This window comes from Cavia porcellus, unplaced genomic scaffold (assembly GCF_034190915.1).
Source record: "Cavia porcellus strain 051 isolate PalLab524CR breed Dunkin Hartley unplaced genomic scaffold, mCavPor4.1 scaffold_28, whole genome shotgun sequence".
NCBI classification, from domain to species: domain Eukaryota; kingdom Metazoa; phylum Chordata; class Mammalia; order Rodentia; family Caviidae; genus Cavia; species Cavia porcellus.
Window position 1 is genome coordinate 41,573,914 of NW_026947511.1, and position 139,236 is coordinate 41,713,149.

Below are 139,236 nucleotides of genomic sequence, written 5' to 3' on the forward strand. Positions count from 1 at the left end.
CCATCAGTTGGGATAAACATTGAGTAGAAACAAGGGCCACCTCTGGATTCTGTAGTCACGTTCTATGGGCATAAATCTGACCAGAGTGGCCTCAGGATTAAGTTAGACCCTTCTCCTTAGGGAGCTGTCATCTGAGAAGGAAGACCCAAGGAGTCTCATCTCCCACTGCTCCTGGGATGAGGTGGGCACATGGGAGGCTGTGCCTTCGCAGCTCAGATTCTTGCTGGGGGTGGTCACACAGCACCGGGACGGGCATGCGTGGCTCTAACACTCGGAGGTGTTAACAGTTGTCAGAGCAAATGAAAATAAAAAAGTGTTGCCATCACTGCTTTAGGGTTAAAGCTCCCAATAAAGGCTGTTCTGGTGGCAGGGAAAGTGCTCAGGGAGTTACTTCATCACATGCTGATGAACACTTCCAGCGAAAGACTAAAGGCCTGACCAGCCCACAGGTGACAGAGCCGCCAGCAGGAGGAAGGCTGAAAGGGAGGGGAGGACACTGCAATGAGGTCAAAGGCCCATACACCGCGAACCGTTCACATTCAGAAGCCAGCAGGAGACACTAACGAGTCAAGTCATTTCTTAGTATTTTATAAATTTATTTTAAAAAATAGCAATTGCAATGACATCAATGATTGATGACCTAGAGTCCCCCTTCTGCTGGGGGCATACAGCTGAGTCCCAAAGGAAAATCAAGGCATTATGATGGGGCACCCTGTAGCCAGAGAACGCTGTTGGTCCAGTGGTACAGACACGGACACGTTCCATGTACCACTGCAATTAAAATATACACATTTACAGTGACCCTGCAAGACAGCCACATAGCTATGCAGGAGCCCAATTCATCTGTCCATCGCGCCACGTCTTTGAGGTCATTGCTTACAGTCTCAAGGGCAAATGAGTAAAACAACTAGTAACGGAAAACCCAGCCCCTCCCCCAACCTGCGGGCTACTGTGGTTGGCTAAAATAATAAAAGGGTCATGAGTTAACTGAAATGCAGGGACAACATGACAACTGAAGCATTTCACTTCTAAAGAAAATTCAACTTGTCCCTCACAATGAAAACTTCAGCAACAATCTGAGGTTTACTATGTATAAACTCACATATGCAAATAAATAAATTTCAGAAGTGGGTCATAAGCACTGGAAACTGGGTCTCAGCAATCTCCTCCTGAACTTTTGGGGCAGTCAGTACCTGAAACTATCACCCACACTGAGGTGTGCAGTGAGCTTACTGAGGGGTCAACCCTCTGCATGCCTGGAAGCCAGCGGATGGGGAACCTATTTCACTTGCAGTTTAGCATAGTTCTGCACCCGTTTCTGCCATTACAATGGAGGTTCATGATGTCTTTTCTGTCTCAATATAGTTTGACATCAAAGACGCCCTACCTTTATGCTTAGCATTTAAACTGACCCTAATGCATAATTGATGTTTCCTGTTTCCAGAGAAAGCAGCCAACTCTTCTGAAGCATCACCTTGGTTCTCTCTTCAGGATCTGACATTTAGAAGATAGATTTCTGAGGCCTGGACCATCGTGGGAACAGGTCTGTTTTCTGGCCCCACCAGTCTGCAATTACTCCTGCAGCAAGGGTGCCACGGGAAAACCTTCCTGCACTGGGCCCAGGCAGAGGGGAAACGGAAAGTTAAGAGCGCTGACGATCAGCTGTCCGGGAAGGCAGCGGCAGAGTGCTCCCTCTCTGGGGCCAGTTTTGAGCCAGCACCCACACCTCGGGCTTCTGCTGGGGACCTGGCCTCTGCCCAGAACACTGAGAGTGAACTTGCCAAGGACCACACCTGATGTCTCCTGTCACTGCTCGTTAAAGGGTCTAAATGTAAATACAAGTTAATCTTTCCACCCTAGTGACCACCCCGGGCACCTACTGGCTGCAGAGGCACGCTCTGTCCACACATGGTGGCTGGTTCTCCTCCTAGCGGGACACACGCACCTGGTCCCCAACACTGTCCTAAGACCTATGACTGAAAATACCGAGTCTGCCTCTGTTTGGGACACGGCCTCTGTGCTTCTGCACAGGGCTGCTGGAGAGTTTGTTCTCTACTTAGGAAGTGCAGTTTCAAAGTCCAACACCCCCAGCTTCTCTTGAATTAGCCATAGCAAGAACTATAGTTGAAACATTCTTTAAAACCGAGGGAAACCCACAGGGAAAAAGAGAGCACAAGCAATCAGCAATGTGTTTAGGTGCTGTGCCGTAAACATGAGCCCAGTGTCTGGGCACACAGAGATTCTTACTACCAGAGCAGGTGACCGCAACTCCAAGAATTTATTGTTTCTGTCACAGTCTGGAGCTTCCTTGTGGGAAGCGGCTCTGACTATGAAGTGTCTATTCATTTGTCAGTCAGTCTGAGGTTCCCCGGAGGGGTGGACGCATCTGGGTTCCAGGGCAGGAGCAGTTGCGGCTCCCCGTCCCAGCTCGGCGGAGAAGGCCACTGTCCTCTGTGGAGACGGCGGGCTGCTTCACCAGCCGTGTAAGTGCTTGTATACTGCCAGGCGGCAGCTGCCTCCTCGTATCAGCCTAATTCATGAAATGTCAATGACTTCAACAGCTGGCAACAGGTCCTGACCGAAAGGGTGAGACAGAGGCTGGCGACTTCAACTTCCCAAACACTGCTGCAATTATAATACTGAGCCACTTATCAAAAACTAAGTGGTACCCGTCCTGCAGGGCAGAGTGTGAGTGTTAGGGTCCCCTCGGAAGAGTTGATCAATTTCCTGAACAGCGGGAAAGGCAAGGAACACCACCTCGATCAGCTCCACTGCATCGTCCAAGTGGGGTTAGGACACGCGGATGATCTGTGTCATTGCTTCCTCGTCGGCTTGGTTTGGATCCTAGAGACAGAGACAGCATAGTAACGATTAAAGCTCTCCAAAAGCATGAGAACCGCCAGCTCTCACACTGCATCTCCTCAAGGGAAAACAAGCAACTCTGAGAAGTAAACCAAAGTCTACGGTGCATCTAAGTTTGAAAATGCAGTTTGAAACAGAGTTCCATTAGGAAAGATAAACCTGTTTCTTAAAACTGCTTAAAGACAGTGTTACATTTTTCCTAAACACAGTGACTTGTGCTCTATTCTTAACCGCGCTCAGATGAATAAGAAAACACCCAGCAAAACGCTGACATCAGGCTGTATTGTGAGCCTTGACTTTCTGGTCATCACGTTTAAATCCTGAGTTTAGCAGGGTGGGAAAAAGCACGGGAATCTACATAATTTAATGCAGTCATTTGCTGATAGGGCTGAAGCTTTTAATGGGCAGTGATTTGCTTGGACTACAGCAGAAAGTCAGGAGCCCAGCAAGAGCTCACCCCTAAATCTTTTGGCTCCCATTCAGTTTTTCCACTGAGCCCCGGGTACTGCTTCTCACTTAGGCCGCATGGCACCAGGTTCACTGGGAGGCTTCTGCAATGCCTGAAGCTTCAGCAGGCAAGGTGGAGGGAGGAGCTGCGCTTCTGGGGCACCACGTCCTGACTGCGCACCCATCATGCACCACACACAGCACCAACGGGTGCCTAGCGTGTATTCTTACACGAAGTCTCGGAATATCCCTTGCTTTACCGACAAAACTGGCTAACACAGGCCAAGCAACACAACCAAGGTCATGCTGTTAGCACCTGCGATTGAAGTTCTTGGCTCTGGGCTCCTACAGTTGGCAGTCCACACTCACAAGACGCGGACTCAACAGCACAGCCGAGGACTGGCAGTGCCCATGGACTTAGTGCCCATGTGTGGGGTCCGGGGGAAACCTAGTCTGAATGCTGAGCCACTGCACGGAAGCTATGCATCTGTGGAAAGGGAACTGACATGGTAAAACCGCATTACTCACAAAGACTGGGCTAGCAGTACGGACTGTTCAAGGCTAAAGGGAGAACAGAGACCAAGCCAGGGGCACGGTGACAGAGTGGAGCAATGGGATGGTCACACATAATTGAGTTAGTGAGTGGGAGGGACTCATTTATTCAATCAACTACTGCTGAGTATTCAGAACTAGACACTACTGAATGCCAAGTGCAACAAACAAAATGGAGGGCAAAATCCTCTACCCCCTCCATATTCAACTGAACCAGAGGCTTATTACACACCACAGAAGACATTGTGTGACACTATGGCCTGAAGACAAGCAGAGCAGGGACCAGGAAACAAGAGGAGATGCAGCCAGAGGTCAGCAGAAACTGAGTGTTGGGGCTTGCCGGCCAGGCAGGACTCTGGGTTCCAGCCGGCGCACAGCAGAGGGCGGGGAGAAGGGCTGTCGCAGGACAGGGATGCACTGTGCAGTGTACTTAAAAGACGACACCGTGGGGCTAGGACGAGGGAACAGAAGCCAAAGGAGGAAGACAGCTAGGCAGCTGTTTTATTAATCCAAGTCAAAGAAAGGAGCAGTGGATTAGGTTGCTATCAGTTTGGAGGGAGGAGACCCCAGTTAAATTCTGGAGATAAAGGAGAACGTCCCCACAACCGGACTGTTTGGCTTTGGTAACTGGCTGGATGGACATGTTACCTGCTGCATGAGTGACTGGTCCATGTGTGATAAACAAACCAAGATCCTGTTGTGGACGGAGTGCCTGTAACTAGTAGAATCAGATGTGTATGAACCAACATATTACACAGCTAAAAGAATAAACCCTGGAATGGCACTGCCTAGGTTTGAATTTCAATGGAACATTTTTGTCTTTTTGACACAGGGTCTCTCTATGCAGTTCAGGCTGGCCTTGAGCTTACTTTGTAGCCCAGGCTGGTCTCGAGCTTGCAGTGATCCTCCTTCCTCAGCCTCTCGAGTGCTGGGATTACAGGCGTGAGCCACCACACCTGGCTAATGGAACATTTTTATTAGGTTTTTATCTTAGGCAAATTAGTTCTCAAAGCCCCAGATTCAATTTTAGAAGCGTGGTGACAGGTAATTAATATTTTGTGGGGCTTGGGGATGCTGCTAAGACATTCAGGAGAAAGCAAAAGGCTCATCCAGTGCTCCATAGTGCCGGCCGCCACTGCCACTATCCCACAAGGACAATGAGTAACTGGAGTGGTAACAAGAGAACCTCAAGAAGGGATCAACAGCAGTCACCGCGGGAGAATGCGAAGGCAAGAGAGGCCACTGATTAAAGTCCTTAAGAGCAAAGAAAAACTTAGGAGACACCACACTGTGCCTGGTTCAGAGAGCAACTAGGCTCTGAGTGTGAACACGCAAGGGCACTGCGGGGGCTTCCTCCTACAAGGCACAGTAATGACAATACGAAGTGGAGGAGGGCTGAGGCTCTTGCCTGCATGTGGGGACTGTCCTTTTCTTTGGGAGAGAAGAATCGTCCACCTTCACCTCGCTTCCGGGCCATGGCGTGACGGTGCCGGGACTCATGCAGGTATTTCTGAAAACAAAGAAACATAGCCACTTAGGGGACCAAGAGTCGGCTAGTTGCATCTGTGGTGTGAGCCCAGCTGCAGGGATAATGAGGACTCCGAGTCATGTGGAAAGCTGGTCAGTGAGTGTGAGGAAGACACCAGCTAATCACACAGAACTACTAGGGATGGGGAGGATGAGCACACAACTAGCAGTGTCTACCAGTGTCTACTCTCCTTTCCTGGTAACAGCCCAGTTTGAGCTGGCAAATAGCTATTCCAGAGTAAGCCTGCAATTCTAAACCTTATCGTAAGGTAGGCTGTCAGCAGGTAGTGAATTGTGGCCTATGAGACAAGCCACCGTCCAAGGCGGTGTGGTTTTCGTTCCCTTTGCTCCTAGGCTAGAGCCCAAGCAGCACGGGAGACCATCAGAGCTGTGAGACAGGAGGACGGGTCCTCAGAACTGCAGCAATGTGGTAGCAGCTCCGGTTAATTTATCTGAAGACTTCTTCTGTGTAAGCAAAAAAAAAAAAAAAAAAAAAAAAAAAAAAGCCCTGCCAGGGATGTAGCTCAGTGGCACAGTGCCTACCTGGCAAGCGTAAGGTCCCGAGTTTGATTCTTGGTACAAAAAACAAATAACTCACTTAAGCCACTGGCTTTTGTTGACGCTGCAGCTGAAGCTACACACAGCAGTAACAAATGTTAACTCCTGGGGACAGCAGCCTAATCTGCTCAAGTGGTACTCAAGGAAGCAAAGCATGGGTGCGTCTCAGGAACAGAACCCTGCCATTCCTGTCCTCGGCCTCCGTATCTCACCTACCCTCCTTTCCTTTGGAATTTTCCCTTCTGCCTCTAGTTTGGCCCGGGCCTGCCGTCTCTTAAGAATACGGTGGTACTGCTTGGCATTCACATAGAGGGGCTCTTCCTCCAGCATCTCTGCCCCAGGCAGCGGGATTCTTTGGATGGCAGGCACAGAGCCAGCTCCAGGCACCATCTGTGGGACAAGGGAAGCAATGCTTACTCCTGGCACACCGTGAGGTTTCCTGGTGCCTGTTAACCTACTTTCTTCTGATAGCCACCAAAACCTCATAGGACCCTTGGTTAAATGCAGATTCCTGGAAAACATTTGTATGAACACCCTGGATTTTAAACAAACATCCCAGAAGATTTTGTCATTGGGGCTCCGGAGCACTGAGAATGAAGTGGTCAAAGCTCTCTTCATGTCCATCTTTGGCTCCACTCCCTACATGTCTGCTGTCCACAATGACTAGAAATAGGAGTCAGCAGACCATGACACAGCACAAAGGCAGGCACAAGCAATGTTACTAAATGCCTGCTGTCGCAGAAGCAGATTAGCTCTGACTGTAACACAGCCCTAACTTTTCTAAACACACAAGCCCCGCTGTGCTACCGCAATCTTACTGTACAAGTGGATCTGAGCGACTTAAAAGCTGATTTCAATTCCACGAAGTCAAATGTTATGTTTTATAGGATACGTAAGATGGGAAGTCCAAGAGATTTGTGAAGACAAGAAATGCACGGAAAACTCCGGTACACGATCAGCAAGTTGAGCAAACTATTCCTCACCATCACCATTCCTCCCGAGTTGACCACGTTGCCTGCCACCGGCAGTGTCACAGTGACGGTTCCTTGACCACTGCTGGTTGTGTTGGTGTTGGCTCCTGTCTGTACAATCTGTGCTCCTGCCAGACTGGCTGCTGGGATGGTGATCATGCCTGAAACAGGGACTGTGACTTTAAGAAAACAAAACATAAAACAGGCACACAGAACGGGAAGAAGGGAACAGAGTTAGTCCCTCTTCTATCTGGCACACCCTCAACAACCCCAGAAACACACTGTGGAGAAAAAGCCCTCTTCCACTCCCCGACTCCTTCAGTGTGGCTTTCTATATATAACCCAAGGAGTCACAATCTTTGAAATTTCGATTAACCGTCTAGGACCCAGTTTGGAGAAAATCTGTCCTGGGAATGAACCGCTCCCCTGGGCATTCCAATTATACTGCTCTAAAGAAGTGGAGAGAGTTTCCATGGGCCTGATGAAGGCTGTATCCCCTGCTTGCATACACAGGAAGATGCTGCTCCAGGAAACAGGTTTCATATAGTATAGAAAGTTTATCCCAAATTGACAATGAGCCGATGACAGGAACGAAACTTAAAATGAAACCAGCATGTCAAGGCCCTGCTCGTTAATAGCAGTGCTTCATGACTTTTCACCATCCTGTCTGAGCTCTCTGGATCTTGCACACTGCAGAATTTTCCTCGCTAGGTAAGCTTTTAGTCAGGGAATTTAACTGAGATGTCCTTGACCCAGAAAACAAAATGTAAGTAGCAACAGCACTCTAAAATGGCAACTTGGGAGATGATCTTTTTTAAGGGGTTTTGTTTAAAAAAATTAGGTAAAAATTACCTAGAGTTTACAACTAAAATTCTGAAGCACTCCCAGTTGCTCAGGATGAAAAGATACTTAACAAGTCCTTGGGAAACCTGGGGCCCCCATACCTTGCTGCAAAATGGTGCCGTCCGCATTGACTGGCTGATAGACGATGGTCTGCCCTTCCGCGGTCTGTGCTACCTGCTGCCCCTGGACAGCGATCTGCTGCTGTGTCTGTAGGAAATGCACAAACAGGACATAATGCACATGTTCCAGAGGCAGCCTCAGGGGAAATGACTGTGTAGTCTTGACTAAATGAGGGTCAGGCTCTGTTGCACAGCCCTCTCCAATCAGCCGTGCCCTAGGGAGAGCGGGTGGGATTACCTGTGTCTGGCCAGCTGTGACCGCTGTCTGGGGCTGCTGGATGATGATCTGCTGGGTCTGGCCCTGCTGGCCCTGCACCTGTACAGCCTGCCCGCCCTGGATCTGGATCTGCCCAGGTGGGACCAACTGGATCTGCATGAGAGAACACAGGCTAGGATCTGACTGGCACTGCCTTTCCCCGCTCAGTGAAGTACTTCCCTCTAGAAAGCAAGGAATTTGCTCTAAAGAAAAAAAAAGATGGGAGTCCCACTCCGCTACTAGTAACGATAGTACTACTAACACTGCTGATAACTTTATCCATTCCCCAAATCATCAGGGAACAATGAACACAGTCTGGGAATCAATGACTTATTGACAATGGTGGCAAGGTTATTTAAAAAGTACATTCACTTAAAAATACACTCTGAAGGGCTTTAACAGTGAAACACTAGGTACATGTGTAATACATCTATGCAGGCATGTATTAAAATATATTCTTCACAAACCAAACGTCTCATGTCTTGAGGCCTTGATGAGGGCCCTGAGACACCAAGTGAAAGAACTCAGCTAAGCTGTGCCGGGATTCCTGACCCATAAGGTTTTTTTATATCTTAAGCCGCTACCTTCTAGGGTCATTTGTTACGCAACCACAGTTAACTACCCAGTTCATCAGACCACGCTTCCCTTGTCCCCATCTCCCAGGCCCTGGCCAGTGCTCCGTGCTGGCAGTACTGTCTGCCGCCCTGCTGGGGGCACTCCCTTCGTGGTTCCTAATTTGATCCTCAGGAAGCAAAAAGGAAAGCAACGGATTTTGAGGTATCCAAACCTTCTTTATTTTAATGGCGCTGGCCTCTTTATTAGGAGTATCATTGGAAACATGAAAAGTTTGAGAAATGTTTCTCTGAAATTTTGTAACTTGAAAAACAAAGTACTTTAATGGTTATACAAAATCACGTTTTCAGGGGATGACTGGATAGTTTTTTTGTTTTGTTTTGAATGACCAATAGAGAGAGCACTTAGGAAGGCCCCACCAACTTGAAATTTCTAGTATTATATAGTCAAGAAAACTCCCAATCCAAGTGTCAAGAACACATAGCTGCCAAGCACCTCTAGCCCACAGCAGCTCCCTCTCCTCTCACTACTTCTGTGACCATTCCTTCTTTGGATCAGTAGTATTTTTTGCAATGAGCCCAATCCTCTGTTCCACACAGCTTGTAGTTTAGAAGGAGGGCCCTTTTAGAAAGATAGATGCCTACAGTCCTTACCCCTGCATCTATTGTTCTGGTGTTCTATTTTGGTTTCACTGTATCAGTCTAGGGATTTTTGTTTTATTTTTGTCTTTCTGAGACAGAGTCCTGCTATGTAGTTCAGGCTGGCCCTGGGCTCCCTTTGTAGTCCAGACTGGTTCAGAACTCACAAAGATCCTCTTACCTCAGCTTCCCAAATGCTGGAATTACAGATATCTGCCACCACGCGTGGCTAAAGGATCTTAAATCTAAAATCATATGCAAGATTTTGCATATACTAGACAACTGCCCTTTTTAAAAACATGGGCTAGGCTTCATTGGAATTCTAATATGGAAAATACAATCCAAAAAAAAAACCGTTGAGTAGCTGGGCATGGTGGCACATACCTGTTAACTCCAGCACTGAGGCAGGAGGGTTGTTTGAATTCGAGCCAGTCTGGGCTATAAAGTGAGCTCAAGACCAGCTGAACTGCATAGCGAGACACTGTCTCAAAAAGACCAACAAAACAAACAAAAAAACGTTGAGAAGCATCCTTCATTTAAAAACTGGCTATTCGAGCCAGGTGCATTGGCACACAGCTGTAATCTCAGCGCTGAGGGAGGCTGAGGCAGGACTATTCAAAGTTTGAGGCCAGCCTGGAGAACTTAGTGAGAACCTGTTTCAAATTAAAAAACAAAATGTATCTCAGTGGTAGAGTCCTTGGGTTCAATCCTAGGACTGGATGGGTGAGGAGGAAGATTATTCCAAGAACACTAACAAGATGCAATCTCATAAAAAGGATAAAAGTCTCAAGCATTCTAAGAGAGATTGGGACCTTACACTTGATATACAAATGATTTTTTCCAAGTGATTAGTTATAGACATATTTGGAGGCAGGGAAACATCTCTTGTAGGAGAAGAAAAAAGGCATTAACTCAAGGGCTTAGGGCTGGAATCAACTCTAGGTAGCCCCTGATAGAGCTGCATTTATGGATAGAAAACACACAGGCTGCAGTCAAGACAGGAAATTTTGTTCAACAGCAGACCGGGAATTAAAGTCTAGTTGCCGTACCCATGATACCCTGGCCCATCACGGCACCACATGCTGCTGTTTGGTAGCAAAGAAAGGGCTGGAGCGGGCCAGAGAGGAAGGCAGCAGAGAAACGGCACGTGAACTCAGAAAAGCAGCTGAAAATGTATTAAAGCCTCCCACACTTACGCAGAAAGAAATATGCAAACCATTTTTAATTTCAACTACAACTCTATTCTGGCAAAACTATGACAATAGCATTAAAAGTGCTGTTTCTTGAGTAACTCTCACTCCAAAGAAATTACCCTAAGAATCCCAATAAAAAACAAAACTACTGCACTCAAATATGTTTACAGTAGCTTCACTCACACAAGCAAAATCGAATAAACCCTTAAATATGTTCTGTAAATTAGAAATTCTGATTCCTCAAACTGATTCAGTATTATGAAGAAAATAAAAAATGGTAACTAAGGGGCTGGGGATTTAGCTCAGTGGCATAAGTGCCTGCCTTGCAAGCAGGCAGTCGTGAGTTCGATCCCCGGTACTGATAAAAAGGAAAAAGACAAAAAAAAAAAAAAAAAAAAAAAAAAAAAAAAAAAAAAAGGTAACTAAGAAGACTGTGGAAATAAATTATATTAAAAAAAAAAAAAGCAAAACCCCTACATGCACAGTACAATGACATACAAAAATTCTCTTGTACCCTTTTTTCTAGGCTCAGACACATAACCACAGGGAACTGATTATTAGTCATAAAGATGAGATCACAGTCTACATCTGCAAATTATTTTTTACTAAAAATACTTTAAGACCGACCCAAGTCAACAGTTCCTCTTTGAAACAGTGACACGGTATTTGGAAACACTGTCCTAGGTTAACAGACATTCAAATTGTGGAAATGTTTTGTTGGCACAGTGCTGTGTGCACGCCTTCTGTACACTTCTGTGTCCACAGTAACTAATGCTGCCTGCAGGTCAGATTGTTAGAAGCAGGGCTGGCAGATGAGGTTTACAAGGGACAGTGAGATGTCTTCCAACCTGAAATTACCCAAAACAACTATTTGTATTTCTACATACTCACCTTAGCACCAGATATAATCACTTGTAAAAACTTTTTGCTAATCTGATGATAAATGTTAACTGTCAGCAGTTTGATAACTGCTGACAGTTATCAAATGTCATAATTAGGTGAGAGTTGCACGTAACAGCCCTACACATTTCTTTTCATTTCTCCTGCACCTTCACTGTTTATCTTTTCCCACTTCTCAATCAGTGAGTAACTTGAATGATAACTTATATGGAGATAATAAAAAGGATGACACTGCTGACTACACACATCTAAAGCAGACTGTAAACTCCTCCTCTAGCCCTGAGCCATTCCAACTAGTTACTCAAATAAAGAGGTTCCGGTCTTTACCACACGAAGGTAGAAAACTGACCACATACACTGGGGCAGGCAGGCAGGCAGGCGAGCCTGCCAGAGCTTTCAACGGTAACAAACACCCAGCTGTGGCACACAGCCACGCTCCACTGCTCCCCAGCTGCTCCTCACCTGCTGCAAACTTTGTGTCCCAGACACAGGGACTTGCATGATGGTTTGACCTTGTCCTCCGGGGACAGCCTGCACCATGATGGGCTGGCCAGTTGATGTGATTAACTGGCCTCCACTGACTTGTACCATTAATGGTTGCCCTTGGACCTAGAATGAAGGAAAATAAAAACAATGAAGTAACAGAAAGCACACACACACACAAAAAACGGTTTTTACCAAAAGACAAGTACTGGAACTATTTTGCTGCCTTGCTGGGGGGTGGGTGAGCGGGAGAAACACTTAGAAAGTGAAGTGTTAGTCCTGAAGTTATCTCCTTGAAGTAGCTCTGACACCTCTGGTTAAGTATCAAGCTGAATATTTTAAGGTGAGACGTAGTAGAGCATATCTAGTCAGACGTAAGGCAAAGGCTGTATCCATGACAAACATTTAATCAAGACATCAAAGATACTGGCCTTTTAAAGACCCAAGAAGGTCTCTAAAGAGGGCTGGAGGAGGCAATGAGGGGCAATGGAGATGGTGGTTAAAACGAATTACAGGTAACACAGGGAAGTAAAGCAGAGCACCTAGCATGACACTAGGAAGCCGGGCCCACGCGCTCTGCAGGCTTAGAGACCCTCCTCCGGCGGCCGCCCAGGTGGGAGGTCCACCTGCGACCTTTCCACCACACTCTGCCAATCTAGGTGTTTGGTGCTTAAAGGCTCATTGCTAAAAACTGGTCAGTCTGCAATCTTTGCTGGGCAGTTCACACTGGAACTTGTAGCACCTGCAGTTACTTTAGCTTAAACAGAAACAATGCCATATTTAACAGTAAGATCAGACAGAGCAGTCAGGCACACCAACAGAATTCCCAATGTTCCAGCTCCTGTGAGCACAGTGAGTACTCCAGAAACCATGTCACTGGAAGTGCTCTGTCAAGTCGAGTCTCAACGTAAAAATAAATACCCAGCAGAATGCTCTCGGAGGCCGAGTGAGCCACTTCAGAGGTGAATAAGAATGATCAACATAAGAGCTACAAGTTCCAAACTTTCGCTTTCCTATTCTACCTTTAGGAATTGTTGGTACAGAACAAAAACATTCCTAACTAACACACACTGCATTCCTGAAATGGCATGCTCTGACAACAGCCCACTGATTCAAAGGTCAGCCTGCGGCAGATCATGGGTCACGTCACAAGGGCCACGTACCCCCACTCCACCAGAATTACAAGATGGCAACCACAGGTTTTGGTGAATGGTCCTTTGCAAAACTCCACTTTACTTTTAAGGACTTTACAGCCTGATTATCTCATGCTTTCTCCTTCCCTTACATTCAAATTCCTTTTGCTACACTGATACTGTTTCAGGACAGGTTTATCACATGCAGACTTACTGCATGTATATTTAAAATTCTCCCAAAATACTGCGACCCTCCAAAGCATGATTTCCACTTCTTTTAAATGGAATCTAAGTAGTTAACAGAAGTTTTGAGACACTCTTAATAGTTTTCTAACTATTCACCATCTTATTTTCTCCCCCATTAACATGCTACACATGCATGTGGTGAATGATCTGAACAGCCCAGTGTTCACAACATATGAATGTTCACAGAACACATGCACCCAACAGAAGCCATTCAGTTAAAAGCACATCACACTCCCATTCTGTGAGTGGTTAATGATAACCCCAAATACTGTTTCATGTATTAATAAGACAAAGCAAGCATGAATCACACAGACAAGCTGCTGAACTCTTAAGATTCCTAGTTGGACAGGCAGCGCCTGCAAGTGCAGCTTCTTTCAGCCTGATTCTTGTCAGGAACTGACTGCATAGCATCTCCAGACACTGCTGGCGGTGCAGGTTCAAGGGTGAAGGGAAAGGACAGAGTACGGGGCAGTCAACTGCCGGGTGCACAGCAGTGCTAGTAATAAGGTGAGATGCCAGTTTTACGCTCTGAGCCATGCTCTCAATCATTCTCAATTCGGTGGAGGAAGGGCATCTCGGCAACTTCTAAAAAATCTAGTCATTTAGTCCAAGTAATCCAGAACAGCAAAGACTCGTGCTCCTACTCCTATTTTTATGTAAGAACTAGCTAAATCATAGCTCCATATAAAATATCTGACTCGGCCATATAAAATATGACCTCATGGCACTGGGGAAGAATTCTGGTTCTCTTTTTCTAACACATCCAAGCAACCAGTAAGAATTCGGACAGTGGCTGCAGTGAAAGAATATCCCACCTCTGCCCATCCAAGGGGTATACTGCAGTCTTTGAGTAGCTGGTAATAGACAGGTCATCAGTTCCCCAGGAAAGGCAGTAAAAACAAGCTGGGTTAACAAGAGACTAACAAGACTTAGTGATTAAATCAACCTTGCCAAACGGAATGCCTACCCTGCAGTCGAGCTGCCTTTCAATAAAATTAAAGGGCAGCTCAGGCTAGTCTGTGTCTTCTCTCTTCCCCTGGAATACACACAAATTCACAAAATTTTACTATGCAATCAGGTTATAGAACTTTAGCATAGAGTAAGTTCCAATGCCACTTGTGAGAATTTTTTCCTATCACTTCTGTATCTTTTCCAGGCACTGCCCCCCCCCCCATACATTAGCCAACGGTTTTCAGAAAACTTATGAAGCATTTACTACGTGAGTTGGCAGGGAACATTAGGAAACTGGCACCTTATAATAAAAAGCCTTGAGCACAATTAGCAGCACCAAAGACATGCGACTGACCGTGGCACTCCTGTTTGAGACCCTAACACAAACAGCACCACACACGAGGAGGACAGGCCCATGCAGTGCTTGCGGAGAATCAGAGAGGACACCACTACCTGGAGGGTCTGGACTTGCTGGCCTGAGGCGGATGCCACCTGGGCCTCAGTCTGCAACTGGACAGCAGTGACACCACCCTGCTGCTGAGAACAGGAACAGGAAGAGCTTGAAACGTGTCAGGAAGAAAATATATAGTTCGAGACATGAGAGCACCTTACCTCTTGGGGGAGGGGCAGGAAGGCTTCCTTTCTGAGCCTCCCCCGACCCAGGACTGTCAAACTGTACAGACTCCCTACGCTCCCTGTGCAGCAGATAGAAGACGTCAGCTCTCTGCCCCTACAGTCGACCTCAAAACCTTTTCCGCAACCCCAAAAGGTCAAAACAACATTATCAACGAAAAAACTTACAATGCGGGCCTTCCTCCAGAAACAGAATGTTTTACTCTTCTGCTTATATAATTAGTTCAATGCTCTTTTTATTTTTTTAAATAAGTTCATAGGAACAAAAAAAAATTTTTTTTCGTCTTTTTCATTTTTATCGGTACCAGGGATCGAACTCACGACTGTCTGCTTGCAAGGGAGACGCTTATGCCACTGAGCTAAATCCCCAGCCCCAGGAACAAAAATTTACAAGGTTCTAACAGCCTTGACATCATGAGGAAGAATTTCTGGGGTACAAATGCAACCTCCAAAAAATGAAGAGTGAATGACCACTGTGATCCAGTATGATCCTCATGAGACCACTGCCTTTATGTGCCCAAACTCAGCTTTACTTCTACCCTGCTGGACTGCCCCAGAAGCAAGGCCTAGAGTGACTCAACCTCACCTCACGGAAAGGCTGGACAGAGGGGCCCCCACCCTCCCCGGCACTGGCCTGAACGGAGGGCCCGTACGGAGCCATCCATCCCAGCAGCTCAAGGGCAGGCGGCAAGGGAATGTAAGCAATCCACCTCCTAATCAAGAGCCTTTCTTTCCTCTGCTCCACTGGATCAAAACAGCACAGAATCAATGCCTCCTTTGCCATTTTTCCTAACTACTTTTCTACATTGGCTAAATTCCATTTTGAAGACAAAAACATTCCCAAGATATCAATCTTGGGCCTACGGTAAAACTGAAGTGTAATGTATTTCTTTTTTTCTTCAAGGATTGGGAGGAAAAGTGAGATTTTACTAAAATACGCCTGGGTAAAAAAACATCAGAAAAACTGTATACATACAAGGACACACTTTATTTTTTAAAGAATAAATGCACAGTCCAGGTGTGGAGGCACACATCTGTAATCCCAGCACTTGGGAGGCTGAGGCAGGAAGATCACCGTGAATTAAGGCCAATCTGGGCTACAAAGTGAGTTCAAGACCAGCCTGAACTGCATAGCAAAATTTGTCTCTAAAACAACTCTGTGTCTTAACCTTTAATGAGATAAAAGAGGCAATTTACTGTTTAAACCACGCTACCACAAAGGGCGGATTCACAGTGATGACATCACGGGCTGACACGGCACTTCGGCAAGAGCAACCAGAGAGAGACCTCTCAGGTGACTCCCAGAGCGACACACCCACCAACAAGTGTGTTCTTGCCAGGCTCCAGGGCCCATCTGCTTCCGTACCTGCTGCTGGATCTGGCCGGCCTGCACCACGATCTGCTCCGTGGAGCTATTGCTGCTGGCTGTGTACTGCTCCATGGCGCCTCCACACCAGCGCTGCACACAGCAAGCTTCCCGCTGCAGACCCTCGAAGATAGGGAGGCGGCGCGTGCCTACTGGTGAGGCTGGTAAAGAAATGAAAATGAGATGGTCGTGCAGGCCTTGGCTGAAGAGTCACCTTGTCAGCTGTCATTGTACTTATCATTTGCCAGAGAACAGGGTAAGACAGTAGGAAATGTTTATACTGAACGTGTTAACTGTAGGAGGGTTTCATGGCAGAGTAATACTGTCATGTTTAAGAAGTCTTTATTTTATTTTTCTTTTGAGACAGTCTTCCTACATAGTCCAGAGGGACCCCAAGCTCACTGCAGTCTTTTCACCTCAGCTGCCTGAGTGCTGGGGTTTTTGCCACTTCTTATTAGCACCTTTAATTTTCAGTCTTATCTCTGCAACATTCAGGCCTCAGTAATACTCATAAAAAGTCTTTGCTACAAGGCCAATTAAAAATTTTTTTCTTTTAGTCAGTAGAGTATAAATTCAGTAGTATTCAGTTTATTACTTATTTTTTATTTGAGGGAATATACTGTAATTACAGAATAAACATTCCTTGGTTTCTTTAATTTGTAACATTCACCTTTTGGGAGGTGCCCAGAGCCAGAATCACACTAAACCAATCGTGGGTTAATTTCGTAATCTCTGATCCAGCACACTCTCTAGATCCAGCCACTTCTGAAAAGGGCCACCTATGGTCGCGTAAGGTTTTGGGGCACGGCCAGACCCGAGCCTTAACACTTGGATGGTGCCAAACCCCGCACAGCCTGTTTTTACCTATGTTCTGCACAGCACTGATACTTAGTACTGGAGTCCGTCTGTCCTTCCATGTTTTATGCACTGGTGTCTCTGTATCAGAAGGACTCTTGTACTTTGGGCCATTATTAGGTGAAGTGAGGATTCCGTGAAGCCACGCAGTGCAGCACTACTATGGGTAGCTTGTAACTGAGGCGGCTGGTGAGACACTGGGCGGCAGTTATTACTGCACGGCTCCACTACTCGCCGCTGGCTAGGGGTCCTGAGAGCGTACCCCACTCCTAGGAACGGCCTATTTTTGAAGCTTCTCAGTTGTTTATTTTTGCAACGTTCCATTTAGTACAGTATCTTGGGACCACGGGCCACTGAAACTAGAAAATAAAAACACAGATAGCAAGGACTCTTAGAGGAAACTCTTTCTCTTACTGACATAATTTTCTTCAAAGAAAGACTTAAGATGTGTCATAGTCTTGAATTTAAATATCTAGTAACACTTCACTGTTTATCAGACAATGTCAACTTTTTATTTGGGGAGTCTTCTGTTATATTCTGTTGGGAGCCCCTGAAGCTGAAAATTGACCTATGGCATGACTCAGACATCACCCTACCAAACACAAAAGGGTGACTCGGTTTGCCAGGTGAAGGAATTGCTACAGCGCAGAAAACACCAAGCTCTTAAGACAATCCAAGTAATGGGCTGCTAGGCAGAAGGGCTGAAATCGACATCGTCCCTCCCAGTACATAGACAAACATTCTGCACTGGTTGAGCAGTACCTTTCTTCCCGTCAGGAGAGGAAGGGCTCCACCCGACCTCAGCTTTGCCTTTTTTTGGCCTCATCCTCTGGCAGTCCTTCACCCCAAGAACCCCAGGAACCACATGGGTAGAAAGTAGAAAGGCCAGTATGATGAGCCCCAACAACCCCACCACCCCACCTCAACACAGCCCACGCCCCATGCACCTGTCCCTTTTCCATTCCATCCCTGCTGAAGCAAATCCCAGACACCACTAATGTAAAAGTTCTGTAAACACTGTAGCATCTACGAATGCTCACTTGTCTTTAGATCACTTTATCATGATACCCACCTGAGTATCATTTTCAAACATTAAGGAATTACTAATTCCTTAAAATTCAGCAAACATACAGTTATTGTTCAAATTTACCCTTTTTACACACCTTAAGACCTGCAAAATCCCTTTTCGAAAACCAGGATATTAGATAAATTACAGTGACGATGGCAAGCCTTGAATAGACTTCACTCAAAAACCAAGATTACATAAATTATCAAAGGTAATTCATTATGTAAATACAAGGCAGGAGTTAGACGTAAAAATGCGCATATACTTTCCTCTTTTTCTCTAGGCTTTCATACATTACAAAATCTGAAAGGTAAAATTACAGAAACTAACTAGTCCACACACTGGGGCGTGGGGTCACTTGTACGGTGTTTCAGTGAGGTGCACTGAAGGGTTGAATCACAGAGTAGAAACTGAAGAAGTCCCCCCCAGGGTCCACCTTGGCACTCCTGGGAAGTGGTGGAGTCTGAAGAAGTGGGACGCCACACCCCCTGAGGAAAGGGAACCTGTCTCTTCCTGTACAAGGTGAGGTTTTGCCTGGAGCTGCCTCAGCACAGGTCCCCAACAATGGAGCTAATCATGGACTAAAATCTCCCAAACTGTGAGGCGAAATAAACCTCCCTCTTTATAGGCTGATTATTTCCAGGATTCACCATGGCAACACCAAGAGAGCAGACTACTAGTATGTGTCCAGGCATTGAGCCAAGGGCAGTGACACCTAAAATTTACCAACTGCATCAAAGTGACGGCGAATACGCAGGTGGAGACACAGGTAGGTATCTGATGGGGCAAGCACGGGAAGATGCACACGTAGGCTTGAGTGGGAGGCAGGCGGGTGGGTACTTACAATTCTTTCGACCCACCGCACGGGGTGTCATTAGAACACTGCTGGCATGCCCTGAATCAATTCCAAATATTTACTTTCATGGTCATTTTGACTCTGAGGACCAGCTAGAAGTTGCATGGTCCCCAGTCTGGAAAATAAGGTGGATGATGATTCGCTAATGTTTTTAGGACTTCCTCACATTTCGCCTGTCCCCAGTTCCCTTCCTGCAAGGCATCTTTCCTTGACTAATTTTCAGAAATTTACATCTTATCAGCCTGAATTACAAACTACAGTGGAAGGACACATGGGAATGACTAACCAACATAACAGCACAAAGATCTTTTTCCCAGTCTATTCTGGTAATGCAAATGCTCCAATTTCAGAACAAACTCACTGTGCTCTGCGGGGTAAAAACGGCAGCGACACCGTTAACAAGGGAGGATTCAGCTCGGCCCACAGGACTGAACTGCAGCAAGGGCGGATGGTCTTTCCTGGGGCGTCTCTGCCCATGAGAAGGACAAAATCAAGTCAGCCAGATGGAGTCTGTCTAGCTCTGGCTCCCGGCAGAGTTCCTCATGTTTTCTTCCTCAGGTAGAAAGAGTAAGACTCTGTTTATTCTGGCTGGCGTGAAAATTTTTCCAGAGCATCTCTGCCCTATGATTTCAAAGTGCAGAAGTAGAAATCCAGTCTACCACTACGAAGTCAATCTACGTGGACACAGTCTAAAGCCAAAACTTCCTGAAACTCAACCAGAGGCACGTGAGACTCCCTCAGATCATCGTGTCTGACACCGCTACCACATAAACCCTGGACGAGAAACTTCCTCTGGACTGAAGCTTCTTGATTTGCCCCTTTTCGCTATGATACAGCATGTGCCAGACATTCTTCTAAAGGTTGTAGAAATAAAAAAGAAACTGATGGCCATATATGGTGGCATATGCCTATAATCCCAGCACGTGGGAAGCTGAGGCAGGAGGGTCACTGCAGTCTCCACCAGCCTGGGCTGCATAGTAAGTTCATGGCAAGCCTGAACCACCTAGTGAGATTTTTGTCTGGAAAACCAAACCAAATCCAAAAAACCAAACCAGATTAAAATTCTAACTTCAAAGACTCTTAGTTTTATAAAGTAATAAAATCCCATACCAGGATCCTAAGAGAGACAGTGTTTGGGAATCCGAGGACAGATTTATTATACCTGCATATAAACACAGCAGGCACGAGGAAACGGTGCCACAGGAACTGGTGTCAAGTGTGACAAGAACTGACAGTGATGACGGAGAAGGGAGTGGAGCACTCCAAAAGAGGAGCACAAAATAACAACAGACAAGCTTCAGCATATGAAAACCGCTGCAAAAGGCCTCGTGACCAGAGCAAGTGACAGACGACACTACAGTTAGTGGCCCTTAAAACGGCAGGCAACAAAACTCTGCAGACAGGCACAGGCCACGGAGACACAGAGGACAGCTGTCCTTTGCAAAGACATTTAGCAAATTATCTGGTAGTTCTCATGGGAGCACATACGACCACTTGAAAACACCACGAGCTGGGAGTGCTGGCACGTATCACTCCAAGCTGCAGGCCACTTGGGTACACAGCGAGTTCCCAGCCAGCCTGGGCCGCATGGTGAGACCCTAAGCCACAGTACCTCATTCACCACCATGAATCATTTGGGAATTCAGTGAATTCAGAAAGAAAGCCTTCCTAAAAGTGCCAAAAGGTTCAGGGGTGGGAAGAGGACAGAACAGACATTTTCTCAAACGTACTGTTCACATGATCACAGCAAACAGAACTTTAACCACATAGGGGAGCTTCCACGAGTCAGAAACCAGTTTCTGTCAGCCTTAAGGAAAAACGTATCTGTGTATGTCACAGTAATTTTAGATTTCCTCAAGGTGTGGAAAACGAGAGCAACACTCCAGACAAGTGGGGGAACCAAGCTTCATTAGGCCAGCTGGCCCAGAGGAGTCGCGCACTCCAAACTCAGAGCCCTGAACTTGGGAAAGTAGGGTTTACACCTTTGTTTTACTTGGGGTGGGCCAGGAGCGTGCTGAGCAGAATTTTACAATGAAAAATGAAAGTTTTGCAGGTGGTGTTATCTTGCGTTGGCTGGGGGGGGCGGGGGGCGGGTAACAGAAGCTGTAAAATCATAAAGAAGCACAGAACAAGAACAAAACACAACCTATTAGGAGGGGCTCGGGATGAAGTACTTGGTGTGGTTACAGAAAACTAGGGTGGTGGGGGAGCAGGGCACCAAGGTGGTCTATTTCTCATTCCCCCCGATAGGGCATCACCAGGGCCATGGGGCTGTAGTCTAAGTGAGCTCTGGACCCAGTCTCAAAGAACTGTGGGTGACACTGAAATAGGCAAGGACTAAACATCAATGGAAGACAGATGGAGCCCGACAGCCCAGTCAAGGGTGTGAGGCCGTCGTCCAGCACTCTAGAGCAGCTGGAGGCTGTTTGCAACTATCTGATCTGGTGGGCCGATTTCCGAGATTTCCGGTAGCCTGATGAACGACCCTGATCCATTACCACAAAAACAACATTCTTGCCCCAGGAAGACACAGGCGCCTCCTCTTTCTGCTGTTATTAAGTCTAGGGTGTGTTGATTTTGCAGGGTTACTGCAGCTATGGAGTTGATTTCTTTTTGTAAACCTAGTATGGAATTGGAGATTCCCCCTGAGCTATCAGTTAGGTCTTGAGAACGTGACTAGTAGGTAACAGAGGCAGCTGCCATGCCTGCAACCCTTGTCCTGATGCCCATGGCAATGCCCTAGCTGCTGGGAGGGATATGAGTATGGAAGTAGCTCCACAGTGTTGGGCAGGGGACTGGAAGCTCTATTTCTCCAGGCAAGATATCTATTTTTGGGGTGAGAAATACCAGTTGGCAGGAAGGCAGAGGTAAGCACAAGTTCTGCAGAGTCAAAACAGCCCTGGAGTAGTTAAACAGAAATGGTTATGTATGTCTGTAGGCCACCTTTTTGGGTTCTTTTCCCCAGATTCCTACAGTGACAGCTAGGGCTGGCCCTGAAAATGGGCACGCGGGGGGAGGGGGGCCCTCGATGGGTTTTTTGGGTGGCACACCTGGTCTTATTTTCCCAATGTAAAAGGAACTGCTTAGTATCCATCAATGTCCATGTGCTACAATGTTGGAGGTTGGGTAACAGAAGGCAGGTAGCTGGAGCAGCTGCCAGTCTGATAGAATCCTTTCTATGGTTCCTGATGCTGCCTGTGGAGAACACATTCCAATTGTAATGTAGGGGACCTGGCAGCCACTGCACAAGTGTGACTGTTAAGAACCTGGGAGGTGTCTAGGGTCGGTTGTTCTGTTACACAGTAAGTAGCCAGGGGAGGTTCACATACAGGAGGAGGGTTGTGGCTCACCTGATCTTGGGGCATGTGTAGAATAAGTGTGAAGTTACAATTGGAAGGGGGGCAGGAATCCTAGGGGGACCCCTGGAGACCCTTCATGGAAGAGGCAAAGCATGGCCTAAGACAAAAGCGTATCATCAGATGTTACGGGTTCCAAGATAAATCAGTGTCAAGAAGCCACTGGGGTGGAGACAGAGAGCACCTCAGATTGATTCTGGCATTCTTCAGCAGGGTTTTTTACATCATAGATGGAGTACCAGGAGGACTCAGCAAGGGACCAAGTTATAAGTGGGACAAGGGTGGCCTCTGTGCAGGTTGTAGAGGCAAAAACTCAAAGCCAGCAGTGTTGAGCTATGTCAGGCCGGGAGTGATTTAACAAAGTCTAAAGGAGTGCTAAGGTCTTGATCAGGTAAGAGGGGAGCAGGTTTCAGCCTGCTTGTTCCATGACAACAGTGACCAGGGACAGCAGTCTCAGGTTTTTGGCACTGGCCATCATTGATTAGGTTGAGAATGGGTTACTTTTCAAAGGAAACAGGAGACACTGGTGAAACACCCTATATACGTAATAAAAGCGAGGGCTACTAGAGCTCTCTGGATAGTAATTCACTGGACTGGTACAACTGCGGCAGAGACTGGCAAAGATCAGAGGAAGCTGCCCAAAGAGACCCAGGAACCAGGGACAGGAGTCCACAGAGTTATTCAAATACTGTGAACGGTGTCCTCAGGCTTCAGCCATGCATGGACTGGTCAGCCTCCAGTGTGACCACAGCAGGGCGGTTGTCTTTTAAACTTGGCCTTCAGTTGAGTTTAGGATGGAATGGCTCACGATGGAGTTGGGGTTTTGGGGATCTGGATGAGTGATTCAAGTCAGGGGGCCGGGGGTACTTTGGGATATGCACTCTTAAGCCTGGTATAGCAGATACTCGGGGTGATGCCTTGACAGTGGTAGGGGTAGCAGGCACAGTAATGTGAAGTCCAGTCCAAATGGGCTGGAGGAGCTCTTTTTCGACTCAGTCTCCTGGATGAAATGGATATACTGAATTATGAGTGGGAATAGGGGTTCTAAGACAGTTTCATTAATTTGAGAGATTTTCCCTAGCATTTGTAACTCTCAAGTTACAGTGATCCTAGCTGTCTAACAACTCCCTCAAAATGCTGCATACAGTGGAGGTCTCTCAAATATCATTTCATATGGTGACTAGCCCATGTGTCCAGGTGTCCATCTAAGCCTAAGCATGGTTGTGGCAGCATCTCTATCCAACAGCTTGCTGTTTCTTGACAACTTAGCTATGATGGTCTTTTGAGTCTGATTTATACATTTTACTTTGCCAGAACTCTGTGGCAACCAGGTTACATGTAAGTTCCATCTAATCTTTAAGGGGTCTGAGAAGCTTTGAACAGCTTTGGCTACAGAAGCAGGCCTGTCGTCACTCCCAATTGACAAGGGGACACACACTGAGGGATAACTTCTCTGAGGGGAAGTTGAACAATTTTAGGCTTTTTCTATCCTGGTTGGTTTGGCCTCTATTCATCCTGAACAGGTATAGACAATAACTCGCAGAAATTCGTGTAAGGTTTCATTTCAGTACAGTCTATTTGTAAATTTTTAATGGTAAGGTCCTTGTATGTTGAATTCCTGGAGGTGGCTGTGGTCTCTGGAGAGGATTTTGTGGGCGCCAGTCTGACATCTCTGATAGACAGTGGCAGGGTGTTAGGAGTCCTGGCATGTAGTAGTATCTTTTTAGGCTAAGTCAAAGTGCTCGAGGAGAACTGGTCTCGATGTCAAGTGAGGTGGTTGGACTGGATGTCAGTGAGGGGAGTGGCAGGTAGAGGAATGGTTGCTGGGGGATTAAAGAGCAAACTAACTGGAGACTTTGGTGGAGAGATGGATGGGGTGGGGACTGTCAGGCAAGACTACTGGGGGAGGCACTGAAGGATGGAGGCTGGGTCACCACTATGAATGGTTTTCTCCTTTTGGGGATCTTTAGTCCAGATTGAGAGCCACAAAAATCTAACTCTGTCCCTTCCTATTCACACAGAATCAGACCTATAGTGGGAAGGTCTGAAGAAATTGTAGCCAGGAGTTAATATTAGATGGGTTGGGGTGGCTTTGCTTAGTGACAACTCTCCATATTGCATATATCATCTGAATGTCTAGGATTCCTTCAGGGGCCACACTACATTGAATCTGGGCCAATCTACTTCACAGAGGGTCTGTAACCTTGTGAGCTTTACCTTTATTCCACACTCTCCAGTAAACCCTTTCTTAAAAGTTTTGACCACACAGTCTAAGACTGGGTGTTTTGTCCATGGTGTATGTGGTGTCCCTTGAAGGAAGGCGCAATGGGCAAGGGAAGGGGAGTCCACTATAGGAGACCACTCAGGTGCCCGCCTGGTTGCATCCCTTGCTGGAATTTAGGCGCATCTTGGCTATGGTACAGCCATACAAACTTCGACCTGGTCAGCCTCCTACCTTGGGAGGTGAGTCACTGTTATGCCATATAATGGTGCCACGAAAATGCAGGCTGGGTCCAGTCAGGCTCCAAGTCAAGGCTGTGGAGCTGCGCATACTACTGCCGACAAGCCACGAACTAGTCCCCCCTCCCACTCCTGGTTGAAGTATCTGACCCAAGACCACGGGGGTGAACAAGCTTCCCTTCTGTCCTCTGGGACTAGGCCCTAGGGCCCTACCTTATTCTGGAGTACTGTCAGAAGACTGGTTCACTTCTCCTCCAAGTCTGATCTAGAAAAGAAGGTGTAGCCATTAGTTGCTGTCCTTTGATGAAGGAGGTCCTGCTGAAAGATGACAGGATCTCACCTCATTCCCCAGAGAGGGCTCTCCGTGGCCACTTTTTGACTACGAGCCCTGGTTCAAGAGGCCAGTGCATTTGGTTTCCCAGGTAGGGAACCAAATGTTACAACCATTTTAGATTTACTGAAGGTGTGGGAAACAAAAGCAGCATTCCAGAGAAGTGAAGGATACCAAGCTTTATTAAGCCAGCTGGCCCAGAAGAGTTAAGCACTCCAAATTCTGAGCCTTGAGCTTTGGGGAAACAGGGGTTTTATACCTTTGTTTTATTGGGTTGGGCCAGGAATGAGCTGAGCAGAATTTTACAAAAGCAGTTTTGCAGGTGGTATTATCTCAGGTCTGGGATATATGTGTGTGTGGAGGGGGAGGGAGAGTAGGGTAGCAACAGACGTTGTAAAATCTTGTGGTTATAAAGTAGAACAGAACAAAGACAAAATATTACCTATTGGTAGGGGCTTGAGGTTGTGATCACAGAAAACTAGCACAAGGGAAATTAGAGCGGAGGGGGGCACAGGATTTCATGATGATCTTATTTTATACATTATTTATTTTTAGCTCTCCTTTACCTGCACCTCCAGATAAAAATAACTGCTAAAAAAAAAAAAAAGCCAAAACAATCCCTGGGAAAACTTACAAGTTAAGTATTTACCAACTGGGCTTTCCCGCCCAAACGCAGTAACCCTGCCCACTTTCCTACCTACTGTGCTTTCTGTCTCAAATACACATGGCCCATGTGGGCCTCCTAAACATGCTTTTCTTTCATCATGCTCTTCTATCTGAAGAAATCTCATGCTTCAAGGGCTCCGAAAGTGTGGCAAAGAAAATGACCCAGGCTGTTTGCTACCGGGGTCACGGCATTCACTGGAATGGACTGGCCCCCCAACCTGGCACCAAGAATGGGCACCACCTAGCTTTGATCTGTCCATCTTCAGGATCAGGGCGGCTCTCAGCCCACCCCCTCCGCACAAAGGGACTGCCACGAACAACAAATTGTCCCGTGGAGATGCAAATGGAGATCCCCTCCCACCCTAACAAAACCATGCGACACTCACTCCACGTTCCAGACATGCTTAAAAGAAAGGTTAGCAAGAGGACAGAAAGGGGGAAGGGAGGGGACCACAAAGTATGTGCACTGAACTAACAGGGATCAAGCCTGACATTTTGGAAGGAGACAAGTGTGAAAGGGAAACGAATCGGTGCACTCCCGGAAAAGAGAACGCATGGATTATACATTGCTGCCAGATGCTCAGCAGCAGGCTGGGCAGGAAGAGAGCTCGGCGGGCTCGGGTGCGGGAGGAGGAAATGACGGCGGGGGTCACCGGACAGGCGGGGCGGTCCTGACCGGGACGGGGTGGGGAGACCCAGGCCCCGCGGCGGGGGCCGGGGTGCGGCCCCCCTTCCCGATCCGAGGCCGTGGCGCGCGCACGCGCGCGTGCGTGGAGGGCGCTCGGGGTCGGCGGGTCAGCACCCCCGGGCCTGGAACTGGGCCTACGGTCGGGGCCACCACCGGTCGGCAGCAGCGCCCTGTCAGGGCCCGGACCCCGAGGAGCCTCTCCCGGGCGCCATCTCTCGCTGGCGGGCTCCGCAGGCCTGGGCCGGAAGCCCAATCACCGCGCGGCCCCCAGCCCGGGCAGCCCGCTGCCGCGCTCGGCGAAGCTCCGCTCGGCTCCCCGGGCCCGACGGGCGCCTGGGCCTCTCCTGAGTGGTCAGCGAGACCCGCCAATCGGGGCGCTAGGGCCGGCTCTGGGCCGCTGGATATTGGCTCCTCATACTCACCGTGCCTCGCTCCCCCGGTTCGCTGCCCGCGCTGATTGGCTCCAGTACCGGACTCCGAAACCCAATCAGAGGCTCCAGCCGCCGCTGCCGCCGCCACTGCCGCTGCCTCGCAAAATGGCGAACCCGAACAAAGGGGAATCCGGCCTCCCTCCAACCGCCTCCGCGCAGGCGCCTCGGAGACCACGCCCCATAACCCCGGCCAGGCTCGCCCCGCCCTCTCCCTGAGGAGCAATGCGCAGGCGCTACTCGTAATCCACGCCTACTTCCTGGATTTGACGCCACCTCCGGCCGAAGGACTACGCAGGCGCCTTCAAATCGTGCCAGAGCCTTCAACTCTAACATTTCTCTGCGCCTAGTACCACGCAGGCGCTATTTCGCCCCTTTGCCAACTGCCCACCCCCTTCTAAGAGAACACGGGACACACCCCTGGAGCTAATGCGCAAGCGCCGATTTTCCAACTCGCGGTCGGCTCTCAAGACGCATGCCCAAGCTGCGGCGGAGTTTCCCGCCGGAAGTTCCGCGGCGTGGCCACAGAGAGCGGGCTCGGCTCGCTAGCTAGAGGGGCTCTCTTCCGCCGCTACGGGGCGGGGGCGGCCATCTTGGGTGTGTGCTGTGGAGGCTGTGGCGGGATTGGCTCCGCGTCGGGGCTGGTCCTGTGTTCCCCACCTACCAGGGTTGGACCGAGCCCTTTCTCTCGGGGCGGGGACCTCCCAGCGGCTGACTCCTTCGCAGGTGAAGGGTAACCCGGGTATCCCCTTCCTCGGGGCCCTGGTCCGGCTTCCCGCCCTCGCAGCCAGGGCGGGAGAGCCGGGGAGCTCCTCTAGCGCCTCTGCTCCGTACACTCTTTGCGTTTCAACGGGATGGTAGCCAAGTCCCTCCGTGTTTTTCTCCATGCCAGATCCGCTGGGGAGGACACCGTCCTAAGTCGAGGAGGCGGGGCCGGGGCCTCCTTGGCTTCGATCCTGAAAGCGCAAAGGAGAGCGCTGGTCACGGTCCGCCCTCTCTGGTCCGGAGTAGTTTGGGGTCGCACCCTAGAGGCTGCACGGAGTCACACCCAGCGATGGACGTTGCGGGAAAGAGAACCTATTAAGTGGGGTGGTCAGGGCCGACTGGACGTGATACATTGAGGCTGTCTGAGCAGTTTCTACTTTCCCTTCTCCTAGCAGAAGACACAAATTGTGAAAATAGCGACTCAGTATCATGGCCAGCAGCCTTAATGAGGATCCAGAAGGAAGCAGAGTGCGTAGCAACTATTAACTTACCGGTGAACTGAAGTTCAGAATAATTGAGGTCAAAAGCATAAACACTTTTTTAATTAAACCTATAATTGAATTGTCTTTTTGTGTTTCTCTCTAGCTGATTTACGTAGGAAAGGCTAATACAATCCCAGGCAGACCATCCATCACGTCCCTTTTACACACGCTTTAATTCGCCGTGGTTAACTCTTTGAATTCTGAGGCTTGGACCCTTCAGTTCCCACTTTGGGAGCAGTGGGACAGAAATAGAGGTGGGGACAGCATAAGGCTAGGAAAGAAGTCGCTTAATACTTTTTTTGTGTTAATAAGGCATTTTTTTTCCCTTTGCACATTTTAGATCACTTATGTGAAAGGAGACCTTTTTGCATGCTCCAAAACAGATTCTCTAGCCCATTGTATCAGTGAGGACTGTCGCATGGGCGCTGGGATAGCTGTCCTCTTCAAGAAGAAATTTGGAGGGGTGCAGGAGCTGTTAAATCAACGTGAGTTTTGAAAACAGCTAACCTGTTTTGCCCTGGGTGGAATACCTCGTGACCATCTGTTATAGTTTAATTATTAGGGTGTACATGTAAAGAAGGGGATTCTAGTAACAGTGCTTTTAAGCCTTCAGATTATTTTTTTCCTTGCAATATCGGCTTCCTCTTTGATCCAAGTTTCTAATCTCTTCCTCCTTTGTCATAAAACTTTCCTGATAGTATTATTCCACTTCTCTAAAACGCCTAATAACTTTGCCACGTGTAGCAAAGTCCAATGATGTTTGCTTGACTTTCAAGATATTCTACTTATTGATACTGCTACTTATTTTTCAAGTAGTTTAGAAACCTTTTTCTTATAGATTTGATCCCTGCATCATTTCCCACCAGTACTGTTACTTTAAATCAGAGCTGTGCTTTAGAATCACACAGGGAGTTGCTGAAACAATTTCGTAAACCAAACTGTAGGCTTCCTGAATCAGAGAATCCTCCAGTCATTCTGCTTCCAGCCTTAGGCAACAACTTCTTACTGCTTTCTGTTAATGGTTATTTGTAAAGCTGAGCCTTTCTTTGGATTAAAACTTTATTAGGAACTTTCTGAGGTTTTTCGTGTTTAACACAACCCTATGTGTAAGGAGATTCCTACTGAATATGTTTGGCATTTGAAAAATGATTCATTCTAAAAGGATTTCAAGGCTATCGACATGAATACCTTCTAGGTGGATGGGTAAATACATTTGAAGGCAGAGGCAGAGTAAAGATGGGTGAACATGATTTCAAGCATGCTGTAAATTAAGGGATACAGTATTTGGGCCAGGTGAAGGGATCAAAGTTCCCCAAGACTTAAAGCTGAAAATTCTAGTTCTGATGTAAACTCAAATCTATAAAGATTAAAAAGATTTGAAGCTTAGAGATCAATGTGTTGGCTCTCTTTTTCCTTTCTACTATTAAATAACTGTTTTTCATAGAGAAGAAGCCTGGAGAAGTGGCTGTCCTGAAGAGAGATGGGAGATACATATATTACTTGGTAAGATGGAGCCCAGATCATCCACACAGCCTACCGACAGGTGAACAGAGGGGCTGCACTGCGTTTGTGTTGGTCACCGTGCTCCTTTCCGGACACCTAGGGACATCGAAAAGCTCGAGATCTCTGGCACCTTGGGTCCGGTGGTGCCTGTCACTTGGAGCCCTAGGGTGAAAAGGAGTGTGAGGCTGCAGCCCAGGGCTGCGGGCGGCTGTGCCATCTGCCGTCAGCCTGCGTTCGAGGCCATGAGAGCCAGGGATGCCTTCTTCCTCTGCCTGTGTCTCACCCAGCCTTGGTGAGATAGGAACAGTGGCTCAAGAGACAGCTTCCCCAGAGGGACTTTTACTCAGGGCTGTGAGCGCAGTGCCACATAACATGGAGTTGCCCACCTGGCTGCTGCCTGAGTGGGATTTTCTACCTGTCCAGCTTTGCCTGTGTGTGTGTGTGTGTGTGTGTGTGTGTGTGTGTGTCTTTGCACCTGATCTAGACATTAAACTTACTGGATAGATATCTTGCCCTGATGAATTCTGTCCTTTTGTTCTTTAGGAGTGAAGTGATTTTTAGTGTTTTCATTTTTAAAAACTACCAGTTTCTCTCTGTTCTGTATTATAGAGAAACGAACAGCAAGCCGGCACAGCTCTTAAGTAGACTTCTAACGGTATTTTCAGGTGTTGGGGTTCTTTCTTGTTCTAGACATGCAGCTTAGCTTTTGCAAGTGGCACAGAGACTGTCATCTACTTTGCTTAAAAATTACTGACAGTTGGCCCAATGTGCCAGTCTCATGGGTTCCTTTAGAGAGGAGAGGTTGCTACATGGTGGAGTTTGGCTTTCTCAGGCCCTGCACAGTGCATTTTCCTGGGGTTCTCCCGTAACACTATGGAAGGAGCAGTGTGACAATTGTCAGCCCTCCTTCAGCTTAGTTATTCTGTAACAAATCTTGAGTTGTCAGGCAAGGGAAGAATCTGATGGTTTCTCCCTGACTGTCATTTGGGGCTAATGAGAGTGTGGATCCTTTCTCTGTTCAGATCACAAAGAAACGGGCGTCACACAAGCCAACTTATGAGAACTTACAGAAGAGCTTAGAGGCCATGAAGTGCCACTGTCTGAAGAATGGAGTCACCGACCTTTCCATGCCCAGGCAAGGAAACCCAGGGGCCTAAATGGACACTTGGTGGGTGGGGTCTACTGTTTTACCAAAAGACAAACAGCTCTAAAGTTTAACTGGAAACTTAAAGTAGACAAATCTCCAGACTTAACAATTGCCAGGGAACCACTTTTCTGATGTGTAGGCAGCTTGCAAGCAAGTCTGTATTTCCTGGCTTTCTGTCTTGCCCTCCTTTTCATAGTGATCCTGTTCTTTGTCCTGTCTTCTTTTCATTTTAACATTCCATGATCATCAGTGCATTTTGAAAAATTACCATCTTTCCCACCCATCCACATCCAGCTTGCTTCGGGAGAGAGAACAGGATAGTGAGTCTGGAGCCGTGGCAGAGTTAGACGTTTTTCAGTGGAGCAGGAAAGAACCGAAAATGGTTCCTGTTAGGTGAAGGGAAGAGACTGTGGGATGTTAGCGCTGCCTGGGAACGGGCTGGGCGACCGTACTGCGAAGTCGCCTTGCAGATCCCCACGGCTGCCTGTGGGGTACTGCCTCGTGCTCTGGGTGGACACCTCCTGTAAGAGGGAAGGAGCGGTTTCCTAGGTGCCTTCATCACAGCCAGTGGAGATGTGTTGTCTTTTTTTTAGGATTGGATGTGGTCTTGATCGCCTGCAATGGGAAAATGTATCTGCGATAATTGAGGAAGTGTTCGAGGCAACAGATATCAAAATTACGGTGTACACACTGTGAGCAAATGAAGAGCATTTGGATGTGTCTGTGTCTCCAGTGTCTCCAGTGCCTACCTGGCCCTAAGACGGTCAGCTGACCTGAGAATGGGGAGAGGGATTTTACAGGAAGTACTCAGGGTCACAGATCAGGCTGGGGTTGCTGGATTTTCATATTTGGACTAGGACTCTGAGGAGGGATTGCGTGGGGATGTTGCTGTGTTTTTTGCAGCAGGGTCAGGAGTCGATGGCCTGATGTTAGCCAGGAAAACCGGATGGCGGGACCGCACGCAGTATGTTCTGCTCCACTATAGTATTCAATTCCTTGGCCGGCCACTAGGTGGCAGCACTGACTCCATTTCTCTGCTTTTTGAGAAAATTTCAGGAATGGTGGTGAACTTGGCGTTACTAGGGGATCCCTGTGCTTGCCTTGCTATCATTCTTAGGCATCAGATTCACCCTCAGAGAGACTTATGAGTTGCTTTGTTTTTGTTTCAATGACAAAATTGAGTCTGACATTGTTAACATGGAATTGTGGGTGATAAAATAAATCCTCTTGGGGTTCGGTGCTTGTGCCTGTGTGGATCAGGGCGACCAAGGATAAACCTGCAGCTTTACTTGGAAGGCTCCAGCAGGTCCACCGGGAAGAGGAACGGGATAAGAAGGTTTGGGTGAGCACTAGTGCCCGGCACAGTTGGAAGGCTGGGTTTGGATCTCATGGTGCCCTTCTTTCTGCAGTTTCTGCAGCTGAAACAGTAGACTCCATCCTGAAATAGTACATGTGAGAGGCGTCGTCGAGCCCAGCACAGAGGACTACCTCAGTGCATAAGTGATTTTTTTTTTTTGGTCTATTTCGTTTTTTATCGGTACCAGGGATCGAACTCATGACCACACACTTGCAAGGAAGGCGCTTATGCCGTTGAGCTAAATCCCCAGCCCCTGCATAAGTGATTCTTGACGTGGGAGGCACCGGACAAATGAGGCATTTTTCTTTTTTTGCTTGCTATGGTGCTGAGAGTTAACACAGCCAAATGGGCTACGGCTTTACTCCCTGGAGTGTGTGCTGGGCCGGCGGCTTTTCCTAGTGTAAAAGCAAAGCAGGATTTGAGGGGGGCTTGTTAGGACACCTGGAAGGCCCTGGTTAAGTGTAACCCGGGCAGGGCGGCCTCGAGACAGAGCAAAGCGTCGGGTTGTGGCTTTTCTTACCCCTTAGCTTCTGTTGGAAGCCATGATACAGAATTGGAGGGAAGAAGAGAAGGAGGGAATGTCTGCACAGCGTGGAAAATGAAAGTTGGCTAACAGGCAGCATGGAAGTAGTTTATTCAGCTCTAGGCAGAAGAAAAAATGCTTTCATCGTGCTCCGGATTGAACCCAGGGCTGGTGCATTTTAGGCAAACGTTTACCTCTGAGGTCCACCCCCAGGCCCCGTGTGAACAAGTCTTAACAGCTGGGTTCGAACATTAGTTCCCTAAGCTTGCTTTACTTTTAAATCAATTACAGTTGATTTTTTTTGTGGAGTATGAGCCTTGATTCTTCTAACAAAACCTCGTCTCACCCAGGTTGGCCTGTGAGTGGAGTTCTGGGAATCCCCAGGAATGTGCTGAAGTGCTCTTTGCCAGGGCAGCAGGTGTGGGGTCAAACTCCAGTGGCTTGCCACCCTTGTGGCCTGGGGGAGCCAGGCGCATGGCCTAATAAACCGAATGAGCACATTATTCCTGGAAACCCAGTTAGAGCCTGGCAAACACCCAGAAATTCTCCAGTGAAATATTTCCCACAAGGCATCCTCCTGCCATCGCTCCCCAGGACGACGTAGCAGACGGTTCTGCAGCAGGTATTGGGACATGGAACTCTGCCCTTCCACCTTCCTTTAATCAAGATGCTAATTATTAACTGGCGATTGGGATGTAGTTCTCTTCTAACAATCCCTGTGTTTTTAGTTTCATCCTCGCCATATTTCAGAGTAAAGGGCAAGCTCTCGTTTACAAGTGATCTCGGGAAAATTCCTTTTAACGGTCAGGATGGTGGCGGGTATGCACGGGAATGTTCCTGTGTTGTCTAGACAAGTCCTAGTTTAATTGGCCATTTTTTTTGAGGCAGAGCCTTACTTTATAGTTCAGGCTGGCCTTGACTTACCGTTTAACCCAGGCAGGCCTCAAACTCATAGTAATCCTCCTGCCCCAGACTTCCGGTGCCAGGATTATAGCCGTGCGCCACCACGCCCTCTGTCCCTTACTGCTATGGCTTGGGTCTTAGCCCCAGCCATCCCTAGGCCAGGGACTCACTATCCATGGTAACTTCCTGGTACCCAAGTTCCTTAAGAAACCAGGCCACAGAGAAACCACACTATTTCTTTTATTGAGTTGCTGTCTTTCTTTAAAAAAAAAAAAAAAAAACCACAACAAAACAGCACAACGGAACAAGAAATGCGCTTCTGGACATACTGAAAGCTCTGCACCTTCAGGCTGAGGCCTCTGCCTAAGTGGCCACACTGGGAAAGCAAACCCTGGACCTCCAGGAGCCGCGAGCTTTTCTGTTTGTCACTCCCTCGCCTTCTTCCTGACCGCAGCTCTGGAGAGAGGCACAGCCTAAGTGAACCACAGCGGTGAGAAGTGTATTTGGAATCCACTGAGGGCCTTGTCCAGGATGGGTTGGTGTCAGGTGCCATCCAGCGCCAGTGGTGTCCGGAAGGCAGGCATGTCCCAGGCAGCACACGTGTCCCTGCTGTTTGGTGGTGGCAGCAGGCAGACCTTGGTGAGAACACAGCACGTTACTGAGAGCTCGCACCCCGCTTGGCTACCGGTTTGCTCCTGAGCTAAGTTTCTGGGCACCTTCCCCATCCGGCCCCTGAATTTCTCTGTGCTCACCTGTGGCCCCTGGACAGCCCGGGATTGGGTTCCTTTTATTAATGCTTTGTTTTGGTTCACACACAAAAAGCCCTAGAGAAGATTGGCTTTAGTTCTGTTCTCTTGAGTCAAACATGGTTCTACATTGTTATTAAACATGAAATGTGCAATAAGAGATACAAGGCACATTTTATTTAACAACTCCTCATTTCGTGGGTTATTTCAATTAAGCCTGGTTATTGTTTCGGGCTTGTAGATTACAAAGGTATTTCATGACTTTAAAATTACATTTTCACCTTCCCTTCAGGAGCAGGGGCAGCACGGGGCAGGGAGGCCCATTCCTGGGCGTGAAGAGATAGCTGGGCTGTACACTAAAGGGAGATGCTCAGTAATATTCTATATTTTAAAAACTCTCACTTGGAAATGAACTTTTCTCTTAAATTGGCTTATTGCTTTGACTTCAGTTAATACTAGATATAACCCTTATTTATCCAAAACCAAAAGATCTTTAAAATCCTCCTTGAATGTTTCATTTTAATTGGAAAAAAGATATCTGAAGAAAAAAACCAAACCACAACAAAATGTTTGAGGCCTTGCTAGTTATGTAGCTAGAAGAAAGGTGCCCATGAAAGGTGTTTAAGAACAAAGTCTAAAGTTGGGTGTGGTGCATGCCTTTAATTCCAGCACTGTGCAGGCTGAGGCAGGAGGAGCGCTCAGAGTTTGAGGTCAGACTGGACTACACAGTGAATTCAAGGCCAGTCAGAAGTGCGTAGCGAAACCCTGTCTCAAAAAGAAAAAAAAATAGGGTTAAAATTAACCTGCCAGTGGTCATGTGTGGTCTCTCTGGGGTTTATAATTATAGTAGCTACTTACAAGTTCTTTAAAGCACTTTAAAAGGTAAGCTTTGGCTTTTCAGAGTCCCTGAGAGATTCATCTTCATGTGAGCAGATGTCACATGGTATCACCCTACCATAGGCCCTCTGAGGTCAGGGACCAGGTCCTGCTGCCTCCTAGAAATGGCTTCATGCAGACCGTGCCTGGATGCTGCGTCCAGCGCCCCGCCTGATGACAGCCACCGAGCTGCCTGCCTGCCTCACAGGAAGCACCTGCCAGCGTCGGCCTGCGACCCACCGGTGTTCCTTCAGCACATCTACGAAGCAGCATCTTAAGGGTATTAGTCAGGAGAAACACTCACCATAAATTGAATTACATTCACGGAGGCATGTTGCTTTTGTGTTTAATATGTGGCTTGTTCCAGAATTAAAGCCACAGAGGAGGGAGAAATGATCAGTAATTCTCACCTTACAAAGGGCTCAGTTCAGCCAGCCTTTCCGTGGGAGCAAACTAGAACAGACCGAATTCAAAAGAAGATGGCAAAGGATCCTTTCCCCTTCCCCAGGATAATCGGCCTGTTTCTCTGAAAGTCTAATCTACCCTCAGCAAGAGGCCAAATTGGGCTTTAATTGTGTCCTAATTATTTGCTTAAGTAGCTAATCTTTGCTTCCAGGTCTCCTATCACCTCCCGATATCTGTAGGAGGCTGCACCTGAGCTGCTGCCTCATTTACAAGCATCTTTTTAACCCTCTCACACATTCCTTATCAACTGGCTTGTTGCTGTGCACCGGGCTCTTCCCTGAGGCGGCTCATGAGCTCTTCTCAGTGAGGAAGACTACACATTCGCACAATTATTGATCTCCCTCAAAGCATAACTGTTTGTTTGAAAACATGAAAGCAGGTCTGGCCAAAACCAAACCAAAACAAAACAAATCGACTTGGGGATTTGAGAATTAACCAAAGACCAGAGTTGCCCTCGAAGGATAAAAGTCCTGTCGTAGAGAAAGCACGGAGGTTAAGAGTGCAAGCGGGTTTGGGGGCCGCCCATCTAGAAGCTGCCCTGGGGTGCCTGAGCCGCGTCCCGGGCGTGCCTGGGGCTCTAAACATCCCTGCTTACCCCGCGGCGGCCGGCCCCTGTGCCATCTAAATCTACCAAAGCTCATTCTGTCTCCGAGCTTGGGGGTCTCAAGTTATGGGAAGTTAGTTTGAAATGAAACATAGGAGAGGAGATAAAAGGGGACTTAGGGACAGGGATTTAAAGGAAAGAAAAACGAAGCAATGTTTTAAAACGTTTTTTACAATCAACCCGAAGCAGAGAAATGCAATCCTTCCGAAGGCAAATCAGTGGCACACACGCTACACAACCCCGCACCGTGCACCTACGGGTTAGCAGCTGTCCCGGCACCCCCAGAACTCACAGGAGGCCGAGGCCGGCGCCTACTTCAGGATGTCCGCCAGCTTGTCCTCGTAGTAGAGGAAGTTCTCCTGAATGTCCTCCCAGGGCTCAAACGCCTTGGATTCACCCTCTTCTTGCTCCACAAAATTCTGCCAGACATACTCGAAGTCCTGGGGCTTCATGATGCGAAGCCTGCAGCCGGCCTCCTTGAGCTTCCGCAGCGCAGCCTGGATCTCCGGCTCCTCCCACATGAAGAGCCGCCCCACCAGGATGAGCAGGCGCAGGTTCTTGGTCTTGCCCAGGGTTTTGATGATGCGATCGGCGCAAGCCGCACAGGGGCTGGAGGACACGTACCAGGTGACGTTGTACCGCAGGGCCGGGTCGAAGGCCGGCAGAACGCTGTTGAAGAAGGCTTCCTCTGCGTGGGCAGCGGCGTGCTCGTCCTCCAGGTAGCCCCGGGAGGCCTGCACTTGGCCTCCCTTGCTCTGCACTTCCACCACGTAGCAGAGGAAGGTCTTGTTCCGCCCAGAGCTGTACTCCACGTTCCGGAACTGGAACTTAAAGAAGTTGACAGGCAGCCGCTCCCTGTAGGCCAAGGAGATAAAAGGAAGGGGCAGAAGAGGGAAGATGAGCCCTAAGAACCAGCTTGGAGTAGGTAGGTCTCCAAGACACACTGATTGTCACACAAGCGGGGCTTTCCTATGCTAATGTCGGTGAGCAAAAGGGCAGGAAGGCGTCCAAAACTTTATGTGGAGAAGAGGAGGAGCCAAACGCAGTTTCTGCCATCTGTCCCAATGCAGCACACTGCTTCTGTACTGGTGAGTCTCTAACCTGGCCAGATCTGCTTAGAGTCACACAGAGAGCCTGCTTAAAACACCAGCACCTCGGTCCCACACCTCACCATTGAGACCAAGATGTCTGGAGAAGGGTCCCAGGCACCAGCGTTTGAAAACCAAAGAAACAAAACCCCTCTAGATGACCACCATAGGTGGCCACATTTGAGAAGCAGTGCTCAGAAAGGGATTTTACCAAGTAGCAAGCATGCTAAATTGCTCACGACAGAGCACGACAAAGATTTTGCACATTTCATGCTTTTATTTCTCCTCCCTGCAGCTCATGTAAATTGCATTTTGAGCATGGCGTGGCCTGTGTCTTGTAGAACCATGTTGTTCTATCGACTGTTTCTCAGGTCCATCTTTTCTTCCAGGTGTCCTGAGGTTACTGCCCAAGAGTCTGTGCCCATGTGGCAAGACTCCCCAAGGGTGCCCTGGGGATACTGTATAACAGTATTGAGTCATTTCAGAATCTTGAAAAACTTTGCCTGTCCCTTCCCGGAGGCTTATCATCTAGCAATTAGATTGTCATTGGACCAAGAATTCATAAATAAAGATTTTAGAAGACTGAAAATGTAGACAGATAGAGAAGGGTTCATGTGAATATTTCACCTTGATTCAAGAAGCAGGTGAGAACTGTTTGCAGTTCTTGACAAAAAAAAAAAAAAAAAAAGCACACACACACAAATAAAAGTAATGTCCAGGGGAGGTCATTGTGGCAGCCCTGGACTGGTGGAGTGTGGTTGGAGAGAAAAGCCTGTAATTAGGAGCTGGGGGTTTAGCTCAGCGACATAAGTGCCTGCCTTGCAAGCAGGCAGTCGTGAGTTCGATCCCTGGTACCGATAAAAATGAAAAAGACAAAAAAAAAAAAAAAAAAAAAAAAAAAAAGAAAAGCCTGTAATTAAAAAGGACCCCGGGATTGGCGATGTATAGCATGGGTATCAGTGGCTTGAAGGTGGAGAAGCACGGTCCAGAAATGAGGGCAGCAGGAAGAGTCCGGGTGTTTTGGAAAGCTTGGCACGAATAAGAAAGATGGAATGAGAGTGTCTAGAGGACATCAGAGCTGAAGAAGCTTGGGGTGAGCTACGGGGTGTAGCTCTGCGGTAGAGCACTTGCCCAGCAGGCGTGAGACCTGGGTCCCCTTTCCTCCCTCCCAGGTGTTATCTCTGTTCCTGGCCCTGAAGATGCCCCGCAGCACACATACCCCCATTGCTTCTCTTCCTTCCTTCCCTTTCCCCAGAAAGCTCACCAGACTCCGGGGGCTGCAGGGGAATCCCTGGTGTCCCAAGGCCCTGGCTGCTTAAGGATGCACAGCAGATGCCGCAGAGCTGAGTACCCCTGAGTGATTTCCCTGCAGGATTCCCTCCCCCACTGCCAACTTTTTTCCGCCCAACTTGCCAGCTCTTTTGCTGTCAAGTGAAGTTTCTGCTACAGAGATGGATGTGTTTGAGGACCCAGCCCCAGGATTCCTTTAGGTACTATACTTAGCTTCCTAAGCCCCTCTGTCCCTAGCTGGAGGTGTTTATTATTTACTTAACATTTTAGCAGGATGGATCACCTGATGTGTCCCCTCTCCTCTTTCAATCCCAGCTGGAGATTCACTCATATGAGCTTCTCCTGGTCACCCCACGGACCACTCCCAAACTCTCAGGAGCCCTCCAGTGGTATTTTGCTCTGAGAGGCACAGTGTGTACCTTTTTTGCCCAGTGACTTTTTGTTTTTCAAGGCATTCTGCCAGCCTCCCCTGCCCCAGTGCCATCTAGAGTGATCTGTATGAGGGGTCTCTAGTAGGAACCCCAGGATATACTCATGGTTACCTGGTTGGCTTGGGGGCTTCAGCAGCAGCTGTCTGTGCAACCCCTCAGGCTTTTGTCTGGAACCCCCAAAGCAGCCCTGCCCGGACTATCACTGAGGCCTGGCACACAGTCACAAAGTGGCCTGAGGGGTGCAGGAAGGCTACTTAGCCCCCCTGAAGAGTGGACATTCTCTCCTCCTCCTCTCCCCTAGGCAAGAGGAGAAATCCCAGAGAAACCTGAAACCCACGGGAGAGGAAGAAAGGTCACCTCTCTATAAATATCTGTTTCCAAACTCTCTGCCCAGTGGCCCCGGGGCCTGCTGGGTGCCTCGGCCAGCCAGGCCTTCAGGACTGGGGGCCTCAGAAACGCTTTCAAGGCACGAAGGCAAGGCAGGGACGGTCTGTGCTTTGGGTCTACCCCAAGCTTGAGCTTGCTTGGCTTCTCAGTGGACTTCATGGTCTTTTAGAAGGAGCAAAATGGCCAGATTGGGTTTCTTAGGGCCTCCTGCAGATGAGCACACCCAGGTCCTGAAGGGATACCAGAACAGATGTGTTAGTGATAGGAAACTTCTGCAGAGAGTTGGAAGACACCTTGGGCAGTTCTGTGGAGTCACAAGGTAACACTGTAATACTCACCAAGTGGAAGTAAAGAAATTAGAGACACCAAACTTCTCAATTGCAAACATCATTTTCCTAATAAGATATTTCAGTCTCAAAGCCAGCAGATATCTCACCGGTAAAGGAGTGTGCACACACACATGTGTGTGTATGTATACATGCGTGTTGGGGTAGTGCACTGGAGAGAGATGCTGATCCAAGAACCCCATCTCCACCTCCCTGAGGCACAGAAGCCAACAATGTGAGGATTCTCAGTCTTAGGCCTCACTTCTTTTAAGTGTCACAGGAAAGGCTGTCCACACTAGCTGCTTGGAACCAGGCTACCAAGCATCATCGAGCACCCCACTTTTCTAAGAGGGAACCCAGAACCTTACAGCCTTGCAAAATATGGGGACATGGCCTGCTTGATGGGGGAGAAGAGAAGTGAGAATGCGGTACATATTTTCTTCAGGGTGCATTAAATAAAAGCTTTCGCCTAAGCATAAATCTATACAGGAGCAACACAGAGGGCTGGGGACTTGGCAGATTAAAGGTCTGCTCTGAAGCTTCCTGCAGAGTAGAACATCTCCTCACAGTGATTGGATGGTGGCTTACTTGAGCTACGGCTCGCTAAATCTGTCAGTGATGGTTCAAAGGAGTTGGGGTTGTGGGTTTCATTGGTACTGTCTTTTTTGGACCACTTTCAAAGTAGGTGACAATGAGTGGACTTAGTTGGGGACAGAAGGGCAGAGCCGAAGCAGAAGGTTCTAGAGCTGAGGAGGCAGCTTGAGATTTGCAAGACTGGACTGGGTTCTGCCCAAGGCAAGCCCAGAAGGGCAAGCCCTTCTCCCTGGGAGACACTATCATTCTGCAAGCTCTGACCCTCTGCAGTCACCTGTCACCTGCTCTGTATGGTGCACCGTCCAGCATGCTCTGGTGGCCAGGGGTAGCCTTAAAAGTGGCATTGAAGAGCCCTTGCTTCCCCCGTGTCCCTTTCCTTCTAGATCCTGCCTCCTGTCTGGGTTCCTCGTGTGGCCTGAGGGAACTCCTGGTGGCTGAAAACTGGCCGTAGAAAACCCGCGCCCTCTACCCTTCATGTCTGCTCCATAATAGTCCCATCGCTCCTGCAAGATCATAACAGCACAACTGGAGACACAACTGGAGAGGAGCACACATCCGGGTGCTGCCAGGCAGGGCCACAGCTCTCCTTAGGGTGGAGAGATGGAGAGAGGGGCAGACAACCAGCCTCTGTGTCCCAGAGCGCCCCTCACTTGCCACAGTCAGAGGTGGGCATGTGCCAGCATTCTTAGCTGAGCTCTGCACTGCCAGGCCCCCGTGTGCCCCAAGCCTCTCTCCCCAGGAAGCTGCCCTCCAGTTCTCCTATCATGTCGCCTTGCAAAGAACCTAACATACAGCAGGTGCCCATTCACTGGTTCCTTCATTCATTCACCAAGTATTTGCTGAGAACGTACGAGGAGCTGGAAGCTGGGGAAAAGCAGTAAAAAGATGAGGTCTCCTTCCTCATGAAGGGTCGATACACGCGGAGGGGAGGGACAGGCAGCAGGGACAGTCCTAGTCAGTCAGTATTGATGGACTTACAGGGAACCCTCTTTTTGGTTTTGAGGTGCACTGTGGTGCTCCAGAGCGGGCCAGTCCTGGGGTTCATGCCTGCTCCCTCTACCAATTCCCTGCAAACCGCCTGTGCCTCTGTAGTGTTGAGCCTTTGTTCCCTTATCTGAAGAGCTGAGTAACCAGCCATGGACCAGGGCATCCCGTAAATTAAAGGCGGTATTGAGGACGGCGCTGTCTCTGGATTGCTTAAGGTTATCAAACCTGGTCCGGCCAACAGCCTTCCTTTCATGTCTAGCGCTTCCTTTTCATGTGTGCTGCTAAGTTTTAACACTCAGGTTTCCAAAATAAAGAAAGAAAAAAGAAGAACCCCAAACTCCTGATTGCTCACATTCTCGGATGTCTCTAATCTCAGTACTCCCGCCGTGGAGATTTGCAGACAGCCACGTGAAGTCACCGACACAGATAGTGAGCGATGCACGCGCTGCACTCCCAGGTCTAGGGAAGGAGGCGGCAGCTCGCCCTGCATTTCACTGCCCTCCCGCACCTTCAGCCCTGTTCCCGTGCTGCTGTGCTCCGGCTGCCTTCTGTCCTCGATGCCCCATTCAACCACGACCGCTACAAGTGGGCATCTCTCCTTTTCCCTCCATGCACCCCTGCTCGCTTCAGACGCTTCCCAGGAAGCCAGCTGCTGTCCTGCTCCGCTGCATCCCAAACCTAAGGAGCAGTTTGGATCCATTCTTGGTGAGAGTCCAGAGCAGGAGAGGAGCTGTTTGCTGACCTCCGGGTTCCAGGGAATATGGAGAGGTGAGGAAAGGGAAGCTGCCTCCTCGTTCAGTCCCTGCACAGACAGCCACACCTCTGTGCTATTTTAAGCATCTATTTATCCAGAGGGGCCCAGGGAACAGATTTCCACAGCTGTCACTTGAGGCCAGCTCCACACTCGGGGTTCCACCTCCTGCTGAACTGCTCCAAACGATCAGTAGCAAAGGTGCCCCCACCCATACCTCTTTGAGCCTGGGGTCAGGAGAAGCCCCTAGCCCTCACTGTCTTGAGGATGGGTACAGGTGACACTGCTAGACACCGGGGCCTAGCATGATGGAGAGACCAACCAGTGCACAGGACACTGGTTGAAGACCTGCCAGTTCCTGGTGGGCTTGGGCTTTCACTCAGTCTCCTTGAGTCTCAGTTTTCCCTTCTGTAAAATGGAAACAATAAATCCTTCTCTCTTAGCACTTGGCTGAGGGTTCGGCGAACTCATTCACTTGGAGGTTTGTTGTACTGGTGAAGTCCTGGCCAGAGGTTAGTTATAGCAGAGTACTTAACCCTTTGGGATCCACTGCTCTGGGACCTCAAAGCATGTTCAACCCAGCAGACTTAGCTGAATTCTATTCTGGACTAGAATCTGGTCCAGGAATGTGCTGGGAAATCACAGTGCTATAAGAGGGGAGTGTGTGTACCTGCATGTGCATGTGACCCAGGGTGGGGTGACCCAGCGTGCCCAGGCGGAAGAGAAGGCTCGTCTTCCATAGACAGCCACTGGAACTGGGGGATGTTACTGGCCTGGTTGCCCCAGGATCTCCCTGTATCCACGTTACCCAGGGCCCAGCTGCTTCCTTAATCCTAGGATGAGGCTGAAACTGTTGGGTGAGCAGGCGCAGACGGAAGTGCCAGGCTCCTCATGCCTAGGAACTGGGCTGTCTTTTTCCATACACTTAGAAATCGGGTAACCTCTGAGCCAGAAGGGGCCCTAGGACTCAAGGAGGGTCATTTCCTTGTTAAAATGATAAAGCCAAAACCAGGACTGGGAAATCACTGGGCAACCAGAAAGTGTCAGGTCCACCCCTTGACCCCCGGCTGTCCCTCCTCCTGGAGCCCCCATTCCTTTGTTCATTCTGAGGTGTGACACCCACTCTGCCTTGACCCCCAAGAAGGAACCTTGGGGTCAGGGAGGAAATGTGGCCTCCGAGATTTGCTTTTTTTTGTTGGGCCTCCTCTACAGGAATAGACAGGGAAGAGGAGGAAGACATCTTGGTTTTATTCCTAGAGAAGATGGCGATGAGCTAGACAAGACAGAGGGACGCTATATCTGTCCCCTCTTCGGAGCCTCGGGGTCTTTCTCCTGACCCGCCAGGTCTTCCAAGCTGTGGCTGGGGGTGTGACAGCAGTTCCTGTCCCTGGCCTTTCCTGTCTGTGCTGCAGCCATCTCCCTCCGGGTGGAAGTGGACAGTCCTGAGGACGCTTGGGAGAGATTCAGTGAGGGAAAAGCTGCTTTTCAGCCTTCAGGAGGGACGAGCCTGTGTCCCCTGCCTTGGGATCTTCTGCCTGAGAAACAAGAGCCACGGAAAGCCCGACAGAGACAGACGCACACAGGAGAACTAGGTAGGAGCAGCGAGAGAGTTTGAGGCAGGTTGGGGGCCTTTTAATCAGGACCATTGTAAGAGTGTGTCTCCCCAAACTCCTTAGGACTAAACAGCTACCTGGGGGGGGGGCGCGCAGGTGACTCTCAATTCTAAGAAGCCTACGTACCAGTGGTTTCCCTCTGGGCCTTTGCCTCTAAGGGCTCCTCCTACCTCCTGATCAGAGTCCAAGGTGTCTCCCTAAGAAGCCAAGAGAGCTCTGCCCCAGGGGGCTCTCTCCAGGAAGGCGACCCCGCCCAGCCTGCCTGTGAATCTCACCCCTTGACGATCTCAAATGGTGGCAGCTGGATGAGCTCCTTCAGCTTCTCGGGGTCCGCCAGGTCATCCAGGTCCTCCTCCCCATTTTGGGAGGCAGGTGCAGCAGCCGCTTCGGCCTGCGTGGCCTCTTCCTTCTGGGCCATGAGGGGCAGTGGCTCAGGAGTCCCCGAGAGACTGAGGAGAGGCTGCAGGTCTGGCCAGGCCCCGGTGGCAGCGGCAGTGTCCCAAGCAGCTGTCAGCAGCTCTGGCTGGGGATGAGGAAAGAGGACCCGGCAGGCCAGGCTGCGGCTGCCCGCTCCGCCACAGCTTTATAACCAGGCCTCCCGCCCCTCCCCCACACCCGCACCCTCTCTGCTCCTGAAAACTGAGTGACTGCGGTGCCAGGATGGGGCAATGGAAACTCTGGCCATGAGGAGCCCCTATTTATCAGTGGCAAAGACAGGAAGTTGGCAGGTGGGGAGCCCTGGCCTGCTTTTCTCTGCCTCTTCCCTTGTTTCAACCTGGGCTTTTCTCTTTGTTTCTGTTTCTGCTTCCCAGCTCCATTAGGGCCAGAGAGGATTATGGGGAAAGGCACGGGGCTGCCGTCCTGAGATTTAGGGGGAAGCCCTTGCTCAGGTTGAAGTGGGGTAAGCTGGATATTGAGTGGGGTGACTGCAGATAGACCTCTGCAGTTTACAGCGGAGTACCCTGAATTTAGGGAAAGAGGGCTCCCCGGGAAGGGTAGGGTGAACACTGGCTGGAGAGAGCATGTGAGGTGTAAGTCAAGGTCCCTGATTTCTCTGTGTTATGACAAGTTGTCCAGGAGTTTCATGGTGACAGCTGCTGAAGTTGATGACTTTGAAAGAGACTGGACAGAGTTTAGTGGTTTCTACTGGCCCAGAAGGCTGTGTGTGCCCTTCCTCATGACACGTGGGGAGACGGAGGCTCCAGAAGTGTTAAGCACCTTGCTTAAGGTTACGCAGCTGGAAAATGGAGGACGCAGGATTAGAAACCCAGCTGTGCGCTCTCCAGGGTCATTCGCAGCCTCCAGACCTAGCTCCCTCTCAGCGGGCCTTTAACTGTTTAACAGAGGTTTATTGGGCACCTGCTCGAAGCCAGGGGCTGGTTCTGGTACTGGGACAAAGCAGAGTCCCTACCCTCGAGGAGCTGAATGATACATAGAGGAGTAAGATACATTCTCTGCTTGGTGGCTGCTGGTCATGCTAAGGGGAAAGAGAGTGGACAGTGGCAAGGGAGAGATGACATTTTTGTTGCATGGCCAGGGAAGGACTTTGCAAAGGAGATGATTGGGAAACCATCTGAAGGGGGTGAGAGAAGTCTAAGGAAAGAGCATTCCAGGCAGGGGTGCAGCAGGTGCTGAGGCCTGAGATGGGGGCTCTTCCCGGTGTGGACCCCTGTGTGGCTGGAAAGGTCCAGGACAGGAGGCCAAAGAGAGCCTGTGCTGAAGAGGCTGGGGCCTTTGGGCTCTCCCGAGGACCTGTTATTTTCTCTGTGAGATGCAAAGCCATCCTCTCTGCAGAGATGAGACACACATCTAACTTCTTTTTGGATCACTTGAGCTGTTGGACTAAAATTGAAGCAAAAATGGGAAACAGCAGGAGCAGGGGCATCAGGAGGAAACCTCTTGAAACTAGAGGAAAAAAATAATGAAATGACCAGGAGGGTTTTGTAGCTCATATGATGGGCGCTTAGCAAGGGGCCACACGCGTTCATGTTTGGTGCAATGTGGACATTGGGACATTGGTTGGGGGAAGGAAGGAGGTGCCTGTGTCACCTCAGGTTGAGAGGAATCTAAGAGCATTGGGGTGCCAGTCTGAAAACAGCTGCAACTGTGCTAGATGGTGGAGAAGAGGAGGCAGGGTTCTGCATATTTGGGGTTCCCTTCTCCAGGGAGAGTTCTGAGCAGCATGTGTGGTTAGCATAATGCCCAGCATTCTGGCTTGCCCGCGATGGCCTTGGTCTCTCCCAGTTGCACAGGCATGATTGCCAGAGGAGTTCCCGTGTGGACAGTAAGTGATCCGAGCACCCTGCCTGCTAGACTTATTGCTAACAGCACCCTGGTCCAGAGATTGTTTTTAAATATTTTCCCATGAGACTCAAGGTACAAGTAATAGTACCCCCAAAGGCAGGAACAACTGATAAATAACACAAGGATGTTTGTTGTGATGCAAACACACAGCCCTGCGTTGCGAAGAGTTTATTCCATTCTCATTGTTTCATCATCATTTATCGAAGTTTCTTAGGCAGGAAACACCAAGAATAGAGGTGAACGGCCAGGTGTGGAAGTCTTTGTAACAGCTGGGGCATTAATCAGGCAGTCAAGCGTGTGTTACCCCATTTATCCCTCCCAGGCAGCACTTGTATGCTGGTGTGAATTATTGACCTTACTTTACAAGTTAGGGACCAGTGTCTTAGGAAGGCGATGTGATTTGTGCAAGATCAACATGGATTTGAGTCCAGATCTGTAGAGCCTAAATTCAGCCTCATTTCCCAGGCAGCACCCAAATACCCCTGATTCGCTATCTCTAAAGCGTTAGGAATGGGCGGTGCTCTTACGTTATAGCTACGGGGATGTTGCTTGAATCAGCTGAGAGAAAGTCAGATGTCCCCAGGCGGGTGGATGAATCCATCATTTTGTTTTCCCCAGAGGCAAACGCTTTCGCCCTGCGGAAGAGTTCTTTCTTACATTTTGCCTTTCTCTTATAATCCTGGAGTAGGAGGAAAAAAGAACTCATGGTCCCATCTGTCAGCCCCGAGTCACTCTATGACTGTGGCCAGATCCTTTCATGTCTCTGGGCCTCAGTTTCCCAGGCTACCCCAGTGTGTTAACACGCTACCCAGGGTGGGTGAGAGGAAGAAGGTAAAGGAGCAGGGTGGGCAGGAGAAGAGTGCAGTGGGGTGAGCAGGGGTGAGCTTGCTGGTTCTCCTCAAGGCTCTGATCATCACACTGGCTGGGATGTGTGCAGAAGTGACCCCTTTGCTCCTAGACACTTTGGGAGAGCATCCTGGGGCTCCCCCAGACCCACAGGACAGCTCCCTTTCGCAGATCTCCTTTCCTGCCCCTGCCCCCACCCTCACCCCTACCCGTTAGCCCCAGAGGCCTCTGAGTGTCCTGGCGCTGGCTATTTATGGCACCTCCCAGGGACCTGCATTCCGGGCTGAGTGCTCCTCTCTGAGTCAGACCCTTTCCCCCACAGGCCCCCGCAGTGCAACAGCTAATCTGGGGGATCAGATGCCAGGGGCTGGCTCCTCCCCCTGCAGCTGCCACTGGACTCTTTTTAAGACTGTCCCCCAGCACCCATTAACTCTACTGGGGAAGGTTCTTTCACCCCGCTCCTGCACAGGAGGAAATGGAGTGAAGAATTTCTTGCAAGGCTCCGTGGAGTTAGCAGCACACTGGGATTTGAACCCAGCTGCTCAGCCTGCGAGCTCTAGGCCTCTGCTGCCGCCCAGATTCTGGTAACAAGCAGCGCCGGTTTTAGTTGCTCTAAGCACTTGTAGATGGAGTCCCTTACTCCTCACAAGGATGCCCAGGGCCGGGTACAACGTACTATGATGCCTTTACACCGGTGGGGAAACTGAGGCCAAGAGGGGATGTGGCTACTGAGGTAGAGCCCTTCATTTTCAGATTGACGCCCTTTACCCGTCACCATTCAGTGCCTCCTGCCCCAGCATCTTAGAGATCAGCAGAACAAGGCCGGGGTGCGGTGTGGGGATTGGAGGAGGCTCAGGGGGAGTTCGGGCAGGGAGAGACAGCTTGGTAGTATTTGGTGTTGAGGAGTGTGTGTGTCTCAGGGCTGCAGGGCAGATAGCAGGTTCAGTTTCTTGGGGTCAGAAACCCCAAAGAGACTTTTGATGGGCCCTGTTTACTTCTTTTTTTTTTTTTTTTTTCTGTCTTTTTCTTTTTTATCGGTACCAGAGATCAAACTCACGACTGCACACTTGCAAGGCGCAGGCGCTTATGCCACCGAGCTAAATCCCCAGTCCCAGGCCCTGTTTACTTCTGCTGGTGCTGGCAGGGCGGAGGTTAGGCTTGGGATGAGCTGAAGCCTTCCACGCCTGGCCCCACCTTCCATGACCACTTCCAAAAACATTCTGGGGCTCTCCTGGTGGCTGAGATGGAGGAGGAGGAAGAGGAGAAGGAGGAGGAGGAGAAGGAGGAGGAGACAAGGCCAGGAACAGCCCTTCCCTGGGTCTTGGCCCAATGGGAAGGGAGCGGTGGGCAGGACAGGGGCCATGGAAAGTAGGACTCGCACCAAGGGAAAGTTTAAATTCTCACCCGTGTAAGAAGACACCTTGAGGGCATGTCAGTGGAGTGGGTGCTTTATGTGTGAGGACAGCTGGACCCCAACAACGCGTTGCCCCAGAGACCCAGCCAGGGTGTGCCTGCCTTTCCGGTCACTACTGAGACAAGATACACAAACAACAGACTGTGGGCAGCAGACACCCCCTGGCGGGCCAGAGCCTGAGCGCTGTGGCAACTGCCCCGTTGACATAAACATGGGTGTCCAGGGCTTTGAGCGGCTTTGCCAGAGAGTGGGGAGGAAGCCAGGGGTCTCCCAGACTCCGAAGCAGGGATCCAGGGAGCAGGCCGGGGCTTTCAGCTTTCTCCCCAGGACATGACATTTACCCTGCTTTGGAAGACACACTGCCCTGGTGACACTCAGAATTTTCATCCTGGTCTCTGCAGGTCTCCCTGCCAGCAGCCTCTCCTAGCGTTGCCAAGTGTTCCCCTTTGGTGTGCCTGGCTTGAGGCTTTGAAGAACATGATCTGATAAGCCTGGTGCCCACTAGGGTGACTAACATTATTCCTCTTTGGAGGTGTGTTTGCAAGGCCAGGTCACTTGCTGGGAGAGAGCTGTGCAGATGACATCAATTTTTGAGAAGAGATTTGAGCCTTTGAGATGGGAAAGTGTTGGGGTCAGTGTAGGTGGAAGGGACTGAGCTTCTCCAGCGCTCCTTAATGCAGATCATTTCTGTGTGGCCCGGGGCCTTGAGGGACACAGATGGTGGATAATGAGTAGAATAGACCCAAATAGACATGGGAGACTGCAGAGTGATTGAGATGGATTCTCCTGGTTTGCCACTGTCCAGATGCAATTGAGGGCAGGGCTTCGGAAGGAGGAAAATGCTTTAGGGAGCTCTACCTGAGGACAAGAGGAGGACTGAGACCCAAGGGGGTCCCCAGAGAAGTCAGTGTTCACCCAGTAACTTGTGAGCTGTGAAGGAGAATCATCAGTAAGATCTTTGAAGCAGAAGGGTCTTGTACTTGTTTTCTGGAACTCTCTGAAGGCTCTGAAATTGTGCTCAGGGTGCAGGGATCCCCAAGAGATAAAGGGGATGGCAGCCACCACAAAGGTAGACCAGAGAATTTAAAGCCTATGATATGGAGGTGGCCGGTAGGGGCCTCTGTGGCGCTGGCTGCACAGGCCTGGAGGTAGGAGGAGAGGGGCACAGAGGGGCACACCTCCTGCACTCTGCAGCCCAGCCGGGTGGCCAGCCTCTGTGGCCTGGGTATACACCCAGCAGTCTGCACCCTCACCACCACGCCCTCTGTGTCTCCAATCTGTAGAAACTGGCCCAGCAGCCAAAGAGCTGGTGGGATGAGTTTTTGCTTTGTTTCTTAAGAACAATTTTGGGGGCAGAGGGTAAGAATTTGAGGCCAGGATCCTGCCCTTCAGGCTGGATTTCTGTAAAAGGACCAGAAGCTCTACAGTTTGCCTTATATTGCGTTGGGCTATCACAGTACCCAGGGCTAAGGACTCGGCCCACATTACACTTCCTTCGCTGGCCATGTGTCCAAAGCCAGAGGCATGTAGACCTGGGGTTTGTGGGTTCAGTCTGCCCTGGGGTGGTCAGAGTCATGCCATATGCATGATGTGTGTATTCTTAGCGGCTCAGCCTAACTTCTGGAGTTAGCCCGTAACATGATTGAAATCGGTAGCACTGTTACTATGATACCCGTATAAGGTGGGGGCAATACTAATGGCCAGTGTTTCTGGACAGTCCACTCTTGGGAAGGGATTTGAGATAAGGACCTGCACAGTGTGACTCCTGAGCCAGCACATCCTCTGCCGATCTGTATTTGTCAGTGTTGTGCAAATTTCCGTTAGAGACACCTGCCCCTGAACAGAGAGCGGGCAGCCAACCTTCCAAAGAGCAACTCGGACAAGTACAGCTTGGCGAGTGAGTTTATGGAGCTGCGGCACTGCTGAAGTCACCCAACCCCTGTGCTGGACTTCTGGTTTTACAAGAAACTGATTAAAACAGCAAAAGCAAGAGGAGGTCCTTGGGAGAAGTTTCGGGGACCCCGCTCCCATCCCTGTCCTTATCGGGAAATCCACCGTCTCAGCAGGTGCTGTCTGGCTGCAGAGGGGCTGACCATATGGTACTGCAGCTGCAGCTGGACAGCCGAACAGGGGCCATGTGAGATGAAGTCGCTATTACCTGGCTGTGAAGCTACACTATCACACTACAATAGGTAACATTTATAGACTTAGAACGGTCGCGGTCGCGTGTGCAAGCGGAGCTCTAAGTGAAGCTAAGGCTGGGAGTGCGTGTGCAAGGCTGGGCTGGAACCCAGGGCCGCACCCATGCCAGCCACTGAGCTTCTCCATGGCGCTGCATTCCCAGCACTAAAGCAGCTCCTACCAATATCGGATGGAGACGAATCCACAGGGATGTGCAAGGCAGCGTGAGGGTGGCCAGGCTGGCCCACAGCCCTGGGTGCAGGTGGTCACCTCCCTGGCTGGCAGAAAGTTTAGGAAGCGCTGTGGGGCCTGGTGCAGGGTGGATGCTTGTTCAACAGGTGGCTTCCTAGGTCCCCATCCTGGAACGCTTAGCACTTTCTCTGCTGCAGAAGCTTTTTATTTTTTCCCTGTTATCTCTTGCCTATAAACCTGTGAGGTCCTCATTTTGCACAAGAGAAAAAAAAGGCACCCAGAGTAGGTTACCGGTTAATAAATGACAGACTCAGTTTAAACCTGAGGTTAGACCGGAGGCTGGTCTGACTGCAGGGTCAGAACTGCAAACCCAGGGGACCTTATTACCTTTAGTCCCTTAGAGAATGACTCCCTGGCGTAGGGTGCTACAGCCTGTACTCCACTGAACGCCCTGGGGTGTAGCTCAGAACCAGGAGATATTTCCAAAACTATTAAAACCCTTCTCTTCTCTTTCTGGTGGTCCAGAGAAGGGGCAGGAGTAGAAGTGGTGGCATTTTTTTTTTAAGTAAGACACAGTTCATTTGTTTGGTCATTCAATCAATCAAAAGTCTGTGATCTCTGCTCTATGCCCTGCCCTGAACTGGGACTGTAGACACAAAGGTGGGTGGGACCTGATGTTTGCTCTCCCAGGGCCCCGTGACCCAACCTGCTGGCTGGAACGTGCCCTTGGTGGAGGAAGGGCAGCTGCAGGTCCCTTGGGCAGGGTGAGCTCTGGAAGAACCCGGGTTCTGTCCCAAAGGATGCTACCCTGTTGAGTCCTCCTGCAAGGTCTTGGTTCAATTTGTTTCAGCTCCAAAACTCAGCTCACCTAACCACTGATTGTCAGTGCTAAAAGGACCTGGAGAAATAAGCCATGCCCAGAGCCCTTGAATTTCATGGAGCAACTCACAAAAGCCCTGGGAAGCTTTTAAGATCCATGATGCCAGTAGCCCCCTCCTGGAGTCCAGATGCATCAGTCTGCAGCGGCCCCAGGAGCATGTGTATTTGCTTAGCTTTGTGGTGGCCCTGGTACCCATTCCACCGTGGCAGTTCCCAGCCTTGGCTGCCTCTGAGGAGCCCCTGAGGGCTTAAAACACATTGATACCCAGGCCTCATCCCTGGAGAGTCTGACTGGAGTTTAGAAAACCATCACTGCCACCCCACTAGGCAGCAGGGGCAGATGCCCAACCACAAGGTGTCGGAGCCTTGCAGCTGGCCTTGTTCAAGGACCTGGGGGGATAAGAGCAGAAGAAAAGAGGAAAAGGGAGGCACAGATCAAAAGGTGGCTTCGATGGTCTAGGAAATCAAGAAGACCTCATGAGAAGTTCCTACGGAATTCAATTCTCAGTTTCCTGAGGCTTATGTCTCTTTTGTTTTTAAATGTTTTTTTTTTTTTTTTGCTTTCTATAATAACGATTAGTTCAAATAACAATTAAAAGAGTATAGGAGACTCTCATAAGTAATAATAACAAACTGGGTGTAGTGGTGCATGCCTGTAATCCCAACACTCTGGAGGCTGAGGCAGGGGGATCACTTCGAGTTCAAGGGCAACCTGGGCTACATAGTAAGTTCAAGACTCTTGTCCTAAAAAAAGGCAAAACCAAAACAGAACAAAATGAAGTAAAACAAACCAAAGCTATAATAATCACGAACTTAGCATACATATATTGTACAGCCATATTCTATGTTTCATGTATTCTATAAATATGATTTATAAATTAATATATAGTCTGTAATATATAATCCTAGCATGTGATGTTAGGATCTGTTTTTGCTTTGTCTCTTTAGTTTTTAAGGAGCACTCAAGAAGAGCTTGTTTTTCTGGTGGTTAAAAACTGGAGTACTAAAAACTCTTAGGCAGATTTGGGAGGGTGTGAGAGGAGCAGAAGTGGTACCCAGGAGCAGAAGTGGTACCCAGCTCCTGCTGAGGGTTCACACATCCTTCCCTGGGTGCCCTGGCCCTCCCAGGGCCAGGAACTGTCATCTGCACTTGGCAGCCCCGACCCCACACACTCACACACACATTTCACCCCACACCTGCCAGGTTACCAGCACGATTTTATTATCAGAGTGTAAAAGCATTCCCCTCCCCATGTCTCCAAATTCTAGGGGAAGTCAGCAGCAGGGACTAGGAAAGTGCCTGCGCTGGCCTGGCCCCACGACTGGCTGGCGTGGTTCGGCCCCTATTGCTGGCCTCATCCCTCATCTCCTGTGTCCTGTGGCCTCAGCTGCCCTTCTCCCCTGTGGGCTGAGGCTGGGCCATTAGGCAAAGGCTGTCCCTCCAGAGGCGATATGTGAGGACAGCAGTGACCGTGAGCCAGGCCAGGTAGGGCAGCAGCAGCAGGGCAGCCAGCTTGTTGATGGGATGCCAGACCAGCACCATGCTCACCACCAGTCCGTAGAGCAGAAGCAGCGTTAGCAGGGCCTGGGCAGAGGGGCGGGGTCAGCACATTGCTTGGGAGCCAGGCACCCTACCTTTCTGTGGCCCCTGTGTTCAGTGCACCCCAGGAGCCCTGGGGAGTCTGACCTCAGCTATCTGCTTCCAGGCTGGTAGGCTCCCCTCCTCCCACATTCCCTCCAGTACTGAGCTCCCGGAGCCTCACCAGCCCAGGGTTGGCAGCCTCTAGGAAGAGCATCAGGACCACCCAGCTGATGGGCAGCTGGAAAGCGTAGAGGCCAAGGGGCAGGGCCAGGCGCCACTTAAAGCCCCCTCCTAGGTCCTTCCATACCAGGTAGGAGGCGTAGCTGGGAAGAGAAGGTGGCAGAAACACAGTGGAGTGGGTCCTCAGGTTCCTGGAAGGGGCTCTCTGGAGCACGGATGTGGGAAAGCTGCTGTGGGCATTCTTTGAGACCCAGGGGCTAGGGGAGGGGTGAACGAGGCAAGGGACAATGAGGAGGTAGAGGAACAGGGCTGGTTGGAATCCTTGGCAGGCAGAGGCTTCTGTCTTGGGGACCCCCGTCCCTTGGAGAGGCAAGGTGGGGTGCATCCGCTGGAAGAGCTTGGCCTTGGGGAAACTCACGTCTTCTCTAGTGGGTGGCAGGGCCGCGTGTGAGGACAGCGTGCTCACCCCATGAGGGAGTAGATAGTGGTCCACACCAGCAGGACGGTCTTGTAGGGTGGGCACCAGGACAGGGTCCTCAAGCCCTTGCACCAGTCAGTCACTGAATAGCGAGTGAACAACCAGAACAAGATGGGCCCCAGGTGAGGCAGGCTCACAAAGAAGGCCCCTTGGGGCTGCATTGGCCTCAAGGGGGCAGAACCTGGGGAGCAGAGAGCATGGTGACCACGGGCCTTCCCGGAGCCCTTGCCCCGAGTCTCCGTGTCTGCCTTCACTTCTGATGTGATGCTGCCCCCCAGCCATAGCACCTCTTAGGAGGCTGTCATTGAGTCCTCCCTGCCACCTGCCGCCTTGGGCCCAGCCCCAGTCCTGCCCCTCTGAATCACATCCATCCCAGCCCATTTTCTGGCTTCCCCACACCAGTCATTTGACACCTGGGTCACACTGTCCAATATCAGCAATTGCTTCTCAGTTAAACCTTCCTGTCCTCTCTAGGAATCTGAGTCTGGGGGGTCAGGTCAGGGAGTTACCCTGTTTTTGACCTCCCCCAGTGGGCTACACCTGGGTAGGTACCTAACAGGTGCTGGTGGAGGACACTGTCTTACCTCTGCTGACGGTGGAAGGTCCATATTCTGAAGGCAGGAGCCAGAGATTCCTGGCCTTTTCAGTCACCAGAGGGCCGGCCCATCTGCTCAGGCTTATCTCACTAGACCACACTGGCATGCTCTCGGGCCCACCCAGGTAGATCTGCCCAAATGCCCAACAGCCAACCGCCACCGCCACCGCCACCGTGAGGATCCCCTTCTCTGGAGCCTTAGCTCATGTCTGCTCCTGGAACATAAGGAATGTGGTCCCTCTATACTTCCTTATTTCTGGAGGGTCAGGCTGTAGACCCACGCATCTAAACTTCTCATGGCCAGATTCTCCAGGAAACATCCATTTGGCCTTTCGTTATAAAGCTGCCTTGCTTATTTGCATGTTGCTTTATTTGCATATCATTAGCATGTGGGGTATGTAGAGACTCTCTTCCAATCAAAGGGCTGTCCTTTCATCTCATGCTTATTTGCATGTTGCTTTATTTGCATATCATTAGCATGTGGGGTAATGTAGAGACTCTCCTCCAATCAAAGGGCTGTCCTTTCATCTCATGCTTATTTGCTCTTGATGCGGCAAGATATGATCAAAAATGTGGTGAACGTTGGCCTTAAAATCCCCTCAGTATTCTCCTTATCCACAGTTTCTGCCACTTTCTGAAGAAATCTTGAAAGTCCTCTTCCTTGAGTTTTTTTACTTATGCTGTTGTGGCTGCCTCAGTACCCCAAATCTACTCGGAATGTTTACCTTGCATGGTCATTTTGACCTTGGGGGAGAGCCAGCAGTGGCGTGGCATCCGACCTGGTGAATTAGTTGGATGAGGACACAGCGTCATGGTTTTACAAGGCTGCTTTCCGGTTGGTGGCATTTGGCAGCCACATCCACTGTAACAGTGATCACACCTTGTAAAGATACCAGAGAAGACTCTGGAGCTGCTTCAAGAAGTGGCAAGGACAATGGGGTAAGTGTACTGACAGTGAGGGGGAGTGCTTTTTTGGGGGGGAAGAGGTTAACGGCAATGAGTCTTTTACTTTGAAAACAATTTTTTCTATTTTTTAAAAGTCACCATACTTTTTTCTATCACCTTTTGTATTTCACCTTTCTCCCTACGATGGGATTTGAAGATAAAATTTGATTATTTGCAATGTTCTGGACTGCTTGCTCAATCCATCCCTTCCTGTCAAGGGTCAAGGACACTTGTCCTGGGTCATCTTTCCATGTATCCTTGGCTCCTCACTGTCCTTTGTCTTCTGCCATCCTATGTCTCTGTACTTCCTTTTCCTATTTTTCTGTCCAGTGCTGGAGGTTCCCTGCCCTCACCCTCCTTCTCCTGTCCCCAGGCCTCGAATGCTCTTACCCCCAGCAGAGCGCCTCCCAGGCTGGCGCCTGATGTTCCAGGGGGTGTGGAGGGCAGGAGAGGGGGTGCGGTGAGGAAGACGGTGGGGCAGGGCTCCTCGCTGGCCTGCCTGTCTCAGATGCCAAGAGCAGTGATGTACTGGGGAGTCCAGGTCGGGGCTTATATGGCCCCAAAAGTTCCTCTCCATGGGGGCTCCCCCAGTCTGAAAGATTCTTATTCATTTAGTTTTTTCAGTGCTAGTGACTGAACCTCATGCTTTCTAGGCAGTGCTCTAGCCCTCAGCTATACCCTCCCCCAGCTGGGTCCCTCCTGATCCTGGTCATTGGAGGAGCTCTTGATGGAGAAGTTGAGGGACTGGCCTTGGGACATCCAGGCCTTAGATGGCAGCTCAGCCCCAGCTACAGCTCTGTGCCCATGGAGGTGGCAGGGCTTTCAGATCTCTCCAGAGACTTTCTGTAACTATAACTATCCCTGAATGAGGTAAGCATCAGCTCCAGATATGGACCCATGACCCATGAGCATAGACCTTGGTTATGGCCTTCCCTTTGGCATCGGCCTGCCTGGCTTGGGATTTGTGCTTGGCACATGTCCCACAACCCCTAGGACTTTATGACTCAGAGACAGCAGAGGTGAGTGGGGAGCCTGGGGAGCGGAGGCCTGGCAGAGTCCTTCCTCCCGGCTGCCCTGAAGGGAGGTGGGAAAGACAGTCCCTAGCTGTTGGCAGAGCCAGCCTCCTGCGGGGTGCAGACCAGCACCTCCTCTCTTTGCTCCCTGTCACAGTTCTGGGCACCTTTTCCTGCTTGTACTTTATCCACTGGGGTCTCTTTCTCCGTCGGTTACTTTCCACCTGTTCCTTTGTGACAGCTCTATAATTTGGGGACCTGTCTGCCCTATCCTCTCCCCTTTACCCAGGAAGGGATAGAGGGCAGGGATGCCGTCAGAAGTACAAGAGGCTAGAGAATCATTAGCTGGGACTTAACCAGAGGAAGTTACTTCTTATCTTTTTAAAATTGTATTTTATTTTTTGCTCGACATGCAATTGAACGTATGTATGGGGTGCAATGTGATGTTTATATATCATAACAGCCAAATGGTAGAAACAAGCATACCCATCACATGTAATATGTGTCATTTCTTAGTAGAGAAATTCCAGGTCCTTCTGCTAGCTGTTTTGAAACACACAATGCATTATCATCAACTATAATCACCTTACTGTGCAAAAAAAAAAAAAATGCAGAACTTGGTGCTCCTATCTGACCGTAACCTTGTACCCACCAATCTCTCCCCACCCTCTCTCCCCAGCCTCTGACACCTGTACTCCCTGGTTTATTGGCACGTTATCCACAAGATCCATGCATGGATCACCTGAGTGCCGATCAATAGATGAGTGGATAAAGAATGTCATACACACACACACACACACACACACATACGATAGAATACCAGCCAACCTTGGAAATGCAGGAAATCCTGCTATTTGTGGCATGTGAACTGAGCTAGGAAATACCACATGACTGCACACATGCAGACTGTGAGCACCAGCTCTCTTGAGGCAGAGGGAGCACTGCGGAAGTTGCCTGTTTGCAGTGGGAAGTGCAAACTGCAAACTTCAGAGTTCATCTTGGTGATAACAGTCCTGTGTGACAGGCACTTTCCCTTTAGCGGTTCAATAAATGACACTACTAGTCCATCCAAGGTAGATGTTGTTACCTGCACTTCCCAGACAAGGAGATTGAGGCTGACCGGGGTTAAGTAGGAAGCCCAAGGTCACGGAGCCAACATGGGGTCACCAGGGCCATGAGTTCCTGGCCTGGATCCAGAAAACCTCTTCCTTTCTTTGAGTGGGTGACACAGGTCCCTCCGGAGCAGCTGCTGTGAATTCAGGTGCACCAGGGGCTGAGGAGAGGACAGATGGGCAAAACCCCTTACCCCTTGGTGCTTTCATTCTTCTGTGTCATCTCTCTGGGCAGAGTTCCTAAGGGTCCCTGCTGGCAACCAGCCCCAAACTTTATCTCTCTCTGCAAGAAGCAGTATCCCTGGCTGTGTGGTGGAAGGGGCAGAGGATGGGGGCCAGAGGCTACCTGGTGCCTGCTTGAATTCCTATGCAGGAGGCCGATGCAACTCAGTGTTAACTTAGCTCTCAGGACGGGTTGCATTAGATTAGTAGCCCCCAACCCACTCCTACAGAAAAAAACCCTGCTTTTTAAGTAAGACCCTAGGGGACTCCTGCTCAAGTCATAGAGCTCTGGCTAAGGTTCTCACCTTTCGCCTTCTACCGTTTGCATAGATCTGCTGGGGCCCGCCGCTCACCAGCAGGGGGCGCTGGAGGCAGAGTGTCAAGGTGCAGCGCTGTCTCCGAGATGTCTCCCTTCGGCTTTGGCCCCTTGCAGCTCCACGCTGATAAGTTCACTGCCTTCCGAGATCCTCAGCTACTCCTCTATCCAGCTGGACTTTGCCAGCAGAGAGGAACACTGGTTTCCACCCTTGTTTTGAGCGGCTTGGAGGAAGGGCTCTGCCGGGAAGCGCCAGGCCCCGCCCACCTGGCGTCCCCGCCCACCGCCACCTGCGGGCTGGCCTGGCCCCAGGGTCTGGACAACCTGTTTCTGGGAGACGGAGGAACTGCAGGTCCTGCACAAGCCAGGGGCCCCTGAAGCTTTAGACAGAAGGTGAGCACTGCCGGGGCCGAGTAGAGGACGGCACTGCTAGGGGTCCCCTGGGGCTCTGCCGGGCCTGCTAGTGTGGGGGACCCTCTATGGGAGGAGGGGAGGGCAAGGGGACATCGCAGCTGATGGGCGTGAGGGCCGGGGTATGACTTGATGTGGACATGCGTGCAGTGCTCGTGGGTGCTGCGACCAGGTGTGGACGCGTCCTTCCCAGGACTTCCTGTGCCCCGCGGTGATACCCGCAGATCTACCAGTTCTTTGGGACACCCAGGAGCACCCGGGGCTCACTGGGAGGGTGAGCGTTTAGAGGGTTGAGCGGGACTTGGCAGCAGGAGTCTGGATCTTTCTGCTGGAGAAGCAGCTGCCCAGGGGTGGCTGAGGGGTGGCCTTCTAAAGGCCTTCTCTTGGAGAGTGGCTACCAGGATGACCTGGGGCATGGGCAGGACAAGCAATGCATGGGTGATCCGGCATCAGGCGCTGGGCATGGAGTGGGGAGGCCCTGTCCTCACAGAAGGGGCTGCAGCCCCGTAGACTCCATCCAGCTCCTAAGGCCCCTTCCTCTCCTGGGTGGGGAGAACGGAATGAGTGCTCTGGCAACCTCCTGGCAGAGCTGGCCCTGGGGCCCCTGGGCTGAGCCAGAAAGAGTTAACTGGCTCAGGGTAGGTAAATGAATGGGCTCGGTGAGAGGCCCAGGGGCCCCGGAAGGGGAGAGGGACGTGACTTCACCACCCAAGGGTGGAGGGGTTTGGACTCTGGTCTTTGGAGGCCCCAGGGAGGCTGTTGCTGCAGACGCAGGATGGGTGTCCTCCTTTCTTTGCTTTTTGCTGCCCGTGCCCTGCCACCGGGCCCTGGGGCAGCAGGTGTGCGGCATCCCCCTCGGTGGAACTAGGCGGTGCCTTTAGTTCCTTTTTTTACTTTTTCTTATGTTGTTTCTTTGTCATCCAATTTCATTCCCCTTAGAGGAGAAAAAGTGGGGAGGAGGAAATGGTGGGGGGCCTCTGGACGTCCTCTCTGTCCCTGGACATCCTTCCTGTCTGCAGTGGTGGCTTAATCGTCCCCTCCATCCTCACTGAGAGACAGTTCCATGTTCTCTTCTGTGAAGTGGAGATTTAAGGGGTCCTGAAGTCAGAGGGCTGCTGCCAGACCAAACGGGGAAACCACGTGCTGTTTGAGAGTTACTGCTATTGCCACAATTGCAGTTCCAGCTACAGTTGTTACTAATGTGGGGGCTCAAAAGGAGCGGACAGGACACAAGGGGAAGCTTGCTGCTGCTGTCCACCTTGCGAGCTGTGCTGGGCCACTGCCAGCCCACCTGATTCCCTGGTATGCCGGGCAGGTGGCCTGGCAAGAGGAGGCGGGGACACCGGCTTAGGGCTGGGTTTTCAGGCAAATGCCAAACTTCCCTTTCCTGTGCACGTTTCCAGCACGGCCACAAGAGAAACAAGGTCCTGCATCGGAGCTCAGTCCTGAGGTATGAAAGAGCTTCTGCCCCAAGTCAGGAGGAACAGGGAAGGGGTGGAGTTTCCTTGGCTGAGGGAGGAAGGGAGATGGGTACCTGTCGTGTGCAGCCCCTGGCAAATCCACCAGAGGAGCTCCAAGGGGGCAATGTCTCCTAGGACTCAGCCACCAGCCAGTGAATTCCCTCAGCAGCGCTGGGGAGCTAAGTGAGACGTCATTTTTGGCAGGACTGAACTTCTGTGGTGCCTGATACACAGGATGTGCGTGGGAGTGGGGGAGCCACAGGCTATAGGGGGACTCAGGAGCTGGCCAGGATGGCAGAGCAGAGCCTGAAGGAGCAGTGGGTGGAGCTGGTCTAGCTGCTGTGCTGGGGTGGGGGTGGGGGTCCAGGTGGGTGACCGGGCAGGGCGTGGAGGTGGGGAGGCAGAGAGCAGATGGGGTCTCGGATCCCCAAGGGGCCGGAAGTGGGTTCAGGAAGAGCGGCAGGCCTGAGGCCTGGGGGGTGGGGGGCAGTCTCAGTGCCCGCGGGCCAGGTAGCCCCAGGTAACCAGGCGCCCTGTGGGTGCTCACAGTGCCTCTGCCCTGCTTCACTCCTGTAGGCCTTTGTTTTTCTTTCTTTTATTGCTTCTACTTTTAACTTTTGTCATTCACGTTGCATTGTGTGCCTCAGAGCAGGAGGGTTGTAAATAAGCACACTTGGATGAGGCCCTTTATTATCTAGTGCTTTTCCCACGACCTCACCTCACCCCGGTCTCCAGGGAGGTATATCCCTTCTGCTTTTAAGAACTTCCCAAAACAATGGTAAAGTGTTTAAAGTACAGGGTCGGTGTGAAAAATTCAAGGAATACAAAAAAAAAAAAAAAAAAAAAAAAAAAAGCTCAAGGAAATTGAGTCCTTGTTCATGTCTTTGCCCTCTCAGTCTTTTATTTATTATTATTATTATTATTATTATTATTATTATTTTGGTACTGGGGATTGAACTCATGACCTAGTGCTTGCCAGTCAGCACTTGTGCTGCTGAGCTAAATCCCAGGCCCCCTCTCAGTCTTTTAATTGTGACCATTGGGATGGTCTGGGGGTGGACGGTTCCAGATCAGCCCTGAGTAAGACAGAAGCTGCTAAAACAGGTGGCGCTTGACACACAGCAAGTCCCAGTCAAGATGTGTCATATGTGTGAGTAAAATACTCGGGGATGTGAAAGACTTGGTGTGAAAAGAGAACGGAAAATATCTCCTTAATAACTGCACTGGTGGCCTGCTGAAGTAGCCTTTGGGTTAAATAGAGAGATTATTAATGTCCCTGTTGCTTTTATTCTTTCATGCGGCCACTACGAAAATTTCAATCACATATTTAGCTTGTGTTGATTTTGATCCCATCCCAGGATGCCAGACCTTTTTCTGCACACTGACATACACACACGTGCCGTCCACACCTGCACACACCCAGTGAACCTCTACCTGTGCTGGATTTGAATGTTCGGTATCTTTTTATTTGTGGTGCTGGGGATTGGACTCAGGGCTTCTCACAGGCCAGCGTGTCCTCCACCACTGAGCTACCCTCCCGGTCTGTGCCTTTTCCTTACGTTAGTGTGATCAGGGGTTTCTAAGTTTTTTTTTTCACATACTGACTGCTGCAGTGGTTCTTGTGGGTAAAAGTAGATGTTTTCACGGAAGAAGAAACTGAGGCACTTTAAGCAACATGACGAGCTTCCCCAGCCTCAGTGATCAAGGTGGCTTTGCGCTCACGTCCTCTGATTCCAAACCCAAGTTCTTTCTGCTGCCTCAGTTTATACCGATGAGGTGTGTGAAATCATGGGTGTTAGGGCTTGGGTCTAGATGTCCCCCAAAGCCTCATGCTTTGGGTGATAGGTGGGGCTTTTTCACAGTATGGGAATCTAGAGTGTGTGGTGCTGGAACTGATTCTTGGCACAATGCTAGGCCCAAGGGCCACTAGGATTAATGGTGTGAGTGCTACCTGCCCTGAGAAGCCTGGATGGATACAAGGGATAGAAAGAGCTGTGGTCATTCCTGCAGCCACCTGGAAGCCAAGTCTTGGTCTCCGTGGCTTAAGGCTTAGGCTGGTCCTCACCCCTTCTTTCCCCCAGGCCCTTGACCTTAGCCGGCCCCGGTGCAGGATATCCAGCAACCTTGAGTGACCAGGAGGATGTGTCCCCCAGAGAGTGCCCTCCAATCCCCCCAGTTCCTCCTGCTGGTGGGGATCCCTGTGGTCAGTACCCTGCTTCTGGTTCAGTGTCTCCGGTGGCACTGTCCCCGCTGGCTGCTGGGGCCCTGCTGGAAGCCGGACAGCCACGAGGAGCCAGAGCCCCCGTCCTCTCCACCACCGGAATTCGAGGTGCCAGGGCATTGTGTGCCTGCCACCCTGCCGGAGATAGCTGCCTTCTACCAGGAGCTGCACACGCCCACTCAGGGCCACACTGTCACCCGCCAGCTGATGAACAAACTGCTGGTGTTCTCGGCCCGCGAGGTGGATCACCGTGGGGGCTGCCTGCTGCTGCAGGACACAGGCATCTCCCTACTTATTCCGCCAGGTAATGGCCCACAGGGTCCAGACCGTGTCCCGGGACGACTGTGCCTGAGGGGGCAGCCCGGACTGCACCTGCAGTCTTCACACCGAGCCACAGTCCAGCCCTCTTAAAATTTTTATTTCGAGGGTCTCCCTAACCTACTGAGTTGCCTAGGCTGGGCTCGAACTCGCCATCTTTCTGCCTCAGCCTTCCAGAGTGCTTGGATTGCAGGATGCACCAGCACATCTGGCCCTTAGGCGTCTGTATAATTTTGAAGATTATTGCTATTTCTAGTATAACTTTGCTGACCCCCAGGATGGACATACAATGGATATTTTAGGACAACTTTCTGGCAGGTGGAGTTAAAGGAGTTTGTTCTAAGGACTTGGTGTGCTCTGCCAATTCTCCAATAGAATAAGAGAGCAGGGTTTACAAATTCACCCCCTGGAAGGAAGCGGGTGACTGGCTTGGGACTGCGCCCCAAGTCAGGGCATGTGGTCTTGCCCATCCACAGAGCCTTAGTGTCCAGTGGGGTACCCTCCGCCCTGGCCAGCCCTGTGCGGGCTTGGAGGATGCCTGCTGCCGGGCCCTCCCAGCTCTCTGTCTCCCTAGGTGCCGTGGCCTTGGGCCGTCAGGAGCGGGTGTCCTTGATCCTGGTGTGGGACCTGTCCGATGCCCCACTGCTGTCCCGCACCCAGGGACTGGTGAGCCCAGTGGTGGCGTGTGGCCCCCACGGAGCCTCCTTCCTGAAGCCCTGCACCCTCACGTTCAAGCACTGTGCCCAGCAGCCGGGCCACGCGCGCACTTATAGCAGTAACACGTCCCTGCTCGACGCCAAGGCCTGGCGGCCCCTGGGCCAGCCTGGGGCCCACACCTCCTTGGATGAGTGTCGCATCCAACTTTCCCACTTCAGGTATGCGTGCGCCCATCAGCCTGCCCCCAACCCCCGCCAGGTCCCCGGGGCCGCCTTGTCCTTGACTCTGCACAGAGCTGCCCCTTCGTCTGTCTGGGATGGCCCGCAAGTCCCTGGTCCCCCTGTGTCCTTCTCTGTGGCCTCTGTCCTAATGTCCACAGCAGCTTGTTCTACCCTAACCCTGCCCGGGGCTGTGTACCCCACTGCGGCCCCTCTGCCCATCTGGAACTGTCTGTCCCCTCCCCACCTGTTTCTCTTGCCAGACAGACGATTCTTGCTGGCTCTCCTCCCTGGCTGGTAGCGGCCACCTTCTCTAGTCCCTCAATGCCCATTTCTCACTAGGATCCCAAGTGCCTCCTGAAGTGCTCTAGTCCCCTTGGAGGCTGGGAAGAGCCTCCACATTCTTACCTGGCAGGAGCCCGATGATGAGGTCTTGGGGTCTCTGCCCCGTCTATCCCCACAGCCTCTACACCTGTGTGCTGGAGGCCCCAGTGGGCCAGGCTGCCCGAAAGTGGCTGCAGCTGGCCATATTCTGCTCCCCGCTGGCGCCGGGGCAGACTCACCTGCAACTTCGAGTCTACTTCCTCAACAACACACCCTGCGCCCTGCAGTGGGCAGTGACCAACGAGCAGCCCCATGGGGGGCGCCTGCGAGGGCCCTGCCAGCTCTTCGACTTCACAGGGGCCAGGGGCGACCAGTGTCTGAAACTCAAGTACATCTCTGAGGGTGAGGGGCGCTGGCTTGGGCCCGGGGAATGGGGGCTTCCCCTGCACTGTATGCAGGTCAAGAGCTCTGTTTCTTTTCTGGATTCTGGGCTGGAGCAGCCTCAATGAGACCCTCGCCTTCTGCCCCGGAGACCCAGGTCCTCTTGCTCCTCATGACGCCCACCCAAACCCTGGCCCCCTGCTAGGATGGGGTGATGCCGAGAGGAGGGGGCTGCAGGCAGCAGGAGGGAGGGAGGCTGCATGGGGAGCTGGTGTTAGTCTCCCCGCTTGGCCTCCCCTTCCTGTGGTCAGGGCCGCTGGCACTGATGTGACTGAGGACAGGTCACATGGGGCAGGGCTGCTTCTGGGTGTGGAAGACGGGTGGGAGGCTGCAGGAGGGCACGAGGGGCTGAGTGCTGTGTGCAGGGAGGGATACGTGGCATAGACGCCAGGCTGCCTGGATCTGGGGTGCCCATCCACTGGGGGCCCTCCTGCCTTTGCTAGGTCCTCGTGCCTCCCCAGCCCCTTTAAGGGCCCCTCCTGGTCTCTGTCCCTGCCCCAGGCTGGGAGAACGTGGATGACAGCAGTTGCCAGCTGGTTCCCCATCTCCACATCTGGCATGGAAAGTGCCCCTTCCGCTCCTTCTGCTTCCGGAGGAAAGCAGGTAGCGCAGGGGCCTGGTGGCCACCTCCTGCCCACCCTTCTACTCCCTGAAATCTTGATGCTCTCTGTGTCCCACCCCAGTCTTTCTGCAGGGCCCTTTGAGTCTGTGCTCTTACCCCAGGTCTTTCCCTGTCTCACTTACTCTCTCTGCAGCCAATGAGAATGAGGACTGTTCGGCACTGACCAATGAGATCATTGTCACCATGCACACCTTCCAGGATGTGAGTTATTGCTAAGGGGCAAGGAAAGGGCAGGGCCTACAGGAGTCCTGTGGTCCTAGTCGCATAACTAAGTGGGAACGATGGCATCTTCACTGCAGCCAGCCTGTTCTTGAGGGACTCAGGCCACCTGGCCTCCGAGTCACCCACTGTGACTGACTCTTGTCTGTTAGTGGGGGACCCCAGCAGGAGATTAACGGATCGCATCTTGGATTAAGCCCTTCCTCTCCCGGCCTGGGGATGGGGGTTCAGGAGACATGGGTTCTTCCTAGACTGAGTCTCTTCATTGGATGTCTCAGTGGCAGATGGGAAGAAATCTGGAGGAAAATCTTTGGGGACCACAGTAGCATCTCAATGGAAGGTGGCAGACACCCTCACACTGTCATGTGGCGATAAAGCTGGGTGGAGGAGAGGAGTGCTGTATCTCTGTCATTGGGGGGCCTTCCGCTACCCTGTGACTTCCTCCAGGACTTCTGGTAGCTTAGGACACCCCCTCCTGTTCCAGTTCTCAAAGTGGGCAAACTCAGGACAGAACATAGGAGCCTGGGGTCAGAGGAGAGGGTAGAGGCGTGAGGTGGTATCTCCTGGTAACGTGACTTGGGGTGACGGGCCAGAGAGACATAGGAGGGTGACCCCTGGCTTCTTACTTTAGGGAGTGTCTTGTGACCCCTCGTGTGTTTCCTGTCCCCCTGCTGACTCAGGGCTTGGAGACCAAATACATGGAAATCCTCAGGTTCCAGGCATCAGAGGAGGAGTCCTGGGCAGCGCCACCCCCTGTCTCCCAGCCACCCTCCTGCAACAGGTGAGGCGAGGGTTGTGCTCTTGCCCTCAGGGATGCTTGGAGCTGCTGCCTTAACACCCACAGGGAAGTGCAGCGCATGGTCTGTGTGTGTGTGTGTGTGTGTGTGTGTGTGTGTGAGAGAGAGAGAGAGAGAGAGAGAGAGAGAGAGAGAGAGAGGGAAGCAGACTCAAGTCCCTCTAAGGACACCTTTCCCCCTCAGGCTGCCACCAGAGCTCTTTGAGCAGCTGCGGATGCTGCTGGAGCCACACAGCATCACAGGGAATGACTGGCGTCGGCTGGCCTCCCACCTGGGCCTGTGTGCCATGAAAATTCGGTAAGAAGGGGAGACGTGTGGACGGCTGGACATGGGGCTGGGATGGGTGGAACTGGACCACAGCAAAGGAATGGCTTTAAAGTCTAGAATGGCTCCTCCCACCCCGCTCCTCCCTGCAGGGCAGTTCTTCCTGTAATGCCCATGCTCTCAGGACCTAGAGCGAGGCCTGACTGTTCGTAGGTGCACCATGCATATTTAACAGTGGATCCATCACCATGCAAGGCCACCAGGGAGTGGGAGCCTCGTGTGGCCTGGGGACCGAACAGCAGGTTACAGATACTATGGGCAAAGTTTGTATCCGGGTGCCCGGTGCATGTTATGGGAAGTTAACAGGCAGTTGTTAGCTATGGCCCTTGCCAAGGAACTCACAAAGAAATCACAGGAGAAGAGTTGTGAGCTTGCTTGCAGGCTCTGAGTGCTACGATCAGGGAAGACTTCACCCATGAGAAGGTCTAGGCTGGACCTTGGACTCAGGGTGGACTGAGAAACCTGCGCTGTCCTGTTGAGCACTGGGGTATAAGAAGAATGAAGTTCACTTCCAGATCCCAGGAGCTCAGAATCTATGCAGGAAGGGTACAGAGATCTTAGAAGCCAAGGCAAGTGCTCCTTGTGGCTTCTTGTATGTATCCAGCATTGCACGCGTGCTGGAAGGAGCACGTAGGAGCGGAAGCAGGGATCGCTGAGCTATGGCTGGACGGTGCAGTGCAGCCTTTTCCTAAGAGCCAGGGATGAGAAAGGCTTTGGGGAGGTGGTGATGGGAAGGAGAATAAAGCCTTTCTGTCTTGGGGGAGCTGCAGAGGTTGTGGGTGCAGTGTGTGCATGAGAAACAGGGAAGGACCAGTGTGAAGTCCTGGGTGAGGCTGGAGGGTGTTTGGATGGGAGGAGACAGATCCTCTCCTGTCTGGTTTCTAAAGGAAGCTGAGGTCTAGAGAGACAGGGCCCAAGGAGGGGGCGGTGAGTCACCACGTCAGGACAGTCGGAGTTTCTGGCTACCTTAAGTCCCCTGGAAGGGTGGTGTCACCCACTGACCCTCAAACCACTAGCTCCTCTGTGTTCACTAAGGTACCTGTCGTGCCAGCGCAGCCCTGCAGCAGCCATCCTGGAGCTCTTTGAGGAGCAGAACGGCAGCCTGCTGGAGCTGCACTGCCTCATGACCTCCATGGAGCGACTGGACTGTGCCTCGGTCATCCAGAGCTACCTCAGTACAACACCCCACAGCAGCCCGGCCGTGGTCCACAATCATGTCTGGGAGAACCAGCACCTGGAGCTGGATGAGAAGCTCTGAGCACCCACCAGGGTGGGTGGCCGGGGAAAAATGCGGCCACAGAACCTGCGGGCCATTCCAGGGACACCTGTGAGCCACCTCCAGGCATGCAGGTTCTCTCCTGGCCAGTAGGCGGCGTAAGAGCACAGGAGATGACCACAGCTTGGCCAGCTGCCTGGCAGCTATTTATGGACACTGGGCTTCCAGGTGGCTCCCGTGGGCTCTCCAGGTCGACTGTCTGGCCCACAGGCATTCACTGAACACTTAGTAAGTGCTAGCACTCCAGGGGCATGCTGGAGTGTTTGAGGTGGGGCATGGAGCCTGGAGTAAGCTCAGTGCTCTTTTGTCCGGTCAAGGTGACTGCAAGACAGAGCTGCGTTCTGCAGGAGGAGTTGGGAAGGGAGAGAGCTGAGCTGGGCTGCAGTGAGGAGAAGGCCCTGGGTAGGAGGTAGGGAGAGCGCCTGAGGTGGGCTGGGGAGCACGCCCAGAGGCCAGCACTAGGGAGGAGCTGAGGAGCTCTCCTGAGGCCCAGGGGCAGGGCCAGGCCAGCGCGTAGCTGGGCAGTGATCCCTGCAGCTGCAGTCTCCTCCACCTCCCTCGGTCTCTGCGCTAGCCCTGCCCTCTCTGCCATGATCTCTGTTAGAAACCATTAATGCTGAGCAGAAGCCTCCGGATCAACCTTTGTATCCCTTCATCTCCAGCTGTGTGACTTTTAAGCTTCGGACTTCAGTTTCCCGCCTCTCTTCCCTGAGACTTCTGCATCCCCGAATCCACATATTCTGTTACCCAGCACCTTAGCATCTGTTTGTCTCTACCTGGTTACTGCGCCCTCTCTTTGGCGTAATTCTCTCTGTCTGAAATCCTCCGTTGTTACTCCCAGGCAAGTGTCTCCAAACTTAGGTGATGCATTGGTGCTATCCTCACAGTGACTGAGTAGGGAGATGCTCCTTGTGGAGCAAGATTCAGTTTGGGGCCAGGAAATAAAGGAAAGGGACCGATACCTAGCAAATGCTACTGTGTGTAATGCACCATGTATGGAAGATGGGTATTGCACAGGCAGCGAAGCGTTCTGCTCAGCTCTGTTCTGCAAACAGTTCGCCTTAATTTGTCCTGGTAAACATGAAGAGTTTGTCTTTATATTTAATAAAAATATGAATGCTTATTTTTTATGAAGAACAATACTGTATAGTGCAATATGCAAATTGCCTTTGTTACTGCGTTGTGCTCAGACTGGTAGATTTGGAATTCTATCTGTGGGGATGGATTAGAGGTGGTGTTTCCGGTGTGGAAATCGTCCAGGGTGGTGAACCGGGCCCGTTATCTCCCTGTCTCTTAGGAGGAGCCTTCAGAGGTGGGTCCTTCTGTCCCACGCCTCTTCCTCTGCCCTCACTCATTTTCTCCCACCTTCTTCTTGCTCCTCACACCCCATCAAGGCTGCTGGTCACCCCAGCTTGGTGGCTCTTCCTTCTCCCCATCACATGGCTCAGGATTGTACTATGAAGTGCATCCTGCTCCCTACAGACCTGGTACTGTTTCTCCATGGTGGATGAAGGCATCTCTGCTTTCCTTCCCACCTTGGGGCAAATCATTTGAAGGTTTTCTAGTCTCCTGGGCTTGTGAATGAAGTTCCCTGAGTTCCTGAGATGGAATACAATGCCTTCCGCCCTACAGCCCATTTTCTCTGCATGGGTTCCCACGGTTGGCAAAAGGAGGCTTGGAAATCCTGGGGTAGGTGCAGGTTGTGCTATTCCTGTGGGGAGAGGGCTTCTTTTCTCAAATGAAACCCACTGGATGTGTGGATTGGCACCTAAAGCTGAGGGGGTGTGTTGCAGTGGACATCAAGAGAAATTTGTGTTCATCCCTGGCTCTTGGGCTGGTTGGAAGAGCCTCCTCCTTCTCTGGGGCTTCAGTCTCTTCACTCTGGAATGAAGTGACCATATGAAAGTTTTGGCAAGGGTCTCTTTGAGTCCACAGGTGGCATACTGGTGACCAAGGGACAGTTACCTGGGGATTTCCCTCTATGAATTGTCTTTGGATAGAACGATTGATCACTGCTATGGCCTCACTGCTAGCCCTCCTTCCCTGACAGATTCTCTACCTGCCCCCCTAAAAGAAATTCATGATTTTTGCTCTTATGCATCCCTTAGCAGCTGGGTCTATGCTGCCACCTGCCGGGTTCAGAGTCTGGGGTGGAGAGAATGAGTGGGTAGGGGGTCCTGGTCTGCAGAGACAGGGAACAGGTGTCCTCAGCATCCCTCTGACTGCTCAGGGATGCTCCTGCTAATGTCCAGAGCTGCACTGTCCTACAGAAACACAATAAAGCCCACCTGTCATTTTACATTTTCTAGTAGTCACATTACACGAGAAAATGCAAAGAGGAACAGGTGACATTCATTTGAATAATATATTTTGTTTAACCAAATGTACCCAGAATGATCACTTCCACATACAATCATTAGAAAATTAATGCCATATTTTAAATTAATTTTCATATTAAGTATCTGGCATCTATTTTACAATTACAGCACATCTCAATTTGTATGCTGCTATGGCTTCTATCTGAACTGTCCCCCAAGGCCAGGACTTGGTTCCCAGTGTGTGGCACGATGGGGAGGGGGTGGTGGGAAAAAATCAGATGCGCTGGAAGGGGATGTTGAGGTCCTGGTCCTGGAATTTTCTCTCTTTTTACATCTTGGCACCGTGAGGTAAGCAGACCTCTTCCCCCGGAGATGTACAGCATCACAGCGGCCCCAACCTCAGGCTGAAACCTCCAAAACCAAGAACAAAATTAACCCTATCTCTTTACAAGTTGTTTATTACAAGTATTTTGTCACAACCATGGAAAGCTAACACATACGCTGACTTTTCATTGGAAATATTAAATCTGTATTTAACTTGCATATATTTCTTTTTTGGCTCTTTGAGACAGAGTGTTAATGTAGCATATGCAAGCCTTGAACTTGTGGCCTTAGCCTTCTGAATGCTGGGATTAAAGGCATGTGTTACCACTTTTAGTCACCCTAAAAGTTTTTAAAAATGGAATTAGGAATCAGTTAAGATTTCAAGTTAAAAATGTTCAGTCAAACACATTTAGCTCATTGAAATAGAATGAAATAAGAATTCAGTATCTCAATGGTCCTAGCCACATTTCAAGAACTAAGTAGCTATGTGCAATTAATGAGTACAGCTAGTGGAGAGTGCATTTCTGGATTATGGATCCAGCTGGGCTGAACTTTATAGTATAGTTGATTATCCATCCATCCATCCACCTATCCATCCATCCGTCTATCCATCCATCTACCTATCCATCCATTCATCCATCCACCCATCCATTCATCTATCCACCTATCCATCTATCCATTCATCCATCCACCCATCTATCCATTCACCTATCCACCCATCCATCTATCCATCCATCCACCTATCCATCCATTCATCTATCCACCTATCCATCTATCCATTCATCCATCCACCCATCCACCCATCTATCCATTCACCTATCCACCCATCCATCTATCCGTCCATCCACCTATCCAGCCATCCACCTACCCTCCCTCCCTCCCTCCATCCATCCATCCATCCACCCATCCATTCATCTATCCACCTATCCATCTATCCATTCATCCATCCACCCATCTATCCATTCGCCTATCCACCCATCCATCTATCCATCCATCCACCTATCCATCCATTCATCTATCCACCTATCCATCTATCCATTCATCCATCCACCCATCCACCCATCTATCCATTCACCTATCCACCCATCCATCTATCCGTCCATCCACCTATCCAGCCATCCACCTACCCTCCCTCCCTCCCTCCATCCATCCATCCATCCACCCATCCATTCATCTATCCACCTATCCATCTATCCATTCATCCATCCACCCATCTATCCATTCACCTATCCACCCATCCATCTATCCATCCATCCACCTATCCATCCATTCATCTATCCACCTATCCATCTATCCATTCATCCATCCACCCATCCACCCATCTATCCATTCACCTATCCACCCATCCATCTATCCGTCCATCCACCTATCCAGCCATCCACCTACCCTCCCTCCCTCCCTCCATCCATCCATCCACCCATCCATTCATCTATCCACCTATCCATCTATCCATTCATCCATCCACCCATCTATCCATTCACCTATCCACCCATCCATCTATCCATCCATCCACCTATCCATCCATTCATCTATCCACCTATCCATCTATCCATTCATCCATCCACCCATCCACCCATCCATCCATCCATCCATCCATCCATCCATCCAACCATCCATCCATCCATCCATCCACCCACCTATCCATCCATCCATCTATCTGTCCATTCATCCATTCATCCATTCCCCCATCCATCCATCTATCCATCCACCCATCCATCCATCTATCCATTCACCTATCTACCCATACATCTACCCATCCATCCACCTATCCACCCATTCACCTACCTCTTCCTCCTTCCCTCCATCCACCCACCCATACACCCATCTATCCATTCACTTATCCATCCATCCATCCATCCATCCATCCATTCACCCATCCACCCACCCATCCACCTACCCATCCATCCATCCATCCATCCATCCATCCATCCATCTGTTAATCCATCCATCCCTCCCTTCCTCCTTCCATCTACCCTCCCTCCATCTGTCCATCTGTTCATCCATCCGTTTATCCATCCTTCTGTACATCCATCCATCCATCCACCCATTCATCTGTCCATCTGCCTATCCACCAATCCAACATTTGCTGAATTCCTACTCAGTGCTAAGCCCTGTGCAAATTGCTGATGATAAAAATTCAATGAAGAAGAGTAGTTTTGCCCTGCAGGGGCTCTTGGTGTGTTGGGAGGGAGAGGGAAGGCACATTCCTCTCATACTTCTTCACATCTGGCTTAGGAAAGACACAGAGGACAAGGTCTAGGTCACTTCTGTACAGGTGTGGCTCACACTGCAGCGCGGTATGGAGGCAGAGGCTCAGAGGCTGCTGTCCTGCTTTACCCGGCACATCAGGTGGGCTACTGGGTGCTGATGAGAGTCCATCCTGGCAGGCTGGGGATAATAGGATTTGTTGAAAGACACTGTGATCATGTGAAGGGCTGGGAAATAGATTTGAGGTACTTTTAGTGCCCCCAACTGTGTTATAGCAACAGCTCCAAGAGGGAACGCAAACCACGGTGGCTATTGCTGCCGGGCACTAGAGGCCAGGAATTTGAGTTCACTGCAGCCACACCTGCCACCACGCCAGGCCACTTTCAAGTCAGGAAGCAATGCCTTCAACGAGGAGGCCTCTGCCGCTGTCCTTGCCGGTTCGGTGGGAGCTCTGTGCACTGCCTGGTTGATCACGCTGCTCTGAATCAAATCCCATGTGGGTCACGAGGTTGTCGGAGCTCAGGTCACATGCCTGAGTCCTGGCTGGGAACAGAGCTGAAAACTGAAATTCTGACTTCAGTATTTGGGAGGGGGGACTTGTAATGTGCAAATTCCTGCACACATGGAAGCTACTCAAAGCTGAGGGGGAGGAATAACTATGACAGATGTCCGTGACTGACAGGTGTGGCTGGTGCTGTGGCCCGGGCTGCAGGGCTACACCACCAGCAGTTGCCTAGGTGGCTTCTCAGACTCTAGGATTTGAATGAACCTGAAGGTGGCGCTCATGCCACCATCCCTAGTGCGGCTCTGTAATCCAGGGTTAGACCTTGACGGTGTCTGCGTGTTTGCCCTCCTCCACTTCATGCACTGGAATCCTCACCCACAAGGTGATGGCCTTTGGGAAGTGACTAAGTCAGTCAGTGGGCAAAACCCTCTTAGGTGGGAGTGATACCTGCATAAAAGGGGTCCCAGGGAGCCTCCTTACCCTTTCTACAAGTGTGGTCACAGTCCGTGAGCCACAGAACAACCATCAGCAGACACCCTATACCAACGCTTTGATCTTGGCTCCCCGACTTCCGGAACTGTGAGGAACACGTTTCTGCAGCCTGCAAGCTCTTCAGTCTCTGGTATTTTTGTCAGAGCAGCTGAACAGATTAAGCCAGTGAGGACCCGGCACAAACACCCTCCGGCCCCATGTGTCTTCTCTGTTGCTATGACTGAGAATGTGAAGTACGATTCCCAGACCTCTAGCAGATGGAAGTGTAGACGTATTTATGTTCTGCTAACCAGCCAGACTCAGGCGAGACTTTGATTTGGAAATGAATAATGAGAGGGTTGGACAGGGCATGAGGCTGGCGCTTATCTTGAGGAGCTGGAAGCCTGGCTGAGAGTGTATTCCTTCATTCCTCCCAGTGATTTGTGAACCAGGAGTTTCCGCAATATATCGTTCCTGCTTAAACTGCTCAGAGGGGGCCTGTGCAGAGCGCAATAAAGACCTCTGTCCAAGCACAGAGATTCTTTCTATGGCCATATTGCCCTTTATTCTGTACCCACCCTACCCATGTCACTGGCATTAGTCTAAGATACCATGAAAGGAGAGTGAGAGGGGTGTTAGTATTAAAACATCCCTAACAGGTGAATTAAAGTTATATTAATTGCAGGTGAATTAACAGGTGAATTAAAATTATATTAATTGCATGGTAATCTCCCCACTCCGAATTATAAAACCAAACAAAAGTACAGTGGTGGCTGAAATACAAAAGTCTCGAATGCTTTTTTTTTTTTAATGAGACCTGTTATTCTCTTTAAAGCCTTCACTGTTACGTTTATTTGTCTACTGAGCACATATTTGACTGCTTCCTATGTGCTTGGAATCTTGGTGGGGTTTCATTTATTTTTTTATCTTTAAGTAATCTTTCTCATGCTGCATTTAATCCAGCCTGTATCATCAGTTCCTGGTTGGTTGAGGTGTTACAGTCTGGCCAGCAAGCAGCTAACATCAATCCGAGCTGGTTAGTTCATGTCGTAAAGACAGCAGCCTGAGGACAGGAATATGCTTGGTATTTGTTAGCAACCTTCGGGTGGTTTCCAAACAAATTAGGAGAGCTGTGATCAGAAAATGTGGAGTCATGTTTGGGGATGCTGTGAGCGGGGAGTGGATCATAGAAAAATTTCTTGGTGGAGGGTGGAGATGGCAGTGCGGAAGGGCCACCACCTTACCATCCTGTTCCTGGGAATCCTAAATAGCTAGAAGGGAAGTGTGCTGCAGAGAAGGTGACACTGGTCATCTCAGAAACCTCCCAGAGGGGCTTCACGTCTGTACCTGTTGTGCACCAGCCCTGGGGCTCCCCTCATCTTCCAGCTGTTAAGTTTCCAACTGCCTATGGCGGGCTCCGGCTGCGGGGACTCTCTGTGGCCTGGAGGCAGAAGTGGCCACTTTGAGTCCACCGGGTGGCGGTCCTGGGAAGCGGCAAGCTCTGGCAGTCCTCTCTCCTGCCTGTCGTGCTGGCCTCTCTGCCTCTGACCTCCCCCTTTCCCTGGCAAGCCGGTCAGGTGGGACTCTGGTACATTCTTTCCTGGAAGAAGATCAGGTGACTCCTTTAATCCAGCCTCTGTCTCTTTCTCTTAATGAACTCCTTTTAATTTATTTGATTTCATCAAAGCAGAATGTGGTTTTATTCCCCTGAGGCTCCGCCTCGGAGCCTGGGAAAGCGGGTGAGGATGCCGGCACTCACAGGCTTTGAGTCAGGCTCTGTCTCTTCCCTGCAGATCCCAGCAGATTGCTTAATGTGTCTGAGGGTCTGTCTCTTTCTCTGCATGATAGGCACCTCCCTTGAAAGGCAGTCATGAGGACCAGTGAGGTCATACACACAGCATTCGCCCACGCCATATACAAGGTCTGGTTCCACAGTATTAACAGCCTTCCTCTTTACACCAGCCCGCGGTGCCCTCTGGGTGGCACAGCTGCTGATTTTGGCTACAGAACCCCATCCCCTCCCCAGCAGCATCCCAGCTTCCTTTCAGAAATCCTCTTTCCTCACAGGGAGGAGCCTCAGGGGGAAATCACACCGAGGAGCGGGTCCTCTCTCTCTTGCCCTTAGTACAGCCAGTTGTCTGGACATGAGCTATGTCACTGTCACTGCAGACACGGGACCCTGAGAGAGTAGATGGAGGGCGTGTTAGGGACGGAATGTTTGGGTTCCTCTAAATTCCCGTGTTCGAACTCTACCCCACAATGTGATGGTGTTAAGGAGGTGGGCCTTGGGGGAAATAATTAGGTCTTCATGAACGGGATCAGCACCTTATAGGAAGAGCCAGAAGAAGGCTTGCTTTTGCCAGGTGTGGTGGTGCGTGTCTATAATCTCAGAGACACAACCGGAGTTCAAAGCCAGCCTGGCATACACAGTGCGGTCAAGGCCATCCTAGACTATGCAGTGAGACCCTGTCTTAAAAACAAAACGAAACAAAACAAAACAAGACAAGGCAAGGCAAGACAGGGCAAAGCAAAGCACAAGGCTTGCTTCTCTCCTCTGGGTTCCCCACTGTGAAGGTGGGGCTAAGTGGGATCTGCCAGCCAGGAAGTGGGTTCTGCCAGGACTTCTTTCCACCTGGAGCTTCCCTGCCGTCAGTACCCAGTACCGTGAGAAGTAAATGTTTATTGGTTCAGCCACCTCACTGATGGAGCTCTGTTGGGGCAGCCCGAGTATGTTGAGGGACGAGTGTTGCAGGGTTGGGGCTTCTCAGAGCCATGGAGGTGCTAATTGCTCTTGGACCAGGGCTGGAGTCCTGTCCCCAGCAGGCCAGCGATGCTAAGCCTGAACTTGCTGTCTCCTCATGGATTTGGTGAATTTTGATACACTCCCTGCTGGCTTATACCTGCTACAATTGGTTTGTTTTGCTTGAAAGTAAGAATTCTGTTGAAGACCCACTAACCATGCACCTTGGTTGTGATAGGTTCCGATCTACTGATCAGTGATCTATTGCAGCATAACACGTCACCCTCACGTGCAGTGGCTGAGCCCCACCACGGTCACTGGCCATCTCTCCCCACCCGTGAGGCTGGGGTCTTCCGGGACTCTCGGAGGCTGCTGTCTCGCCGGGCACCCTTCACCTAGCTGGCCGGTTAGAGCTGCCCGTTGGCTCCTGTTCTCCTCCCCAGGGGGCTTGCAGTGTGAGGACACCATGGCTCATCCCTGGGTCATCCAATCAGGGGACTGTAGTGAGAACAGCTGTGCGCCCCCAGGCTTGGAGCTGATCTCTGCCTGGCAAGTCAACAGCGTCCTTCCTCGCCAGTGGTTTGCAAGTGGACAAGCATCACTTTATCTGCCTCATTTTTCAGTTGAGTGTTTTTGGAAATACGTGTGGAGTGTGGAGGTTGAACACATTAAAATATGCAGTATGCCACGTGCTATGTCTTACCACGAGGACACTTATATTTCGCTCTCACAGTGGTTTTCGAGAGCACACAGCAAGCAACACTGGTTTTTTTTTTTTTGGTCTTTTTCCTTTTTATCGGTACCAGGGATCGAACTCACGACTGCCTGCTTGCAAGGCAGGCGCTTTTGCCGCTGAGCTAAACCCCCAGCCCCACAACACTGGTTTTAACTCCGGTAAGGAAAGGCTTACTTTAGTCTTGGTCCTTTGCAACAGTTAGGTTCTCCAGCTGCCTACAGTGGGGCAGGGTGCTTTAATTTTTTTCATAAAGTTTTGTAATCTCTTTAAATTTTTTTTATTTTAAAGAGCGCAAAATTAAACATAACAAAACAGAACAAGACAGATTATAAGAAAACAATTTAAGAAACACAGATTTCAAAGCAAGACCACTAGAGATCTTCACTGTCTATCATATTGTCTCTTGTTTTCTTCCAAATAGTTGTCCATGTCTTCACACACAGTGAATACATACTGAACAAAATACTACTAAACTGATCAGAACAGGATGATGATGAAGGCATTTTAGGTCTTCAACACCAGATAATAGGGAGGTTCCTGATACAATGGCTGCCATAATGTCTCTCGTTCTCTTTGAAATAGCTGTCTGTATCTTTACATATGCTGAAATTAAACAAAAGAAAATAGACTAATATAACTCTGAACAGAGAATAATAGTATTGCTAGATTTTATATGTCTCTTCTTCAGAGTATCTGTGCATTACATAGTGCATTATATAATATATTTTCCTAAACTGTTCAGAAGTTCTACACATGCGTGAATCTCTACCTGTATACCTATCCTTTCTGTGTTAGAGGGGGAAACAGATCAAAATAAGACAACAAAACAAATTCCTAGGAAAACATGAAATGAAAAAGACATATAAAACCACAGTACTAGGTGACCTACAGTTACTATGATATCTCTTGTTATTTTCAATAGAATTGTCTATATCATCAGGCATAATATAATTGAACATGACAATATTAATAAAAACACAACATTGGAGATATTGTAGGACTTCAAAAAGTAGGTAATAATCAAACCGGAATGGGTATCTTATTTTATCTTGTCATCTTCAGAATAGTTGCCTCCACTCTTAGACTTGATACTATCAAGCATACCAAATTCAAATAAAATCAGTCAAGACAAAACAGCGGTCTAACAAACCAAATGCAAATAAGATCAGTCATAGTAAGGATAGTCACGGTAGTATATCCGGGTATTTTGGGGATAACTGTCTGCCCTCAAGTCTAGTATGAGTAGACAGACTGGAACAGAATAAAATCAAACTAAACAGAGAAATAAGACTAATGTGGCTTTTAAATCCTGATACACTATTAACAATGTCCTCTGCCTTCCTTTTTTAGACAATTCCTCCCCTTTCCCTTTCTTGGGGTGCTTGTATATTTTGGGTCCCACTAACTCCTTTAGTTTTTAGATTAGGGGACAACCCGTTTTCTATCTAAGTGGTGCTGAACATTTTTACCCCTGAGCTTGATCTTGAGCTGTATTCTTTTACCTACTAAAGCCTCAAGGTTTTCCTTCCTTATAGCTGAGTAGTTTTCCACTGCACAAAAGTGTCATGACTTTCCAATCTATCTGCAGCTGCTGGATGAGCTGTCCCTATCTCTCTCTGGTTTCCTGTCACATAGAGCATCATTTTCTTATCTTGACTTCTGGTTTATTAACCCTCTTTCAGGTTGATTATATTTCCTATTCAGAGCATCTCAATGGACCCTGTCTCCTGATCTACTCTGCCTGTGTTTCTTCTTGCTAGAGTATCAAGGCCATCTATGTTAGAGATTATAGCCAATCTTCTCTGCCTCATCTCTGTTATGCTATTTTTCTGCTGTTGATTGTCTACTTTTCTCCTCCATTCCACTGTCTGTCTCATTCATTGAGGCCTCTCTGACACTGTGGCTGGAATCCTGTATTTTTTTCTCTCTCTCTAGAATGTTCTTATCTAGTATTTTTTGTAGGGTTGGATTGGTGGTCACGAACTCCCACATTTCCTCTTTGTCATGGAAACATCTTGTTTCTCCATTAATTTTGAGAGAGTAAATTTTCAAGGTATATCAATGTGGGTTGGAAGTTATTTTCTTTCAGGGTTTGGAATACTTCTCTCCAAGCTCTTCTTGATTTGCTAGTTTGTGTCGAGAAGTCTGTCATGATTTTGATGGGTTTTCCTTTATAGGTGTTCTGTTTCTTTTCTCTGACTTTTTTTTTTTTTTTTTTGTCTTTTTCCTTTTTATCGGTACTGGGGATCGAACTCACGACTGCCTGCTTGCAAGGCAGGCACTTATGCCGCTGAGCTAAATCCCTAGCCCCCTCTCTGACTACTTTTAATATTCTGTTCTTGTGATGAATTTCTGGGATCTTGATTATTATATGTCTGGGTGTAGATCTATTTTAGTTGTAGCTGGCTGGAGTTCTGTATGCCTCATTTATCTGGATATCATTTCCTTTTCCTATGCTTGGGAAATTTTCCTTAATTATTTCTGTGAATAGCCTTTGTAATTCATTTGTGTTTACTCCTGCTTCTTTGCTCACGTTGTTTATTCTTAAGTTATAAATCCTCTTATCGTCTTCTAGCCTTTGTATTGTTACTTCCTGGTTCCTTGTTATTTTTAAGACCTCTTTTCTTTCATGATCACACATTGCAAATCTAACTTCAAATTTTGAAAGTTTAACTTTAGTTTCTGTCAAGGCATTTTGCCAGCTTTCAATGGAGTTTTTAATTTCCTGGTAAATCTCTTTGGATCTGTTTCATGTATTCTAGATTTTGTTTATATTCTTCATCAAAGGTTTCTTTCCTTTTTCTGGGTTCCTCCATTCTTCCATCTGTGTCTTCTTGAGAGGGGCTTAGCATTTATTTTATTAACCTTTTTATATCTTGCTTGACTTGAATTAGAATTTCAGTTTTAAGTTCGTCTATGAGGTCACAAAGGTATTTCTTTACGTCTGTTGATGCTGTGGCTGATATTGCATGATTGCTGCCCTGGATGTCTTCTATCTGTACCTCTCCTGGACTTATTTTCCCTGGGTCAGCAGCTGGAGGCTTTTTCTTGTTTCTTTCTCTTGTCATGTTTCTGGTTTCTTTCAGACAGGCGTATGGTGGAGATCTCAGGCTCTTTCTGTATTGTCTACAGTTTTTCTGACGCATGCTGGCTAGGACATTGCTGCCCTCTCCAGCTTACTGTTGATCTGTGAGGTACACACACAAGTGATGTGGGCTGGCCGCCATCCTCTGAGCCAGTCAACTGGTGTTGTGTCTCCAGCACTTAGTCTGTGCTGTGCGGACATCACAGGTTTGGGACAGTTTCTTCCCTGGCTATTGGGTCCCGACTGGTGGGGTGGCCCAGCCCAAGCAGATCCCACCAGTCCTCTTTGGACTCGGGGTGGGCTGACTGATGCCACTGTGGTTCTGGGTTCAGGCCCGTCCTGCCCAACATATTGATGTTGTCCAACTGGTTGCCCCCCTTTGCGGGACCCAATTCCTAGCACTCACTACCGGTTAATGCAGCTCTCCACGTCGGTTCTGTTCTCTGTTGCGCTGCATCCTCCCACCAAGGGCCTTAAGCTCACCAACCCCGGATTTCAGCGGCTGCGACTTCAGCGTGACTGTGAGTCATCCGACTCCAAGGCACGCCCAGCACAGCGCGGGACCTGCCCCAGTGAGAGCATCTGATTCCAGCCTTTCATTCATGTTTTTCCTTCCTTTCTTTTTCTTCTTTTTCCTCAGTTTCGTCTAGGTTGTGAGAATCCCTTTCCTTTTGTCTGGTCTTCTCCACGGTGTTAAATTCTAGCATCTGAATTGTTTTTCTCAGAGAGGCTCTCTACCCTGCTACCTATCAAGCTGCCATCTTTAGACCAATCCCCAAAGCTTTGTAATCTTATAGTGCACCTTGGAAATTATTTCTCAGTGGACCCTCATAATGACCCTGGATGGTGAGCAAGGTGGAATATAGTGGTCCATTTCCTAAATAGGGAAACTGAGGCCCAAGGTCAGCAAGTGCTAGCCAGGCCTGGTGGTTAAGGCACAGTGTCAGTGGTTAGGTCTGGCTTCAAACCCAACTCTGTCCTTGACCAACTGCGTGACTTTGAAAGGATTGTTTGACATCATCTGCTCTCATTTCTTCACCTGAAGACCATGCCAACCACAGTGCCACATGTGTAGCACCAGTCTTGGGTATCTCAACACCCAGCACCTGACAACTCCTTACAGCTTGAGAGGCTGGGCCATATCCGCGATCTCCCTGAATTGTCTCCTTTCAGAGGGCTGAGGGCTGAGAGGCTCAGCGATTTCCCCAGGTGAGGGACCTGACCTTAAATCCCAGCCTGGCTGCTGCAAAGCCTGCAGCAGGATTCTGGGAGCAAGCTGTGTCCCAATCTCCACTACCACTAGAGCCGTGTGTCTCCACCAGCTTCCTGTTAAAACACACAAAGCCCCTAGTTTATCTTGAAAGGGATCCAGCTTGCACTCCGTGGCTGAAGCCAGTGGATCATACAGCTGTTGGTGTCCCCTGGCAGGGTGGAGGAGGGGCAGGTGCCCGCCAGCTGCCCCGTCCCTGGTGTTGAGTCATGCAAGAGTCACATCAGCACACATTCTGCAGTCTCTCCAGCCTCACAGCAGTTAGATGAGCCCATGCAATGGAATCCTCACCACTTAGCTGAGTGCCAGGCCCAGTCCCCTTGGGCCCGAAGACCTTCTCCTCCGAGTTGGCTACACACAGGGATGGCACCGACCCGGTTGCTAGCATCTGGTTAGGACCAAGTCTGGGTGATGTTGTGCAGAAATAACATGAAGAGAGCCCTGAAGTTGAGTTGCCAGGGGAGCAGCAAGATCCTCTGGGATGACAGGAGGCAGACAGACATGTCCGACCCCCTAGACTACTGGGTTACTGTGAGCCTCTCTGTTTCAGCAGCCCTCCTGTCTGCCCGGATTAAAGGAGTCTGGCACATGGTGAATGCTCAGTAAATGTTAGCTCTTCCTACGGCTATTTGTGTCTCAAAAGCTTGTGCTCATCTCTGAACCTCTGTGTGGGGAACTGGGGAGTAGTTATTATCACAGGGGCTTGGCAGGACATATGCTGCCCTTGTTTGGTGCCCAGGCAATCAGGCCAGGTCTGGGGTGGGCATTTTTGCTCCTTCTGCATAGAAGAGGCTGAAGCCTTTGAAGGAGTCCCACTATGTTTTCAAAACTTCCCTCCATATGTCACTCGTGACTTCTTTCCAGCTACTGTGACATTCTGGATTGCACCTAGATGCAAAGGCTTCTCTCAAAGACTCAGAGCCTTTGACCAGACTCTGTGGTTTCAGCACCCTGCGTGAGCATTGGCACAAACAGCTTGCATGAAACACAGCTATTGAGTCTGGGTGCACTAGTTGAATGATGGAGGTTGTGTTTCTCAGAAAATATATAACCTTACATCAGGACATGTGTCGCTGGTACACGTCAATGCTGGGAGCGGGTCTGAGATCAGAAGAATCATGAGTGGCATGTTATTTTGCCAACATTCTCTAGTCTGCACAACCACGCTGCTCAAAAACCAGTCTTCAAACAACACCGGTGTCACCGAAGCTTCTCATTATGGGGATGATAAACAGGAAGCGCTCGAAACCTCCAGTGCTGCAGGGTTCTCAGAGTGGTAGGACAGGAAACACTTTCCTTAAAACTCTGCAACATTTCTACCCCAAAGCACTGTCGTGCTGTCCTTGAGGGCCTTCAGACTTGGCGTTGCCTCAGACTCCTGATGGATGGACGCATGAGCTGGTACACACTCCCACAGCAAGCCTGTTTCATCGGCACCAAATATTTGCTCTAGCAAATACTTCTCATCCGCAGTTGTCCTAGGCAGCTCTTCCTTAAAAGCCTTGGCATCTTCAGGACCAGCGCTTGCCGCCTCACCACTGACCTTCACACTAGAACTGTGATGCTTTTTGGAGCTTAGCAACCATCTAGGACTACCTGGAAACATTCACGGGTATGCAGGCTTCTTGATATGTGCTTTATTGTATGGAAAAGATTTCTTGCCTAGTCTGGATTGTTGGTAGATTGAGTGGATTGCGCTTCTCTATCTGGTGTTCTGTCCACATGAGGAGTAAATTTTCCATATCAGGTTAGCCTAGCTCCTTCATGAAGGCAGTGGATTTAACCGATCCTGGTAATTTCACTGTCTCACTGATCTTCTTCTTTTTCTTGAAGATGGTTGAATTTATCAATTTCAAAAGTCTTAACTCTCATTCAGTGGCTATTTCTAGTTTGTCACCTCTTATGGTTTAGATATGACATGTCCCCCTGAAAGTCTCATATATTCACGGGTACGGCTTTTGGAAGGTGGTTGGATCTTAGAGGTGCCATAATCATCAGTGGATTAATTAATCCACAAATGAGTTCATGGCTGAGGGTGCTGGCAGGTAATGCAGTCTGGTTGGTTGTGGCTCTCCCAGTGTGTGACCTGAAAAGATGTATTCTTGTCCACAGCTTTGCTTCCTGGTTTCCACAGGTTGAGCAGATTTCCTCTGCCACCCACTTCTGCCATATTGTTTTTCTCTTGGAGAATGGCGACCATGAACCGACTCCTCTGAATCATGAGCCAAAATAAACCTCTCCTTTAAATTATGGGTATCGCTCTAGCAAATACCCAACCTTCATGCTGGGCAATTATATTATTGTAGCTCAAGGATAATTGCTTTTGTCTTCTCACCAGAAGTTCAAGACTCAGATAGGAAGTTTTATTGACATGATGGAATATTGAAGGACAAAGTTTGCTGTAATCTTGGTTTGCTCCCCCTGGGATGCTGCAGCGGGAGCCCTGGTGCTCCTGCCCAGGCATGTGAGGGAGGATCTCACTGCCTATTGCTGGCCGAGGAAAAGAAGCACGGTTTCTACGTAGTGCGCATCACCCTTACGTCATCCTTGGTGAGCTGTCATTTGTTGGGGACCGTCGGTATTAACATCCTGCTCTCCACTCACCTGGTCCTGTGAAGAGTTCCTACAACTCCACTCTGGCCCTATAATTTCTGGCTGTTTCCACATATGGTTTTCCTAGCTTTCTGCTTTGAACAAATTATAAACTTATGAGAAATTGAAAAAAATGGGTCCAGAGAGGTCCTGCAGACCTGTCACTTGGTTTCCCCCAAAGATGGCATCTGACTACTGTGCATTATCAAAACTAGAAAGCAGACACCAGCACAACATAATTAAGGAGACCAGAGGCCATCTCCGAAGCTTCTATACCTGTGAGTTCCACATCTGATGATTTAACCAACCAAGGATTGAAAATGTTCAAATACAAATTGCATCTGTTCTTAACTTGGGTAGACTTATTTCTTGCCATTTGTCCCTAAACAATTAAACATAACAACAGTTTATAGAGCATTTACATAGTATTATGTACACTAAGCAACGTAGAGATGGTTTAAGTATATGGGAGGAAATGCCTAGGTGATTAGATGCAAACATAATGGCATTTTATAAGCAGGAAAGCCTTTGCTGGTTTGTGTACCTGTCAGGGTCTTGAAAATAATGATCTGCACATGTTGCGGGACAACTGTACCCAGTTTTTTGAGATAGGGTCTTGCTCTGTAATTCAAACTGGTCTTGAACTCATGATCTAGTCCAGGGTGGCCTCAAACTCACAGCAATTCTCCTGCTTCAGCCTCCTGCATGCTGGTGTTACAGGTCTGCACCACCGTGCCCAGCACTGTGCCCATTTTCTTGGCGTGTCTTATGCATGACTTTATGGGATTTTATCATACATATAGATTCACATACACCATCAGCCCTTCTAGATTTATTTGGCTTTGTAGCAATTAATAGGACATTAGAAATCTAAAGTCCGTGGGCCTGGTTCATAAGAGAAAGAAAAGGAGGTGGGAGGACCTGCATACGACCTACCTGGCATATGGGGGCCTACGCCTCACCCCTCTTTAAGACACTTGCCACTACCCCAAAGTCACCGCCACCCCCTCGTCAGCTCTCCTCACACATCCTCCCACCTGCCCGTCTTGTCCCCAGGACCTTCACGAGTCCTCTGCTCTGCATCCTGCTGTGCCACCCGCTCCTGCCCGACACTCGCCTGCTCATTTTAGTCACGGTCAGTGGCAGCAGCTTGCACTACATGCACACGAGCCCGCAGCACATGGAGAGACTCAGGCGAGGCAGGGCTCTCTGTAAGCGGAGCTCGGTTGGAGAGGGAGGACGTGCTCTATGGCACCTGTTTCTCTCTCTCCTCCTTCCTCCATATCATCCTCCCCTCTTTTCACCTTTTCTCCTTTTTTTCTGCCTACCCTTTCGTCCCCTGCCTCCTCTCCTCCTCCTCCTCTTTCTCTCCACCTCTGCCCATCCTCCCCCTTATCCCCTGGCCCTCCCCTCCCCTCTCCTCCTTTCTTCCTTCTGCCACATCTCTCTGTCCATCTCCGTCTGTATCTTTGTCTCTTTGGCTCTCCCTCTGTGTCTCTGTCTCTATCTCTGTCTGTCTCCTTCTCTCTCCCTCTGTATCTCAGTCTCTCTCTGCCTCTTTCTCCTCCCCTCCCCTCTCCTCTCCTCCCCTTCCTTCCTCTTCCCTTCCCCACCTCTCTCCCTCAACTGTGAGCCCCTTGAAGGCAAAGAGTGTTTATTTGAACTGTTAAGGCACTGTCTGAGTGTCCACGCTCCCTCCACCCATAATAATCTGCTTCCTCTCAAAACCCCCAGCTCCTCCCATACCCCTGTCACTACAACATCTGGAAAGCAGCTGTCCTGACCTCGACTTTGTGGGTGCAGAAGCTGGGGCTCCATGTGATGACGACCAGCCCGCATCAGCTCCGTCTCCTCCTGGCAGTGCGCTGTCCTTGCATTCCCGGGACCTGACTCCCTGGACAGGTTCTCACCTGTGCAATGGTGCGGGACGTCCATCTTGCTCACAGCACAGGGTGCCCTGGTGACGGAGACCAGAGGCCACGGCACCGTGATGGTGGAGCTTGGCAGACTGCTGAGCACCCGGACACCCAGCGCCTGCCCTGCTGCTCCTGCTGCTGGACAGACTGCTCTCACGCCTCTGCTCTTCTCTCCCCAGTCAGCCTGGAACCTCGGCCTCCAGGGCCCTCCCGGGCACACAGGAGGCAGCGAACTCAGACCCCTCTCTGCTCACCACGCGCTCCCTTTGCTGCAGTGTCCCCACCTTGTGCTTGGAGAGCCCGGTGTCCGTGCCCGCTCACGGATGGTGCATGTTCACCCTTGTTCTACCTAAGAGGAAACCAAGGCTTACGGAAGTGGACCTGGCCTGCCCAGCGTGGTGAAACGGGCACATCTGGGTGCCGAACATGTCTGTCTGACTGCAGGTGCAGTGCCTTCCAGCCAAATCCTCTTATTCTCAAAATGTGTGAAAGCCAAGTCTGTGACCATCTTTCCTCTGACCCGCTCGCTATCTTCCTAAGAGATGCTATTATCGTTTCTTGAGTTTCCTCCCAGAGTTATCCTTGCATGAAATGCGTTTTTCTTTTGCTCACATTTTCCATGTTTTTGCTTTTCCACTTAACGGTGGGCCTTGGGAGATCTTCCTATAACGTTTATAGGCGTTTCTTCCTATGTTTAGTTGGCTAAGACTCTATTATGAGGAGGGATTATCATTTACTGACAAATGAGTATGTACATTCAGATATTTCCTGAGCCCTGCCCCAACACTCCTGCACTGATGATCCTTGCATTTACATTGTTCTGCACCCCTGTAAGCACATTTGTACAAAAGCCCTTAGAAGCCAAATTTATGGGTCAAAGGGAGTGCGCGTGTACATTTGGAATTATGAAAGTTACTAGCGCTTTGCTCTCTGTGGGGTTTGCACCAGTTTACAGCGCTCCTCCGGGTTATGCCCTCTTGGAACAGGCGCCAAGGTCGAGGTCTGCAGGAGGCGCTCTGGGGACGCAGCCCTCTCCTTCCAAGGCGGCACAGGGTTCCGGGATTTCTTGCACTCCAACCTTTTCTCTTCCCAGAAAGTTCCCAGATGTTTCACTGCCCTGCCAGGGAGAGGAAGACGCTTTCCCGGATGAGAGATGGGAGTCTGTCTGCGTCTTGGCAGACTGCAAAGGGATTTTACAGCTGGAGGAGCTGGTGGTGGAGGCAGGCCCCAGGCTTCGGTTAAATATTAATGGTGAGATTGAACATTCCTTGTGCATTTCTTCAGTGCTGTGCTAAGCACTGTGCATGGGTTACCTCACTGAAACCCCAGGACGACCCTGCTACATGTGGGCTGCCATCACCCCGTTCTAAGGTGCAAAAACAGAAATACAAGGCTTGAGTAAGTTTCCCAAGACTACAGAAATAGGCAATGGCACTCTGGGGCTTCAGTCCCAAAGGTCTGGTTTCACATTCTCAATCCCACACCCAAGCGTCTGAGACTCCTTCCCTGTTCCACGCTTGGTTGCCACCTCCTCTAAGACCCTCTGCTCTCCACTTCCCCATCACCCTGGGTGCCTTTTCCATGGCGGGGCTCAGTTTGTCTCTTTTCCTCTTCCTTCCACTGCACGACTGATCTCTTTGGTTCCCATTTTCTAGCTTTTAAGTCTCGGCTTCCTAGCAGTGCCGTGGGTACACATACATGAGTAAAAACCACAGCTACATGGCTTCCCCGTGGACCTTAGTGTGCTAGAATTTCCAGCAAGGGGAGGCAGTGGGATTTTTGAGTGTGTGCATGTGTGTTTGGGTATGCAAGTTTATATTCGTGTACATATGTCTATGTGCATGTGTGTGCACATTTTGTGTATGTATCATCTTCTTTTTCTTTTGTCATTATATCCAAGGCCTTCTTGCTGAGCTATTTCTCCTGCCCTTCTTTTAAAAAAAATTTGATACAGGATCTCATGAAGTTTCTAAGTTGCCCTGGCTGGGCTATAACTTGAGATTCTCCCGTCTCAGCCTCCCAGAATATTGGGATTACAGTGTCCCTCATCATGCCCAGCTTTGTTGTGTGTATCTTCCATCCTCTTCAACTGCACTGCATGAGAAACTGTTACCATGAGAAGGTTGGCTGAGAGGTTGCTGATGGGGCAGGAAGACTCTGTTACTCTGAGGATATGGGCCGAGGGGGAGGAGAGTTCTGTGATTGCTGCCCAGGTCCCCAAAGTGAAGCTGGGTATACAGAGGGACCAGCCAGGCCAGCTAGGCACCTTCCAAGAAGACATGGGAGGTGGTGGCTTTGTCTCTAACCAACTATTCTCTCCTTCTCCACTCCCTTCAGTGACAACGCTTGGCATGGAGGATTGAAAGACTGGCCTGGAACCTACTGACCATGGGCCCACATGCAGGAGGGTCGTGCATTGAGGGGAAGGTGCATAATGCTCCCTTGGGATGGCTGAGTGTGGAGTGCACCCTCAGGGGTGAGGGGAGAGAGAAAACAGCCTAGGCATGACCCTGGCCCAGAACAAGAGCTCAATAAATGGCTGTTGTGGTTGCTGTCATTTTGTCCAATGGTTTCAGTTTCTTCTTCCATTTCAGCCACATCCTTCCCCTTCTTCTGAGCATTTATTTCTTCCCCCTCCCTTTGGTGACCCAGAGAGATAGGTGTGAGGTCGCTGGAGGCCCTGCTGGGCACATGTGCTGACGCTTCCTGAGTGCAAGACCTCAGGGCACAGTGTGCGGAGCCGGAGCTGAGGACAGGGAGTGAGACGGTCCCGGGAAATGGTCAACTTCATAGCTGCCGCTTCAGGCGCTAAAACAGATGTCATAGCAGAGTCTGCCTCAGCGGATTTGGATCCAGAAGCATTATATCCGGGGGATCCAGAGATGCGAGAAACAGGGACATGACCTGAGGCTTCTCACAGCAGCTGGGACACCGCCCCAAAGGGAGCAACGGTGACCAAGGGGAAGTGGTTCTCTCTTGCTCTCTCACACTCCCTTCCATTGCTCTGGGATCTGCTTAGGTCTGAGCTCTGGGACCATGCATTCTCTGACGTCCCTGCTAGCCCACATCCACTTCTCAGGCTCCTTTGCAGGTCGCTCCTGCCTCTTCAGCCTCCTCCAGGCCTCTTCAGTGAGCAGCGGTACCACTGGGTTTCTGGCGAAGGCTTTTCCTGCACCAGGACCCCCTGCCACGCTGTTTCTTCTTTGGAGTTCAACTCTGAACCGAAACCAACCTCTCCTTTAAGTTGTGTATTTTGTGTCAGTAACAAAGCCAGTGATGAAGACGGGAAGTGACCCGGGAGGGTGTGTGTTCTCCTCAGTTTCTCTTTCTCTACTTCCTGGCTGCCGCGGGTTGAGCTGGGAGTGTGCAGCACACCCTGCCACCATGCTGTTTCTGTCGTGGGACCAACCACAGACTGAACGCTGAAAACTGTGAGCCTGAATAAACCCCTCTTCCTTTAAACTGTGAGTGTTGAGTATTTTGTCACACTGCCAGGAAAATAATATCAGTGGTGTCCACCCTCGCTACCTAGTGAACAGTCCCATTTTAATTGGTAAGTGATCTGAGGGATTGCATCTTGATTGTGTGGCTACTCTACCAATCTTTTATGCAATATAACAGGATCCAGTGATGAGCCTTAGCTAAGTAAATTGTTACGTTGCAAAATGGCAATTTTCTAATCCTATCATTCTTCCATCTCATTAGCAGGTGTTCTTTTGTGAAAACTTCCCTACTTACTTGAATCTCATCAGTTTAAGGAGTTTTGTAACTAATGTCTCATCATTCATTACAAGTATTAAAGCTATACTGTCCCAATTTTGGCCACCGGAGTCCCCTTCCAGCCAGCTCCTGAATTGCTTTGACAGGTAACCCCTAGAATTTGAGCACTTTCTGGGTTTTTAGTACAATCTGGTATTCTAGGCTCACCTTGGACTTTGCCTGCTTCAGAATGGGATCAATCATTTTTCTGAGGAGTTATTCATTTTAGAGACAAAGGTATTGAAAATGCTAAGATCGGGTCTTGGGCTGCTTGTGACTGTTGGGATATGATCCTTTCTGTGCCTTATCAGTGGATGGTACTAGAAAATAAAGACTTGAATTCACTTTGATACTTCTACATCAAACCAAACACTCTGATTTCTTCTTATTTCTCCAGTATCTTTCTCTCACAGTAAGAACTTAATTTTTGCCAGTGTCAATGTATTTACTATTTTTCTTTATCCTACAATGTACACAAATTGTTTCAGAATTATCATACTAGTGATATCACAAATAACAAACCTACTAAATCAGGTGGGAGGCTTCTTTGTAGTTTTTTTCCCCCTGGACTATATATGCCAGTAAGAATGGATAATCAAGGAAATCTGCCCGAATTTGCTTGATTTATGGCTTTTTCTATGTGACTTGATATAGTTAGGCTCATTTATTTTTGTTAAAATTCAACCTTAGATCTTGCTCTTTGCATCCTTGCTGATTTAGTTTTATTTTTGTTTTTTAAAGAATGTAAAACACAATAGTAAAACAAAACAAAAACAACAGGAACAATATTGGATTTCAAAAACAAGAGTGTAGGAAATCAACCATGGTTACTGGAATGCACATTGATATCCTCTAAATGGATGCTCAGACTGCCAGACACAGATATGCAAAATCAATCAAATAGCACAAGCACTAAGCTGTTTCTTTACTAAAGTTGCCGTCACCTCAGAAATTTCAGCTGTGTGGCTTCTAATTCACTCTATGTCTGTGTCTCCCGGACTTGTTCTGGGTGAGACACAGGCATGCAAAATTAATCAAACAATATAAGCACAAAGTTGTCTCTTTCCACCAGTTGTTATCATTTCAGAAATTTCAGGTGTGTGACTTGTAATTTCTCGTGTGTTTATGTCATCCGCACCTGTTCTGGGTGGGCTGGGGATCTGTGATTGCACCCTGCTCCTTCCTTGACATTTTCTTGTGTTTCTCTGAATCAGCTGGCTGCTGAGTCCCTGGTGTTTCCTGCATTGCCTGCTGATCCTGTGTGCAGAGGCACGGGCTGGACACCTGGGCTCCTCCAATCTGGGGTTCCTGGGTGGTGAGAGGTGTGGGGTGGCAGCTCGATGATGTTTCTCTGATGGTGGTGGAACTCTGGGGGCATGGATTCTTCTCTTCCAGGCCCATGGTGGAGCACGGCTTCCTTTTCATTGGGCCTGAGACTGTGAGCTCATGAGACTGGGGCACAGCCTCTTCTCCTTAAGGTCCAAGACAGCAGGCACAGCGGGGTGTATGGTGGGCTCGCATTGGTGGGCTCACAGGGGTGTGGAAGGCGAATTGTTTCTTTAATGAATTGACCATCATTTCTAAAGTCCTAAAATGGTCAACAGACCATAGAATGATACTACTTCAGGCTCCTGCTTGAAACCAACATCTTTAGAAGACTATTGACCTTGATTCAGGGCCATTTAATTTAATTTTGAATACTGTATATAAAAACATTTAAATAATTGGAGATCAAGACTTCATAAAAGGTGCACTTAGAGTTGCAAGTCACTTCTACCTTTAACCCTTCCACTACATTCCTATCCACACCCCTGCAGCTAACGCTTTTCATTTCTTTTTTGGTACCGGGGATTGAACTCACAACCACACACTTGCAAGGCAGGCGCTTATGCCACTGAGCTAAACCCAGCCCTACCTAATGCTTTTCATTAGATTCTGACTTGCTCCTCCTGGCATTGCTATTTTTTGAAAATAGCATTGATTCAACTGAGAGACAAAGGGAAATTTAGCTAAAGAAACTTAAGTAGAGCTCTCATGGTTAGATTAAAAAAGAAAAGCAGAAAGGTCAAAGAAAAAATAGAGGAGGAAATGAGGGTGGTTTAAGAGGTGAATGCCAGAGAATCAGGGAACCTCCTAGGCTGGGGGGTGGTTTCAGAATACAGGTGACCCCCAAGACCACTGCCTGTGGGCTGACCCTGCCAGGGGGATGCTTCCAAGGATAGGGTGTCAGGACCTCACCAAGGTAACGAAGGGGCAAAGGCATGAACAGGCTTTCAGGAATAAAATCAAAGAGAACTGGAAGAGTAGGGCCAGGAGTTACAACTAAGAAGTCTTTATTCCGGCAGTTATGGAGTGAGACAATGGGACACAGGGGTGACAGCTATCAGTAAATGTGTCTCAACATAATTGGCTTAGGATTCAAAAGTAACCATGGAGATTAAGGTTGCACACAGTGGCCCCTAGTGCCCCCTAACTGATACAGGGTAAGGGCTGACTCCAGCGGCATGGTCCCAGGGCTAGGAACCAAGTAGGCAGGTGTGTGACCTCCCGTTACCTAAGGGGTGTGAACTCCACAAGGAGTCCTATTTATCTTTGTTCAGCATGAAAAGATTAAGGACAAGCACTCCTTGGAAAAATGATTTAATATTCACTGAAGACAAAGCCAGGGCATTGTTAACTAATTACTATTTTACCCCCTTCTCCTCCAACGAGGAAACTGGTCTTCCAGGTGGAAGGGGCAGAACAAACATAGCAAAGAGGGGACTCAAGGACAGGGGAGGAGGACGTAAAGTCAGAGACAGCAGCTATAATGAACCTGGGGCCCTGGGCCTGATGAATTACGTCCTGCAGCCTTGGAGAGACTTGACATGTGATTTCAGAGCTACCGTCATTAATCTTTGATAAATTATAGAGGAAGGGATTTGTGCTCTAAGACAAGAGATGGCCGTATGAGCTCTTGACATTCAGAAGGGAGAGGGGAGTGAATTGTGGGAGTCACAGAGTGCTGGGCTGGGTTATTCTCCCAGCAAGGTTATGGGAAGGTGTGTGTACCTTGGGCAAAGCTGGTTCTGAGTCCTGGCTCTGTTTCTGGAGTAGGGCAGATACTGGGGGATTTGTATTCATTTTCAGAGCCAGATTGTCTGGAAAGGATTGCACATAGGAAGAAGATGAGCTTTTGGGAGGTTGGGGTTCCTCTCAAGACCCCTGTTCAAGCGACACCAGGTTGACCACCATGGGCCTCCAGCAGCCATGTTTGTCTGTCCTACATTGGTTTGTCCAGAAGCAGACCCCGAGGATCTATGGGACAGTGTCAGAAGTGTTCCCAGGGTACATGGCACAGGGAAGAGAAGGAAGCACTTTGCAGCAAATTTCCACAGAAGTAATTTTGGCTGAGTTTCTCAGGGACATCGCTACTGACAGTGCATGCCTCCCTTCAGAGCTGTCTCAAAGAGGAGGGGCTGGGATACCTTGGGGACACAAGTCAGCACGGTCGCATGCCAGGGAGGCTCAGGTGCTGGTCGACTCAGGTAGCAGCACAGCAGGACTGGCAAAGGCTCTGAGGACATGGGAGGATGGGCAGTACCATATGACCCCATAGCCCTGGCCAAACCAGCAAAACCAGCTGTCGAAGCACCTGACCCACACTGGACAATGTGGCTTCCCTCTCCCGGGGGCTGGCGTAGGCCCTGAGAAAAAGATGGAGCTGGACTTGGTGGAGCAGCCATGCTCTACCATGGCGACTCTAGGAACAGTTGACATCTTGCCTGATTGCTTAGAACTTTCTAAGTATTTACTGCTCTAATTCTTGCTTGAGTTCTTGATGTGTGGGAGATTCCGCCGCAAGGTAGAATCCACAGAATGGAGCCTTTTAGCATTCTTTGTGACAGGGGCCAGTCACGTGAAGCAGGCTCCACATGCCAGAGGAAGCCAACTTAGACCTTGGTCTGGAAGCAAACCTGGAGCCCTGGGTGCTGTGTCCATTTTACAGGTGGCACAAGTGGTCCAGGCTTCTTGGTTTTGGAGGGGCAATTTCAAGTCTCTTCCTGGCATCCAGTGCCAGTCAACTTCCCACTGGGGAGGGACAGTAGGAGTAACAGGCCTGAGAAATGAATAGATAGAGGCTACTTGGCTTCCAGGTGGGCGTTTGACCAAATCCATTGGCTCTTCCAGTAGATGGATGGTAGTCGCAAGGGTATGAATAAATGGCTGACTCAACTATATAAAAAAGGAAGGTGATAAATGTGTCACTATGTGGAAGGAGGGCTCCAGTGGTGTTCCACAAGAACCTGTCTTAGCCTTGCTCTGCTCAGTACTGTTTTCAATGACCTGGATGAAGACGTGGGATGTGTGTTCCTTGGCACTTTAGATAACACACACTGAGCAAGCATATCGGGTCCCAGAATTGCCTTTCACAGCGATCTTGAAGTAAAGTTAGGATGCAATAAAATCTGAAGGAATATGTTTTGCTTCTGCACTGAGTTAAAAAAATAAAAGCAAAGACGAAGTCCTAAATCTGCATCTTGTCGAGTTCTGTTGCTGGTACAAGATGCAGCCTCCGCTCCCCTGTCCCAAGCAAGGAAAGGGGGAATCTAACTTGAGGGGTGCATGGTGAGTCTCATGGGAGGTGAATCAGAAAAGATAAGCCGTGTGTTCCAGAGAAGCACTGCTCAGAGAAAGCCGAAGGAAAGTTTCTTTTCTGGGTCTTTATGAAAAGGACTGCTAGAGACCAAGGTCATCAAAGGATGAGCTATGCAAGCAAATTCAGAGAGCAGTTCAGCTGGGAGCCAGAAAACCGTGAGCCAAGCGTCAGCTCTGGTCTGGGGTGGGAAGTGGTGAATCTCTCTAACTCAGTATTTCCAAAGCTTTCTTCCTTATCCCTCCCCCATGCTATATACTGATAAACTATTTTAAATCATACTCTAAGTGTATGAAAAAAATATAAGAAATGTATATTGATAAACATAAATAATGCAATGAATAGTATTTTGCTGTGCAGAGTTAAGCTTTTGAGGAGCACAAAACTCTGAAATATCTAAGTTTTTTCCATTGCTTATTCTTCCAAGAACTGCTTTTCACCCTTAGGCCCTTTGGTCTATGACCTGAGTCTCTTGTGGGATGTGGGGAAGTCCATGGGTCACCCTCCTTGGCAGCAGTTGCTTGAGGTCTTTGCTCCCTGGTGAGTGTCCCCCACCAGTGAAGTGGGTTTTCTGACCCAACAAATCCAGTGGGTTTATTTTCTTCCAGATCTTATTTTCCTGGTCTCTGTGGCATTTCTCTTCCTTATTCTACGGCAGAGACTCAGGCTCAACTTTCTGATCCTCTTCAGTGAGCATAACTGGACTATGACCTGCAGCCCTAATTCACCATCAGGTAGTGGGAGGTCTATGCAGGCTACATCACAACCTGGATCTCACAGTCAGCTCAAGGCTGCTGTTCCACTTTGTCCCCCAACTCAAGTTGGGAGCTGGTCTTGGGGAGGAGCCCAGTTTGCATCTTTCTACCCTCTCCCACTTGCTTCCCATTTCTAGGCTTCCTTTTCAGGCCCCAGGAGGAGGGTGACCCCAGTAGCTTCCATGTGGTCCATTGGAATCCAGGGGAGCCACTTGCATGCCTTCTTTGTACCCCTGTCTCTGCAGGTCACTCCAGCCAGCTCCCACATTCCTTTCTAGTTATCTGCCCCAGAAGCAGAGGGGCAAGGACCGGACATTACCAAGCTCTTGTTGAGGGTGGAACCTCATGTCAGTCTGCTGGTTTCTGTGGCCCAGGTAACATCTGTGTGGACCCTGGACTCTCCCCCAACCCCTGCAGCCTACCTGTCCCCAGTCATCCCCTGGCTTGGCTGGAGGGCTGTGAGCATCACATCCATGCAGGTTTCCTGGAAAGAGAAGGAGACAGCCCAGACTTCCCTGCTCTGCTGACCACTCTCTGCTCATAAGAAGGCCCAGTGTCAATGGTCCTCTGGTCTTCTCTGGGGTGGCTGGATCACCTATCTCTGAATGAATGACTTGCAGGTGGGCTCTGGCCATTCCCTGTTTAGAAGTAGGTCACTTTTGCCCCCTGTCCTCCACTTTGTGGCCTCAGTGGATACTCTGAGAGTGTGAGACAAGCCCCATTGGGTACCCCATTATGTGTTCAAGCCACCTCCTTGGCTGGGCCCCCTTCCTGGAACCTGCTTGCCCAGCTTGTCTAACTTGGACCCTGTGCACCGCCCTCTGGGGGTCCCAGGAACCAGACACACAGCCTGCTCCCCTGTCTTCTCACAGTGTGCTGGGCGCAGCTCTCAGCTTGTCTCTGCTGCTGGCCACCAGGGCTGGCTTCCTGCCTGTGACCCCATCTCGCTGTGCACAGCACAGTTAGGAGGAAAATGATGGAAGGATTCCCAGCCTTTCTTCTCTACAGGGGCCCAGCTAGGCTTCCTGGCTTCTTCTGCCAGCTGGGGTGGTGGTAAGGGGAACAGGAAGGAGGGGAACCGATTCTCACGGATGGACAATGAAAAGAAAGGTGCGGGCAAATGGGTGGGGGTCTGGGTGGAGCGAGGAACTCAAGGTCCAGCTGGAGAAAGAAAGGAAGAAAGAAAATAGAAATCTCTGGGAGCAGAGCAGTCCTGAAGAGCAGGAGACTGCTGGCTACGTGGGGGTAAGGAGGCTTTGGGGGAACCATAACAATTTTTTTCCAACAAAGCCACATTATTTCCTATGGTTTAGGGAGTTAGGCTTTGCATTTTTAAAATCAATACTCTCTAAAGTTCTAAAAAGTAAGGAGAAGGTTATAGTTTTTTGTTTTTACTTTGTTAATTAGCAGCAATGAGCCGGCTCCAATGTGGCCTTCCTGCCATGCAGGTCAGCTCCCAGCTCCCTAACTCCATCCCCGGGCACCGTGGCTAATTCTAAGAGGCCCCGTGGAGAGTCCATGGCGGCTGGTGGTGGGGTTGGCTGAGGGTGACTCGGATCACTTCTGATTCTTGCTGTGATGACAGAGACCTCACAGACCTCGGGCTTCCCACAGTGCTCCATCCTCCGCTGTGCTGTGTGTGTTTGAGGCATCGCTGCATCTCGGCTCTGTGCTCTGCTCCTGGGGCCTGAGGTCGTTTGAGAAGGTCCTTCCAGAACATCGCTGGTCATCTTGACCTCTAGAGAGACAATAGCCAGAAAGCCACATGCAAAGTGACACATGTGACTTCTGCTCACATTTTATGGATCAAAGCATGTCATACGTTGACAGCCGGTACAGAAGGGCACCTCCCTCCTATTCCTCCCTCAGGGTGGGAAGCCCATCACTGGGCCAGTGAGGCACAGAAACCCTGAATACGGCTCCTTCCGCCTAAAATGTAACAGTGGCGTGCTGACAGGAAGTCTGACGAGCCAGGTTGTCAGAAAAGATCTGAAGGAAGCTGCCATGTGTGGAATTGTATTTTTTTCCCCTAAAGATTATTTTATGCTTGTTGGATCCATCATATTCTGAAATCCTTTTGCTGCCCAACAAGCACTGATAAGTGGAAACCCTTCAGTCACACTGCTGTTAGCGACATCGCTCTGCAAGTCCCTGATGTCCACTTGTTGGCTGGTTTCATTTTCTCCTGAGTCTAACCTCCCCTTTCCTCCACGTCCTCACCCACTTTTTACTCCCCACTTCATCTCCCTGGTCTCCAAATCCCAGATGACTGTGACCCCTCTGTGGTCACCTAACATTGTCCTGTCTTTTCCTGAAAAGGCTAATACTTTTCACTTGGGGTTTTTCCCTGCTGTCTTAGGAAGACTTCCTGCGCAAGGCTGAGTTTCCATTCCTAGATAAAAGATCAGCATGTTTTCCTTCCTTCATTATGAGAGAGAATTTTAGTACAATATCTTACTAAAGCATCTGGCCAGGGAAGAAAATGACTACAAACCACAGCTTTACAGGTGTTTTTAACAAAACAACCAGCTGGGACCCATTCAGGACTGTTTTCTTTGCTCCTTCCTATTCAAAGCCTGGCTAAACTTCACCTCTGATGTGTGCCCAGATCTGATCTGGAAGTTTTTGGCGACTCCTGGCAGGGAGGGGGCAATCAGCGCTCTCTGCCTTGGCCCAGGGAGGCCTTGACCCAGCAGGGATCAGAATCCTCTCCTGAAGGGAGCTTTTGTTCCCTGGCAGGAGCATTTCTGGGCTGCAGCCACGGCCGCCTATTCACCGTCCTGGCAGGGAGAGAACAGGGAAGAGCGGCTGACCGCACATTAGAAAAAAAAAAACTTTTTATTTCTTTCTTCGCCTCCTTATCAACTGGGACAGCTTGTTTTTACCTGTGATTCTTAGATTCAGAATCACAAGAGTGGAAACGGTGCCCTGCTGTTTCCTTCAAGTGACAAAAAGACATAATTATTTTTTTCCTATCAAACACTTTTCTAGTTAAGTTTGTTTACCTTATTTTGATTTTGAGGAAGCCCGCTCTCTGCCTTGCTTTGTTTTACTCACAAACAACAACAGCAACAAAAACAACCACCGGAAGGCAGGAACAGGGTCTCTTAGCAACCAGGAACTCTTCCAGCTCCCCGCTAGAATCAGACCTTGGAGCTGCAAAGTTTATAACTGAACCTGCTGAAGGACAGTAGCTCTCCCCGAGCTGATCATTTTAAATCAATGTTTGGACAAGAAAATTAACCAAGCTTTCAGGACAAATGTGTGTATACAGGCGACAGCCACAAAACAGACATCCGGTGCCCTGGGATAATCCCATTCTCCTCTGCTCCCAGACGTGGCTGGCTGAGCTCTGTCTGACTTCCTTCATCCACGTCCCCTGTCCCTTGTCCCCTGTTCTTGCGCTGATGTGAAGTAGACAGAGCCATGTAAGAAACGAACAGTCCCTGCTTGGAGGAGGACTGGGAAGAAGCCAGGGCTGCTTGTTAGCAAGGGGTTGGGCCAGCAGCTGGTCACGTGGGCTTTGCATGTGCTGAGCCTTGGCCCAGGGAGAGAAAGAGAGCATGCTTGTGCCCCTGTAGTGCTCACAGTCCAGTAGAGAAGACAGACAGGGATAAGCCGTTATGGCCCACTTCAGGACATGAGCAAAGAGAATTCCCCTCAGGGTGCAGAAAGCCCATGCTCAGTGCCTGTCCTGGAGGCAGGGTGGGGCCAGGAGGGTGTGAGGAGGCCCGGGTTACCCTTCCACTTGGTGGTGATGTCCAAAGCTACCCCAAAGCTTAGCAGCTTAAAACAGTGACTTAGAGAAAGTGTGTGTGGGGGGCAACTGTTCTCTGCTTCGTGCTGTCTGGGGGTTGAAAGGGGACTGGGAAGGCTGGAGGTGGCTTCAACTGCTGGGGTCACAGTTTTTAGAGCTGAGTTGGGCTGGCAGTGAGGGGGCGGGGCTGAGATGGTTACTGGTAATGTTTCCGAGGGGCCTCAGGATGCTGGGCTTCTTACATGGTGACTCCAGACTCTAAAAGCAAAGGAATGGTCTTTGCGAACCAGGCAGAATCAGCTCAGCCTTCCATGCCCTGGCTGTTAAACAGAATCACTTCCAAATACCACACCAGTGGGAGGGGCCTGGGACCCATCTAGATGTACACGCGAGGACAGAGACCCGTCTCGCTGTGGAAAGAGGGACGGAATGTTTGAAATCATCCTTAAGAACACCACACAAGGGAAGAAGGATAGTTTGGGGCCAGGAACTGTGAATTGCAGTTTGACTGTGCCCCACTCACTGTGTGACCTTGGTTTAGTTGCTTCTCCTCTCTGGGCCCAGCCTCTTCATCTGTAAAACAGGACCCTGGCCAGGTTAATCCAAAGTCCCTTCTAATGAGCGGCAGGTGCTCCTTAATTGCCTGTGGCCTGGGAGTGAGCTGAATTTTAACTATGGGTCTGGATGGGCCGTGGACTCATGTAGACGATGGGGCATCTTGATAACTAGGAGCTGTGGAATTGGGTTTGAAAAGATGAGAGTACAGAGGTCCGGTGAGGTGGGGTACGCACTCACAGTCCAACAGTAAGTTGATAATGGCCACTTGACGAATAGTACCCAAATCCCCAAATAGGACACAGGTCCCCTGTGTCCTTCCCACCCACACAGTACACGTATGCCATCCAGACACCTCCATTCAGGAAGGACATCTGTAAGAAGCTGTCTGGAAATTTCCACTGTGTCCAGCCTGTGAATTGGAATGTGGCCTGGAGAGTTTGGTGATGAGGTCTTCTGCTTGCTGGTGGCTCTTTTGGGTACCCAGCCTAGGACTGAGGCAGAATGACAAATGACCACGGAGCTGCCGGGCGGGTTGACAAGGGGTGAGCTAGCTTCTGGTTTGGGTCCTAATTTGTTCCAGACCAGCCGGATTCAGAGATGGTTCCTGTGCATATATAATATGGTGATTGAGTTAAATAATAGATGACAAGAGAGGCCACGGGAGGTGGGAGCAAAGGCAGAGGAGAAGGAGTCTGATTTCAGCCTAAATTGGGAAGGACATGAGCGGCCGAGACAGGGAGCCAGGAAGGCAGACAGAACGGTGGCAACAGGAGCAGGATGAGTGGCAGGAAGAGCTGTGTGGCTCATGACAGCCCCAGAGAGCCAGTATGAGCTCCGAGTGTCCCCAAAGCACTGACCCCTCCTGATGGATGGGCTTTCAGAGCTTGGTCCCTTACAGACATGGCCTTAAATAGCATCAAATGAACGAGGATGAGCAATGTGGTTTGGACACGACCTGACAGGGTCCACCTGTGCTGGGTCATCCATCACGATGCCAGGGAGGTGAGCGGCGGACACACTGAGAAGCCAGCAGGGCTCTTTGGGGGGAGTCGGACCCCTGACCCATTCCCAGCCCCCAGCCGCCATTCCATTTCCTCTCCCCGTCCGTCCTGCTCTTGCCACTGCTCGGACCAGACCTGCTCTGGTCCCCTGCCTGCGGTGTCCATGCTAACTCAGGCCCAAGCCATCACATGCTTTCGTCATGCCCATTCTCTGCTCAGCTCCTCATGGTTACCCTTCTCCTTTTATTTACAAGCCTCTTTATGTGGGGGCTCGATGAAATGACAACAATGATAAGACTGAACCCTCAAGATGAGGTCTTGGGTTCTAGGACTGTGGCATCCTGCGGTCATTTTATTCTTGTGAAGACACAGAAAGTCACATTTGTGCAGCCCACTGGGGTCAGCCCAACCCAGGCCCACCTTGTGATCCATTCTCAGCACAGTTTGCAAAAATCTATAGGGTTTCACACACTCTGAACATATTTCTCCTATAGACTTGTGTGTTGCTTGTTTGCTCTTCAGCTGATTCAAGAAATGACAGCCGTTCCAGGGACATGAAGACCTGCCTGCTCTTCGGGTGCCTAAGGGAGCGGGAAAATGGGCCAGCGAGAGGCAGCGCGGGTCACAGCAGGGCTGGCTCACATCCAAACATGTTTCGGGGGAGGGGCGGGAGCCACTGCAAAGGAAGACAAAAGGGACTAGCACACTGGCCCTGCTTCTGTGAGCTTTTATTCCAGTGACAGGGATGAGATGAGCCAGGACTGTGACAGAACACCAGAAAGCCAAGAGCCAAAAGGGAAGGTCACAGTGCCTGCGGGTTGAAAGGAGGCAGAGGCTGGTCCAGCTGGGAGCGGACCATGCAGAGCTATCCCCGGGTCATGCCCTTTCAGACAGGCCTGGGAGAGAGGCTTTCCTGGCAAAGAACTGGTGCTGAGCTGTGGAGGTTGGAGACATTCCATGGGCAGGGCAGGCTGCACAGTGAGGGGAGAGATCTCTGCTGGGGGCAGGCCGGGCAGGGGCTTGACTTCAGAGTGCTGGGGTGCATGTGATTGGGGGAACCACTTGTCCCAACTCTCCTTCTGAACTGAGGACAGCCCAGGGACAAACAGACCAGGCGTGGTCTGGAGAATGCAGAGCTCAGGGTGTGTGGAACCAAGAGGACTCGTGATGGGCATCCCACAGCCACATAATGGGAAAGGCAGGTGCCAGGTGGGCAGAGGCTGGAGAGGGACATTCGGACGGCAGTGACGTGAGACTGAAAGAGGATTCTACACGGTGGGAAGAAGCACTTACTGCATCCTGTGGCTTTGGCCATAAGCAGCGACAGCTCAGACATTTCTAGTGTCTTAGGAGAGGATTTAGGAGACTGAGCCATGGACACTGGGGAGCCTGCTGGAAGCCATGTGGAGGTGTCGCAGGCCACTAGGGGCCACCATGGGCTCTCAGCGTTCTGCAGCTTTTTGCTGAGGGTGCTAGATTTCATGGTTCCTTTCCTGAGACCAAGCAGTTGGTCACTGGTCATGCAGGGAACTGGGGTGGGGCAAGCAGTGTGATTACTGACTGTCCCCATTTATCACTGGACAGTGAGGAGGAGAGCTTGTTTCCTGTTTGCTGACCAAATGTGCCCCTAGTCTCATGTCCTTCCACTGATCCAGTTGGGGTGCCTCTCCTGGACCATTTTGTTAGACAGAGCCCTGATCGTTTGACTCTGTTTTCTAACTTTCCTCTACAAGGGCCCTTGTGAGGGTCTCTGCCTGGCTCCTGCTAATCACCCAGGGAGCATGATCTCATGTTGGCTTGGGGGCCCCTGCTGTGCTCTGATCGGCAATTGCTCAAGGCTGGGGATGCACATCAGCTTTGGTAGTGAGCTCTTCTGCTGCTCCTAAAGTGCTCTGCTTGGCAGGGTCAAGTCCAAACCCTGTGCAGGGCACAGGCTTTTCCTGCAAGGTCCCTACCCATCTCATGTCCTCCCTGAGCACCAGCTGTGCCAAACCCAAGTCGTGCTTTATTAGGCACCATGCGGATTCATGCTCCTGTGGCTGTGCCCCAGCAGTTCCCTCTGGATGGCCTCTGGATGGCTTTGTTCTGGGCTCACTCAACTTAACACTGCCTCTATCTGAAGCCCAGCCTTGACCTGCCAGGGTGGGGTTGGCCCCTTTCTCCTGGGTGCCCAACCTGCATTGCACCCGTTTACAGAATCCATGGCTTGGGGCATAGCATGAACTCCTCTCTGAAGGACTTTGGAGCCCTTTCACCACGTGACTCCAGGACAGCTGTGTTAGCTCTGCGCCTCTGCCTTGGCATGCAGCGCGGGTAATGATGCTAACTGCATGAGTTTATCCTAAGGACAAAGTGAAAGAACTACTGTCCCATGTGGAAGAGTATAAAGGGACTGTGGAGCCCAGCCAGGCATCCACGAGCCCTCAATCAACTGTAGTTGTTGGTGACCGTCTGCCTCTAGACCAGGGCTGTCCTGTAGAAGTCTCACGAGTCCACACGTGGGGGCCAAGTGTGAAATCTTAGCTTCTCTAGCAGTTGCATTAATAAAAAGCAGTGAAATTAATTTCAGCAGTTTATGTTATTGAACTCCATCTCTCTCAAATATGACCATTTTAATACTTCCTATAAATATTTTAGTGAGATAGTTTTAATTTATAAAAATTATGTCTTTGAAAACCAGTGCTTTTCTACAGGGGCAGCACAACTCATTTTGGACCAGCCGCATTTCATCTTCCTGGTGGTCAGTTGTCCACCAGGAGCTACGGGGGATGCCTGAGGGCCCGATTTCTGCATGCGGCAATCAACGTGCGGCAGTACATTGTGAGATATTACCGCACCTGCCATTACGTACAGACACCAGTTTCAGTAGCAGAGCAGGGTGCCCAGGCGGTGACTGGTGGGGATGGACAGACAGCCAGGATGGAGGCGGAGCCCTGGGAAGCTCCGCAGCAAATTTTGGGGCAGGGAAGCACTGGACCACAGTGTGGGCTTGGTGCTGTGGGCACCACTGTTTGGTCTCCCTTACGAGGAGTCTCATGCTAAGTGAGAAGGCAGCCTTGCCCACGGACAGGATGGGTAGCTTCCTTTTCCGTCGGGTGTTGGGCATCGCAGGAAAGCTATCTGGCCAGGCTGAAGCCATTGGCTATCAAAATGGTACGTGAGTTCTGGTTCCATCATCAGTGAGCCACATGACCTTGGCCAGTTCCCTCAGCAGTCACATCCACCTCCTCAGGGTGCCCGGGGGCGGGGGGGGGAGACCCTATACAGCGAGCCTATTTTGAGGGATCCTGTGTTTCTGACACAGCGCCCCGGGATTCCTGTCTTTTAGTGTTCATCCCACTGTGTTCCCTCCGAGGACACATTAGACCTACAGACTTAGTACTAAGAAATAGAATGTGGCAAGCGATGCCTTCTGATGCAGTGAGCTGCCACAGTAGGTGACAATCATGTTACGATGACGTGCATATTGAGGAACCAGCGAGGTCTCCAGTCACAAGCTCACAGCTGCTCCCTGAGGAAGTCAAGCCACAGTTCAACAACTCAAGACAAAGTAAAGCCTAATGATCACCGTGTGTGTGTGTGTGTGTGTGTGTGTGTGTGTGTGTGTGAACTTGGAAGCAGGTTCTTCCCAGATAGGCAAGCCAGAGGAGCCAGCTGACCTGTGCCTGGATCCCTCAAGCTATGAGATAATAACTGTAGGGGTAACTTGTTACACAGCAGTGCATAGCTGATACATGCATGTAAGACTCACATATATTAAAAACATAGGGGGTAATCAGTCAGTTTGCATATTTCTCTGAGCAGGGGTAAGAGGTATTCACCAGTCACTTAAGGCAGGGGAATCTTGTCCTCTGTTAGACAAATTCTCTAGCTTACAGAGCCTTCACAGGTAGCCAGAATTGGATCAGATTGACTTAAGTAGCTGCATAATTTTTCATTCTTAACTGCAGCTTGTTCCTTTGCATTCGAGTCAGTCTTTACCTGCTCAGCCCAGTGTCGGTTTCCATCCATCCCATCCCTTCTCACTTCCAACCTTTGCTCTATTGTTCCCACCTTGAGGACCTTGGAGCCATTCCTGGGACAGAGAGCCAGCCTGGGGGTGGAGGACAGTAACAGGCTTGAGAACAAGGTATCAGTGGCCCACAGATCCGAGGAGGGTATTTTTCCCTCTTTTTAGAACACCGTTGCTCTTGGAGAGAAAAACTAGTATGAAGGATTCATGCATAATGGAGCTGAGCATTTGTGATTGTGAAACCTAATCAGTTGTGAAATCTAATCGATTGCAATGTGCTTGCCTGGGAAGCAAATGTATTAGTGGAAGGGGGGTGGTGGTCTGCGCATTGTGGAGAGGAGGCAACCCGAGGGGCAGGGTTCCTCTGTTCTCCCAGCGTGTGCAGAGCTGGGTGCTCCGGAAGGCAGACAGAAACCTCTGCCAGGACACACCTGGCTGTCATAACTCCCGGCCACGAGGCACGGAAGTCCTCTTCTGCTCTCCAGCCTGGAGTCCCTGCTGTCCACGCAGCTTTGCATGAGGACAGTCCTGTTCCATGTCCACTGGCCAGTGCTACACATGGCTGTCTGGCTTATTCATCAGTGACTTGGGGGTTTGTCCAGCAGGATACATCTCTGACTCCAGAGCACAGATCCCTGGTGACCTCCCTTCCTCCCTTCCTCTCTCAATCCTTTTCTCCTATCTCTTTCCTTCTCTTTCTTCTTCTATGCCTGCCACTATCCTCTCTCCCTTCCTCTCCCTCTCTCTGTCTACCTCTCTCTATCTCTGACTGTCTCTGAGTGGAATTACCGGTCTCCCTCTCTGTCTCTCTTAGGAATTATTGAATGGCATTTTAGTTGAAACCAGAGAGTCTGGGGCCCAGAGACCTGTTTGTGTCACTTAGCAGCTATGGGCTCCTGGACAAGTGACTTTCACCTCTCAGTGGCTCTTTTGCAACCTGAGAATCACAGCACGCACCTAGTGAAGCTGACACAGAAGTGAATGACTTGGCAATGTGGGTGGCACGGCGTGGTGCTCACTTGGTGCTAGCTCGACCCTAAGTGCTGGGCATCTGGCCTGGGCTGGGCTGGGGCTGGGACCTGGGAACACAGGGTGCCTGCTGGGAAGAGAGAGGGGCTGTCTCAAACATCAGGTGTCTCAAAGCACACCCTGCGCAGTGCTGACTCACGTGGGAGTTGGCGTCCTGTGGGAACAAGGGTCTCACCGCTTTCTATGTCCTCAGTGCCATGGGCATCACTTCCCAGGGCCACTGGAGTGCAGTGCAAGGGACCAGAGATCTTAAGTATCAGAAGTGGGCACAGAAGAGGCCACAAGGCAAGGAGGGAAGGGCACAGGTATGAGGCTGTCCCTGGGTGGCGGCGGGCGTGCTGCTGGCTGGGTAATCACGGCCAGCATGGGCGTGTCCTCTCTTGGCCACCCTCCCAGTTGGACAGGTGGCATGTTGGAGAGGATGGGAATGCCACATGACACCGACGAATCTGTGCCACCATTGGGACTCACAGCCACCCAATCATCAATGCTGGCAGTGCCCAGAGAGACCCTGATGCCACCACTAAGGCTGGATGTGGAAGAGAGAGTGCCCGGCAGGGTGTGAGGCAGGGGCTGCCTGAAGCTTGATCAAAAAATATGGTGAGCACTTCAACTTTTTTGAAAAAGTCACAGTAAAAGGTACGTTGCCATTAATCCCGCTCAAAATACCCGCCCCCCACTCCCAGCGCTCTGTACCCATCATTTCTGCCGCTTTGTGAAGCAGCTCTGGAAGCCCTCTCTCCTGAGTGTCTGTCGTTAATGCTCTCAGTCTGCCTCGGCGTCCTGAAACGGTTCGAAACGCTTACCTTTCATGGTCCTTTTGACTTAGGGAAGAGCCAGGAGTCACGAGGTGCCAGGTCTGCTGAATCGGGTTGGTGTGGCACACCATCACATTTTTCGAGGGGGGGGGGCAGAAATTGCCGTAAACATTTTGAGTTGGCTCAGGTCATTGAGGTGGCCACGAAAAGAGATGAGAGAGGACTTCAGAGACTGCTTCAGACAGCGGCAAGGATGATGACATAAAGGTGTTCAAAGTGAGGAGGAGTCTTCTGAGGTGGGTTCATGGTAATGGGTCTTTTGCTGTAATGAATTAAGGAATTTATTAACTTACCATGAACAGAAAGTTCCTTTTATTGATGCATTACCTGGTTGGCAGGGTTTTGTTCCAGGAGTCCCATTGGGCTGGGCAGTGAAGGGGGGCTCAGGTGGAGAAGTGGGTGCACAGTGGTACTTTCAGGGTGCTTTTCCAGAAGCTGCACTCTTGCTCCCTTCCTAGGGGAGCTGCTGCTTGGCCGTCGTGCGTGGAGTGAAGTGGGTGTGCTCAAGGACAGGGCCTGGTGAGGTCACCTCCAACCACACCGCAATTCCCAGCATCTGCTTCCTGGCCTTCTCATGGACACTTGCTTTTTCTTTAAAAACTAGGGATTGAACCCAGCACCTTTGCACAAAGCTCCACTTCCAGCCTCTTACTTTGAGACACAGTCTAAGTTGCTCAGTCGTCCTGGCTCAGCTTGAATTTGAAATCCTCCTGCCTCAGCCTCCTACAGTGCTGGGATTACCCCATGCACATTTTGACCTAATCTCCTTTGTAGGGACCTGGTCCTTGTTTCTCACTCTCCTGCCTCTCATCTCAGTTCTCCAGGAGAAGCCCATGAGTGTGATCTGGTTCGGGATGTTGTCCTTTATGTCAAAGGCTGACGATTACCTTCCACCCCAGCCCTGCCCTTTTTTGGGATTATTACCAAGCCTGCCTAAGCTCAGCCAGCTCCTGAGCACTGGTCCACCGAGGCTCCCTGCTTGAGGTCTAATCTCAGCCACCATCTTAGCCAAACTGCTAGCTGAACTTGGTCAAGCCATTGCAGTGTGTCTGACCCTTAGCTAGAGCTTTGAGCACCATCAAAACATCCGTTCTTGATCAAATAGGCACAGGGTCGCCTTGGGAAGCGTTGACTGGGATGGTCCTTTTACAGTGGCATTGGGAAGGAACTGGGGAGAGGCTGGGCAGTGAGAAGCAGACTTGTGGGGGGCTGCTGCTGGAGCCCACACAGACCTGGACTAGGAGGTGGCCAGGCAGAAAGCCTGAGACAGAAGTAGAGAAGCTTGTGTCAACTGAATTTGCAACATGCTCAGTTTAGTTTGGGAAGAGACAAGAAAGCACAAGAAGCTGATGCTTCCCACACAACATTATCAGTAAGAGCAGGTGGAACTTCCTAGGGCTGGTGCCTGCTTCATGATTTGCTTTGAAGAAATGCACTGACTGGGCTCTAGGCTTCCTCGGTGGCTGCAGGGGCTTCTAGCTGGTGAGTCCTGCAGGCAGCTGGGGAGACGGCGCCTAGTGGGGGACAGGTCGTGGTGAAGATGAGGATTTGGCTGTGAGACCTGGGAGCCAAGCAAGGAGGACAGAAAGGGCAGGCGCTGTGGGGAGCCGGAAGCAAAGAAAACCAGAAAAGCAGCAGTGAGCAGGCAAACCAGAAGAGGGAGCTGCGGGGACAGGAGGGCGTGGCCAGCACCGGAAGTCCCGGGCTCCCTCCTCTGCAAGGCGGAGGGCTCTGGTCCCTTTTGCTGGGCCCTTGTCCCTTCCGAGTGTATCTTTTCCACGTCTGGCTTATCCAAAACCAATTTTTGATTGGTATCTTTATTCCATAAACACCCGTCTGCCTCCGGTCTCGGAAAGTGTAGGCACGGTGCGGTTAAAGATTGCTCCCTGCGGGTGGCCCAGCCTCTAGCCCAGCAAGCAGCGCCTATGCGGAGCGCTCTTGCTCTGCCCCAGTTTTCTTCCTTTGGGCACTTATTTTTATTTTTGGAATCAGATCCCTGCAAGCTGCACCTCCAGTACCTCTGACGTGTGTTGTCTCTGATTTTCATCAGCCCCTCACATCGAGCGAACCCCGCCATCCTCCTGACTTGCTATTTCTCAGGTTTTAGGAGGCTTCGCTGTGTCTAAATGCAGGCAGAACACCGAGTGCGGATTGTTAGCGGATTGTTAGCGGGCAGCCGGTTAACACCGGCTCCTCCTACGAGGCTGGAGCATCCCCTCAGGATTCCCCCGGACTCTTTACATCTTTCTGTTCTTAGCTCATTCTTGTATTTTCCTGGTTCCCGTGTCAAAACCCGAGTTAGCTTATCACGGATTTCTTCTCTCAGATCGTTGGAGTTAATTTCGTGTTGTAACTCGAACAGCTAACATTTGAACAGCGCCTCACAAAATTTGCAAAACACGTTCCTTAACATTTTCTTATTTTATCTTCGCAGCAATTCTGGAAAGCAGTTGAGGTACAATTGTCCTTATTTTACCGAGGAAGCCCCTGAAGACTCAGCCGGTAGTAACAGAAGGAGGTGGGGTGACTTAAATCTTTCAATTGCTTTTTTTTTTAAATAATGAAACTCCCCCCACCACCACGAAAAAGAAAAAAAATACACGATCATTTAAGGAAATTTGAAAAATATAGTAAACCATAAAAAAAGGAAAGATGTGGATAATGTCTCCTTACACTCTCTAAGCTGTCGGTAATATGTCTTTGGAGTCACATTCGATCAACGGTAGAGAATTCATCCGAATAGAAACCGAGGACCTTTTGATATTGGACCTTGGTTTTCAAATGCAACATTATCCTGTGAGCACTTCCCCAAGCCACTGACCTATATCTACCTACGTGTCACCTGTGGCTGGGGACATGTTCTGAGAAGTGTGTTACAGGGTGATTTTGCCATTATATGAACACTGTGGGGTCCTTACATGGACCAACATGACTGTGATGTCCCTGGACCGTTTAATCTCATGGGACCATGCCATACATGCTTCCTGCCATCGACCAAAACTTCAGTGTGGAGTGCGTGAGCCCACACCGGTGTATAATAATTTATGTCACCATTCCCCTCCTGCTGGTCCCACTTCTGGCATACATAAGCACTTTCCATCCATATCCTTATGCTCTGTGTTCTGGGATGTTCAGGCTTCCTGTGAGTTCAATACTCCTGATGCTTCCTGTGCATTCTTCCTGTCTATGCCTGTGATGTAAACCACTCCAGAGGGGGATTTCTGTCCATGACAGCAGGAAAAACAACTAATTGAATCAGTTCATGCTGCAGGAAAAGTGACTTAATCTTGTCTCTCTCCCCGTTACCCCATCTAGGACACCTGGCACGTGGTAAGTAGAGATGCCCACGGGTGCAGAGGGTGTAGTTGCTTGTTGGATGGACAAATCCCCGCGGTTCCAAGGGATTACACAGGATTAGATGAGGGCGGAGGAGAGCTCTGGTGAGGCAGATTTCACATCAATATAATCTTTCCAATAGACTTAGTTACTCAAAGGTAGATTGAGCTGCAGCCAGCAGTTGTGAGCTGAACCCAAGACATGGCCATTACAGTTTTAGTGGAACGTTAGCATCGTTTCAGGGATAGGAAGAGATATTTCCAGGGTTCTGATGGTTTCCTCTCTGCCCCAGGACTTGATTTCAGTTATTTTGCGCAATGCCCTTTGGGGATCATTGTCGTAGATCAGGCATGACCTGCACGCTTCATCCGAGCTGCCACCTCCCAGGGCTGACTGTGGCTGCTTTGTGAATGTCTTCACGAGGTGCGTGCTGCTACAGAGTGTCACCCAACAGAAAGGCAGGGCCATAAAAACATGGCGCAGTGTCCTCACCCACCTTCTTCCCTGGATCTGGCACTGGGTAACTTCTGGTTCTTCCCCAGAGACAAGATGATCGTGAAAGGTCAACATTTTGAATGCGTTCAAGATATCGAAGCCGCCATGACAGTGTAGTTAAAGACATTCATGGAAGAGGACCTCCAGAACCGCTTCCAAAAGTGGCGAAAATGATGAAATAAGTACGTTCCAAGCCAGCAGAAAGGATTTGGAGAAGGATTAATAGCAATGTGTCTTTTACTGCAATACATTTTTTTAAAAAAGTTAAATACTTAGCGTATGTGTCAATCACACCTTATCCTGGCACTTACAGCATGCTGGGTACAGTTGTGCTAGGGATAATTTCCCGTATCATTGAGGTTTCTGATGACTCTGTGGACCGGATGCTTTTACTGTCATCCTCAGTTCACATGGGAGAAAAGGGAGAGGTCAGGCAACTTGCTCAAGGCCTCAGGCCGACAGCACCCAGGCTCAGGGATCCAAACTCGGGGCCGCCAGCACCCCGTTAGTGCTTCCTGCAGCAAACACTCATTTATCAGTGTGAGAAGGCAGGAGCCACTGGTGGTGGATGGGTGTGCTGGCCCTGCCCTCCCTGTGCCTCAGTTTCCACCGCTCTGAGCTGAGATGGTCTCCTGGGGCCTCTAGGTCCCTCTGAACGGGGATGCTCGGACAGTACTCAGCAGCCTGGTTTTTCAATGTTGGCTTCACGGAAGCCTCCCCGGACAGTGACAGAGAGCATCGTGTAAAAGCTTGGACACATGTCACATCCTGACGCTGTTAACAGGAACCGGGAGGAGTTCCTGTGGGACGACCAGGGAAGGAACCAGGGCGTTTTCCCATCCCTCTTCCTCCGAGAGGCAGGGGCATGAGTGGGCCGCTTCATTTTAGCTGCGTTAGCTGCGTTGACTTCCACTAGACTGCAGTGAGTGACTGGCTTTGGCTCTGAATTTCGGCATGGAGGAGGAGGAGAGCCGAGGGTTAGGGGCTGGGGCGTCTGGGCCATATGGTCTTGGCCTTGGTAATCGTCACAGTGATTGATGATCTTGGCTTTCCAATCTGCAGTCACAAAAGCCACCTCTGAGGAAAATGTGCTGTGAATCAGGCCGCTGGCAGTCCCACTGACCTCAACAAGCCACTCAGCTTCTGCAGCCTCAGTTTGTCATCTGCGAAATGGGAACAGTGTCAATGCTGACCTTGCAGAATGGCTGTGAAGAGCGAATGAGCTGCTCTGGGTAAAGTGTGAGCTCAAGGTCGATGCCAGGGACCCGTTATCGTTCTGATGTTTCCTTGCCAGACTGGAAGTTTCCTTGGGCAATGATCTTTCCTGCCTGGTGTAGCGCTATGTCCCCAGGGCACAGCATTTACTCAAAGCTGAACACGTCCTTATCAAATCCACATTGCAGACTGCCAGTCAATGCTGCGAGAAACTGACTGTGCAGGTGCTCTGGTCTGTGGAGGGGAGGTGAAAACCTGGGCTCTCCGAGGAAGCCTCTAGAGTCACCCAACAAACGCAAATGATAGTTTCAAACCTTCTGCAAGTCAGACAAAATCCCTTTGTGGCCTCACTTATCCCACAGCTCTGGCTTTTGCTTCTGCCAGAAGGCAGGGAGAACAGTTTCAGTTCAGAGGACCCTGAGAGCAGCTGCTCCAGGACGAGCAGCCCTGAGTCCCCAATGCTGAGCCATTCTCCTGGCAGCTGCCCAAGGGGCTTCCTGTGACATCCCATCCTGTCTATGATGGAAGCTGAGGGAGAGAGGAGGGAGCTGACAGTCGGGGAAACTGAGGCAATTTAGGGCACCATGTTACTTAGAGAGGGTGATGCTGGGATATAAACCCAGGCTCCTGATGCCAAGTATGGGAACACTTATGCCGAGTCCCCTGTGTCACCAAACTTATGAGACCCCATCTTGAGATAAAAAAGAGTAGGGTTATAGCTCTGTGTGAAGGCCCTGGAGTCGATCTCTAGTCCCTCCTGACCCCCCCCCCCCACACACACACAAAGTGTGAGATCTGGTCCCTGTCATGTGGCAGCCGGAAGTGCCTGCCCTTGGGAAGTGGTGGGGTCAGGGAAGTAACAGCAGCAGGAAAGTGGGGATCTGAGTGAGGGCCGACAGGACCTGCTTTGCCAGGAGGGCTGAGCCGGGAGGGGCAGGCTGGGGGTGCTCCACCGAGGATGCACCCTAGACTCCCCCATTGCCCCAGCAACAACATCTGCAGGCCTCTCGTCCCTAAAAAGACTCAGGGTGGCCAACACTTCCCCATCATGGGGCAGATCACTGCGCGGAAGCCGAGGGCCTGTGTGTGTTTGTGCGTGTTTCTCACTGCCTTAAACACAGCTTCTGCAGAGCACACTTCACGCCCTCTGAGGTCTTCAAGGCTGTGCTGAATGTTAATGCAGGGAGCGCTCACAGTGCCCTTAATTTAGGAATGTTAATATCTCCTGCAGGTGCTTTTTGGTTAAACACAGTTTTTCCCCCTTGGTGCAAAGCGTTTTAATTTTTTAAAGTCTCCCATGCCTGACTCAAATGTTTGTTTTTAGGTCACTGCGAGTGTGATTGTGGCTTAATGAGGAAAAAAAAATCATTTGCAAAGCAACCTCTTAGGTTCGGAGGGTTTCCTGGCCTTAGGGCGCTGTTTCTGGGCGCCCTTTGTTTGTTCCCTTTTCATCTAAGCATATGGTGTGTAGAGGGGATGCTCTGGAGGACTGGAAGGAGAAGGCCCCGGGGCGACCCTGAGGTGAAGAAGCTGCAGCCTGGGAGGAGGCCAGAGCAGGTGCAGATGGGCCACGCAGGCCGGGGCAAGCGCCGAGCTCGGTGTACAGCTCCGAGGCTTTGAGCTGCAGGGAACAGAAACCTGACTACGAGAGGGGTAGACCAGAAGGAGGAACAGGGGTAGACCAGAAGGAGGAACGGAATAGAGGAGGAAGGCCCTCAGGGGCCTGGTCCATGCTCCTCTGCGTGTGGCTGCAGTGTCGCACGGGGATCAGCGCAGCTGCTGCATCACAGTATTGCAAGACAGCAGCCTGAGGATGAAAGAAAGACCTGGTGAAGGGCTCTGAGCCTCCCTTTCTGTGTTCTCCAATGGTCGCTCAGTGTCTGGGGCCAGTTCCACCCAATCGCCGACCAATACTGCACTGCCTCCCCCAGCCTTTCTCTGAATTCTGCTAGTGCTTTGGTTGGTTCCTCTTCAGCCCAGAGCACACACACCACCTTGGGCGACGACTCTTGGTCCCTCTGAGCAGTTTATGTTGGTCCCCTCTGTCAACTCAGATAATAAAAATGTGATGAACATCACAGAAACTTTCTCTGGGGAAAGAAACTCAGTGTGACTTCAGGCTTCCCATCGTTTTGCAAACCATCTTCCTGGAAACCCTTCCTCTGGGCCCACACCTTGGAGATCAGTATGACCAGGGTCACAGCTGGAACACTCTTGGATAAGAAAAGCCTCTTCTACCCCTGGGCAGTGGACCAAGTCCAGATGGCTCAGCAGCCTTGATAACATATCCGGATGTGGAAGGGCTGCAGCAGAGCCTGTAAATTTGATTTTAAAAAATCCTGGAAATTTCCTTAAGCTCGGCTCTGTTCTCTGGGTAAAACCAGTAAATGTTGCTGATGAAGTGCCTCAGTGACCGTGGCGACCCTTAAGACGCGGTGGTCTCTCAGGTGTGAACTGGGTGTGTTTGATCACATAAATCCTTGAACCTGCTTTTCCAGTAGCCCCTGACTTGCCTGGCACACAGTAGGTGCTCAGGAAAGAGGTGCAGGGTTGAATTCTGCTCCCCCTCTCACGCATCTCTGTTCCTCCACAGGCTTCGCTAATGGGCTGCGGTGACATGCCTTAATGAAAGGGCTGGCATTAAAAATGGAGTCCAGCCGTGGTCATGTATAATGGGGTGGGAGGGGGGATAGCTTCCAGCTTTCCAAGTTTAATTAATGTCCCTGTAAGACCATTAAGTGTTTTTAGATTTAATGGTTTAAATGCTGTTGGATACTCACCATGCGGGGGAGGCTAGGTCTTTGGAGGTGGTCTAAAGAAAGGAAGGTAAGGATATTGGTTCCTCTAGGATTCTCCCTGGCTGAGGTCAGAGGAGGACCAGCCTTGCCCCAGCTTTTCCTTAGTCAAATAACTACTCGTTGTGTAGTTTGGGTTCAGTATTTGATGTTTCTGTGAAGTTGGCTTTGAATGTAAGTTGGCACTACATTCTGTCCTTCCCCCACACACCCAGTCTACACCCACCCACCCACTCTTAAATGAGTCCACTCACCCACCCCTCCATCTATCCATCCATCCACCCATCCACTCACCCACTCATTCGACCATGTACCGATCCATCAACCCATTCAGTCTTCTGAACGCATCTTTCTGTGTCAGTCTCTATTAGAGATAAATTGCTAATGCAATCTGGCCTCTCTTTCCCTCATCTCCCCCTTTTATTCTTCTGAGTGCCACCTCGTCATTCCCCAGGGCCTTTGCATTGCTGTTCGATCTGACTGCATGACCTATCAGATCCTTGCCATGACTCACTGCGTTATTCTATCCAGGCCTTTCTCAGGGGACCTCAAAACCACTCCACTTCCAGTATATGATCCCTCTTACTCTATTTTGCTTATCTTTGAATCCTGAAGCACTGCTAGAAATTATAGTGTTTGTTTACTTGCTTGCCATCTATGTCCACCCATTAACTGCAAGAATTTTCTCTGTCTCTGGAGTCCTGTTCCTTGTGCTCTAAAAAGGATCCAGCACACCACAGGTGTTCAGTAAACATTTGTTGAATGACCAAGTGATAGTAGTTTATGTGTCCCTGAACCACTTAAAGTACATTTGGAAGGACAGAAATGATGTTGAAGAAGATAAATAAAATGAGGTGACCCACAGGAAAGCCAGATAAATGGTTTCCGGCCATCAGAGGCAAAAGGATCGTGTTCACTGGGAGGGGAGGCACGAGCCCAGGGTGGCTCTCGGTCACCTGCACCTGCCTTAGACAATGTCTGGTCTCTTTGACGTATCTACCCAAACGCTCGGCTTTCTGGGTCTCTGTTTTCCTGTTCTGTAGGAGCCTGCTCTGGCTGGGGGAGGTGACAAGAGAGTTCCCTGGGAAGCCGGTGAATGCCAGCTCCCTGTTCAGCACTGGGACAGCTCTAAGGGAGCCCAGGACAGAGCCTCAGTGAATGCAACCTGGATGACGACTTTGTTCCTTCACTGTCCCCTTCTCCACCTCACCTGGGGTCGCCTTTCATGTAACCCTTCGAGCATTCCCAGGCAGGGAGGGGATGCAGGAGACAGAGACCCAGAGATGACCCTGAGGTGCCCCTTCAGCAGTCTGTGAGAACCCCCGCCAGGAATCATGCCTTTGTCACCTGCTCAGCTGAGAAGGGGCTTTCAGTCTCCGGTGGAGGAGGAGGAACAGGAGTAGGGAAAGGCCAGGGGCGGGAGTCAGGAGCGCTGGACCCTTCCTGTTCTGCCTCTAATGTGCTGGGTCGCTGCCCACTCCAGGCCTTTGTCTTGCCACTGGCCCAGCTCCCTGCTGCTCCGGGGCCCCTAACAAGCTCCTGGGGTACAGCTTTGCTGGATTTCTTTCCCTGTGCTGCAACTGTCTGCATTTGCCTCTCAGTCTCTGCAAATTCCACAATGAGTCCAGTTTTGGGGGCGCTGGATGGTAAAGCACCCGGGTTTTGCTTCTCCTGGGAGGGAAGGCAAGGTTTAATTCCTGCAGCCTTCTTTGGGACACGGAGAGAGCTGCTTTCTCTATGCCTGAGGTGTCATTATTGTTAATAATGATGACATCAATCTGCCTCATCAGGACCCGTGAGCGCTTAACGAAGAAAAATGCTTTTGTCACTGTTGGTAAACACGAAGCGCGCTCTCCCAGTCGGTGACGCCCAGACTCCGCTCCCTTCCCCGACTCCCGCAGGCTCCTGTGTGATCCTGCCCTTCTTCAGCGACAGTGTTTATTTTTTATTGATGTTTCGGCACTTTGACAAATACATCTTTCCATGAAGAGAAACATAATTAACTCAAGTCATTTATATTAATCACGGGGAGGGGGATCATGCAAAACAGGGGTGATTTTGTTCAGAACAAGGCATGTTATCTAATGAATATAGATGATGTTGATTTATGTGTTTATCCAAAAAGCATCAGGGAGGGGAACAGGAACCAACATCAAAGCCCACCCTGGTCCTCCAAAGAAGACTTTAAAAAATCCCTTTCAGTCTATTTAATGACATTTTCTGGTTTGCAGGCTCCCTGCCTACTGACTGGACAATAAAATGGGTTTCCAAATGGTTGCAGACGTTTGATAGTGGGAGAGATTCTTTTCCGGTGTGTGTCCCCTCCATAAGAGCCCAGAGAAACAGGAATTTCTGATTCCTGCAAATACTGGGTTGCTATGGTCTACACTGCTGGGCCAGGGTGGATTGTTCTTCCTGGGAGGATTTTGAAGTGGGTCATGGCTGGCTGTGCTCACAGGGACCAAGACCTAGAAATTCAGATTCCCCAGCTATGTCAACCAAGGGCACTGGATCCGATGTGTGGCAGGTTGGAATGGCCCATTCCCCATTTTTGTGTCCTGCCATCCCCTGCCTCGCAGGATTGACGGAGGGGCAGAGCTTCAGGAGGGGGAAGAGGAATGTGGGTGAATGACAGAGAGAAGGCGGCACCTAGAGTGTCACTAAGCATAGAGTGATCAAGCCGGAAGCCAACGCACCTTCATCTTCCTGATGTGGGAACCGACAACCAGAGACTCTCCATGATGGCGTGTTGGTGCCCCCTCTGGTCAGGTACCGTCTCGGTGGGTCAGGTGTTTTGATCCTTGCAAGGGCTGCTCTCCTATCCTATGGTACAGAGGAGGAAACTAAGCCTTTAAAAGGAAGCTGCTTCTGCAGGCGACTGGCTGGAACACGCCACACTCTGCTCCTTCCAGAACAGAGGGAGAGGAGCGGGCACCTGTGTGTGACACATGCCCGGGGGATTTCATGCAAGACTTTGGAAGCTCTTCCAGAGTTCTGTGCTGTCTCTTTTCTGTTGATTTTATGTGCCCCATTCCCTTTGCTGCCAGTAGACATAAAGATGCCACAAATACCCAGAGGACTGTGAGCTGGCCTTCGGGACTGGGGGGGGGGGTGGTGGATTCACGCTCTGTGAGATGGTGGCGCAGGAACATCCAGGATGGAACCGCGAGGCTGCAAGTGGCAAATGTGCGAGCACAGGGCAGCCGGGCCGGGGGTTCATGGAGAACAGGCTGTGGCCACCCTGGAGCTGCCCAGGCCCTGCAGTTCTGCAAGGGCAGCTGCTGCCCACTTGCCTTCAGAGAAACAGATTCTGCGGAGGAAGTTGGGGGGAGTGAGCCTGGCCTGAACCCCAGTCCTTTGCTGCTGCTTCTCTTTCCTGCCCTGGTCACATCGCCTTTCTATCCCAGGCCCTTCCAGATAACAGTTCAGTTGAGTAGCAGATGCTGAACCAGACTGTCTGGATTCAAACCCTGCCTCGGCTTCTAGTACCTTCTAGAAGGTACTAGAACTGCCTCAGTTTCCTGACCTTCATCAAGGGATGCTCAGGATGCGGGGGTCACAGTGAGCTACATGTGTAGGGCACGAGTGCGGCAGATGTGACGGTCGTTATAATTAGCATCACTGGAAGCAACCAAATCCCATAGCTCCCGCCTCCTCACTGGGGACCACTCACCAGGCTAAGCGGGTCCCGGATGTGGCGGTGAGGGGGCCGGCGTGAGCAGGCTGAGCGTGGGCACCGAGCTCCTCACCCGCCCGCTGACCGTCTGCAATTTGTCTCCTGCCTGGTCTGCCGCTCCCTGTGCAGGCTGGCTTAGCGAGTGCCAGCGTTCCATCCATCCTCCGCTGCCTGGACAGTGGTGCCGGGGAGCACATCTGTCACTGTCTATACAGCACGGATGACTGGCATGTCATCTTTGACAAATGTCTGCACCGGAGAGCGCCACGCGACTGTGGGTACTTATAGATGCTGGAAACTCACAAACACAGCCAAGCTGCTCCACACACCAACGAACACAAATGAGGACCAGGGTTCCTGGGGACCGGGAAGGGGAAGGGCAGAGAGTGGAATCTCTGTGCAAACTGTTTCCTGTCCCAGTCCTGCCCTGTCCTCAGTGGTATTGCAGGAATCCATCAAAATTGTCACTGAAATCTTACCAGGCACCTGGCTCAGACTGGGTGTCTACAGATGCTGGCTCCCCAAATTCCCATAACAACCCCACTTTATGGACAGATAAACTGAGCCCACTGTCTTGGTTACTTTTCCTTTTCTCTTGTTGCTGGGTCAAAATACCTGACACCTAAAATGAAGGAAGGAAAGGTTTATTTATCTTACAGTTTTTGGAGGTTTCAGTCCACTATTGATGACCTGGTTCTCAAGGCAGGGTGGCTTGGCACTGGGGCAACACTTCAAGGAGCAGTCAGGGCAAAAGGGGAAAAGAAAAGCCTCTTCTCCTCCCTTGTATTGCAAGCAGCAACCCCCTCCCTTCATCTGGGTTGTGGCACTCACAAAATCTCTGTGCCCTCCTCTTGCCCAGGATGAGGATATTTATAAATTAACAACCTTGGCTCCCTGCTGAATCTTGAGTTATATCCCTGGCCCAGCCTACTTCTGTTTTAACCCTGGCTGGATCACTCACCGGTTGTGTGACCCTGGGCAAATGATTCATAATCCTATGCCTCCATTTTCCTATCTGTAGAATGGGAAGAATGGTACTGCGTATCCCAAAAGGTTGTAATGTGGGTTAGGTGATGAGTTCCATAAAGAGTTTAAAAGCATTGCCTCTGTCTGAGTGCTGGGTAAATATCCCCTGTTCTCCCATGCCAGGGAACATCATCGGCAATACCCAAGAGTCTGATGCCTATTTAAATGGTGGACTGGAGCCAGTCTTAGTGGTGCATGCCTGTTATCCCAACCCTCTGAGAGGCTGAGGCAGGAAGATTGCCAGTTAATCCCAGGGGAGGCAGCTTAGTAAAACACAGCCTCAAAATAAAACTTACAAAAGGATCAGTGCAAAGGTGGTAGGTTCAATCCACAGTACTAGAAACAACAGTAACAACAACAAAATGGAAGGCAGGCTGGGGAGGTCCCTGGCTCGGCTCTCTCTGTTCCAGCTTTGTCCTGCCTCCTGTCCTCTTCACTCCCTGTCAATCCTCAGTAGGGGAGGGACCGCTTCCCCACGCTCCCAGCACTCAGTGACAGTCCTAGCTGATGACTGCTACTGCCCAAAGTCGCACAGCTCTGGGTAGCAGATTCCCTGCTTTTGTCTCCCTGGTCACTGCCCTTCTCCAGGCCAGCTATAGCTTGGTAAAATGAAGGTGTCTTCCCATAGGTGAGAGTGACCAGAGGCTGGCAGGCACAGGTGTGAAGGACAGACTCTGAGGCCACATGCAAGCCTTGGTGAGCTCCGTCCACCTGGGCACCTGAGTCCAGCCCATCCTCAGCCAGGCGTCTCCCTCCTCTGCCTTCCTGACCCCTGCTTGGCCAGCCAGTGCAGGTGACCACTTGCAGATAAAGCAGGGCATAGACATGTTGCGTCTCTAAGCAAACTGCCCTGGGTACTTGGCTTCTCTAGGCACTGGTACCTACGGTTGCACTTTAAGGGAAAACAAAACAAAACCCAGACAAAGAACTACAGTCCAGATGTCTGGCTGGATGACTAGTGGGGCCCTAGCGGTTCCCGCTGAACATAAACAATTTCACACAGCATTGGCATTAGACAAGTCCTCCCCGTGACTGTAACGGAACAAGAGAAACACAGGATATTATGAAACCACACAAATGAAAGAACATCCTTTTCTCCCAGCTAATTTGCCTCTTAGATAAAAATGATTAAGATGTTCACCCAGCAGATATCTCTGAAACTCAACAACATCCGATTCTAAAACAACCCTCGTTTCCCCACCACTCCCCCAAACGCCTCAGCATGAGTGCAGGCCCAGTGACAGACACAGCTGAGCTCCTCACTGATCTGCTGCATGGCCCCCTGGGCTACCCGCTGCCCCTGCAGCAGCGAGCCACTGATGGGGAGGTGTTTCCAGGGGTCTTTGGGACAGCGTATTTATTGGGATTGAAGCCTTGATGAGAGAGGTGGAGGAGAAGAGTTAAATGGTGAGGCGATTGGGTGGAGAACATAAAAGGCCCATCTCTACGAGCCTCCAGACAGATATTTTAATGTATTAAGTAGCTCTGATGAGGTGGATCCGGCCATGAGCAGTATTTCACTTCATCCCCTTAATAACCTTGGTGGAGCATTAACATTTTCCTTTCATAGACAAAAACTCTGAGCAAATTGCCTGCAGTTCTCTAGCTAGTTAGCAGTACATCCAGGAGCCAGGAGGGGCTTTCTGATGCTACCATGCTCAGGTATGATGCCATAATAGAAAATTAACCTTTAGTCTGTGGAGCACCAAGACCCCATGCTCCATCTGGTTCTCACTGTCAACACCACTGATGACCTTAACAGAGGGACTTCTTCTAAAATATGCTGTGGCCATGGTCTCGGTCAGTGAAGGGGTTTTTGGCAGCTCAGTGTCTTAGTCACTTTCCTGGGTGCTGAGACACAACACCTGATACCCACAACTTAAAGGAGGACAGGTTTACGTTGGCTCATGGGTTCAGCCCGTGGTCAGCCGGCTCTAGAGCAGAAGCAGCGCGGTGGAAGGAGCTTGCAGAGGAAAGCCGCTCACGCCATGGGGGCCAGGAGGCAGCAGAAGGGAAGGGTCAGGACTCCGGTGACCCACCTCCACCCGGATCCAGGAGGAAGTCTGTTGTATCATCCTTGTATGCTTCCAAGAGTGCTGTCTCTGAGGGTTTGAGAGTTTTGGGGGGGGACATTCCAGACCTAAACCATAACAGTCTGGGTGTTACACTAGAACACAGTGAGCACAGTCAGGCGGCCATGATTTGCTGCCACCAACTCCCATCTTCGCCTCCAGCACCCAGTGCACCCTCTTAACCCATCATTTCTATGGTGATATTATTGAGCAGGGGTCCCCCGATTCATGCAGAGGTGTCCACCACAGAGCAGTGTGCCCTGCTTGTCTGCATGAAGCTCCTCTCCCAGCTCCAGAGAGGGCCCATTCCCATGAAGGTCACCCGGCTTGTGCTAGATTTTCTTTTAGCTAGAGAACTGTCACTTGGAGGGAACCGACATGCAAGGGTATTAGAAGCTGAAAGGAAGGTTCATCGTTGGAGCCAGCTTCTCTTGTCTATGAAAACCGCCAGGTCGGACTCTTGCGTTCAGACCAAGAAGCCAGCCATTGCTGGAAAAAGTGGTGATGTCCCTACAGTTCTGTCTGCCGATTCTTCACATACTATTTCACCGGTCTGTGCCCTTGAAGAATTGGAATCACCATTGAAGAATTGGAATCAATGAGTCGCCAAGCCCTTTGGGCATCTTGAAACACTGTGGTGCCAGCTGCATGGCCCACACTGTGGGAGCTGACACCACAGCTGTCAGGGTGGCCCTGGGGGTCAGCCCAGCCCAGCCCAGGGCTGATCATCCTCAGGTGGAAAGTGTGCAGGCTGTGAGGCACAGGTGGGGACCACCTGCCCAACTTGATGGGTTCATGTGGTGCCGCCAGGGATGCCCAGACAGCACACTGTCACCTCTGTGTTGTGCCTCTTATCCTACACATGTCCGCTGAAGCTTTGCTGAACACTCCCGACATGCTTGCTGCAACCCATAATTACTACTCAGGCCTCCGTCATCTCATGCAGCAGTGGGCCCTTGAGATGTCCTTGGGGGCACACGAGCCTGTCTTGAGGTCATCACACTGCGGCCTCTCTGTCTAGTGTGTCCCCTCATATAGGCATGGCTGCCCACTTGATTTCACCAGGGGTCACTTTCTGGGGATACTTTTAGGACCGTCCTATCTAAATTCTGGCTTCCTGTCCCCTGCTCTGATTTCCTTCTCTGTGTCTCCCATCCCTAGCGTAATACATTTTCCTTACGCATCTTATTCAATGCCTGCCCCTCTCGTTAGAGCTCCATAAGGACAAGGGCTTTTTGTCCGTTTTGGTCACAGGTACAGTCCCTGGAGGTTAGAAGCTGGTTTGGTGCAGAGCAGATTCTCAACACATTTTTGCTGAGAGAATTAATGAATTAATCTATTGCTATTTTAAAGCTTTATTTCATCAAACATTTTCATTCATTATATATACATGCTTTTTCCTTTAAATTTGTTAATGCAATCAATTACATTCATTGATTTCCTCTGATCAATCTCGCTGTTACTAGGATCGATCCCTCTTGATTATAACACTTAGCCAAATTCCACATGCTAATATTTTATTTCAATTTTTTTCTCATTTACATTTGGAAGAACAATTGACTTACAGTTGCCTTTTACTAAGTGAACTGGTTCGGGTTTTGGTTCAAAGGCAGTGTGGGCTTGATAAAGCGAGTTTCAGGGTTTTATCTTCTCCTATGATCTGGAAAAGTTTAATTAACATCGGGATTATTTGTTCTTTAAAGGTTACACAGAACTCAGCTGTGAAACCATCTGTTCCCGGTGCCTTTTATAATGGTAGCTCTTTAATCACCTTGCTAGGCCCTTCTGCTGTAATTGGCCCTCCCATGTTCTACTTCTCCTTGGGTCAATTGAAATAATTTATATTTTGTCAGGCAAATATCTGTTTCTTTGAGATTTTTCATCATGTCACCACAGAGTTGACACAAAATTCCCTTGTGATCTCTTCGTTCTGAGTACATCTACGATAATGTCCCCTTTCCCATCGTTATTTCACTTGATTTTGTTCCCTTCCTTTTCCTTTTAATCAGGCTCCTGACACATTTGCCTGAAATATATATATATATATATATATTTCAGGCAAAATATGTATATGTATATATATGTATATATATATATCAGTTAAGATAGTTATATTACTAATCGATTTTAATTTATTGAAAAGAAAGATGTGTGCCTATATTGTTGAATCAATTTTTCATGCCTATAGCTTGTGATAGGAGCAATGACTTCAAAAATAACAATGTATGATGTACTAACCATTGTTACTCTCCTGCAGTCGTGTTTTGAAATTTGGTACCATTGTTTTTATTGTTTTGGTTTGGGAGAGAGAAGGCTGGCACATCGTGGCTCAAGATGGCGCCAGTAGTGGCCGCCTGGAGGGTTGGGGGAGAGGAGGTGGAGGATGCTGATAACTGGATTTGGACTCCTGGCCCCACCACTTACTGGTTTTGTGACCTTAGCAGAACCTGTGTTCTTTGAACTTCTTTTTCCTTATTTGTGAATCAGGGATGGCCGTGGTGGTACCTACTTTACATGGGAAGAGTGGTGGACAGGTGCTTGGCATGACCCCTGGCGGGGTGTTAATGTGCAGAGAACATCAGCCACCATGATGCAGGGTACGTGGTCTCTTGGTGGGTTTCCAGGGCTGGTTGCCTGTCCCCACCACAGGTGAACTTCTGACAGGGGTTGGGATGGCCACAGCTCTGGTGTCCAGTCAGAGAGCACAAGTGTTCCTTGTCTCTATTGGGAGCATCGAGACTTTGTCTTGGCATATCTGAATCATCCTGGTCTTATTTACTGGGATTGAGATGGTTCTTTGAATCCAAAGCAAAAACAGAGTCAGAAAACAAGCCTCTTGGCAGCCAGGCAATTCTTAGCAAATCTGGTGGGCACTGACTCCTGGTCTCCCCTGTTGGCTGTCAGATTTCAGCAAACATGGACAGCTTTCTCCTGTAGACACCTGCTGCCCTCTGAAGGGTGTTTCTTTGACCACAGAACAGTAGTCAATTCAAGGGAAGGGTGGACCGGAAGTGCCAGGTCTGAGGGGAAGAACCACAGCCAAGGACAGATGAGGTCACCCAGTTTTCCTGGTCCCTCAGGTGACAACCACCAGACATGTTCTACACAGTTCCTAGGAGGTCTCCGGGGGAGAGCCGAGTTGCCAGGGTGGTAATGACAGGTCACTAACACGCTTGTTTCCCATCTCACTTCCCCATCTCCTTTTCATGCTTCCTGAACTCACTTCCTGGATAAACTACTTGCAGCCGAATCTTTGTTTTCGAGGCTGCTTCATCAAGACGTGACCATGGGATCCCTGAGACCTCCCTCCTCCTAACCCAGTGGAGGCTGGGAGTTCTAAGGCCAGTGCGGCTCTCAGGGGCGCTGCCCTCCTGACCCAATTTTCCTCAAAGACTCTCCCTCTAACACTATCACCCCAGGGGACAGGATGTCAAGATAGGGACTTGGGGGGCACAGACTTTTGTCCAGGACCCCATTCTGGTGATCTTTCATGCTGTGCCACTTTCTTGTCCTCAAGTGTTACATATAGGTAGACCATGCTGCACCTCGAGGAGAGGTTTCTCTGCCGCAAACCTTTGCAGATCTGCACAGAGAGCGGCGTGGTCCCCTTGCCACTCCCCTGACCTCATCGTCTTTACAGCTGAGTAAACATCAGAGTCCTCGATAGAGCTCAGTGTAGTGGGGCACAGCTGTGATCCCAGCATCCCTGAGAGACTGAGGCAGGAAGATCGCAAGTTCTAGCTCAAATTAGCAACTTAGCCAGACTTGCCTTAAAATTAGAAGAAAACAAAACAAAACAAAACAAAAACACACTAGAAAAGCAGCAAGGATGTAGCTCAGTGTGGAGCCCTGGGGCTTGATCCCCAGAACTGGAAAAAGAAAATCCTAGATTCCTGGGCTCCACCCTTCTGAATATGGGAGTCAATGGCTCTGCACAGAGCACGGTGATTTTCACCTTCTTTGCAATGGGAATCTATGCTGGTGGTGCAGGGACCACGCTTTGAGACCCATGGAGCAAGAGACAGCTTTGCCCCCTCCCCTTTGTCATGGGTTAGGTAACTAAGTCCTCTTCCTTGCACCAGAAGGTGGAATTCTCTTGGCTGAAAAATGAGCATTGCTGGTTCCCCTACTTTCTTATGGTTATAATTGGCCCACCAAATGTTAGCTATGCCTGAGTCCTGTTACACACAAGGCACTGGGCCCGGATATGACTCAGGAGATCGCTGTTTTCAATAACGTACAAGTGCATCGTATGTCAACAGCACAACGCCTCATGACTCAGACAGGACATAAGTGTATCTCCCTGTGTGTCTCCCAAGTCGATCCCTGGAGACACCCTGTGGGGTGAGCGGGGCAACTCATTGTCCCATTCCACACCGGAAGGGTTACAAGGGGAATTAACCTCTCTGATTGTCTGCTGCGTGTCAGGCATGTTACAGATAGCAGCTTACTTATAGCGCTCACACAATGCCCGGTGACGGGTATTATTACTTATCCTGCAGGTTGAGGAGCTGAGGCTGAGTAGCTGAGTGATTTATCTGAGATTATGCACCTAATTAGCACCAAAGCCACATCTAAAATCAGTTTCCCCTGTCTGGCCATTCAGGACTCCCGCTAAGTCACCATATTTTAGTGTGTGCACCTGGGGCGAGAGTCATAACCACTTGAGTAGTTGTAGTGGAAGAGAATCTTGTTCTTTCCGATTCTGCCTTGTCACCCCTCTCTGGGTTCCAGCTTAGTCATTCCAGATGTGCGACACAGAATCAAGATCTTGGGGCGGGAGCTGGAAGCAGAGAGGCCAAGCTGAGTCATTGCATTAACGAGGGAGAAGACAGGGAGGTAGCCAGGGATGACTTTGCCTGAGTGCTGGGAGTTTTAGGGGTGGCCAAAGTGGGGAACTCGGGAGTAGTTTCTTGGTGGAGACAGAGAGATGAGATATGGGGATTTTGTGGAGCTTATCTGTCATTATTCAATTGAACTGCCATGCATATTCTTTATCTTATTGAAAAAAATATAAATTTACCCTTGGCTACTGGCATTGCTGGACAGGGTCAGATGGCAGGAGACCACAGCTTATAGCAGTATGGCTAGGCCTGCATATGGATGAAGGAGATTAAATTTCTTTTATTTACAGTTTTTCTAACCCATGTTCGCAGTGCATGAGGATTGCATTTCTTGTGGGGAGTTGGTCCACGCACATCACACTTCTTCATGCTTTGTAGTTCCCCAAGGGGGAAGGTGTAAAAAACAGTTCCGTGACAGAGAAACTAAGACTGAGATGAAAGAGATAAAGGGAGAATGGAATCAAAGAGACAGAAACAAAGAAGAAAGAAAAAGGGAGGGAGCTGTTTGAAAACTGGTCAGCAGGGGTAGATATTCTGAGAGGTGAGGGGGACATAGAAACTAAGGCAAGTTATTTGTTCTGCCCATGTCACGGATCTCTGCTATCAAATCCTTTGAGTTGGCTTATTATTAGGAATGTGCTTTCCATTGCTAACCAATACTTACACACATGTATGAATGCAAAGACATTTTTATGAGTTTTTTTCTAAAAAAAAAAAAAGCTAGCCAGTGAATCCAAAGTCTTCACACTGAGCTACATCTCTAACACTTTATTTATTTATAATTTTGAGACAGGTTCTCACTAAATCGCTGAGTTGTTCAGATTGGGTTTCAACTTGTGACCCTCCTCCTGCCTCAGCCTCCTAGAATACTGGGCTTACACATATGAGAAAACATTTTTAAAGGAAATACCTCTTGCTCCTGTGGCTCTCAAATAGACTCCCACCCGAGCTTGGTGGCCTTTCCCATGCTGACTCTTGGTGTGGCCAGTATGATATGAATGTAGGCCTGATAAGCTCTCACTACTACAATTCATCCTCTGGGATGGTCCTGACCTTGGGAGCCAAGCTGTCTTGCTGTGGGAAGCCCATCAAGCCATAGAAAGAGGCCACTCAGAGAAGGACCAAGGCCCCTCTGAGCTCCCTGCTGACAGCCAGCACCAACTCCCCCACCACCTGGTAAGCGAATTCTCCTGCACCTGCGAATGCCACCCCGCCCGATTCCATGAAGCGGAGACAAGCTGTCCTCACTGAGCCCTAGAAAATCAACAGCCTCATGAGCAAATAAATGTTGTTTTAAGCCCACTACATTTTGGGTTATTGAGTTCTGCAACAATAGATGACCAAACATCTTTATTATATGCAATGCACTGTGATATTTTCTTTTTCTACTCAGTTCTATTCCATTTTTCAAAATGCTGAGCAGATTTCATGACCCACTAATGAGTCGTGATCCAATTTGCAAAGTGCTACTCTAATCAATGGCAGATGTGTTTGAGATAATCTGTTTTCCATTCCCATGTTCTGTCCTGCTGCTCTTAGAATCACATGTATACGAAACACCAGAGTTCTCAAGATGTCACCCAGGCCAGGGCTCTGTCTCAGGAAGGGCGTCCCCGAAGTGGTGTGGGTATCCAGGCAGACAATTGCATTCTGCAGGTGAGCACTCAGCGGCGGAGGGTTTCAGCCCTTCCTTACACCTGGCTCTGAATCCTGTAAGCACAATTTACATGCAAAGAGAGCCAGCTGGTGGCCAAGCCTGCCACATCCGAATTCATTCCCACGTGTGGAGAAAAGAGCTGCTTTTTCCTTTGTACCCACTTCTCTGCCCCTCAATTTCTCCAGATAAGTGGCCACAAACTGCTCTGGGGAGCAGCACCTGGGAGCCCCTCTGCAACACGCTCCCAGCTCACTGTGCAGCAGCTTGAGGGCAGGCCCAGCCCTTCTAGTGGCTTGTGATGCGGCTCAGTGTGCAGTATATGTGCTGTGTTCTAACATTTTTCTATCCTGTTTTACTTTATCTTTTCAAGGGTTGTTTGTGACTCAACCAGCTGATTTTATGAATCACCAGTGGATCTCACCGTACCGTTAGAAACAAACTGAGCTCAGCAAACAGCACTGCGGTGCTATGCTCTAACGATGGCCATTTGGAGTTGCCAGCCTAGCCTGCCCTCTCCTACTCTGCTCTTTGTTTTGGATGCTGTTGGTGCATGCATTGGTCTAGCACTTAGCAACTTTGTGGGTGAGTGAGCGCATTGAGCATTAGGGGAGCCCTGGAGCCTGGGCTACCCTCAGGGTGCAGCTCATTGCAGACGTGGGTGCCTGCGGCTTGATTTGAAGAAGGCAATAGGCTTAGGCACTTTTGGCTGGGGGAGGAGAGAGATGTGCAGGGAGGTGAGCGTTCGCCTTTGCTTTCTCTCCCTGGCGATTGCTTCTGTGCACTAAGCGAAAGCTGGAGTTTGGCCTCCAAGAATGAGAAAGCCTGGGTGAACCCTAAGGGTGAGGGTGCTCCAGCCTCCAGCTGCTTCTGGTAGGGAACATCTGGGACACGTCAGCCACACCAGAGGGGACCATGGAAGGAGAACGTCAAGCACCTGCTCCTTTGGTATCCTGTAATTTATGTGACCTTGTCTTGAACTTACATTTCCACTGATGTTACTTCTTGGGCTGAGATGGCCCCTCGTTCTCTCCAGTGTGTCAGAAGGATTTGCCTGGCCCCGGCCGGCGTCTTCCAGAGACAAAGCGGGCAGCCGCAGCGGATGATCAGGGAGTGGGAGCTGATCTTTGCAGAATGAAGAGGCCCTGTCTTTTCTGTTCATCCGAGGGTTCCAGCTACTCCAACCTCTCCATCATTGTGACAGTTGAGATAGCCACAAAAATCAAAATGAATTCCAAAATGTGCCATTTATGGTGTCCAAGAAAGCCAGACGGGTCCTCCAGTGATTGATTTAGTGGCTGCAGCCAGGCATGGACGCAGACGGACAGCTAATGAGGTAATTTTTCTAAATGCAGAGTGTAAACAGGCTCCCCGCTCCTCCCCTGCCTCAGTTTTTCTGCAGAGCTCACTACCAGTTTGCATCGCTGCACCGCTATGGTGATCGTGTCTCCTTCAAAACGATATGCCAGGCTCCTGAGTCTGAGTACCTCCAATTGTGAATTGGAGACAGGGCTTTTACAGAGGTAATTCTGTTAAAATGAGGTCATTAAACTGGACTCCAATGCAACATGATTGGTGTCCTTCTGTCAAGGGGATCCTTGAACATGGATAGAGGGAAGGAGACACAGAAAGGGAAGGAGAGATGAACACAGGGAGAAGATGGCCCTCACCAAGCCAGCAAGGAAGACCTGGACAGCCCTCAGGAGGAGCTGGCCCTGCCCACACCACGCTCGCTGACTGTCAGCCTCTGGACTTTGAAATCTTACAATTCTGCTGTTGAAGCCATCCTAGCAAAGAAATATACACACGTAAATGCTGTGGTTGCTTCTCTGCTTTCTTGGTGGGTGGATGATCCTCCTTCCTGCGGCAGAGCAGGACAGTGTGGGTGAGGACCGAGGGAGATGTACCGTGAAGCTGACTGAGCGTGGGCTTCAGGGCCCTTCCCAAATCCCGGCAGGACTTGTGGTGATGTTTCCTACGTTTGTGCAAAATCTGCAAACAGTATGTGAGCTGCAATCAGCTAGGACTGCTGACCGCATGGCTGCTTTCCCCTGGCCCTTCCTATCACACCTGGTGGCCTTCTAGCGCCCACACAGCATCCTTTTGAGTCAGAAAGGATAGACTGGGGTCAGAGGTATATATGTATGTTGTCACTTCCATTTGCTACCTGTCCCACTGCAAGAATGGCTTCCGGGGATGCCCTCTGTCTGTTCAGCTGATGAGGTGTTGCAGAGGCGTGAGCTGATATGGCACCATCACAGGAACACAGCCCGCAGCACCCAGCTCCGCAAGCATGTTAGTGGGTGGAGGAGAAGGACCAAAGTTTGCAATATAAAGCCAGATTCTCCCAGTCATCACCTGTGTATGACAGTGGGTTTAGTGCTCAAGGAGTGTGACAAGCGGTTAATGAATATAAATATTATGTTATTTGTCTGCATTGTTGACACATTTGTACCATTTGCCTGCTTTGCAGAGTTTGTAATTTTTTATGATTTTTCTCATTGGGGGTATCTACTGTTGTATCTCATTTTGTGTCATGATCTCAGGGTCGTTTCCTTCAAGGGCCTCAGAATCACACATACTCCAGGCTCACCCATTTGGGTCTGGCCCTGGGTATGATGGAGGAGGAGAGGGCTGCAAAGAGGGGCAGTTGGGGGAGGAAGAGGAAGGGAGGGACATTTGGAGCCTCCCTAGGGAGAGACACAAAGGCTAGAAACAAGGGGGTGAGGAGATGTCAAAGCTGGCTTTGCACTATGAAGTCCCAGCAGCCTTTTCCCATGGGATCCGTCACCAGGTGACCATGGACCACAGCTCAGTTCACCTTCCGTCCTCACTGAAACAAGAGCTGCATGAGCAGGGACTTTGTTTTGTTCCCAGTTCGCCAGACACACACACGGGAAATGCTGAAGGGAGAAGGAGGAAGAGGGGGAGGGGGATCTCTAGGACTTTAGAATCGAAGACCTGTCAGTGCACTGTGACTCGGTGAAACCCAGCCAGTTGCTCCTGGAGTCTTGAGTGAGCAGATTCTTGCATCCCGTGACTCTGTTCCAAGCATCATCAGCCACTTAGGACCCGTGGCTTTTGCTGCTAAATTCAGGCAAGTGCACCTCACCCTGTAGGGACCCTCTTATTAGGTGGGGGCTTGGCATCCAGCTGAGGACCATTAATCTAGTGTCAGCCCCTCCTTACACAGAGGAAGGAGCAAAGTACACAGAGGCAGAGCTATCGGCCAAGGACACAGATCAACCTAATAGGGGTTTGGGAGTCTTTAGTTTATGGCGTTTTTTGGCCTTTGCCTGTCTTTCCTATAGTGTCCCCATCTTGCTTTCAAGAAAAGTCCTGAAGGATGCATCAAATAGTGGATGGAGGGGGTGACTATGGCTCTGGGGGGAGGATGTGCTATCAGAGGTTCCAGAATTCTCCTGCCTCGCCATGGGGCTGACACCCGCATGTGCAGGGGTGCAGAGTCTCGGCTGTGCTGATGCGGTGTCCCCTCCTTCCTGTGGGAGGCACCCAGAGAGGCGAGTTGCAGTGGGGCGCTCATGCTGAGAGACATCCCCCAAACCTTCTCAGTCTATTAAACAAGGGAAATGGATCTGCAGCGGGGCACATGTCAGTACAGCTTTGGGAAATCACTTTTAGTAATAGGCATTGATTTTATTTTTAGAAGTTACACAAGGATGCTGTAAGTTCTACTCAGCAAGGGTGTGGAGGCCATTTGGAAGTGATGACCCTAATCAGGGCTTGTCGGGCGGGATGCTAGAGGAGGACTGATGTCCAGTCAGTGTCACCAGTAACCCTCTATAGGGGTTACATAAATGGGATGTCCTTCCATGGGTCCCATTGGGCACCTGGAGTGGCACCATCTAGGTATCCTGGGCCTCTGGGCCCTGTGTGGGTCTTCCCAGGGGAATGAAGGGTGGGCCAACAAGTCCGGGCCACACATGTGGCCAGTGTCTGGTGGTGCAGGGCTGGAGCCCTGTGGACACTGGGTGCACACTGATTTCTTGGGAGATGCCTGGCTGAGGAGACAAGGCATGGGAATTTGTTCTCCCTTCCTTTCTTAGATTCCCAGGGGACCAAGAATGCTGCTTCTCTGCAGAACAGGGGCATGTGGGGGGTGTAGGGGGGACTATACATTTCAGGGACGTTGATCTGCAGCTCCTGCTTGGCACCTGGGAGAAGCTCAACATAAACACTGTATGAGTACAGCACTGTGGGAGGATCTAGTTGTTCCCGTATGGATTCAGGGACTGGGAGGAGCAATGAGCAAAGGTGTAGGGTACAGGCAGGACTTCCCTCAGCAGTGACTTCAAGTCTATGACCCAACTAGAGCATTCAGGGGCCTCGGGGGGGGGGGGCACAGGGCTGCCTCCTGCATACAAGGCTGATGGGGGCTCCTGTCTTGGGCGCTGGGGAGGGAAGCAGCCTGGGAAGGTCACAGGGGAGGAGCGTTGTGGTAGGGAGAATGGAATTGGACATTGGGAGCTTGGGGCCTGTCACCATTAATCACAGTACATTAACTGGGTTGGATTAAGAAATGCCCAGGGGGATGCTGTGGCAGACTGTGGCCCTTCCAGGGGGGAGAACCACCAATGTCTCCTGAGATCCATGCCATGTTGGAATTTAGGACATTGGGAAACCAAGCAACCAGCTCACCTCCTGCTAAGCAATAGTGAGCCTACTGGTGCACGGCCTAGAGTCAAACATCCCACTTCCCCTACCCCTTTCTCCTGTACCCCCATTAGCAGATGGGAACCAGAAATCTGAGCATCTCCTGGGAGGTTGACTATAGCAAATAAGGGGGATTTCCTTCTACCATCTCTTTGAAAGGAAATATTTTTATTACTGTTTTGCTTTATTCTGATTAATGGTACTGCTCTATTCATTATTCTGTTTTGATAAGTTCTATAATGTTCTGCATTTCATTTTGTTTTGAATTTTGTGATTGAAAGAACAACTATTATAAAGATAACGAAATATACTGTGATACCTATTACTGTTATCCCGGTAACCTGCTGTGAAGTTCTGTACCAATTTCACTACATGGTCTCAGTTGGCTTTATTCTGTCTTGTTCTGTTGTATTTTATTACTTTCACAAAAAAGAAAGAAATGCCCAGGGAATTAGGGAAACACCATTCTAACCATGTCTGGCTGGGCACAGAGGCATGACCTTGGGAACTGTACTGGATCCCTCTCTCTTTCCTTTCTGGAATGGCATCCTTGCTCTTCCTCCCAGATGTCATGAACTAAGCATCCCTGCTATGTCTCGCCCTTCCACCACGACACACCTGCCTTGGAGCCCCTGACCATGGACTGAAGCCTCTGAAACTGTAGCTCCGAGCTCCTCCTTTAAATCGTGGGTGTCAGTGTTGTGTCTCAGCAACGAGGAAAGGCGAGTCACACAAGGCCCTCTCCTCCCATCTGCAGTACTGTCCTTCCTGGCTTCAGTTTCCTTACTTCAAAAGGATGAAGGATGAATGAGGCAGACCTCAAGGTGCCGGCTCTGATATTTTTGAACCTCTGATTCTTGAACTGCCCTCGGGAGCCCTAAGCTCAGCACTGAGCTATCGGGGAGGTGGCTTCTGCTTCCTTGGGGGGAACCCAGCTCCTTCCTGTCCTGAATCACCTGTCACTTGTGATCCCAGTGCCTTGGGAACTACATGGATCTGATGCAGACACCCTTCCCTCAGAGGGCTGCTCAGACTGAGGGTAAGACTGTGCCCACCTAAAGCACAACAGGATATTCTCATGGGACAGAGAACAAGTATGGGAGCCTTTGGGCTGGGGAGAGACCTCAGGAAGCATCATAAATCCCCGTGTTTTGAATGTAGAAAGGTCTGTCAGGGTCCTGGTTCCCACTGAAGATGTGTTTCTGTCTAGAAGTGTCTGGATCACAGTTGCCTCGGACACACATTCATGCCTTCACAGATCAAGTGCTACCCATGCCAGGTGCTGGGAGCAGACAGGTTCCAGGGCAGTCAGGGAGGCCAGGCCTTCTAGCCCCCATGGGGACCACCTTCTGTGCCTGCCTCCCCTGGGAGAATAAATGATCATTTTCAGGAAGAAACAACATTTTCTTAAATTATTCCCTGATAAGCATCGCACATGTGAGTGATCAGTGGGGCCACGCACAGCTGAGTACAGACGCGGGCACAGCATGGTGCCAGGTCCTCCTTTCACCAAATCTCTCAAGACACCAGCCTCACAGCACAAGTCTCACATCTCCTCAGCAAAACTACGAATTAGGTCTAGAGGGCATCCCAACAAAGGGCGCAATGGCTGCCCCTGCCCCTGCCCCTCCTCAGGGTCCAAGGGCTCAGGGGTGTGTCACAGCAGGGGGGCGAGCCAGGCAAGGCTTCCTCATTTGTGCATTCTGCCACCAGGCATGGGGCACTGGACCTGAAGGACATACTCATCCCTCTTCATGCACTGCGTGTTTAGTCTTCGGGTAAGTGCACCGTTGCCACCTCTCTTTGTCACTTTCCTCACTTCTACGACGCAGTACCCAACACTCACAGCTTAGGGGAGGTGAGGGTTAAGTTGGCTTACAGTTTTAGACCTTTCAGTCCATGCTCAGCAGGCTCAAATGCAAAAACAGCACAGTGGAAGAATCTGGCAGACAAGGGCTGCTCACATCATGGCTACCAGGAAGCAGAGAGAGGAGGGAGAGGAAGGGAGCAAAATAAACCTTTCCAGGACACACTCCCAGTGACCTGCCCCCAACAGGCTCCGCCTCCAACAGGCTCCGCCTCCAACAGGCTCCGCCTCCAACAGGCTCCGCCTCCAACAGGCTCCGCCTCCTAGCAAGTCAGTTATAGGTCCTTAGGATCCAATCACCTTCCTAAAGCCCTGCCTCTGAGCCTATGAGACTTGAGGGGGAGGATCTTGATTCAAATCGTCCCACTGTATTGGCTTCAAGCAATGGGAACAGTTTTACTGAAGAAGGGAAAATCTTTGAGGCAGGGAGAACGGGAAAAGTGGAAATCTGGAAGTCAGATCTAGCAAGTCTTACAGGGATGATTAGCTGAGGGCTTTGACTCATGCTGACAAGCCACGGTAGGAGGTGAGGAACAAGATTGGTGGAAAGCAGGACCTGGGAGCTGACGGGTGGGAGGGCCCTCTGTGTGAGTGTGGATCTTATGCTCAGGGTCATAGGGAGCCGTGGAATATTCTTTGAGCCACAGAGGGAGAGAGAACAAGGAGCTGAAGGTGATTCATTTGTCAACCATGGGCAGGAAGAAGGGCTTAGAAACAGGCTGAAGAGGTTCTCAGCTCCCTTGGTCAAGCTGGAAAGGTGTCCTGGATTGTGGAGACAAGACTGATGAGTAGAACCTGGGAGATGGGGAGAAAGGAGTGGCTGCAGAGAGGACAGGGTTAAACACAGCAGCACAGCAGGTCCCAATCTCCTAGGTGTGAGCTGCAATCAGCCAGGGCCACTCTGGCCTCACTCAGCGTCAGCAATCATCTCCCTCATTAGCACCCCAAGCCCAAGTGGTGCGTCTGTGATTATGTGTTTTTACACTAATTAATTTATTCTCATCAGAGGAAGGGATGTGAGTGTCCAGCCACCCTTCTTCCTTCACAGTTTGGGGCACAGTGACAGATGAGCCACGGGCCAAAGCCCCTAAACTCCCTGCAGCATTGCAAGAAGATACTTGGGTCATTTGTCATCGTGAATCATAGCTGTGTCTCCAGCAGGTGCCCAGCACAGGAAGCCTGGAAATCTGAGATATGTTTTTGAGACTATTTTGTAACAACTCATTCGAAGTGCCTTCTTTGTTTATGCTTCCCCAAAGAAGAGTCACCAAACTGTGACAGTGAACCAAACCACAGCTACAGCTGTAAATCAAGCCTGTCTCACACCTGCAGGACTCAAGTGACCAGAGGTAGCTCTGGACGAGCATCTGTCTTTCTCTGTCACACTTTAGGGTCTCCATGTCATCAACAGCCATTTGTCTTTGTGTCAGCTTTGGCTACAAAGGCAAAATGGAATTGCCTCAAAGAAGCCAAGCTCCACTGTGTTGTCTGTTGCTTTGGGGTGACCCAGTTGTCACCCAACTCTGGTGTCCCTTGCAGGGAAACCTTGTTTCCCAGGCTCTGGAGAGCTCGTCCTCGTCACTCCTGATGGCCAGACCCATCTGCCATTTACCCTGTGCCTCGGTCTCTTCTCTTATGGCTTCTTTTTTTCAGATTTGAGATTCTTCTTAGAATCCTCCTATAAATCCATTCTTTGCCAAGGACTGCCTTAGCCGTAGGGTGACATATGATGGTGCATGTGAGCCGAGACACTTCCCAGGGTGGTGTAGACGCTGCTGGCACCCGCTTGTATTTTCTTGACCCTTGCTGTCCTGACAGTTGCTCTCCAAGCTGGAGGCCTCTCTTGTTCACGGGGATAGGTTGCAGAGGTGAGGAGCAGCCCCAACCCACACAGGGATGGGGCTGGTGGGGATGCGTGATTGGGATGTTTCCCTGGTGTGTTCCCCAGGCTCTACAAGTTTCCCCTTGGGGGTGACCCTCAGTATCCGCAGTGCTCTCCGGCACTGGCTCCTCCCCTTCCTGTGCCATTTCTCCGCACCCTTCCCTTTGACTCCCCAAGACACTCCTTGCCTTTGAATTTTGATCTCAGGGCAACCAGGACTGTGGGAAGTATGGCCACCTCACACGTATGTCCCCTGGCCTGGCACTGCCCACCATGGTGCCAGGCCAGGGTGCTCATTGCAGTGTGCAGAGTGACTGTGTGAGAGCTGGGACAGCTCTGGCTGGGACATGGGAGCGGGTTGTCACACGTAGGAAGGGATGGTGCTTTCTCCTGCTCCTCCTTGCTGTCATCCTCCCAGTGATGGTCGCCTAGCTTCTTCTCCAGCTTCCTGACACCTTTGTTCCCTCCTGGCTCTCCGAGGATGGCTGCACTTGGTATTTCAGTGTGCACAGAGCCAGCACAGGAAGTGAACCACCCCCCTCCTCCACTGCATCTACCTGCCACCCACATCCAGCTGCCACCCACATCTGTGCGGAGCACCTGGCCAGGCTTCTGCCCACATTTCTAAGGCCCACCCACCTGGGTCCTGTCCTTCTGCACCTGCTGCTTTCCGTTTGCCCTTTCTCTTCCTGGGCTGTGCTCCGTGTCACCTATCAGGTGGCCCTGCCCCTATTAAGTGTGCCACATCTTCCTCTTTCCCTGTCCTCTGCCTGATTGTCCCCCATAGCACTCTAAGCACCTGACAGCCTGCACAGCTGGCTTCTCTTCATTATCCGCCTCCCCTGAAGTGGTCGCCATATGTGGGCAGGAGTCTTTGCTTTGTTTATCGCATTAAAAATGTGCATGGACAGGAGGAAGGTGGGAAAGCTGGCAGCTGTCACAAGTGAGAATTTTACAGATCTGAGTGTAAGACCTGAAACGAACCTCAGAGATGAACTGAATGCGACACTCTCATTCGACAGATGACGGATGGAGGCTTCCTGAAAGTGAGGTGGGGAGGGGGAGGTCTGGACCCCTCCATCTCAGGTTCTCAGCTGGGGTTAATTCCACAGCTAATCATGGTGCTCAGCCCTAACTCTCCAGTTCTGTGATCATTAATCACTAACAAACCCGAGACCCAAAGCTCTCAAGGTTAGGAACTGTGTTTTTTTCCTTTGACCTTCCCAGTGCATAGCTTAGTATTTACTTTTGGGTGAGGTGGAGGCCATTGTGGACCCAAGTAAGTGATTTTGCTAGTTTTTATTCCCACCACACCATGGATGAACCATGTGGGCGGCGGGGAGAAAAGACATCAGATTCAAGAACCTTCCTGGATTCTTCCCCAGGGAGTGCATTAGGCACCAGATACTAAACACTGGAACAAGCCAGGGGTCAGAGGCTAGAGGCTTTGGGATGGGAGCCAGGGACACCAGATTCTGCCCAGTTCATGACTGAGCTGATGGCACAAGACAGCAGTCAACAAATATTGATAGATAGATTGATTGATTACCTGGTGTAAGCCCAGGGTCCAGCTGTCTGCTTGATTTGAGATTTAATGACTTTGATCTCCAAGCCAGATCAAGACACAGATGTACAGAAGCCAGAGCCTCTGTCTGTGAGCAGCTCGTACATAAACTTGAGGGGTTTCCCCGGGAGTCAGAAACAAGCCTGGATCGGCTCAGCTGGCCGATGGTGCCCTGCTGGAGGTGTTGATGGATATGACACGATTCACCAGTAAGCATCATGCCTGCCTCTTCCAGACAAGATAAATTAGCAGCTCTGTAGGTAGCTCTGTGTAGGGAGGGCAGCCGGACATGTGGAGCCACGCCTGGGTGACATGTGACCTGTGAGAATCACGATGCCACCATCGGAAGAGGATTGGCAGCAGAGGATGGATGAGATCCAGCCTGAACGGTGGCTTTATGGAAGGGAGCTGAGTCTCAGGGGTGAGGGACAACTCCACCATGAAAATAAACATGCTTAGAGGAAGTGGCAGAACTGGAAACCTATCTGGGCCTTTCTAAAAACAGGGCTAGACCTGGCCTTTGGGTCAAAACAGAGGTGTAGAAGATGTGACCAAAAACATGATGAATGTTTAAAGTAAAAATATTTATTGTAGTGAAAGACATATTGCCATAAATCTCCTTCAGAACACTCGCTGGCTCTGAATGCATTTATCCCGTCCTTCTTTCCCCTTTCGGCAGCAGTTCTGGAGTCCTCTTCTGTGAGGGTCTTTAGTGCACTGTTGGGGCTGCCTCCACGTCCTGAATCCATTCCAACTGTTTACCTTGCATGGTTATTTTGCCTTTAGAGAAGAGCCAGAAGTTGCATCGTGCCAGATCTGGTAAATAAGGCGGCTGGGGACATAGCACGTTGGCTGTCACTGTCTTGAATCCATTCAGGGCCCTAACACAGCCATGAAAAGACACTCAGGAGGCAGGACTTTCAGAACTGCTTCAGAAAGTGGCCAGAATGATGGATCCATATGTTTGAAACGAAGGGAGATATTTTGAGGAGGATTAATGGTAGCGTGGTCTCATCCTAATCAATTTTTATTTAAACATTCACCGTGTGTTTTGGTCACATCTTATGTGTCTAGATCCCCAAAACTCAACATGGAGGCTGTGGTCTAGATGCACTGTGTTATTACAACAAGCGGGGCCCAGGACAGAGGCTTTCGTTAGAAGCATGCTTTTGAAAGTGCCCCATTTTTCTGAGCTGAAATACCCTAGGAAAAGCACTTGAGCCAAGTCCAGTGACACTGCAGTTTCTGGAATTTGGACTGAGGACAAGCCTGCTATTTTGGAACAAGATGAACAGGCCATTATTGTTACCCCATTGTCACCCGCAGGAAAAGAAATATATAACCAGGGAGGAGGAAAAAAAGCATCAAGTCTGCGAGCTCCTTCCCAGAGCTGCTGGCTTAATACAAATCTTCACTGCCCGCAGGGCGTGGTGGCTCACACCTGTAATCCCAGCACTCGGGAGGCTGAGGCAGGAGGATCCATGTGAGTTCGAGACCAGCCTGGGCGACAAAGTGAGCTCAAGGCCAGCATGAACTGCACAGCGAGACCCTGTCTCAAAAAAAAAAAAAAAAAAAAAAAAAAAAAACCAAATCAAACCAAACCAAAACAAACCCCAAAAAACCCAAAAAACAAACTATGAAATTAGCTTAAAAGTACAGTAAAATACAGAGGAAAAGCATAACGTGGGCCTGCTGCGGTAGCCTAACAGATGTCCGCGTTCTGTGAGTTTGACTTTGTACATATTACATATAACATCATCATTGTGCTAGTACATGTATAGTGTCTGTCTATACTGTCACCTAATATCTGTGCCTAATACCTATTCAGTTGCCTAATATCTATTCAGTTATGCATTGCTTAATGAAAGGCCTATGGCTGGAGAAATGAGTTATTAAACAGTTTTGTTAGATAAACATTGTGGACCATGCTTATGCAAACTGAGATGGCTCTGATGTCACTAGATACAATCCACTGGCTTCATTGTTGCATATATGGCCTGTTGATGACTGAAATATCTTTATGTATATTCATATATATATAATATATAATATTCACATAGATCACATTCATTCATATGCATCACTGTCTGGAATTATTCTGTAATTATTAACCATGTTACATAATTGATACCATACTGAATATATTTCCTGCAATGTGTTTTTTCCTTTCAACACTAGGTTCTCAGGCTGCTCTTATATTGATTTGCAGAGATCTCTAGTTTATCATTTAATGCAGTTAATTCTCATTTTATGCCCCCATGAAAGCCACATTAGTTTGTCAGGGCAGCCCCGACAAAGGACCAT

At 50.0% G+C, this 139,236-nt stretch overlaps 5 protein-coding genes, 2 long non-coding RNA genes and 1 other non-coding gene across 31 annotated transcripts; 4 read left to right on the plus strand and 4 right to left on the minus strand.

Moving 5' to 3' along the window:
• Positions 1-575: 575 nt before the first annotated feature.
• Nfya (nuclear transcription factor Y subunit alpha) lies at positions 576-27,118 on the minus strand. 14 transcript variants are annotated; one of them, XM_063238924.1, is made up of 11 exons: positions 26,952-27,118; positions 25,058-25,109; positions 16,252-16,412; positions 14,706-14,786; positions 11,902-12,048; positions 8,118-8,249; positions 7,862-7,967; positions 6,930-7,078; positions 6,163-6,336; positions 5,270-5,371; positions 576-2,844 (listed from the first exon to the last, which is right to left on the minus strand). In XM_063238924.1, the coding sequence occupies exons 3-11, from the start codon at positions 16,324-16,326 to the stop codon at positions 2,791-2,793; spliced, it is 1,020 nt and encodes a 339-aa protein (XP_063094994.1). In that variant the 5' UTR covers positions 16,327-16,412; positions 25,058-25,109; positions 26,952-27,118; the 3' UTR covers positions 576-2,790. The 14 variants fall into 14 exon arrangements, with proteins under 14 accessions (XP_063094994.1, XP_063094991.1, XP_063094992.1 ...); XM_063238921.1 differs by having other exon boundaries at positions 6,930-7,096; XM_063238922.1 differs by having other exon boundaries at positions 14,703-14,786.
• A 402-nt stretch (positions 27,119-27,520) lies between these two features.
• Oard1 (O-acyl-ADP-ribose deacylase 1) lies at positions 27,521-32,090 on the plus strand. 5 transcript variants are annotated; one of them, XM_003473877.5, is made up of 6 exons: positions 27,521-27,683; positions 28,118-28,190; positions 28,545-28,689; positions 29,649-29,707; positions 30,730-30,842; positions 31,448-32,090. In XM_003473877.5, exons 2-6 carry the CDS (start codon positions 28,152-28,154, stop codon positions 31,548-31,550), a joined length of 459 nt encoding a protein of 152 aa, XP_003473925.1. In that variant the 5' UTR covers positions 27,521-27,683; positions 28,118-28,151; the 3' UTR covers positions 31,551-32,090. The 5 variants fall into 5 exon arrangements, with proteins under 5 accessions (XP_003473925.1, XP_005005451.1, XP_023422509.1 ...); XM_005005394.4 differs by having other exon boundaries at positions 27,541-27,683; positions 28,115-28,190; XM_063238928.1 differs by having other exon boundaries at positions 27,553-27,683; positions 27,850-28,190.
• Positions 32,091-33,859: 1,769 nt separating this feature from the next.
• Apobec2 (apolipoprotein B mRNA editing enzyme catalytic subunit 2) lies at positions 33,860-44,368 on the minus strand. Its single transcript, XM_003473879.4, has 3 exons — positions 44,071-44,368; positions 36,621-37,183; positions 33,860-34,272 (listed from the first exon to the last, which is right to left on the minus strand). Exons 1-2 carry the CDS (start codon positions 44,211-44,213, stop codon positions 36,640-36,642), a joined length of 687 nt encoding a protein of 228 aa, XP_003473927.1. The 5' UTR covers positions 44,214-44,368; the 3' UTR covers positions 33,860-34,272; positions 36,621-36,639.
• Positions 42,109-68,482, plus strand: Unc5cl (unc-5 family C-terminal like). Of its 2 annotated transcripts, none has more exons than XM_013156657.3 (11): positions 42,109-43,774; positions 58,069-58,447; positions 59,869-59,915; positions 62,007-62,450; positions 63,039-63,339; positions 63,803-64,065; positions 64,606-64,707; positions 64,860-64,927; positions 65,626-65,726; positions 65,926-66,039; positions 67,102-68,482. In XM_013156657.3, exons 4-11 carry the CDS (start codon positions 62,066-62,068, stop codon positions 67,322-67,324), a joined length of 1,557 nt encoding a protein of 518 aa, XP_013012111.1. In that variant the 5' UTR covers positions 42,109-43,774; positions 58,069-58,447; positions 59,869-59,915; positions 62,007-62,065; the 3' UTR covers positions 67,325-68,482. The 2 variants fall into 2 exon arrangements, with proteins under 2 accessions (XP_013012111.1, XP_063094990.1); XM_063238920.1 differs by having other exon boundaries at positions 67,123-68,482.
• On the minus strand, positions 52,813-54,590 carry Tspo2 (translocator protein 2). Of its 2 annotated transcripts, XM_023566724.2 has the most exons (4): positions 54,436-54,590; positions 53,840-54,032; positions 53,375-53,516; positions 52,813-53,196 (listed from the first exon to the last, which is right to left on the minus strand). In XM_023566724.2, the coding sequence occupies exons 1-4, from the start codon at positions 54,551-54,553 to the stop codon at positions 52,996-52,998; spliced, it is 654 nt and encodes a 217-aa protein (XP_023422492.2). In that variant the 5' UTR covers positions 54,554-54,590; the 3' UTR covers positions 52,813-52,995. The 2 variants fall into 2 exon arrangements, with proteins under 2 accessions (XP_023422492.2, XP_063094997.1); XM_063238927.1 differs by having other exon boundaries at positions 53,375-53,933; positions 54,436-54,562.
• Positions 68,483-82,271: 13,789 nt separating the features above from the next.
• Positions 82,272-88,969, plus strand: LOC134473690 (uncharacterized). 5 transcript variants are annotated; one of them, XR_010044079.1, is made up of 5 exons: positions 82,272-82,611; positions 83,112-83,869; positions 85,326-85,951; positions 86,601-86,758; positions 87,845-88,969. It is a non-coding gene; the product is annotated as an uncharacterized LOC134473690 (long non-coding RNA). The 5 variants fall into 5 exon arrangements; XR_010044076.1 differs by having other exon boundaries at positions 84,648-86,758; XR_010044075.1 differs by having other exon boundaries at positions 85,326-86,758.
• A 1,846-nt stretch (positions 88,970-90,815) lies between these two features.
• On the minus strand, positions 90,816-90,948 carry LOC111757981 (small nucleolar RNA SNORA2/SNORA34 family). The gene has a single exon (XR_002792234.1). It is a non-coding gene; the product is annotated as a small nucleolar RNA SNORA2/SNORA34 family (small nucleolar RNA).
• Positions 90,949-95,728: 4,780 nt separating this feature from the next.
• LOC134473691 (uncharacterized) lies at positions 95,729-112,962 on the plus strand. Its single transcript, XR_010044080.1, has 2 exons — positions 95,729-105,614; positions 108,267-112,962. It is a non-coding gene; the product is annotated as an uncharacterized LOC134473691 (long non-coding RNA).
• Positions 112,963-139,236: the final 26,274 nt, after the last annotated feature.

Excerpts from the sequence above, each read along its gene's own strand:
- Nfya (XM_003473874.5), bottom strand. The coding sequence starts at position 16,326 with ATGGAGCAGTACACAGCCAGCAGCAATAGCTCCACGGAGCAGATCGTG. Across the intron at positions 14,790-16,251 it reads CCGGCCAGATCCAGCAGCAG|CAGCAGGGTGGTGTCACTGC; the intron begins GTACGGAAGCAG and ends TCCTGTTCTCAG. Across the intron at positions 2,845-5,269 it reads AGGACAGTCCCCACATGCAG|GATCCAAACCAAGCCGACGA; the intron begins GCAAGAGCCTCA and ends CTCTGTCTCTAG.
- Tspo2 (XM_023566724.2), bottom strand. The coding sequence starts at position 54,553 with ATGCCAGTGTGGTCTAGTGAGATAAGCCTGAGCAGATGGGCCGGCCCT. Across the intron at positions 53,517-53,839 it reads ACTATCTACTCCCTCATGGG|CTACGCCTCCTACCTGGTAT; the intron begins GTGAGCACGCTG and ends TTCTCTTCCCAG. Across the intron at positions 53,197-53,374 it reads AGGCTGCCAACCCTGGGCTG|GCCCTGCTAACGCTGCTTCT; the intron begins GTGAGGCTCCGG and ends CCCTCTGCCCAG.
- Unc5cl (XM_013156657.3), top strand. The coding sequence starts at position 62,066 with ATGTGTCCCCCAGAGAGTGCCCTCCAATCCCCCCAGTTCCTCCTGCTG. Across the intron at positions 64,928-65,625 it reads CCATGCACACCTTCCAGGAT|GGCTTGGAGACCAAATACAT; the intron begins GTGAGTTATTGC and ends CTGCTGACTCAG. Across the intron at positions 66,040-67,101 it reads CTGTGTGCCATGAAAATTCG|GTACCTGTCGTGCCAGCGCA; the intron begins GTAAGAAGGGGA and ends GTGTTCACTAAG.
- Oard1 (XM_003473877.5), top strand. The coding sequence starts at position 28,152 with ATGGCCAGCAGCCTTAATGAGGATCCAGAAGGAAGCAGA. Across the intron at positions 28,690-29,648 it reads GCAGGAGCTGTTAAATCAAC|AGAAGAAGCCTGGAGAAGTG; the intron begins GTGAGTTTTGAA and ends TGTTTTTCATAG. Across the intron at positions 30,843-31,447 it reads ACCGACCTTTCCATGCCCAG|GATTGGATGTGGTCTTGATC; the intron begins GCAAGGAAACCC and ends TCTTTTTTTTAG.
- Apobec2 (XM_003473879.4), bottom strand. The coding sequence starts at position 44,213 with ATGGCCCAGAAGGAAGAGGCCACGCAGGCCGAAGCGGCTGCTGCACCT. Across the intron at positions 37,184-44,070 it reads CCATTTGAGATCGTCAAGGG|GGAGCGGCTGCCTGTCAACT; the intron begins GTGAGATTCACA and ends CTTGGCCTACAG.